The sequence below is a fragment of the Alosa alosa genome, chromosome 16 (genome assembly GCF_017589495.1).
Source record: "Alosa alosa isolate M-15738 ecotype Scorff River chromosome 16, AALO_Geno_1.1, whole genome shotgun sequence".
Classification (NCBI taxonomy): domain Eukaryota; kingdom Metazoa; phylum Chordata; class Actinopteri; order Clupeiformes; family Clupeidae; genus Alosa; species Alosa alosa.
In genome coordinates, this window is record NC_063204.1 from 18,768,762 (window position 1) to 18,906,210 (window position 137,449).

General features: G+C 42.3%; 16 protein-coding genes across 30 annotated transcripts in view; 7 read left to right on the forward strand and 9 right to left on the reverse strand.

Annotated features, from left to right (window-relative positions):
• Window positions 1-24,996: 24,996 nt before the first annotated feature.
• adipoqa (adiponectin, C1Q and collagen domain containing, a) lies at window positions 24,997-25,933 on the forward strand. The gene is made up of 2 exons (XM_048267033.1): window positions 24,997-25,229; window positions 25,380-25,933. The coding sequence occupies exons 1-2, from the start codon at window positions 24,998-25,000 to the stop codon at window positions 25,931-25,933; spliced, it is 786 nt and encodes a 261-aa protein (XP_048122990.1). The 5' UTR covers window position 24,997.
• A 703-nt stretch (window positions 25,934-26,636) lies between these two features.
• and1 (actinodin1) lies at window positions 26,637-31,327 on the reverse strand. Its single transcript, XM_048266436.1, has 5 exons — window positions 31,103-31,327; window positions 30,604-30,694; window positions 29,298-29,342; window positions 28,946-29,085; window positions 26,637-28,833 (listed from the first exon to the last, which is right to left on the reverse strand). The coding sequence occupies exons 2-5, from the start codon at window positions 30,674-30,676 to the stop codon at window positions 27,187-27,189; spliced, it is 1,905 nt and encodes a 634-aa protein (XP_048122393.1). The 5' UTR covers window positions 30,677-30,694; window positions 31,103-31,327; the 3' UTR covers window positions 26,637-27,186.
• Window positions 31,328-32,988: 1,661 nt separating this feature from the next.
• cops9 (COP9 signalosome subunit 9) lies at window positions 32,989-37,204 on the reverse strand. The gene is made up of 3 exons (XM_048266434.1): window positions 37,052-37,204; window positions 34,622-34,694; window positions 32,989-33,191 (listed from the first exon to the last, which is right to left on the reverse strand). The coding sequence occupies exons 1-3, from the start codon at window positions 37,112-37,114 to the stop codon at window positions 33,154-33,156; spliced, it is 174 nt and encodes a 57-aa protein (XP_048122391.1). The 5' UTR covers window positions 37,115-37,204; the 3' UTR covers window positions 32,989-33,153.
• Window positions 37,205-37,429: 225 nt separating this feature from the next.
• On the reverse strand, window positions 37,430-38,794 carry otos (otospiralin). The gene is made up of 4 exons (XM_048265691.1): window positions 38,688-38,794; window positions 38,486-38,551; window positions 38,013-38,036; window positions 37,430-37,848 (listed from the first exon to the last, which is right to left on the reverse strand). The coding sequence occupies exons 2-4, from the start codon at window positions 38,544-38,546 to the stop codon at window positions 37,664-37,666; spliced, it is 270 nt and encodes an 89-aa protein (XP_048121648.1). The 5' UTR covers window positions 38,547-38,551; window positions 38,688-38,794; the 3' UTR covers window positions 37,430-37,663.
• Window positions 38,795-38,885: 91 nt separating this feature from the next.
• On the reverse strand, window positions 38,886-41,869 carry apodb (apolipoprotein Db). Of its 3 annotated transcripts, none has more exons than XM_048265688.1 (6): window positions 41,751-41,867; window positions 41,615-41,674; window positions 40,954-41,090; window positions 40,632-40,753; window positions 40,463-40,548; window positions 38,886-40,222 (listed from the first exon to the last, which is right to left on the reverse strand). In XM_048265688.1, the coding sequence occupies exons 3-6, from the start codon at window positions 41,065-41,067 to the stop codon at window positions 39,990-39,992; spliced, it is 555 nt and encodes a 184-aa protein (XP_048121645.1). In that variant the 5' UTR covers window positions 41,068-41,090; window positions 41,615-41,674; window positions 41,751-41,867; the 3' UTR covers window positions 38,886-39,989. The 3 variants fall into 3 exon arrangements, with proteins under 3 accessions (XP_048121645.1, XP_048121644.1, XP_048121647.1); XM_048265687.1 differs by having other exon boundaries at window positions 41,747-41,867; XM_048265690.1 differs by lacking the exon at window positions 41,615-41,674 and having other exon boundaries at window positions 41,747-41,869.
• A 3,653-nt stretch (window positions 41,870-45,522) lies between these two features.
• LOC125309576 (myosin-11-like) lies at window positions 45,523-54,011 on the forward strand. 2 transcript variants are annotated; one of them, XM_048266594.1, is made up of 15 exons: window positions 45,523-45,669; window positions 46,090-46,281; window positions 46,442-46,472; window positions 46,607-46,638; window positions 46,909-46,981; window positions 47,120-47,275; window positions 47,732-47,849; window positions 47,972-48,022; window positions 48,110-48,187; window positions 51,744-51,800; window positions 51,912-51,971; window positions 52,076-52,128; window positions 52,418-52,520; window positions 52,696-53,069; window positions 53,622-54,011. In XM_048266594.1, exons 2-15 carry the CDS (start codon window positions 46,095-46,097, stop codon window positions 53,842-53,844), a joined length of 1,596 nt encoding a protein of 531 aa, XP_048122551.1. In that variant the 5' UTR covers window positions 45,523-45,669; window positions 46,090-46,094; the 3' UTR covers window positions 53,845-54,011. The 2 variants fall into 2 exon arrangements, with proteins under 2 accessions (XP_048122551.1, XP_048122552.1); XM_048266595.1 differs by lacking the exons at window positions 46,442-46,472; window positions 46,607-46,638.
• Window positions 54,012-55,203: 1,192 nt separating this feature from the next.
• On the forward strand, window positions 55,204-61,271 carry mynn (myoneurin). Of its 3 annotated transcripts, none has more exons than XM_048267159.1 (9): window positions 55,204-55,263; window positions 55,910-56,188; window positions 57,136-57,757; window positions 58,314-58,836; window positions 59,013-59,172; window positions 59,376-59,593; window positions 59,911-59,988; window positions 60,291-60,377; window positions 60,698-61,271. In XM_048267159.1, exons 2-9 carry the CDS (start codon window positions 55,914-55,916, stop codon window positions 60,901-60,903), a joined length of 2,169 nt encoding a protein of 722 aa, XP_048123116.1. In that variant the 5' UTR covers window positions 55,204-55,263; window positions 55,910-55,913; the 3' UTR covers window positions 60,904-61,271. The 3 variants fall into 3 exon arrangements, with proteins under 3 accessions (XP_048123116.1, XP_048123117.1, XP_048123115.1); XM_048267160.1 differs by lacking the exon at window positions 55,204-55,263 and adding an exon at window positions 55,309-55,532; XM_048267158.1 differs by lacking the exon at window positions 55,204-55,263 and having other exon boundaries at window positions 55,564-56,188.
• Window positions 61,272-61,792: 521 nt separating this feature from the next.
• lrrc34 (leucine rich repeat containing 34) lies at window positions 61,793-65,975 on the forward strand. Of its 2 annotated transcripts, none has more exons than XM_048266506.1 (10): window positions 61,793-61,957; window positions 62,146-62,258; window positions 63,398-63,462; window positions 63,856-63,939; window positions 64,038-64,166; window positions 64,257-64,352; window positions 64,434-64,588; window positions 64,987-65,142; window positions 65,309-65,435; window positions 65,658-65,975. In XM_048266506.1, exons 1-10 carry the CDS (start codon window positions 61,860-61,862, stop codon window positions 65,883-65,885), a joined length of 1,251 nt encoding a protein of 416 aa, XP_048122463.1. In that variant the 5' UTR covers window positions 61,793-61,859; the 3' UTR covers window positions 65,886-65,975. The 2 variants fall into 2 exon arrangements, with proteins under 2 accessions (XP_048122463.1, XP_048122464.1); XM_048266507.1 differs by having other exon boundaries at window positions 65,350-65,435; window positions 65,658-65,797.
• A 1,032-nt stretch (window positions 65,976-67,007) lies between these two features.
• LOC125309022 (leucine-rich repeat and IQ domain-containing protein 4-like) lies at window positions 67,008-69,828 on the forward strand. 2 transcript variants are annotated; one of them, XM_048265669.1, is made up of 5 exons: window positions 67,008-68,252; window positions 68,542-68,715; window positions 68,865-69,003; window positions 69,267-69,463; window positions 69,635-69,828. In XM_048265669.1, the coding sequence occupies exons 1-5, from the start codon at window positions 67,197-67,199 to the stop codon at window positions 69,788-69,790; spliced, it is 1,722 nt and encodes a 573-aa protein (XP_048121626.1). In that variant the 5' UTR covers window positions 67,008-67,196; the 3' UTR covers window positions 69,791-69,828. The 2 variants fall into 2 exon arrangements, with proteins under 2 accessions (XP_048121626.1, XP_048121627.1); XM_048265670.1 differs by having other exon boundaries at window positions 67,009-68,243.
• lrrc31 (leucine rich repeat containing 31) lies at window positions 69,793-77,336 on the reverse strand. 4 transcript variants are annotated; one of them, XM_048265666.1, is made up of 12 exons: window positions 77,033-77,336; window positions 76,684-76,725; window positions 76,379-76,588; window positions 76,010-76,093; window positions 75,042-75,188; window positions 74,717-74,884; window positions 74,309-74,479; window positions 71,951-72,118; window positions 71,184-71,351; window positions 70,812-70,976; window positions 70,484-70,651; window positions 69,793-70,390 (listed from the first exon to the last, which is right to left on the reverse strand). In XM_048265666.1, exons 2-12 carry the CDS (start codon window positions 76,694-76,696, stop codon window positions 70,053-70,055), a joined length of 1,800 nt encoding a protein of 599 aa, XP_048121623.1. In that variant the 5' UTR covers window positions 76,697-76,725; window positions 77,033-77,336; the 3' UTR covers window positions 69,793-70,052. The 4 variants fall into 4 exon arrangements, with proteins under 4 accessions (XP_048121623.1, XP_048121622.1, XP_048121624.1 ...); XM_048265665.1 differs by having other exon boundaries at window positions 76,684-76,728; XM_048265667.1 differs by lacking the exon at window positions 76,010-76,093 and having other exon boundaries at window positions 76,684-76,728; window positions 77,033-77,333.
• Window positions 77,337-77,474: 138 nt separating this feature from the next.
• Window positions 77,475-87,055, reverse strand: skilb (SKI-like proto-oncogene b). The gene is made up of 9 exons (XM_048267034.1): window positions 86,772-87,055; window positions 84,221-85,439; window positions 81,501-81,578; window positions 81,313-81,401; window positions 80,810-80,992; window positions 80,681-80,694; window positions 80,360-80,586; window positions 79,843-80,016; window positions 77,475-79,023 (listed from the first exon to the last, which is right to left on the reverse strand). Exons 2-9 carry the CDS (start codon window positions 85,346-85,348, stop codon window positions 78,811-78,813), a joined length of 2,106 nt encoding a protein of 701 aa, XP_048122991.1. The 5' UTR covers window positions 85,349-85,439; window positions 86,772-87,055; the 3' UTR covers window positions 77,475-78,810.
• A 1,397-nt stretch (window positions 87,056-88,452) lies between these two features.
• Window positions 88,453-93,038, reverse strand: zgc:194621 (uncharacterized protein LOC795037 homolog). Its single transcript, XM_048266660.1, has 5 exons — window positions 92,482-93,038; window positions 92,237-92,295; window positions 91,707-91,790; window positions 90,027-90,100; window positions 88,453-89,921 (listed from the first exon to the last, which is right to left on the reverse strand). Exons 1-5 carry the CDS (start codon window positions 92,808-92,810, stop codon window positions 89,877-89,879), a joined length of 591 nt encoding a protein of 196 aa, XP_048122617.1. The 5' UTR covers window positions 92,811-93,038; the 3' UTR covers window positions 88,453-89,876.
• Window positions 93,039-94,096: 1,058 nt separating this feature from the next.
• On the forward strand, window positions 94,097-105,981 carry si:ch211-230g15.5 (polyhomeotic-like protein 3). 4 transcript variants are annotated; one of them, XM_048266191.1, is made up of 15 exons: window positions 94,097-94,181; window positions 96,911-97,246; window positions 97,489-97,677; window positions 98,142-98,231; window positions 98,562-98,717; window positions 99,158-99,235; window positions 99,445-99,697; window positions 100,594-101,507; window positions 101,671-101,824; window positions 101,927-102,177; window positions 102,310-102,454; window positions 102,804-102,918; window positions 103,566-103,662; window positions 104,400-104,658; window positions 104,841-105,981. In XM_048266191.1, the coding sequence occupies exons 1-15, from the start codon at window positions 94,155-94,157 to the stop codon at window positions 104,993-104,995; spliced, it is 3,219 nt and encodes a 1,072-aa protein (XP_048122148.1). In that variant the 5' UTR covers window positions 94,097-94,154; the 3' UTR covers window positions 104,996-105,981. The 4 variants fall into 4 exon arrangements, with proteins under 4 accessions (XP_048122148.1, XP_048122149.1, XP_048122150.1 ...); XM_048266192.1 differs by having other exon boundaries at window positions 99,161-99,235; XM_048266193.1 differs by lacking the exon at window positions 99,158-99,235.
• Window positions 105,982-106,958: 977 nt separating this feature from the next.
• On the forward strand, window positions 106,959-108,680 carry cldn11b (claudin 11b). The gene is made up of 3 exons (XM_048266198.1): window positions 106,959-107,276; window positions 107,482-107,646; window positions 108,198-108,680. Exons 1-3 carry the CDS (start codon window positions 107,051-107,053, stop codon window positions 108,455-108,457), a joined length of 651 nt encoding a protein of 216 aa, XP_048122155.1. The 5' UTR covers window positions 106,959-107,050; the 3' UTR covers window positions 108,458-108,680.
• Window positions 108,681-109,335: 655 nt separating this feature from the next.
• Window positions 109,336-119,888, reverse strand: slc7a14b (solute carrier family 7 member 14b). 2 transcript variants are annotated; one of them, XM_048266195.1, is made up of 8 exons: window positions 119,770-119,888; window positions 115,725-116,257; window positions 114,855-115,091; window positions 114,390-114,607; window positions 113,529-113,675; window positions 112,351-112,559; window positions 111,196-112,094; window positions 109,336-111,044 (listed from the first exon to the last, which is right to left on the reverse strand). In XM_048266195.1, the coding sequence occupies exons 2-8, from the start codon at window positions 116,020-116,022 to the stop codon at window positions 110,674-110,676; spliced, it is 2,379 nt and encodes a 792-aa protein (XP_048122152.1). In that variant the 5' UTR covers window positions 116,023-116,257; window positions 119,770-119,888; the 3' UTR covers window positions 109,336-110,673. The 2 variants fall into 2 exon arrangements, with proteins under 2 accessions (XP_048122152.1, XP_048122154.1); XM_048266197.1 differs by lacking the exon at window positions 119,770-119,888 and adding an exon at window positions 118,307-118,342.
• Window positions 119,889-136,726: 16,838 nt separating this feature from the next.
• The window catches only part of rpl22l1 (ribosomal protein L22-like 1), a 1,344-nt gene continuing 621 nt past the window's right edge, over window positions 136,727-137,449 (reverse strand). The window contains exons 2-4 of the mRNA XM_048267075.1: window positions 137,422-137,449; window positions 137,073-137,194; window positions 136,727-136,982 (exon numbers count right to left, since the gene is read on the reverse strand). The exon at window positions 137,422-137,449 is cut by the window's right edge and continues 83 nt beyond it. Coding sequence (XP_048123032.1) covers window positions 136,838-136,982; window positions 137,073-137,194; window positions 137,422-137,449 — 295 coding nt within the window. The 3' untranslated portion in view covers window positions 136,727-136,837. The remainder of the gene's footprint in view (window positions 136,983-137,072; window positions 137,195-137,421) is intronic.

Here is a 137,449-nt window from a genome sequence, read left to right on the forward strand (position 1 = left end):
GTTAGACGCAAATCACATTTCGTTGTCTTCATACTTGTACTCTGCAATGACAATAAAGTTGAATCTAAACTACTCTAATCTAATCTATTGGGGTGGAGTGCAGAACATTAATTTAATTCAAATGATTATTAGGTTATGTGAAGGAAACTTTTAAATCAGTCAATGTGTTTTTCCGGGTATGCCAATAAATAGCATAACGGTGGTTACACCCATCACTGGTTGATAATCATGACATCTCATGTCACCCATGGTCATATTTATTACCTAAGTCATTCAATTTTATTAGAAAATGTATGTATATAATGATAATACCTAACATATATCCATTTAAAATGTTTAAAAAGGCGATTATTTGCAATTTTTGGCGATATATCCGCCATCTTGGATTTTGGACCTGTGCAGTCCGGGAAAAAATTGGAAACAGGTTTTGCAAACTATAGGGTCTGAAGAAGTGAAAAAACATAATTTGCAAAAATCTATATGAAATGTTCCAAACACCTTTTTTTTCTACATATCGCCCTGCACTACATACACACCCATTTGCACACTCATGTTCAAACACAGTCCATAGCATAACCGCAAATCCTTTTCCATGTTTCCATTCCCACCCTCATTGTGTTGAGGGGTATAATTTTCTCTCTCTGCTGGTCTTTGGCAGGATTCTGTAGCCGTGTGGACACTTTCGGTTGGCAATGAAAAGGTTAGCATGTCAGGCAGAAGTAATGGCGAATGCCAAATGCCACCTAGGACCGTGTGCAGTATCTGAGCCACTAAATCACCGCCTTTGTGCTGTCACTTGTGGATTGGATAGGTTCCGTCCAGCCTTTATCTGGCCACGGCGAGACTAATAATCCGAGACAATGAGTCACAGTGATTCTCTTCATTTTGTGGCTCACTGATCTGTGTGCCCCCTTTGGTCCTCAGCGCCTCTGTGAGATCTGAAAAAGGCTCAACTTTTTTTTCACCAATGCTTTTGGCCGAGTGCAACATTCAACATACAACCACCGGAGAGTTTCGACTTTTCAAGACCGCAAGAGTGGGCCAAATGGATCCGAAGGTTCGAAAGATTTCGCTTGGCAAGTAATCTGAATGCTAGCTCCGAGGAGAATCAGATTAACACTATGATATATTGTATGGGAGATGAGGCGGATGATGTTTTACGTGGATTGACGTTCACACACGGAGCAAGAGGAACATACAGAGGCGTTCGCGATGCCTTCCAGAACTTTTTTATTGTTAAGAAGAACGTGCTATATGAGCGGGCAAAATTCAACATGCGTGTACAAGGCGAAAACGAAACTGTAGACTCGTTTGTCACGGCCCTCTATGCACTAGCTGAACCCTGTGACTATGGACTTCTACATGATGAACTTATCCGAGACAGGATTGTCGTGGGGCTGCGCGACATGCGGCTGTCGGAGAGAATGCAGTTGGAGAAGGATTTGACGCTGGAGTCAGCGATCACAAGAGCGCGACAGAGCGAGGAGGTGAAACGCCAGCAAGTCACGCTGAGAGGCTCTGGGTCAGATGCCAGTGACAGCAAAGCCATCGACAGAGTGTTCAAAGGCAGTGACAAGGCAAAAGATAGAGGTAAACCTGAAAATTCTAAAGCACAATTTAGGCCTAAGCAGCATGGCGCACAGTACAGCAAGGCAAAGAACATCCAGTGTAGTAAATGTGGTGGTTCCTCATCCCATTCAATACGTGACTGTCCTGCCAATGATGTAAAGTGCCACTCATGCGGAAAAAGGGGACACTATCAGAGAGTGTGCACAGCACCAAAGACTGTTAACGAAATAGAAGAGGAGGATGACAATGGAGTGTTTCTCGGCAGTGTCATAGCAAATGGTGAGCCATGGATGGTTAACATAGACATAAACAAAAGTCAAAGTCAAAGTCAAAGTCAAAGTCAGCTTTATTGTCAATTTCTTCACATGTTCCAGACATACAAAGAGATCGAAATTACGTTTCTCACTATCCCACGGTGAAGACAAGACATATTTTACCAATTTTAAGTCCACAGACAAACATAACATTCAAGTAAACAAAAAAGTAAGTAAATAAGTAAATAAGAGGGCACATATAATAATGAAAAAATAAGAGCAGCAAAATGTTGTTGAAATTGTGCATAGACAGTCAATAAAAAAACTAGTGCAAAGTCAGGCCAATAAGAGGCTTGGGTAGTTCTGTTTGACCTGAGTAATAAAGAAAGTGGCATAGTGGTGCAAGTTATGTAAGAGCAGCAGAAGTGTTGTGTTTTCAGGACAACAACACCAAGTTGTAAAGTGTACAAGTGTGCAAGTGTTCAAGTGTGCAAGTGGAGTAGTGCAGGCGGCCATTGTGGGTCCAATGTCCAGGATGTTATGTAGCTGAGGGGAGGGGGAGAGGGGGAAGAGGAGGGAGAGAGTTCAGCATCCTTACAGCTTGGTGTATGAAAGACAGGTGCCATTTAAAATTGACACAGGTGCCGATGTTACAGTTTTGCTACACACTGTATTCAAAGAGCTTTTTGATAACTCTCATGCACCTATCCTTGCTGCTGCATCCAAGCCTCAAATGGGACCTGGGAGGAATCCATTGGATGTTGTGGGTGTCACAAACATGCAGCTACGGAGAGGCGACAAAGCGGCTATGGAGGAGGTGTACATCATCAAGCACCTGCACACGGCATTGCTGGGGAGGCCAGCTATCAGCAAACTCAAGCTTGTTGCACGCCTGGACAGCATCAGCATAGAGACTTTCCACTGAGGATTCCACTGCCTTTAATGGACAAAGTGAAGCAAGAGCTGTCACGAATGGAAAGCCTTGGGGTGATCAGCAGGGTGGAGGACCCGACAGACTGGTGCGCCGGCATCGTGGTGCCGAAGAAGACGGGTGCAGTGTGTATATGTGTCGACCTCACAAAGCTTAACGAGTCGGTGTGTAGAGAGAAGTACATCCTTCCTTCTGTGGAAGAAACATTAGGAAAGCTGGCAGGCGCAGAAATCTTCAGCAAACTGGACGCAAACATGGGGTTCTGGCAAATACCTCTAACTGAAGATTCAGCCGGGTACACCACGCTCATAACACCTTTTGGGCTATCACTTCAATAGACTCCCATTCGGAATAGCCTCAGCCCCTGAGCACTTCCAGAACAGAATGGTGACGGAGGTCACAGACAGTCTTCAGGGGTTTGTCTGCCACATGGACGACGTTCTCGTGTGGGGCCGGTCTCAAGAAGAACATGATTGCCGACTGCATACTGTACTGGAGAGGATCCAGAGGGCAGGTATCACATTGAACATCGATAAATGCGACCTGTCGAAGCAAGTGGTGACCTTTTTGGGCCATACAATCTCCAGCAGCGGCATCAGCCCTCTGCGAGATCTCCTCTCAAAGAAGAACTGCTTTTTTTTTCTTTCACATCCCTGAAACACCATCTCGCCTTTTCTGTAGGGCAGAAGACAGGTCATGTAATAGATGCACTGAAGTGCCTTTGAAATAGGCTGTTATGCACTCATTGTTACAGTAATATGGTTTATTTACTTGTAAGATTAATGAGATCGATTTCATTTTGAAGAAACTGTTTTTGTCTACACAGAATTTATAGAAACTTACATGTGCAGCAATGGAGCCCTACACTGTAATTAGACAGAAAATATGAATGGTTTGTTTTGTTTGTGAGGTTGTGTAGGTGTGAGAGTGTATCTGTGTGGTGTGTTGCTGTGTGTGGAAGGGAATTCATCTCCACTGCACATTAAACCATATTGCTCTTTTGACCCATTCACACCTTTTCAACTTCTGAGTTTGTTTGCACCACTAGAGATTGCCAGGGTTGCCAACTCTCACGCATCTGGCGTGACATCTCACGCTCTCACGCACACTCAAGAAATGTCACGCCAAATCCATTCTTTTTTTTTTGCAATCCGTTAATTTTTTGTTGATGACTAGACTAGACCACAGCATACATAAGGCATACATATGTCTAGACCAACAGCAGGTAGGTCTAATATCCGCCTACAACGTTCTCAGCGCAGTTTTCTCTGATTGTTGATTCGCTGACTAGGCTATTTTAATCCGGTCCGCGGCACCTTCACGGAACACGCTGCTTTAGACATGAGGCAGACCGACATAAAGTGTGGCCGCCCATTCTTCTCTAGGAACTACTCGCGAAGTAGCCTCACAGACATCACATGAAATAACTTTTTCTCATCTTTTATAAGGTGCTATAGCCGCTATTTGCTGCGATAAACGGCTCGCGAGAAAAATAAATCAACTTTCAAGAAATAATCATATTAGGCTACTATAGCTCTGCACTCATTTCAATACCTATAGGAGGAATATCTCACAAACTTTTCGTTCCACACATGACAAACCGTAAACCAGAATAAACAGCAGACCTTACCGAACACAAAGATGTAATGCAATCCCCCTGTACAATAAGCCGTTCTAGAGTAATCCGGTTTTGAAATAGTAGCAAATTTCTTTATGGCCTCCAATTTTGGGCTTTAAGTGTCTTAAAACTGAGCTGTGCTTAAATACCTACATATGTGTAAATATTAAAATCAGAGGATATATAGCTCATGGCTAAGAGTTTGTCGATGTAGCCATAATGATTTGTTTTCACAAAATGCTAAGCATGCATGTATTTAAGTGTCTTAAAAAGTGTGCTTAAATTGGTCAATGCATAATTTCATAACAGGCCAAATAGAAAATAAATGTTAAATATACTGTAGCCTAGACATAATATTAAAATCAGATGATGTAGGATAGTATAGAGAGATAAAGTTGGATGGCTCCAGAACTCACACCAGTGGATTGGGTCTTAAAGGAGCCACCCCACTTTTATGACACTATAGCTGTTCTGTTGACCTTTAGATTTGTTGCTACTGGGCATGAAGGGCAGGCCAATTATGAGTTCTGTCCAACATTGATGGTAGGTTTAGAAGAAAAGTCACCACATTTTAATCATATTGCAATACCAATAACCGTGATCATTTTGGTCATGATTTTTCATCAAATGTTCATACTGTATCTCTAGTGGCTGGTAGACTTTGGAATCCACCAGGTAGGTGGAAAAAAATATTTTAGGCTATTTCCATCCCTGATACATACGTACACTCATACACACAAGTCTCAATCTGTCCATTTCTTTCCACAAAACTCGCCACAAGTCATCATTTAAGGGGTTATTTTTCATTTTTTTCTACTGAGCTACTACCTTTTTCAGGTGGGCAGGGGGGCCCTTTTCATGTCTGTGCCCAGGGGCCCAGTGGCTCATAATCCTTCCATGCCACGGGGTTAAAACACTGGTCTTGTTTTCAAGTGCAATCAATAATTGTACATTTTGAAGAAACTTAAATCATGGATTATACTGTACATAGCAAAAAAGTCTGGGGACAGACATTTTTAAAATTAGGTTTAGGGAAAAATTTAACGCACACGCACTATGACTTCACAAAATCTCACTCCAGCCAAACACCCAAAGTTGGCAACCCTGGAGATTGCGAGATTAGTGGTGAGATTGAGAGGGTACTCCGCCACTGGGTTGGTTTTTTAATCTTAGAGGTAATTGTAGATGCTTGGTCAGGGCCACATTCCTACTTTTGTTTTATCCTTTGTTCACTTCACGCAGTTGGAATCACAAACCTGTGGCCTCGACAAAAAGCTCCAAAAAAAACCCACTGGAAAATTGGAAAATAAGATCTAAAAATTACATTTAAAAAAAATATGAATCATAAATAAAACAGAATGGATGTGGAGAAGCTCCCCCCCCCAGTCAGTGGTCCATCCGTGGGTAGTGTGTGGATGAGAGTGGGAGAAGCTTATTTTTAGGAGCTGGCTTGTGTGGGCGAAACAACGAGTCTCCCCTGCCATTTACTTTCCTTCCCACATCTGGGCTGCAGTGGAGGAGAAGTACATAAGCGAAAGATAAGATAGAGTTTGAAAGGAAGGCGGTGGGGCTGGGGCTTGGGATGACATGTGGAAGAGATGGCAGGTAAATGTCTGGAGACGCACAGCGAGGCAGAGGAGGAAGCAGAAGAGAGTGTGTGTCTGAGTGATGAGGAAACGTCTCCGGTGGGAGTCTTTCCCGTTCTAGTTAATTTCTGCCTCAGCTGCATCTCAGACTTGGCTCTCGGCCAACAAACCTTCATGATGATCAGGGATGTATTGGTGCTGAAAAATGCCCTGAGCCGACTGTTGTGTATGTGATAGAATTAAAACAGTCGCAGGCAGAGATAATCTGTAACTTTCTTTACTACAGTTTTTCTCAGTCGCTTTGGTGCTTTTCTCACATCACTATTAACATTTGCACAGCAGTTAGTGCAATTCTCAAAACAATTAGTGCAAACTGCAAAACCTAGTGGATGACCTGCAAAAGCACGTCACTTGCTCAAAATGGATAGTCCATTCCTCAAAAGCAGGTATTCATGTCAATGAAACTGTCAGTGTCATCAAAATGAGAAGTCTTGACACCATCGTTTATGAACAAGACAGTCAAATGGCTTTATCATGTTTTCATTATGACAGTTCTCTCAGTGTTTTCCAATGCAAAAAAGGTCAGAACTCTGGACAGACACTACCTGAACATGCTCAAGACAGCACTATTGTAAAGCCATTTGAAAACTACAGTAAAGTTACACATTGCTGTAGTTAGGTGAGTAAGTGAGTACAAGACACTGAATACATACATTTTTACTGTATGCTCTTTGCAATTCTACAGCATTGTGACAGAATTTGATAACTAGTTCAACAATTTTGTATGTAATGACTCAAGCAATGAAATGAAGACTATTAGTTTTATTGGGAACGACTATTCAGTATTCATAAGTATAGTTCATTTTGACTGACATGACATAAGTAAATGATAATGTTAAAAAACAGCAGAGAATTGTATGAAAGCAACTGATACATGTCCAAAAGTATTTGCAATTTGTTCAGAGGAAGGAGAAATTGCTACTATGATGTGCACAAATGACAAAATGTTGTGGAGGTTGAACTAATAGTTATGAGAATTTTCATTCTGATCTGAAAAAAGCACCAAAGCGACTGAGAAAAACTGTAACTTCTTCATGCATGGTTTCTCTTCCTCTCCTCCGTACATACATATTGTATTGAATAACATAGGTGGCATAGTGCCACTAACTGGGCAGGAGGTGTATTGCACTATACCACACCGACGATGTGTGGGGGGAGTGTGTGTATCTGTATACTGTAGGTGACAGCGTGTGTGCTTTTTTCCGCTTATTTGCCCCAATTATTACAGGAACAGAGCAAAAAGTAATCAACTCTTTTGTTCTGCTTTATTTCAAGAGTGCTTGAAAAATGCAATTCCCAGTCAAGGGTGTGCCTATTGTAATTGCAATGTTTGTCCATCCTTTACCAGTCACCCTACACTGCCTGATTTGTTTCGTTCAGGCCCACGAGATGCTTGCTTAGGCTCATATTGTAAAAACAAACACCCCCACGTCCATCTTACATACTCTCTTACAGGCTCCTGGACGCTGAAATTTGCATTTTAATATACATAATTCAAAGGGGTGATTTGCATTGAAATTCACATGGACCCAAGGGTCCTCAACTTATCTCAGAAGCACATTACTTTTGGCCACAAAATCAATGGAAGAGTGAAATGAAAGATGTCAGGCAGCGGGCCGGGAAATAGGGTTATGTGTATTAAGACCCCAACAGTGAAATCAATATGATGTAGTCTTTGACTCCAGCCCTTAGTATTCACGTCAGACCTTGAGCAGGCAATGAGCCGGGGATAATGTATGGGAGAGACAAAAAACTTCAAGCAGAGTGAGGACCTCGACAGCACTCATCCCTGATTTCTGCGGATACAGTCCTGTTACCTAAGCTGAAGCCAGAGGCTTCATGTCAGAGCTTTGATGATGTGTGCACATACGCACAAGTATGCACGCATGCACGCGCACACACACACACACACACACACACACACACACACACACACACACACACACACACATAGCTATTAACAGACGGGTGAGAGATTTGATTTCCATTTGTCAGCTCTCTCATCAGGACCACTCTTTTGCCCTCCCTTGCATTGTTCCATCGGTCCGCTTCACCAGCACATCACCCCTGGGGCTGATATCCTGAAATCCCCTTAGGCCTGGCTACAAGTGCCTGACCAAAGTTCAGGGCTGCATGCCAAGCCCATGGGCCCCGGGGCCTTAGAACACTGCAGGAGTCCCCCGCCTTCACACACACTGAGGAAGAGATGAGACGGGAGTGCTCAGGGTTCAGGAGGATTTGACCATTTTAGTCTGTGGGAAAGCTGCCGTGGAAAACAATTGGAGCTGCAATAAACATTTAATAAACAATTATATCTTGAATTTTTTAAATATTATATGTGACTAAGGGACCTTCAGGGGTCAGCAGTATCTTTGGCCTTCAGCGCCAAGTGAGAAATGGAGCCTCCACCAACGCATTATCTCTGTTCTTAGACTCTCTGCGCCGAGGCCCACTGTGATTTAGTAATGCCTCTTAAGAGAATCCCAAATGCACCCACTGCATTTCCACGGATATTTGTCATTGTTACTGCTATTATGAGGCGTGTGTGTGCGTGTGTGTGTGTGTGTGTGGAGGAGCAGAGCAGCTATTCTCTGAGCTTTGCATTATCCAGCGCACAGACATGCTTACTCAGCAGACGGACTGCTCTGCACAAGCAGCAGCCCTTAGCACAGTCTGGGCGTGAGCCGTTGAAGTAAGCAGAGCGAGACAGAGCACACAAAGCCCAATTTGTGCATTTTCAGCATGAGCTGACTGGCGCCTGCATTAATAAGCAAAAAACAAGATGTCTAAGATCGGAAGCGTTCAATTTGAGGCTGATTCTTTTGGTTTAGACCGAGTGCACAGTAGCCATTCACTCAAGACAAACATGTTTGTTTTAGGATCAGTGGGCGGTAGGATGGAGTCTTAAAAATGTTTGTGTTTGTGTGTTTAAGCTGAGATATATGATACTGAGAAGGTGGAAGTGATGTAATGCTGAGGTAATATTTTCTCGTGAGGCGTACCTCAAGGCAGGCCTGTGTCTGTATGAAGTCAGCCCAGCGTGACTGATGGAAGGATGATGAGGATGCTTCTGGCTTACGCCTTCACTACAGCTGTTCATACAATATCCCTGTCACCTCTTAAGATGGCTGCTGGAGTACTGATTTCTTGTGTTTTATTCTTACCTAAATGAGTCCATTTCAGTTCCAATAAACACACATACACAGGTGCTAGAGTCACATAGTCACGTAAATGTATATAGTAGTGCTACAGTAGTATTGTAGTTTTCATGGAAATTGTTTTGTTGAGACTTTCTCACTCACACATATACACACAAACACATAAACACAAAATACAATCCGTAATATTCTAGCTATTATTTCCCAGTCCCACTCTCTATTTCTCTCTCCCACGCATTGCCTGTCTCAGTTCACTACTCTATAATAAGGCAAAAACCCCATTAATAAAAAAGAAATGTATGGAAAGAAATGCAGGAAATTCAGAGGAACTTCAGGCATTGGATTCTGGAAGATTCTAGAAGTGCCATGGGGGCCAACGTCAGTCACTGATCTATAAAGAACACTCTTTAGAACAGTGATGTCAGTTGCACATAGATGATTATGCAACTATCCAACTATTTATTCATTTCTGATTGACATTTGAGTGAAGAAATTGATTAAATAGAGAGGTGGAATATTCATTTAATGTGAGACATATGGAAAAGTAAGTAGACTATACAAATGACAGCCTGTCTCACTGGGCTTAATTTTATTTAATAAATATGGCACACGTGATTACGCAGTAGCATATATCATCATTGCTGTGATTACCTGCGGCACTCAGCCTATGGTGAATCACAGCCATGGTGAGATACAGAGATGTAGTGGAGGCTAAACGCAAGTAAACACAGTTTACCTGATTTCAGAAATAGTTTATCCAGCTCTTATTAGTGTGTATCCACTTCTCAAAAGAGTTTATTCACCAATTGCAACTTTTAATATTTAAAAATAATATTGTTTTATCCACATTCACAATACATGAACCTCTAGGAAACATTTAATACCACTAGTATTGTTATAAACATTGGACAATAACCTCCACCATCATCATGTTCTGAATGCCTTTTTAAAAAATCTGAAACCGCATGGCGTAGTCCACCTTGCGGTGATCAAAGTATTCATAGTTTACCCACCTCTTATTTTACCACTAGACCCCTGGTGGTATGCCACTCTCACTTCTGACATATTGCTTAGAATTTACGTACACATATGCAAATCAACACAGACAAGCAACAAACTCAAAGGATTCACAGACCACTCACATGCATACATACAGCACCCTCCATATCCATAAGTTGACTTAAAGATGATTTCTTTACCAGCGGTGCCTGTAAATGTGGAGGGTGCTGCAGCTGTATGTAAATATCCTAGGAAGATGCGTGTGTTCACACACATTGTCATTTTTTGTGTTTATGTTTCATTTCTCTGTGTTTCAGTTCTCTTTGTTTTTACTGGGCAATACGTTGTTGTGAAGGAAAAGAGCCAGAACAATAGGACTTTGGCAACTAGATAAACAAGAGAAAATCACCAGTTGAGAAGAAGACTTGATAATGCCTAAGAGAATGTGCACATGCAGAGGGCACAGCAGGAGCACATGATTGAGCTCTTCAGCACCTCTACCCTGCTCGCCAATATTCATCAACAGCGACAGACATCTATTTGGGGCACTTCAAGCCAAAATGAGAAAAAAGCACAAAAACACAGAAAAGCTCTTTGACGCGTTCAGAGTGAATGCTTTGAATCCAATGCATAGTATTAAAAGGAATAAATCCCTGCTAGCGACAGACTAGGAGTGTGGGGAGAAAAAGCTTCTAGAATGCTCTTCAGAGAGCACTTGTGAAAAGCACTCGTGAGTAGAGTGATGCATGTCTTCCTTCTCCACAGGAACATTTGTCGGGCACACCTGCTCAGGCATCTACATCAGAGTCATAAAATGTAAAGATTTCTCTCTGCTATTGATCAGCATGGTTCTCCTGCACTATTAATCATGTGCACTAGGCTGTTTGGCTACGCGAGTCTCGCATCAGACGTTCAGGTACATCTGGGGTCTGGGACTGGTTTATGGGGAGGTGAGAAGAGAGGCTTTGTGTGTGTGTGTGTGTGTGTGTGTGTGTTCTTTCTGTCTATCTGTCTGTGTGTGTTTGTGTGTGTGTGTCTGTGTGTGTGTGTGTGTGTGTGTGTGTGTGCGCGTGCGTGTGTCTGTGTGTATGTGTGTGTGTGTGTGTGTGTGGTTGCACGCTGAGGCATCATGGAGAGAGAGCGAGAGACACACAATCCACACCAGTGAAGAGGCGGGCATTAGTTGTCTGGCTCAGAAGAGAGCGCGTGACCCGACCGATTCGCTGCTTCTGACCTCTGCCCTGCGTGTCCTCATTTTATCGATTTTTCCTCTCATTTTCTTTCCTCCTTGCGTCAGCAGAACGTCAACACCTTTGTTGAGATAAGATCGACACCAATCAAAAATGTGGTCCCAGTCTTATCTCTTCTGTGGCATCAGTGGTCATAAGAGAATACACATCTCGCAGAGAATGAGAGACAGGCGCCTGTGTCAATTAATGAGTGAGGCCTGATGTTCAATTAAAAATGGTGGCGTGTGATTTTATGCTGATTTGTACCACCACAATCTGATCCTCCAGCAGAGGTATCATGGATGGCAATAAAGAAGCCGTGAAGGCTGACCTGAGCAGGTATCCATGCCTGATATTTCATTTCACAGTATTGGTCTGTGACAGCACACAGACACAGGAATCTCAATGTCAAAGCTCCATTCATGGGCGCTGAGTTATTGTGACTCTTCTTGTTCATCCTGATTGTTCTGAGACTGACCTGAGCTTCACTCTCCCCCTCCCCCCCAGCGCCACCTCTCCTCATATCATCAGTCTTTTTTTTACGGCACGGTCGTTGTCATCTCAGCTGACCCGTCCATCGTTGACGGGTCTCAGCTGACCCGTCCATCCCTGTGGGAGAGACTGTGCCAGCGGCCGCAGCAGCTACCGGTGTGCCTGCTGTGTCCGCTGTGCCCGCTGGGCCTCCTTAAGGTGTAAACAAAAGGCTCTATTATTATAAGCAGTTTCCATGTTTTCCATGGTAATCCATCCTCCAGGGCAGGTTACACTAGGGGCATGTTTGGGGTTTTATTTTCCTACAACAAAGTTGTTCTTTCAGGGGCACTGTGGCGTGCATGAGTTGGTCAAGAGTCTCTCGTATCGCATTCGCTTCCCATAGATGATACAGTACATCATCACAGCCCCATCATATCAGGGCAAACATGAAATTTAATTCTGAGACACATCGCCGGCTCTGCCAATAGTCTTCACAGATATCACACAAAAATGTTATTTTGGTCCGATAAGCTTTTTCCAGGAACTACTATACCTGTGAATTTGTGTATAGATCTGTGTGATTATGTGCGGAGCACACACAATGGGTTCGCGGAACTGTCTTGGAGGGCGGCATGGTCCAAGGGCTCGGCAAAGAGATGGCTGACAGAGTCGTTTTTCGTCATCACACCTTCGTCCATCCATCAGGCTCCTCTGGCGTCCACACTGCGGAGGTCTGAGGATGGCGATAAAGGACGGGGTTGAAGGGGGACGCAGTGATCCATTCAGAGCACTTTCCTGCCCTCCACTCTCCCTTTATCTCTGTCTACTCTCTCCAACGTTACCTGTCATTCTCTCTCTCTCTCTCTCTCTCTCTCTCTCTCTCTCTATACACACACACACACACACACACACGCACACACACGCACACACACACGCACACACACACTTCACTCTCTCTTTCTCTCCTCCCTCATACATTTTTAAAATGATTTCCAGGCGTTTTGACTGTGGGCCAGGGGCACTCTGGCATGACAGTCCAAGCCCCAAAGCCCAGCTGTCAGTGCGGGTAATCAGCAGCGGCGGCCCTGATGAATTGCGCACAGATTAGAGGTGGAGCCTCTATCCACAGGTGCAGGGGCTGTGGAGACGGAGATTCTTCGTTTCCCTCCAGCCAGTTCAGTCGTCTGCCCATGCATACTGATAGAAGCCCGCACCCGTGTCCCCACATGGACCCAGTCCACAGCGTCCTTATCGAGTTTCCCCCTCGAGGAATCAGGGATCGGTCCCCGAACTGATAGAAAACCCCATACAGACATCACACCCTGTACACAGATAGAATCTTTCCCCAAACAGTCACATGTAGTTGGCCAGAGAGCAGTGAGAGTCAGTCGCAACACGAATAGAATCCCAACAAAAAGATCTTATCACCTTACAGAGATAAATGGATTCCATGATCTCCACACACTACTGATATTACAATACTGACTCAGTTTACATATAAACTGGTGTGTATATCTACACACACACACATATGTGACTCATTTCAATGATAATAATGATAATGATAATAATTATTGTATAATTGATCATTATTGTATAAATATGGAGATGGAGAATGTTTAACGTATGACATTTTAAAACAACATTGTTTTCTGGTATGTTCTGCTTGCATGTTAACACTCAGTGTGCTCTCCCAGCTCTCGCAGTAAAAACCCTGCCTCAGCACAGCAGACAAACCCACGAAAGAGCTCGTCAGTCTCACCCTGCTCCACCCCCTCCGTTTTGTGCATAAGGCTCCCGCTGGGATTTCAGCTAAAGTTCAATTTTCTCCCGGCATCTCTGCCATCACTACACTGAGAGCCGGCACAGGTTCACCTTTCTAAAGATTTATTAAAAGTTTACTTTTCATCTGTACCAAGATTGATTTCATCGAATACTGCCGGTCCAACATAGTGAATTGTGGTGGAGGTATAAGAGTAGGTGCAGGGGGGGGGGATCGAGTGCACCAGAAAAACACTCCCTTGGACATTGCCACTCAAATAAAGGGAGATAATTAAACTCTATCTCAGCTCCCAGGGCAGCGGAGTTGAGGAATGGGATAAAGCTCTGCAGCCCAGAGGCATTGCTTGCAGTGGCGAGGCAGACACAGTGCTCTGGCAAGCGGCAGGGCTATTTTTCAGAGTGCAGGCATTACTGTTCTCTAGTGTAATAGTGCGCCGCGGAGAAAGTCAGCAGCTTAGTTTATTTTGTTGTGGGGCACTGGGGCAGGAGCCCAAGAGGTGCTCATCAGGAGCCAGTCGGGTCTGATGAGCAGGAGTGAACTCCAGAGGCCGTGGGGCTCACCTACCCCGTCTGCTCCTGAGAGATGGGGGGTTAATTGGCAAACGACGCTCCTCACACTCACCTCACCTCAGCCTTTGTCTTCACACTCCCCCAGTCTGTGTCTCTGTTTAGTGCTCACACTCATGTGCACACAAGCACGAAAGATACAATTAAAAAAAAAAACAGGATTAAATTCATCAAATCTCAAAGATTATCAATAGCTTTCTCCATCACCTTGATTGAAAACTTGAATCATTTTGAAAAGATAAAAACATTCTCTTCAGATGCTACATTGAAGAGATTTCTGTACACGTGGTGCTGTTTTGCTTGAGATGAAACTTAATTTAATTAATCCTTAATGATCACATTAGAAATCAACATCAATAGACCCAAAATAACTGTAGTGTGACAGTTGAAAGGATGAAATAATGGGAGCCTTAATTAGGTCTCTTACGCAAACATGGACAATAAGAAAAGGAGAATGAGCTCTCAATCTGCACTGTGTGTGTGTGAGAGAGAGAGAGAGAGAGAGAGAGAATGTGTGTGTGTGTGTGTGTGAGAGAGAGAGAGCGAGCGAGAGAGAGAGAATGTGCATGTGTGTGGATGTGTGTGTGTGTGTGGGGGGGTTGTGGGTGTGTGTGTGTGTGTGTCAGAGAGACAGGGAAGTGGGTTTATAGCTCTGTTTTACTCAGCATTAAAAAAACAGATGGGGCAAAAGATGACATATTCTGAGTTCTTAAGTTAAGTCATTAAACAGTGATGAAACTTTAAATCGCTTGAGTGCCATGACTGTCATCCAAGGACACAATAGCCGTATATCGAAGGAAACAAGGTCCTTTAAGTCCTATTTCTCCCCACAGCATGACGAGTCCTTTCAGACTGTCTCACTAAGCGCTTTCAGATATAACCTCCGGAGTATATGCGGAGGTTTGTCAAACTGAGGTCTTACCCTTCGGATGATTCAAATATGATGCTAACCTGCGGACCTTATACTGACCTTATACGGACCTACGTGTGACGACATACACGCACATTACAGAATCTCCGTGTGGTTGTCGAGTGAAGGGTGGGGGCTTGTTGAGTTCACAAGATGCAAGATCTGATGCAGAATATATGCGGCCACTGCCTGTCACAGCTGATGTTTGTTTACGAAGTGTATGCATTATGTAGGCTAAAGAAGAAAAACCTATTGTGCGTAGGCTAATACTTGAAGTAGTCACGTAAGTGCGCACTTGAAATTGACCTACAGTATTTGTATGTGTGCTTCGAATAAAGACACATTTATCTGTTTTCAACGTTATGTAGCAGAATTACTTGGCTATGGAACCCCAAATCTGGTTTGCGTTGAAGAGAGAGAGCATGCACGAACTTTATGGTAGGCTACCAGCCAATTCAGTAGGCTAACTCAAGACTTCAAGGCCATCATATAGGCTATGTGTCTGTCTTAGGCCTACGTAAGGAGCTTGGAACAAAGTTGGGTTTTCTTCATTTTCATTTTCTCAAGGCATATTTATGCTCAACAAATATCAGCGAGCTCAGCAGTGAGCTCATGAGAATGCTATCAATGAACAGAAAACCGACCGTGTTGGCTACCAATTCATTAAATACTCCTGTTATTGTCGTCAACGACGTCGCTGTAGGCTACTGCCTTTTCAGCGACTTCTGCTTATGATTCAGTCTTTTGAATTCGTTTGGCCTTGACATGTCTCTTGTCATTCCCTTCATGTGTTCTATCAAAATGTTATATGCCCTCATGGACAGTAGCTCTGTGATGTCTGCATCTTTCCAGGTCAGAGATGATGCCACTTCATCATCTCTGGCTTCGCATGAGACAATTAGGAAATATGAAAGCGGAGCTCGAAAAAAGAGAGAGCGGCAGCCAGACGTTCTCAGTAAATAAGGCGCGCCAAAACCACGGCCGTACCCAGATACGCACTGTGCGTATCATCAGGCTACTCGAGAGAGAATTGCCCCTGTGTGTGTTCACACCAAATAGGCCTAGGCTACCATAACTTCCCAACTCTGCACAGTATTCTATTAACTGCCTGACAGTAGGCTATTTACAATTTTCTGTAAAGTAAGTTTGTAAAAACGTTATCAAAATCAACTTAATGCAGAACTATGCACGCGCGCACCTTTTGTTTGTGCAGGAGAGCCTACGCATGCTACAGAAGTTGTCGGCTAGCTTGTTGTTTTCTATTACTATCTATGATGGGTATCAGCACACAATGTTATAAGCTAATTCATTAACTCGAGACTCGTCATGGATATAACACGTTTTTTAAACAACGAAAACAGAAAGGATGGAGACAGCAAAGCGAGAGGAGTTATTTCAAATGGGCAAGCCGCAAGCACAAGGTAGGCAAGATTATTGTGCTTGTCAATGTATCATGATGTGGCTGTGTGCGTGCGCGCCAAACTCTTGGCTACAATGAGTTCGGGAGTTGCACATTTTAGGCTGACCTGGGTACCACTGGCAGTTTTTTCTCAAGCCTTAGTTTAAGTAATTCATTGATGGTAATAATATCATGGTTGATTTTTTTGTGCATTGCCCCATGTTTGTAGGCTAGGCGGCCTAGGCCTACTTGTTTTTTGTATATTGGTACAATTGTATGTTGGTTAACAGTTCCACAATATAAATGCAAATTTCATTTTTACATTATCTGTCATAATTTAATTGTCTCTCTCTCTCTCTCTCTCTCTCTCTCTCTCTGTCTTATGTATATTGATGATAATAATAATAATAGTAATATATATTGAAAAAGAATGGGGGGGGGGGCTCTGCTCCGGGCCTCAGATGACCTTAACCTGGCCCTGCGCTTAGTCTGTCTCTCCAGCTCAAAATGACTCGCAGTCTCCAAGTAGGGGCTGATAATTTCAAGAGTGAGTTTCTCCTCTGATAACCTCACTATTAATTCACATTGATTAATAAACTAAAGCCCTCTGTAATTATATGTAATCTTTTTTTATACCAGTCTGTTTGATTTCAGTTAAAAGAAGTGATACAGCACGTCCCATTTCACCTTTTATGACAAAGGTATCATAATAAGAGGCAGTCTTTAATCAGTGCCCAGGAGAGTCAGTTGGTATTTACTGCTGATTCTTAACCTCTCTGTGCTCTGAGTACCTCCAATAGTTAAGATCCAAAGTGTAATGAGCTTTTGTTGATCACATCAGTACATGTACTTACCAAATGGTAGACATACAAATTACTGAATTGTTTCACCTGGTTGAACATTAATTCTCTAGAAAAGTAGCCTATGTTTTCAACATTTGCCCAATATGGACCATACAGAAGTGTAGTCTGAGTTTAGAGTTAGTTCTCTTTTTTAAGCACTGTCTAAAGTAAATGTGTTGCTGTGTGCACATTGAACACTTGTAGAGGGAGAGCAGAGAGGATTGTACAAGATCCGTCATTGTAACTGCTTCTGTAGACTACTGTCTGCCGTCAGTGGACCCGAAGAATCTTACCAGAAACATTTCCAGGTCACGTCTTTTCTCCACAGTGAAAAAGGACAAAAGGTCTCCAAGTGTCCATAAATACCTGTTATCTCCACAGCCCAGGCGAATATCAGTCATTAGATTTCACATTATAAATGATTCATTATACCAAATCACTGGTTGATGTTATCTAACAAGTGTATTTTTAACCACCTTGGAAGCTAATTACAAATTAATAGTTAATTAAATGATACATGTGGGGAAAATCTCCCGCCCCTCGACTGTACAAGATAAATGATCGTGCATGAAGAAGACTAACAAGATAAACACCAAAATAGTTCAAGGCTGACAGGGAAATAAGAGCCATCCATCAAGCCAAGGCTGCCTGAACGACCTGTTGCCATGCTGTCAGAGGACTGTTCGGTTCGGGGCTGTCCGCAGTTGAGTACCAGACTGCAGGACTGTCAAATGCTAATTCGCCACTGTGTTATCAATAAGTCCGTCAGCGCAAGCGCCCCACACGGCAAGGCATACTAAGCTTATGTTAAACTGTCTTTGGAGGTGTTATGTCGGGACAGGAGCATTAAGCGCCACATCTGTCATGGATGCCCTTGTCTTTTCTTTTTTTTAAAACTAGTGATAAAATTCCACAGTGGCGATGCATAAATAGCAATTGCATTTGCACTACTTATTGTAGCTGAGGGATGGAGTGGATCATAATGTGTAACAGTCAATGGCTCTCCGTTTTTATCCATCCCAAGGTGAGGTGTTGGATTCTTACAATGCTCATCTGTGTACTTAAGTAACTGTAAGCATGTGATATGTGACATGGTCTCAATGAATCTACACCTGCCCAGACTTTAAAAGAACCATCTGGTGTAAAATGGTTGACTGTACCCTGCCTGCCTTTGGCATCGCTGCAGAGGATTACTGGGCTCAGGTGGATGGTGTTTTGGCTCAGGGCCACAATGTGCCCTTGGGGGTGATGGCTGGGTCACTGTTGTGTCACTGTTGACATTACACACAGAGCATTTACTCTCAGCCCCTGATAAAAGCACAAAAAGAGTGATCCGATAAATCTCACACACACACACACACACACCCCACCCCACCCCCAAGCTTCAGCCTGAAAAATTCATTGGAAAAAAATAAACTGTAGGGAAAATAAAGGGTTTTTCTTTCGCTATAAAAGATATGGCAAAGAGAGAGAGGATAAAGAAAGAGCGAGAGAAGGAAGCAGATAAAATATGTTCTCTGCACTATTAATCATCTGGAAATACTTGCTTTTAGCAAAGCTATGAAAACAGATTACCTTCAGGCACACACACACACACACACACACACACACACACACACATACAGAGAGAGAGAGAGAGAAAGATGCACTGACCTATACATCATATTTACACACAAACTTATCTGCCCGTCCATGTGTACCTATTGTCTCCAGGGATTCATGTGAGCGGACTGGGGTGGTGAGGGATGCCATCTCACTGCCCCCCCACCCCCCACCCCCAATCTGAGGAGCCTTGCATGGCCTGCCCTTGTCGCCTGCATGTAATTTAAAAGCCCACGGTCAAGAATTCATCAATGCCACCTTAGAACACTCACCAATTCTTATGAGCAATGGCTCACTCCATTCACACAACTCAAAAACATGCCGTAAGCAGAAGACTGTGTCTGAGGACAGACTGTATGACGGCTGTTCCTCTGTCTGATAACGGCTGTGTGTGGCATGAGAAAAAGGCAATGACCAAATGGAGCTGAAAGCATTTGAAGGGCTGAAAGGGAGCTGAAAGCATTTGAAGGGCTCAAACTCAAGGAGAGGCAGAAAATGCCACGGAGCTGTCGGTCTTGCACACCTTTTCAGCATCTCCCAGGAGACGGATCGAATTAAACATTTCACTCTTACCTGCACTTTATAGAAAAAGTTCACTTCACCCCCTTGCGTTCAACGGAAGTTGTTCTACACTGCTGCAGGAGGACTCGGCTGTGACTGCATGGGTAGTGATGGCTCATCATACTCTCCGACCCTTTTCCCCACATTCCCATATGCTAAGCCTTTCAAATGAGAAGGGGCCACTGGTGAATATTTACAAAGACTTTCATTAAGCCAATTATTAAAGGGTGAGAACTGCCCCATGACAGATATTGACTGTGCCTGATCAAACCATCTTTTTATAGGCACACACTGAAACTTCTGTAATCCTCATTATAGTCTCTCTCCTGCCTCGCCCGCTCTAATTATCTGCGCAGTGCGAGGACAGTAGGGTCTCTGTCGGTGTTTACTTAAGGAGCCTGCGTCTCCAGTCAAACTTTCAGCTCGTAGCATTGCCCTTAGAGTAAGGAGAACTGCAGAGGAGTTTGGCAGCTCGGCGCAAAACTTTTTCCGAGGTGCATGAGATTTGTATTTTTTTCTCAGCTCTTGCATGTCAGTCGCTTCTCAGCTAAACGATGCCGCTCTCAGCTAAAGGATGCCGCTGTGCATTTCAAGATGCAACCGACAAACAAGCAAGCAAAACCGACAACAACAACCAACCCCTGAAAACAGGGTTAAGCGCCTTGTTCATGTTGGGGGAGGATTCTCTAAATCGGCCCATTTGCGATGGCATTAAAAACCTGGCTCATGTTTTAGGAGGAAATTATTGATATTTCTGAAATCCCATTATTAACTGCATATGTAATGGAGTTTATGTTTCTTCCTTTAGCCCGGGTAATCCCAGACCAGAGGCAGAGCCCTGCCCCACACTCAGCTGTGGGAGGAAGGAGAGGAAGGATCCGACTTCAACTGGGGCTGATTAGGAGACTGTGTGGGGAGGAGATAAGGCCAAATTGCTCCTCAGTTAGCACCTGAACTCAGTGAATCGCCTGAGCTGCGGCTTTTAGCCCTTTCATTTGTTTTATCACACTGTCTTCACTCAGGGGAAAGGATAATTTTGAACTATTAATAGGCCTTCATTTTTCATGTAAATGCCTTTCTAATTCATAAAAAAAAAAAAAAATCAGTGACACCCGCAGACCCGTGGAAATGTATTAGCGTCAGCCTATTTCCCATTTGAAAGGATAATTTAAGCATTTCACTGTGTGTTTAAGTAAGCCAAATATTATAATGTTACTTTAGCAATTATTATACTCTCTCTCTTTCTCTCTCTCTCTCTCCTTTGCTCTCTTCCTCTGTTTCTCTCTCTGTTTCTCTCTCTCCTTTGCTCTCATCATTTTGAATGGCCCTTTTGATGTATGTTTGGGACATTTACATTGCTCAGTAGTTCAAAATGCTTATTCTTCCCTGATTTAGCGCATTCATTTCTCTGTGCATTACTTCTGAACATCCATCTGAGCTTCCATCTATTGTTCAGAATCCTGACACAGCACTTTGCTGAACTTCACACCAGCAAGGATTCACCTTTTAAATGAAGTCATCAGCTGTCAGTGGCCTGAGCAAATTGAATCTATTGAGTCTCTGTATCTCAACACACAATTTTAAAATTGTATTATACAAGAAAGTAATATCACCACTTCTATAAAAAGTGACTGATAATGTGTTTTTAGCCCAACTCAAAATTACTTCTCTGCAGGAAAGCCCAGAGTAAAAAAATGGAAATATTGAATTGAAATGAAAAAAGAATATTGACCACCACTTGAGTATGCAGTGTTTTGCGCAGGCTGCCAGACCCACATAAACACAAATGAAAAGTCGATTTGCGAACCTCACCTCATTACCAAAGGCTAAAAGACCCGCTCTTTAATGTCTGTAACATAGCATGTTTACATTAAAGATTACATGGGGAATGGATATTCATACATGAATGCAGCACAAACCGTCCATGGCAGATTTTCTCAAAGAAATTATTAAAACTGATGTATCTATCAGAATACTGTAACATTTCTGTCCTGTGATGAGTGTTTGTTTTTCAATAGGATGTAATTAAAATGACATTGCCCTTTGTAGGTGCCAGATTTTTTTTTTCATCAAAGCTAAAATGTCCACAGGATGGTGCTATTGCATTACAATTTAGATTTTTTGCATTACAATTTTAGTCTGTTTCAAGTAATAAATTAACTTTCCAAAGTTACACACAGAGCAGAGCACTCCACAATATCACAATTATGAAAGTCTTCTGCTTTCACACTGGTATGGCCATAACCTGCTGCCTAGACTGCATCCCATATCATGTTGGCTCTAGCTCTGCAAGTCTATTTCGACAAGTAAGATGCCCTCATTCTTGCCCTGTGTAAGATCAAATGAGGATTGATGTGATGTCAATAGGGACACAGGTCACACATGTGACTTGATCATGGTGATTTAGTACAACTTTAGTTTATGTTATATGTTATACAAACAGTCTCTAGTGTGTTTTGCATAGTTTTGAACAGATTGATTTCAAGATAAAGAAAAAAACTTAAATAGCACAAGTTTAGATAAAAGGTTTTATTAGCATTAATGTGTTTTCTAGATAAATATGCTCATTTTCTCTTTTTTTCATTTTCTGTAGCAAAAGCACAACCTATCAGCTGCAATCAATCAGACATAACAGAAGAGTTAACCAGAGCAGCAATGTGAAAGCAATGCATGAGACAATCTATCATCTCATATTTAGCCGCAATTGTCTGTAAGAAAACAACATCATTTCCACAAGATATAAGTGGTGTGTGTAGTGGCCTGTAGTGGCGTACAGAGCCAGGCTGGTGACGTAGGGCCGATGGCTGAGGGCTGGTGGTGGTAATTACCCGGACTGCCAGAGGAGGGAGGATGGACTGGGAGGCCATCGGGGAGTTTTTCTGCCGCACGTCTCAGACACCCAGAATGAAGAAGGGCTGGTGCGGTCTTCACAGTACTGGGAACAGTACTGTGTACTGTATCTGGGAACAGTACTGTGTAAAGACAGAGAGAGGGAGGGAGAGAGAAAGAGAGATGGATAATAAAATGATAACAACCTTTTGTTTTATTGATTGCGTTGTTTTAATTTGCTCTGTTTTCCATAAATATAATTGATCTCTTTCTTGTGTAACTGTTTGTGGTTTTTATATTTATGTTTTTATTCTAATGGTAATTATAAATTATTGAGTTGTACCATGGGTAAACTGACTCTAACTCACATGTTTCATATAAATTACACCTTTTTGTTTCAGTTCCTGTGTTTGGGAAAGGTCTACAACAAATAATCGTGAGGAAAAATGTTCCTGTAACACACAGATGGGTGGTGTGGTTTGAAGAGAACTAATGGCCCAAGGGACTGCAGTGAAAAGGCAGTTCTATTGAAAAGTAAAGTTGAATAACCTGATGAGCAGCAGAGGCAGTCTTGTTATAGAAAGTAAAACCTCATTCACACCAGGTGCATAGTGTATGATTTTCAGTTACCTGTCCAGTGTCCCCTGCCTTCATTAAACTTTGTGGTGCCTGCCAGGACCTGCTGACCACATCAATGCTGTTCTTCTGACCCCTGACATTCAGTGAGTTGTTGTGATGTACAGTTTGTCTGACTCCAGAGACATCAGCAAGACTGGCACCCTAAGATTCATATGAGATTAGGGATAGCATAATTCTAATTGTACAAAATGGCATGGTATACATGTCACAATATAATATAATAAGAAATAATATGATCACATAGGTTTTGCTCTTCCTATGCATATGTATAAATGGGGTATATATGTCATTGATATTTTAGCCCAGTGGAGTTGTTCTTTCAGCCCAGTCTGTCTAATGTGATTTGGGTGCACATTCTAGTTCTGAGCACCAGAGAAGTTTTCTGTTATTTTCCCTCTGTGGCTGTTGTTCGCATGGGGCTCATCAAATTTGTAAAGATCAAAGGCACACAAGACCAATGCGTATCCTAATTAAATGTTGGTGCCCAGCGATGTTGCTGGACAAGAGCCTCTCCCTCCCTCAGCACCAGCTGGCTTGTGCCAGTGATATATTTAGGAGTGACAATCTGTTATGGCAGCTATTGACAAGCTTTCACAAGGGTAAAAGGACACAGCTCACCCTGAATCAAGGTCTGTGTCACAGATCTCATCCCCGGGAGTGGAGAGAGAGAGAGAGAGAGACTGAAGGTAAGAATTCTGCTTTTCTTTTTAGGTCACAAATAATCATTTCATTCAAAAAGTCAGACCACCTGCACCATCAAAGTAGTTAGTGAAGTGCTCCGAGTTGTTGGGGTATGGCTGGAGGATAAGGCAGTCTGCATCCAACCATAACACACTCATGTGGAGAACAAATGCAAAACGATGCTGAAGATACTCACTTCAGAAGAGAGCTGTCCAGGCAGGAGTGTCCACATAACATTAACTGGGTTTGAGGAGAGGAAGGAAAAGCAAACTGCTTCTACACATCAGACAGAAAAACCACCCACACATAAATGAATACCATACCATACCATACCAACATTTCATGAACTTTTCATGACTGGAAAACACACTTATTTCATCTCTATTTCATTGCATGTTAAAACTGTAAATCAATTGTAAAATAAAATAAAAATCCATGGTCATTAAGGTGGCATAGTTCATCTTTCTTTTGACAAACAAATGAAAAATAATGACTGTAAGCTGATCTAAACTGAGAAAAACCTATGAGAGAGCTCAAATGTGTCTCAAAATGTGAAAAATGTGGTTTCATGTGTCTCAAAATATTTGGCGCTTGATCAAGAGTCAACACAAACATACCTCCTAGGGGCATACATTAAACCACTATATACAGTACCTCTAATGCAGCAATGAAACATTAATCAGCAGCTAAGATATTGCTTTCATCTCATTTTGAGACCTCATAAAGAACTGAACATTTGCAATAGTTTGACTTTTTTTAGATTATATAAGAGCTCCTCATTCTTTTGACAACAGTGGGAAGCAACTTGAGCGAGGTGGTAGACACACAGGAATACCCACAGAGGTACCTTGAGCTCAGAGGCAATTTCCACAACATTGTCAACAGGTAAATTAGTGTTTATAATATTAAATAGAATAAATAAGATAAATAATAATAATGAGAATGTGACATCACCGTACTGTTTTCACATTTGTAATTCCACTAAATCTTTAGATCCTATATGGGAGAAGATTTTGCTGCCTCTAGCATGTAAAACTATGAATATCTGAACAGCTCTAACCACTCAAAACCATGTTCCATAGATTTTCAGTGTTGGAACATCCAACATACTGCATGTACAAGTTGCATCATCTCACCTTTACCAATTTTATCTTTAACTTCCTCTGTGAGTTGGAGCAATTCTGTGGATAACTATATACTTCTACAAGTATATTGTTTTGCTTCACTGGGTGAGTACTTTGCTCCTTGGTTGGTCTCGCTCATGTCCCATCCCTCTCTGTTTCTAGTGAATGGTTTGTGTCTTGAGGATGAAGTTAGCCCCTGGAACGCCACAGTGCCTCTCCGTGCTTTGTCTGTGGGTGGCAGCTCATCTATCCATCTCCCAGGAGGAGGATGGGACTGAGGTCGCTGTGCCTGATGCCAGGGAGGCCTGTGCCAGGTGGATGGCAGGTGTGCCAGGCTCGCCTGGTCCAGATGGAGTTGCTGGCAGAGATGGCAAAGACGGGCAGCAGGGAGAGAAAGGGGACGCAGGAGATCCAGGTGTGAAAAGTTAAAGTAGCTCGTGCATCCCATTAGAGGGTGTTCAGCCAGGATAGCTGTGTGTTTGTTGTGTTTGTTTTAAAAGACCAGACAGAGAACTCTAACTGATCTGATTTTGGAAAGTTCACAGAGCTCTGGTCTGTTGTGCAGGTGTGCCAGGTGCGAGCGGAGAGCCAGGTGAGTCGGGGGCGCAGGGGCCGGCAGGCCTGCGGGGTTTCCCGGGTCTACCTGGGCTGCCGGGTGACACCGGGGAGAGCTCTTTTGCCTACCGCTCAGCCTTCAGCGTGGCTCTGACGAAGCCGACCACCTCCACCAACACCCCGCTCCACCTTGACAAGACATTCTACAATGAGCAACGTCATTACGACGACCTCTCCGGAAAGTTCCGCTGCCGGATCCCAGGCATCTACTACTTCACCTACCACCTGACCGTCCAGGGCAGCGAGGCTCGCATAGCGCTCTATCGTAACAGCCGGCCACTGAGCCTCACGAAGGACCAGTTCCAGGGCGGTGACCTTGACCAGGCCTCTGGCACGACTGTCTTGAGCCTTCGGTCTGGAGACGAGGTCTGGTTGGAGCTGTACGGTTATGGGGAGGCCGAGAGGGATGCAGGGGTGTACAGTGACATCTACACGGACTCCACATTCTCCGGTTTCCTTCTGCACCCAGCAATCGACACCAACCTGCCCCTTAACTCAATGTAGGGCCCGAGAGCCAGCTGTTTGGGTAACAAGTTGGCTCGGCCTCTAGTGGCAAGCACGTTTTCAAAGCCCCGCTTGTTCAAACTGTTGCATTATTAATTGTTGGTTCAAGCAGCAGTGTTTGTTGGCTTGAGGATGTGGCTCTCTGTTCACTTCCTCTTCCCCAACTGAGATCTGTGGGGACCTACTGGAAGAGTCACCCGTGAGCCAACTGGCCTTCTCTCTTCTGACAGCTGGGGGAGGCTTAGTATAGCCAACACATAACACACTTCAACATCATTGACCAAGGTCATACAGAAAGTTGTCTGTCATACCCAGTTGAGGTCTTCATACTGAGTCTGTATAGTCTGTATCTGCAAAGTGACATTGACATCTATATAGTTAATCAATGGTTATATTGTCCATGATTACCTTTATGTGTTGGTTACGGTTGCTATTCATTTATATCCATCCTTTGTTTATAATCAGTCAAACTTTATTCCGTTCCTGTTTATGTTCTGCTCACATAATTTATGATCATATTATTCATCTTTAGTAATACCATAAAGCTTATGTAAATTGTATTTTTGATGAGGCAATGTACCATTTTAAGCTGTCTGATAATAAAAAAAGAATCTGAGTATTATTTGTTGATGGGGAATGAGAACATTATTGATTTAAGTTTTTGTTTTCATTTGGTGCACAAGAAACTCACTGAAACAAGTGATGAAAAAGTTTCCCAAAGCTTTTTTATTTAGAAATAAAAAAGTCACACTGTAAAACAAACAAGCATTTCAGATCTAAATGGTTAAACTTAGGCAAAGCGGTGACAATTATTTCAATAATTGTCATTAAATACAAAAAAATGGACAAAAGCAAACGATTTACTGCTGAGGTCAAAGATGCACCATCTATTTTCACGTTCACTATCCGTACTCTAAAACGCCTATAGAGACCATATGTGAGTTCACTTAACTGAATGGATGAAGCCCTGGCTACATGATCTCCATCAGGAGGGCTCAACCACCAACTTCCCTTACACACCATAAGAGCACACATTCATGAACATAAACCAAATACACATTACATCATATCCCATACAAGTGCTGTGAAGACTCCTTTGGCCTGTTGTGGCTATGGACCACATTATTACTGACTATACCCTCATTTGGTATATGATTGAATTAGTTTAATGTGTGCATTTCATACATTAATCTACAGTCCACATAATTGTTTTCAATAATAATCTTTATTTTCTAACTGCTCTTCTCTGTTGTTCACTTCTTGTAGTCTCCTGTGTAGGCATGGTGGTCATCCTGGCCGTAGTGGTCTCCGTAGCCTCGGAGTATGTCCTGGAAGTTGGGGGATCCGTGGTCCTGGGGTCCGTATCCGGCGTAGGGGTCCTCCTGGCCGCTGGGGTAGGGGTCGTAGGGGTCCTGCCCAGGGCCCTCGGGCTGCTGCTGCTCGGGGTAGGGCTCCTCCTGATGCTGGGAGGGCTCCTCCTGGTGGTGGCTGGCCTGCTCTGGGTGCTCCTCAGCTGGGTAGGCGTGGTGGGCCTCCTCCTGGGCTGTACCATCCTCGCCGGCCTCTGGCTCGTAGCGGCGCAGCTTGCAGTTGGGGTCGAACTCAGGGTCGCAGTTGGGGTCGGGCTCGATGACACCACTGCGCGTGCCGTCGGCGCGGACATGCGGCTCGTAGGCCTCAGCCGGGTACGGCATCTGGCGGTGGGGGCCGGAGCGTGGCGGTGCTGCAGGCTCGTTCTGGGTGGCTCTCAGTGGGTAGCACTCGTCGTCGTAGCCGATGAAGCAGTCGTAGCCCTCCTTGGTCTTGCCACGGGGGCCCAGGGGGTGGCGCTCCTCCTGGGGTTCAGGTTCGGGCTCGTGGTGGGTGGGTGGCTGGTAGGGGTGGGTGGGCATTTGGTATTGGCGGGTGGGTGGCTGGAATTGACGGGTGGGCATCTGGAAGCGCGGTGCCGCCGGGAGCCTGTAGGGGTGCTGGGGGGCCGGGCGCCTCTGCATGGCGGCAGCCGCGTCCCGGAACATGGCGTAGGGGTCGTGGCGCGGTGCTGAGGGATCAGGTTGTGGGGCGGCACGCATGGCGGCACGCATGGCGGCCGAGGCGGGCTCGTCCTTGGCGTCCTCTGACTCGGAGGCCAGCTTGTAGGCGGTCAGCGGGTTGCACTTTTCGTCAAACAGCGGGTTGCAGGGCATCTTCAGCGGGGAGGTTTGGGCTGCTGGGGCGTCACCACCCTGGGCTGATTGGAGGGCAGCGGCATAGGCACAGTAGGGGTCAGTGTGGGGGTTGCAGTAGGGGTAGGATGCGTACAAGCCGGATGGGGCCTTCTGCGTGAGGCGCGCCAGGCAGGTGGGGTCACTCTTGGGGTCGCAGCCCAGGTGAGCGTAGGAGGGCAGAGGTCCTGCCGCTGGCCGGTAGCCGTAGGCAGCGCGCAGGTGGTACTGCAGGCACTCCACATCCTTGGCGTCGCAGATGCGCAGCAGCTCGGTCCTCTGCTCAGGTGACAGGAAGGACTCCAGCACCGGTGCGTAGTAGTAGTAGCCAGTGCGTGGGTCCTGCACGGGGGCCGAGCGCATGTAGGCCGGGCCCTTGACCGGAGCCGGTGCCTTGACCGGAGCTGGAGCGGGGGCCGGGCCCTTTGCACCGAGGGGGGCCAGGTAGGGCGAGTTGAGACCATACAGGCAGTAAGGGTCGCGGTAGGGGTCACAGGCCTTCACCGGGGCAGGCTTGGGCGGCTCAGGCTTGGGCCTGCTGGTGTAAGACGCCACGCACTTGCCAGGGTCCTCCGAATCAGCACAAGACTTGTAGATCTCTCCCAGGTGCCCCAGGTAGGCCTTGTAGGAGCGGCGGCCCTCAGCACGGTTCTTGTTCTGCAGGTAGGTCAGGTAGATACGGTCGAGTTCCTGAACCTATAATCCAGAAACAGATAAGAACAGAGAGTCTTGAACCATCATCGTGTAATACCTGATATGGTCAGGTAACTTAAACAAAGTTTTTTATCAAATAAATACACAGTCTTACAGCGTCCTGGTTGCCATTGTCAGTGTGGTACTTGTACCAGTTCCAGAAGTCCGAGTTCTGTTTGTACCAGCTGATGTTCCTCCTGTTGCGGACCAGTCTCCTGGCTGAGGCTGCAGCCTCTGCCTTCTCCTTCATAGACTCTGAAGCACACAAGCAACTGGCTGTTCAGTAATGGCCATGAGAGAGGTTGTCAAGTCCTCATCACTTGTGCTGGGTCAGTAAAATACAGTGCTGTGGGTTTGCTGCTGTTGTTTTTTTTTTGTCATGACTAATGTGGAGAGTGAGAGCCCCCGGGCCAGAGGATGATAATTTGAAGTGGTGTGAAAAGAGGGCGTCAGCATACTGTACTTACCATCTGCTTTCGACCGCTTCGCCACTGGGCCAGCCACCAAAAACTCTGAAACACAGATAGGGGGAAAGAGTGAGAAAGAGAGAATGATAGAGGGGGGTGGTAAAGTGAAGGGGGCTGTGTGAACCAGATGTTACATGTCAAAGGCAAGGCCAAAAATGCTTACCTTTGCTAATAGCCCCATGAGGGCTCAGAGAGTGGTTGGCTGTGTTTTATGTGTTCTGGCAGTGGATGGAGCTGTGTTTGCGTATGTCTGTTTGTGTGTGTATGGGGGTGTTTGTGTGTGTGGGTGGGTGTGTGTGTGTGTGTGTGTGTGTGTGTGGGTGTGTGTGTGTGTGTGTGTGTTTTGCAGGGGGGAAAGGAGGGGGCGCCTGTATGCAGGTAGCATTGTGTGAGATTAATCTTCAAACGCTGCAAATCAACGCTTTGAAGCTGGCCAGTGGGGGGCCACTCGTGCTGGGGCCCGACTGGAGCAGAAAAAAGCTATAAAATGTACAAAGGCCAGGATCCACCGGGCCCGCAGGCACATCCAATTACCAGAGCACTGTAAAGGAGCGAGAGGGACCAGGCGGCTCCGCGTGTCGCCACGTCTCTCCACACTGAGGAATCTCAGTTTACACCACGTCCAAGGTACTGTAGTGTCGTGCTTTGGGCTGGGATTGTGTTTAAAAAAATCGCTGGCAGTTGCAACTAAACTCTTTTTGGATTGACTCTGCCAGTGTGGAGAGGTGAGGGGCTGCATTTGAGAAACGTTGCTGCCTGAGTGTATCCACAGCATTATTTTTTACAGGCCTGTGAAAGCGGCCCTGGCACATCTGGAAACGGTAGCGCTAAGGAAACAAGCACCGCTGCTGACACCAGTAACGTTTTACGGGCGGCAGAGCTTCTGCTCAAAGCAGGGCATGGGCCAAAGCACCTCTTCTTCATCTACAGTTTGTGCACTACTGACAGGACTGACTGGACTATCAATAAACATTTTCAGTCTTCTACCACATGCCCAAAATTATTCAACCAGAAACAGGAGTACTGAGGGAAATGGTTTGAGCCTCAGTTCCATCACTAAAACAATAATTAGAAGGTAACAGGTTCTTCGAATATTGCAGTTCAGTGCCTATAGGGGATTTTACAATTGATTGAATTGCAGGGGAATAACTTTTAGCTGTGAGTTTTAATTTATTATTTAGACACTGTTTTACTGATGTAAAAACAAAAATCTCTAACCAGAACCAAAATTATGTTTAAGGCATTGGCTAACTCTTTGTGGCAAGTATGAACAGGACAACTTTGTAATGCAGGTCATTACTCTTACCTGGAAGCAACACTGTTGCTAGCAGTGCTCCCACAAAAACCAAGCAGAACGATGATTGTGATTTACAAGCCATTCTCAGTCTTCTTGAGTCCTGCACATAGAGAGAGAGGCATTGAAAAGAAATCCTTGTCGTGTAAGTGTTACCTTCAGTTCCATCTGATTCTGCTTTATAGTCAGAAACCACTCAAAGGGATTAAAGTAGAATAAAGACTTTCATTATTTTGTCCTCTGGATTTGATTCAGGCGTGGCCAACTGTTTGCACAAATACTAGACAAAACGAGAAAGACACTGAAAAACTGAACAATTTTGAGTGGTGGAATGTAGACTGTAAGACCTCTCTAAGTAACCCCTCTGTGATTGGATTAAGTAAGAACTCACTCAACTCCATCAACTCTGAATTCAAGAGTAAGTGAAAGTAATCCCAACACTGCCATTAAAATCACAGAAAGAGCACACAGTGGTAAGGCCTCTAAATGCAGGATGTGATTGGGCCCTTACCTGGCTGAGGAGGCAGCAGTTGGGGCCTCTGCGTGGAGGCAGGTCCTGAGGAGAGGTGAGAGGGGATCTGGTGCTTCAGCCCAGAGGACGGCTGGATGGGTATATGTGTGGGGGGATCTCCAAGCTCCTGGTCGCACTTCTCTGTCACTACTCGCCCCTCTGAACAAGACTGTGGCACAGCTGAGGTGCTGGGCTCGTTTTAAGCGGGACCTTGATAATTAAGAACAAAAACGGTGCGTCCCATCGGGCCGCAGGCATGCTGCTGAAAGCCCTGTGATTGGCTTCCACAAACCTGGTCAGCTGACCAATAGGATTGTGTAATTACAGAGAGCAGGGATGAGAGTGGGAGGCAGAGAGAGAAGAGCAGAGCATCTGGGAACTCCCTCTTTTTTAAGGGGGGGGGCTCTGGAAAAAGTTGGGGAAACTTTTGGGGGAATAATGTGCTGGTCTGCATCATTGTTCTGCTAGCTTGAGTGTGTGGTGTGGAAATGTGCTTCCATAGCATTTCTCATCAACAGGCTCATTAAGAGAGGCTGTTTACAGCACTCCATCTGCAAAATCTCCCATTTCACACAAGAGTAAAAATAGAACACTGCGCATCAAACACATATAATCTGCCATGAAGCCACCAAGATACAATAATGATAAATTATTCATTTCAGCATCTGTGTAATTGTTGCAGTGAACAAGTATTTTCTTTTTCAATGTGCCCCATTATAAATATAAAATCCTATCTGCTTAATTTGCTATATTTAATTTCCTCTGAAGGCAGCATGTAACCGATCAAGCACTCAACAAAGCACTCTATTTCTATTAATCTGATTTACTAGGTGCAGTTTTTTTCTGGTGACAAGAATTTGTAGAGAGACGTAGACAAAGGAGATGCCGATATTTCCCATAGGAATTTCATAATCTATAGTTTTCTCACCTTCTGTTGCCCAGACATGTTCACACTAACAATGGGTTTGGTACGGCTGCATGGTTACCTTGACCATTGTTAGCATTTCCCAAGTGTCAGACACAAACACAAATGGAGAATGTATAATAACTTTTGCCACAGGTGGAAAAGCAAAGTCCTGCCTCAACTGGATGTCAAGAGCACACAACTCTCAGTTCAACAGCAGTCCAAAATTATTTTTGTTTGCCATTTGTTATGAATGTGGAGGCTTGTTCCTTTGGTGACCCAAAATACATATCAAAAGTGTATCATGGGGATTTTGAGGTGATCTATAAAGCATTATGGTGTATTGTTTGTCATTCCTACTGCTATTTGGAAAGTAGGTTGTGCAGCTTATGAAGGTATTGTGCTGCACATATTGCATGTATCTTAACTTGTTTCCAATGTTAAAAAAGAGCCAACTAATCATTTCCACAACAATGCCAGAGTGCGGGTATTATAATTGTATTCTCCAAACACTGTTTAGCACTGTTGACATTCTTCACACATGACCTACAACTAACTTAAACTATATAGAGATGAAATGTCAAGTAAAGATGCTTTCCATATAGTGAAATGTTTCACATAGAACTCTTCCATACATAGCTTTCCTGATTAACATGTACATCTGAGTCAAAGTAGTCCAAGCCTAGTAGTCCAAGAGCCTTACTCGACCTGCTTTAAAAAGACGCCATCGGCAAAATATTTAAACACCTATGAAAAATATATATATCCTGACAACTGCCCAACGACAAGACGTCCGTAACATCTGTGTCTTCATGTTAACACTAGATCGCACATATAATTAAGCACACTCACAGGTGTTCAGGAATGTGCAAAAGCCTACAATCTGGGCTGAAAAACAGATTTCAACATGAAAAAACAATTATCATAATGTTTTCTGTTGGAATGTTTTGAGATTTTTAAGAATTTACCCTAGCACCATCTGGACACACATGAAACTTTTTTTTTTACACAAACATTTATTGGAACAATGCAATACCAAACGGAAATAATAAATACATCATCCTATTTGCAGACGGAAAAATATAGGCTGCAGGCCATAAAATGTTTTGTTTCCATAATCATGAGCTGATGCCAACCAGGGCCACATTCACTGTATGTCATCATCATCAAAGAGATCTTCAAAATCTGTAATAAATTTGAAATAGAAGTTAGTGCAATTAAATATGGATAAAACAACCATGCAAGCACTCACCAAAAGACACCATTTCTGTTTACCTCAAAAGGACAAAATAACTCTATACCCCTCGTCTGGCACCCATTAATTACTAACCTGTCGTATATTCTCAGGCACCCAAATTATTACCTTTCAATACATCATTTCAAATGACTAGAATCAACAAGGCCATGTTTCAATCTGACAGATGAACATGAAGTAAACACGTTGGCCATTTTGGCTGTCTGAACAGAAGAGAGATCAATTCTGATTTTGTTCCGCTAGGAAATTTGAAGGGCAGTGTTCAGTGGCAATCAGTCACAATCATTTTGATTTACAAACAACAAGACACATTAAGCTTAAACATCCTAAACAGCTTTCAGTTGTGCAGCAGAACAGACTAACAACTCAGTCTCTATTCAACATTTGTTTCTGGAAGATGCTTTTATTATTGAGGTACAAAACAACTTGCCAATTGCTGATCTAGGAGAAAAAAAATCAAAGCTAAGCACCATACATTTCCTGTCCAAGACAACTAAGAGGAAACTTTCAGAAGCACAGAGGTAAAGCCAAATAGTACTGAAAGAGCTTAGAAAATACCTCATATCTGGCCCAGCAATACACCTCATAGCACTTTTCAAGGTACAACCCCTGCCTTATCAACGAGTCATAAATATCTTCAAAGGGATTGTGAACTGCTGCACATAAAACAACTGGAATGGGTATTATGGTTTAGCAGTGAAAAAGAGGTAGGTTAAGGTAACCTGAAGACACCACTGATGTTGACGAGAAATGCATGGACGCACTGTCCACAATCCACTGGGCTACTTTACCTACTCAACACAAATACTAGAGCAGAGGGAGAGCTAAAGTCATTTCAGAGTGACACGTGTTCAGCCTCTTTAACCATTAAAAAGGATGAACTGTCTACAAAGCACGGAACCATGCTGCGTTGGAGCCAACAGAAGCCCATAAAAAAAGCTTTACTGAGGCCATATTTCACCTCCCCTTTACTGTTTCAAAGGCTCTGTTTTTTAAGGTTTTTCTATGCCGTGCCAAAACGGGTTCTCTTAAGACCATAGATGGGGGCTTAAACTAAATTGAAGACTCTACCTGCCCTGCTACCAGTACATTGTAATCTAACTGTTACTAACACAAATAGTAACCTCAAGTACCTATAGCAACAATGGAGTGTTTAGGTATACATTCTGCTTCACTGCTTTTCCACTTAAATGCTGTGGTAAGCTATGCAATTCAGTGAATAAGGTTTCAGACACAAAACAGCCAACAACACTGTATCCGTCAGGTAATCAACTATGTTTTTACTGTGGCATGCAAATTAATCACACAAGGTGTTCATGAAATCAGTAAACAATCACACGCACGTCTGAATATTGCTTACCATTGAAAAAGTCAGAGTGAACAGCTTTCTCATTTGCTGCCAAGTCCATCAGTAGACCACTGCTTCCCCCTGCCTGAAAATCACCACATTACATGTTACAAGGATACAAGGATACAAGGAAGTTTATTGTCACATGCATATAGTTACTGGAAGTAAGAAATGCAGTGAAATTATGTCTGGTGTCAGCCTATTTGTGCATTAATGGGGGGGGTAAAAAGTGCAGTAGAAGAGGGGTTTAGTAGATTAAGTGGCAAGGGCTGCATAAAAAAAAAGGTGGGGGAGGATTGGGATTGGGTGGGGGGCACCAACAAGGAGCACCCAAGAGCAACAGGGGCAAGGAAAAACTCCCTTACCAAGGAAGAAACCTTGGGGGGGGGGGCAGGGACTTACTATTGCAAGCAGAGTACTGTATGTAATGTATGTGAGTGATGACAGTGAAGATGTGTGTGTGGGCGGGGGGGGGAGTGGAGCAGTGACTGTGTGTGTGTGTGTGTGTGTGTGTAGTGTGTAGGTGGGTAGGTGGGGGCAGTGTGCTGTAAGTATGTAGAGGATGTGTGTTGGAGAAGATCCTGAAGACAATGTGCTGTGTATGTGGGGGCAGTGTGCAGCAAGTATGTAGAGGAGTGCTGTATGTATGTGAAGTGATGACAGTGATGATGTAAGTGTGTGTGTTGGGGATGGGGTGGGGGTGGGGTGGGGGTGGAGGGGCAGAAAGGCTAGGCAATCAAGGACATGGGTAGATGGAGGAGAAATCAAAAATAATAAATAAAAAGTGTGCAAAAAGTTGGAGAAAGTCAGATATGTGTGTGTGTGTGTGTGTGTGTGTGTGTGTGTGTTTTGTGTGTGTGTGTGTGTGTGTGTGTGTGTGTTTTTGACGTGTGATGAAATAAGAAAATAAATAAAAGGTCTGTAGCATAGGGAGAGGGATGTAAAAGTGCTAAAAGTCTTGTAGGTGTGTGTGGGTGTGTGTGTGTGTGGGGGTCATGAGTGCTGAGGAGTGAATGAGTGCAAAGTCAGTATAGTGTGAGTTCAGAGTTGGGAAATGTTTGAGAGTGCTGAGGAGTGAATGTGTGCAAAGTCAGTATAGTGTGAGTTCAGAGTTCGGATGGCCTGGGGATAAAAACTTCTCCTGAGTCTCTCAGTTCTGGCTTTGTGACTACATAGGCGTCTTCTTGATTTCAGCGGTAGGAATAATCCATTGTTAGGATGAGAAGAGTCCTTCAGAATCTTTTGGGCTCTTAGGAGTACTCTTCTGGAATAGATATCTTGTAGAGCAGGGAGTTGAGTTCTTATAGTACGTTCAGCTGAGCGCACTACTCTCTGCAGAGTACTACAATCTCTAACTGTGGAGTTCCCATACCAGGTGATGATGCTACCAGTTAGAACACTCTCAACCGCTGAAGTGTAGAAGGCCTTCATGATGGATGTTATAGCACAGCATGTTATAATTGGATGATGATAGAAGCCTATTGACGACTAACGTTAAATATAAAGGCCGAATACACCAACGTTACCCGCCATGCAGTTACATTAACAAAGTTCAAACATTAAGTAAGGGATAATGTATAGAACGCCTGTCATTATTGGGAAAATAAGTCCCGACAGGGCGAACCGGACCCCGACGCGCCAGCGGAAGACACCGTTTCGTGTCTTCCGCTGACAAAATAAATAGTTCGCCACACATATAACTTGACAGTTTCAGGTGTTGCTTGGCAACGTCTTACTAGCTCCTTATACGGCTACTTGCCAAAACGAAAAAATAAACTCCACGATATGTCTCTTTACACTTATTTGTTACCGTTTCGTCGTGGCTTTTGCTGAGAAACAAATAGTTCGCAACACACGCTGAACTTGAATCAAACATTCTTTAGAACTCAGCTGATCAACCAATCTGCTTTCACTTTTGAATGAAGTTCCAATGGAAGAAGTGACCGGAATACTTGATATGATCAGCAGCACAAAACCCGTTGCCATTGACAGCGGTAATTATATGTTTGCAGCGGTAATTACATGAATTTATTTTACCATAGAACGTTGGGAAATCCCATTCAAGTCAATGGAGCGTTCTACTAGCATTATTCGTTATGGAGCGTTCTACTAGCATTATTCTACTAGCTTAATTTCGTACGTATCACAGCGTTGGCTACGGCAATGGAAACTAACTGGCTTATGCTGACACATACTAATTGGCAACGCATTGGTATACTTTCTCTTACTGTAGTCTGTTATACCTGTTGTGTTTACGAAAAACACATGATATCCAAGTAGCTACTTTTTGTCTGTGCAAAGTGTGATATTTTAACATTAACATGAAGCTATGAAGAAGCTAACGTTAGCAATGGCCGTTAGCTTTGTTATGGTAATGTAAGCTAATGTTAGCTTTATATATTCGTCATGAGATAACTAAAACAGTATGATTCAATAAAGCACCTCGTCCAAGTCCACATACGGTCCCGCTCCCTCAGGAAACATTTCATCGACAGCTGGCTTCATGTTGATGGAGTGTTGAGCTACAACAGCTCGCTTCGAATTTTTCACAACAAAACTCGCTGCTATAAGTTGCTACACTTAAAATCTTCCGACTTGAACATTGGACTCACTCTACGACCCAGTCATAGTGTTCCTACCCTTTAAACCTGCTGTTACAATTTCCACCTCATTGTTTGGTGTTCATAAAATAAATAAAAAATAATGCAGAGGCAAATAGAAATACAGTATGTTTAAGTTAATCCATTGTAGGTTATCAAAATAAACAATTAGAGTTAAAATAAATTTCATCAAGACTTTATTAGTAGGCTATACAGTAGGCCTACAATGATCTGACAACAAGTACAGATTTACATATGCCACCATAATTATGGTGGTAGAGAAGTTCCTTAAGTAGAATAATATATTTACTAACATATTTTGTATACACTTGATAAAATAGTTGATGACATATTCATATATGACAATAAAACCATTTAGACTTTATGCCTGCATATATCAGTTGCACCTCTTGAACCTTGTTGACCAAATTATGTCTGCCCATGCATAATGTCTCTACTCTGGCAGTTCTGGCACCCCATAGCCTAAGGTGTCTCCAAGGTGTTGATGGGCATAAAATGCCCGAGCCATTTCGTTGATGTGATTATAGGCACCAATGCTGCGGAAGTACTCCACGTATCTCCAAAAATCAGTTGTGGAGTAGGGCCAGTATGGAACTGCAGGGGGCTCATCATAAGGAACTGAGCAAGAAACACACGCATTTAAGGACACACATTTCAAAGGAGGATTGAAGTAACAGGCAATTTGTTTAAAAACAAGTTTGACTGTTTGCATTTGTTATTGTAGCAACAGTGAGAATTCAAAGCAACAGTTATTCATACATGAACAGAAAATGTATTTTTACCTCCTTCAGGAATGTATCTAGCACCTGAGGAGAGACAGAGGAAGAGCTTTAGCATTGCCAAGTGCAGCTCTCACAAAGAAGTGATTCAGTTGAAGGAAACTTGGGTTCTCTCTTGGGACTTCTAGAAATGTGAGGGGACTCCATTTCCTCCTCAAATATTATGGTTTGCTGTTGCACGGAACTCTTGGATAAATGTACAATTTTATCTAGCACTAGTGACACTGAAAACATGTTATTAATAATGGATAAATGAATTTGAAATGCATCATGGTTGATGCAACATCCCCATAGTAGTCCATGGTTTATGTTTTATAAAGAAAAGGAAGCCTTTCTTGCAGGACAATAATAAACCACAAGAGATATTCACCAGAGCAGATTAAATAAAACTGAGGTGTTTTTTCAGTTGGTTGAGGTGCTAGATCGTTTGTTGCATTTCGTCCCAAAAAGTTACAAATTGGACGTTTAACACTTACCACTGAAATGGTTCATCATGAAAAAGAGAAACAAAACACAAAAATGGAAAAAACACTTCATTTTCCCTGAAGAAAAAAAAACATAACTCTATCACCAATAATGAAAATTTTCACAGGACTTATAAACAATAATACTTATTTGTACTTGAGATAAGATTTCTTATGGACAAAATGAACATCACAAAAACACTGCATGGCTTACCTGTTCACAAACTCTGTGTTTCCACTTCTGATGTGCAGCAACTATTGCTGTGCTGTTTCTCAACTTGAGCAGGAGACTCAAATATAAAGAAAATTCTGTCTTCTCCTTTCCCCTCCCCCTCCAAATTTCAAATGCTCCTTTTCACATCCCATCATGTATTCAGATCACTCACTAGCCATACAAATAAAGACACTAAAATTAAAATAATCTTTTTAATTTTAGTTCAGTTTCTTATATAATTTCATACAGTGCTCAAAGTTAACAATATGTAAAAGAGTGGTGAGAATTTTTGATCCTGATCAAGCTTTGCATTCCCGTGTCCCAGTATCTACACTTTCCCCACATTTGATTGCTTAAGTACTTGATATACATGTTTATTCCTAAAGTAAAGTATGTCCCATTGCCCCAGTAAAATACACCTAATGTGCACTTTTCCCGTTCTTCAACTAAGATCACCCCTGCATGAGTCTGTCCCCCGTCGTCCCCTGAGTTACCAACTTCACAACCACTGTACACTTTGTGTGTTGCATATATTTAACCACTAAAGTCACAACTACCCAAAATGTAGATATTGTTTTCTCTGGGTATTTTACATGCTAGTGGTGGCACTTTACTCTTTACTAAATGTCATTACCCCCAACATACAACAGGGGGCATTCAAAAATACACAATTCTTGTGTTATGCTCAGATTCTTTAATTTCAATATGGTTAAACAAATCTATTAATCTATCTATTTCAGAAATAAAGTAGGTCCACCCTCTTTTTATCTTCTTGATATGACATTTGATCATTTAAGACAAAAAATAAACATCTCCACTGAATAAGCTACAAGAAATCTCCTGTAAATGGGGGCTATACAAGAAAGAGATTGGCCTAAGCATATACCAGTCACCATCAACAGGGCAATTTCACGCAAAACTGTCACGTCCATAATGGCAACTAAATGCCATGGTATTTGTATGATGCGAATAATTATGTGAAAAGTTTTTCATGTAAGTTCTACAACCAAGAAGAGTGAATGCTCAAATTTCAAGTAATCATCATTCACATCATACCATACCATGGCATTGCGTTGGCGTTAGGGGCATGACAGATTTGAGTGGATTTGCCCACTTACATTCTAGAATAGCAACCAAGATCACACATTTAACCCTTAAAGGAGTACCGTCACACCGGGAAATTAACGTTCTAAAGAATATCTGGGTTCATTGAATTCAACATAGAATTTTAGAACCTTCAATTGTTGCGGAACTTAGAATGTTCAAAAACCTACACCTTTAAAAACAGATTCAGTTCCAAGATCACAGTTGATCACAATTGCTCTGGTCTGTTGCCTTCATGTTGCTTATGTCAATGTTGTCACGGAAGAAAAGTTCCTTGGCACGGAACACGGTCTCAGCTGGTAGGATGCGTGAGCGGCCAAGAATCCAGGCATAGTCTATGTGAAAGACCCTCATGACATCAGTGCAAGAGTAGATCACAGCAACACTAGTGTAGTCTGTAGACAGGATCCAGTATGGACTGTAGGGAGTAACTGTGACCACAGAGAGAGGGTAAATAAAATAAAAAATAGAAGTTATGTGCGTATGATCATTTCAAACAAGCATCTTTTTTCTACCATAAGTAGAAAGTACCTTAGTACCTGTGAGTCAGGAGATTTTACTCAAGTTAATTAAATAAGATTTCTGTAACAACCCAAATAGCGACATCAACAAAAACAGTGGGGCAGCAGGGACATCTGTTATACAAATGTTCGGTGGGAAATATTACTTACAGTAAGAAAAGCTGACTCCAAGCTTTGCAGGCTCCCTGGTGTCCTGTATAACAGCAGTTCCCTCTGCGCTCCTCACCTTTCCTTTACTGAAAATTAGCAGCACAACATATTGTAAACCACAGATGAAAAAAGACTATCGCTGACAAGTGTAGAAGACAGGGTTACTTACTAGTTCTGCAAATTCAGCACTTGGATTGTATGGTCAGCTCTTATAGCATAGTTAGCTTCAATACATGTTCCTCTCTCAAACCTTGCAGGGAGCTTTTCAATTTCATACCACTTCCCAATGTACTGGTACAAAGAAAAAAAAGAGTAGTATTAGGAGGTCCCTAATGGAATCATTAAGCAATAAGCCCTCAGAGGCTGTAGGTTACATTGATTTTAGAACAGCTCTAGGGGCGTTGTTAGGCAAGCGGAGTGCCTTAAACTGGTCATTCAGAACCAGGAATTCTGATCAAATCTGAGGAAGTCAAATGATCAACAGTAAGTACCTTGTTGAGGTCAAAGTTGGGTTGGACCATTGGTGTTGGACAAGGGCCCCAGTGAACTGTTTGGGCATCAATAAATGGAAGGACCAAGGACAAAAGCAGGAGGATCTTAGCCATTTTTTCCACACCCAGATTCTTTTCTACAAGGTGATTAGTACAAGTTTAATTGAAACTAAGGATAAGAGATAGCCTAGCTAATTGAATGTCTAGGTAATTAAGTTCCTTCAAGAATTTCTTGCCATAACAGTCAAGTTATTTTCCATTTAAAGAAAAACATTTTTAATCATGTAGAGTTAATTCAATAATGTTGATGATTTTGTAGGATTTGCTGTAAAGAAATATATATTTTTTTACCATTATTTTTCTCAACATCAAAAAAAAAAGTTTCAACAAGAGCTAAAACACATCAGGTGCAAGGTAGCTAGGCCCATATTTACTGCAGTTCCATATGATTTCTGCTTGCTACACCTGCTGAACTAGTATTTCTGGGTCTGTTCACGTAAGCATGAACGTGCATCTTTTATAACACCAGTTCACAGGCTATAAAATCCACAACTCTTTATATTGGCAACATTACTTAGCTCGCTATTACAAATCCAAACCAGTGAGTTACTGCAGTGTTTCATACGGTAGACTAAACCTTAAATTTAGTCGAGGAACATACCTTAAAAGTCTCACAATTATTACCACTCTGAAACTATAGGATATCAAATGCTTCGTTGTTCTGAAAAAAAAAAAATAGTCGGTCAGTCTTAAAAATATAAATTATCTTACGATCCTCTGGTGTTTAACTTACCTACGTGAAATCCTTTGTTGCGGTCCAGGCAAAGCGGAGAATGTGAAGCACTCGTCGCTCCCTTGCAGACTGCCTCTCCTAAACGAGTGTGATAAACGCTAACATTGTGGCGTCAGACGGCATCTAACTCGAAGCAGGTGATATGCTAAATAAGTGTCATGGGACGGCGCTGCTGGGACAAGAGAGGTGGCACTGTACCGAGACGTCTAATCGCTGGATAACTCGTGTGGGAATCACGTCTGCCTGAAAACTCGTTTTCTACTTGATAAGGGATCTTGTTAGAAGGGCTTCCTTTATTTAGGCTACTTAAAATAATTTGTATTACACTTACTTGTACACGTGACTAGGCCTGTTTTATTATCTTTTTAGATCATATGGGTCATGTAAATGGAAAACTTGGAAGACAGGCCTATTTTGTATAAAATTAAAAAAAAAAAAAAAAACTATAAGATTATGTTGTCTACTTGGTCAATAAAATTGAACTGAGTCTGAACTTTATCCTTATTCTCATGAATCCTCCACGTCCTCAGCCTGTTCTTTGTTGGCCTAGTTTGAATAATCGTCATGTTATTTGTCCTGGTATTTTTTTCTGACTGTATGTCATTATTGTTAGAAAACACTGAAATACTTTCCCATATATGTAAGCGGCTACTGCTATGGAGACAAATGGAACTGATACTCCCAAAGTTTTTATTGGTTTTCTTTTCAGTGAGTCATTTCCATGGGACACACCATCACAAGTAAACAAATAGCAAAACCAAGATTTTTATGTTACATTAAAAACTTTATTACTATGAGATCACGTATAAATGCATTGCTTTATCTCATTGCCCTTGCCCTTCAGGCATGGCATTACAGCCCACTTGGTCAGACGAGGTCATCCCACTCAGGCTGACACCATGCGACTCCAGATCACCGCGCAGCTGAGAGACAGTGTTGGCAGGCAGGGATCTGGAACGCGCAAGGATCCAGGCAAAGTCCACATAGAGGAGGCCGAAGACATCCTTGCAGGAGTACACCACCAAGTAGGAGGTATAGTCAGTGGAGATGACCCAGTAGGGAGCATCAGCTATACCTGAGAGGACAGGTGGAGATAGTAAGGTGCATTGAAAAGGATTATTACCAGGGGCTATGTGGCGCAACTGGCCACAGTGTCCGTACCACATATGGGTCTAAGTGCCCACGGGGACTCAGGTTCGAGTCCGGCCTGAGTCATTTCCCGATTCCACCCCTCTCTCTCCAACCTCGGGCCACAAGTTGTTTAAGAAATTCAGAGTTCTCTTACCAGTCAGGCTGTCAACTAGTAGTGATGTGTGCTGATCAAGGGTGGCTTTTATACAACACAATTCCAAAGGACCTAGCGGTCAACCAATGACATGTAGAGCTGCTGATTACTCTCTCTAGGCTAAGGGCAAAAGAGAGTACACATGTGTGCACAAGGATGTTCTTTGATTGTACAGATTTTGTAACTGCAGGTCAATGTCAACACACAGTTAGGCTATTTAGCCAAACATTATGGTTCTACTTCAGAAGAAAAATATGAGACATGCAGACAGACATAAATATTAAAAAGAGAGATAAATATTAGCCCAATTAAATCACCTTTTTAATAATTATTTATTATTATTATTTTGAGCTATTTCATAAATCCATTGGTGTCGACAGATCCTTATTCATGGGTTTCATCAGGTCCCTTTCCACAGGTGTATAAAATCAAGCACCTAGATTATGAATGCAGACTGCTTGGTGCTTGATTAATATACCTGTGGAAAGGGACCTGATGAAACCCATTAATAGATCTCTTAATAGCTAGGCTACAATCCAAAATAGAGACTGTCCTATTTTCCCCACAGTTTGAATGCCATTGCTGTTTATTGTGTATTATTATGTATTATTATATTACAGAGACTCTTTGCATGGCATCTTGTCTGAATACAGCATGTCCACTTTCCACAATATCTGACAAACAGTATACACTCAGTACGAAAGGAACTCAGAGCTTCGGAGAGGAAATGGCATAAATCCAGAGATTGAAATGATTTTAGGCACTACCCGTCTTTGATATCATCTTTTTCATCCACTGTTACACTTACAAAAAAGGCATTCCATCAGAGCAAGATTGAGAATGCCACTGACAGTAGAAAACGTTTTTCTACTTTCAAGTTTCTTCTCAATCCTCCACCACCGCCATCAGCTACTTCACTGTCAGCAGATGACTTTGCAACGTAGGAAGGCTTTTTGCACACCTCTTTTGTCGGGCAGGTGTGTTGGATATGACCAAAGGTCGCAGATCGAGGAACTTAGAAAGAATCCCACACACTGACCATTCTGCATTATTTATTAGAAATTACAATGTTTCGGTCTTAGACCTTCATCAGGTAAATTCAAGTTTACCTGATGAAGGTCTAAGACCAAAATGTTGTAAGACTCAGTTTTCCTCAGTGGTTCCTCATTGATGGAATAAGTTGCCCAGTGCTCTCCTTTCCTGATAGTTTTGGGTCTTTCAAGAAGGACCTAAAGACATACAGTATCTGCTCACTTCAGCATACACCTTAATTAAAGGCGCTGTCCGACCGATAGCTACCCATTCCGTTGATTACACTGTAAAAAAAACAGTCTCTGGCAGCCCAGGCTCCGAAAACTGGAAACAAACAAAGAGGGGGCCTGCCCCCAAACAAAAATGAAACCCTGCGTGGAATTTCTACTGAATGTATGGGTGGGGTTGGGGTTGGGGTTGGCTCTCTCTGGTATGGGTGGGGTTGGGGTAGGGTCTCTCTGGTGTGTTTTGTTTGGTCCTTACAGCGACAAACGCGACTTCCGGCGAAATCCCTGATATTTTCAACATGATATTAAGCATTGATAGCTTATTGCATTGACACTATTGTTTATTGCTAAACTCCTTAATGTAGTCTTACCCATTTTTAAACCCATTTTTATTGTTTTTATTTGTAAGTTGCTTTGGACAAAAGTCTCAGCCAAATCCCATAACCATAACCATGTGGTCCTCCAAAACGACAGCACCGCCCATGACTGCAAAGCTCTGCAAAGGGTGGTCATGTCAGCGCATTACAAGGACTGAGTTACCAACTATCCAGGACCTTTACAGCCAGCGCTGCAGGAGAAAGACCAAGTGAATCCTCGCTGACCCGTCATCCCAGCCACAGTCTCTTTGCCCTCCTGCCTTCTGGTAGAAGGTATAAAAGTATGTAGACCTGTACCAGCAAATATAGAGACAGTTTTTTTATCCACAAGCCACAAGGATGATGATCATTATCTTTCTTATAACTAATCAACCTCAAGCCACAGTTTTTTTTAATACTATTAATTTATTTTATATTTAGATATATTTTTTCTCTCTATGTGTCTTGTCACTTTCCCCCCACCCCCACATACAGGTACACCCCCCTCACTCACACACCATTACACCATAACCTTCCTCACGTACACACCTTTATATACCCCCCCCCCCCCCACACACACACACACACACACACACACAGGTACACCCCTCCCCCACACCCCCCATTAATCCCCAACAACATATATATACACTACCCCCCCCCCATTCACAAACAAATACTACTTTTACTACTTTTTTAAATACTACTACTATCAGAGAGGGTTAAAGCGGAGCTAGTAATCAAGGATCTTTGCTACTAAGGTATATGCAGAGCCATATAGATAGATCTATCTATAAGCCTCTGGGTATGTATGTCATACATTGTATGACTCATTCCAACCAGGATTCGAACTCCAATGCCAAGTCCTAGCAACCCTGTTGGTCGTGCTGGCAGGCAGCAAAGATATTGCTTGGTAATAGACATATGGAGAGTAGGCTAGTTGCCTAAAACCTCTACCTTCTTCCAGGGGTGTTCAGAAGGACTCCTGATTTTGTAAACTTTACAGATATCACATTCAATTAGGTAAGTCTGGATTTACATTGTTTACATTACATGGTTGCCGGACATTAAGTTAATTAACAAGGATAACATTAGCTAACAGCTAGAAGCTAACGTTAGCTAATATTAACTGGCTAAATCGGAAAAACCAACAGCAGCTTATTTTGCTGTTTAACTGTCTGATACTGAATGATCTGTTAGATGGTGTTTGTTGTGTTAAAGTTACTGACAAAGTGAACTTGGACAAAGGTTGAAGATTTTAAAAATGCTAATAGTTAGTTAGCTAGCTAACCTAATGAATAAATCTGGTTGCAGACAGAAAGCTAGATATAGAAAGGTATGTCTTCTTTTGATGATCTTGATCTCTTGATGACAGTGTTATTTCATTTGATTAATGTATATGACAAATTAGTCTTAATTGCATACTTTCAACACACCTTCAAGGAAGAATGTTGAGGAGAACTGTTTCTCAGCCGATTGGACTTGATCGGGTTGACCAGCTTGGCAGCTGCATGTCCTACACTTCCATGCAGAATCTGACAGCAGTTTTTGCCAGAAGCAGGTCAAGTCTTATGCTGGATAATGATTGCACACCAATCTTCTATGGGCAAGAAAGTCAACAGTGGGAAAATGAAGGTAAGTTAGAGTTATTTGTTTTGTTTTCTTGCTATTAAAGCATTGTTCCGATGATAGCCTATTGTTAATTGTTCAGTATGCACATGCATCTATTACATCGGCATCAGTCAGTGAGTTCATCTTGACCTTACTTTATAACACTCCTCTTTTTTATTTGAAGAACTTGGATGGCAAGCCATTACAAGGTGCAGGTAATGTGAAGCTATGAGCAAGACCAGCTGGCTTCCATTTTGATCATTTAAAATAATTTAGGCTACAAGTTATTAAGGGAATGGTCTCTGCAACATTTATTTTGTTCAGTAACATTTTTGTGCGTTTTTTGCAAGGCTCTAGGATATGAAGGACCAGATCATGATGGTAGGAATCTTAGGCTTGGGCTACACGGGGTCCGCTATAAAGTGCTTTGTTTGCAGAGCGTAAAAATAGCCTACTCTAATTTTTTTGAAAGTACACGCTACTATCATGTCTGGTGTAGCCAGTTCCGTTGATTACAGTGGTAGCTAATTGTTGCAGCAGACACTCACAATCAGAACACTTCAATTACATGCTCGATGTCGCCTTCCCTGTTAGAAATTCCTTTTGGGATATTATGTTAACTTCAATACAGAGAATGTATTTGTTCACCAGAGATAAAGGTTTCAGAGGAGTGTAATGAAGTGTACATTGCGGAGGAGGAGGAGGTGTGGAACTCCTCTGACTTGTGAGTATGCCCTCTGAAAGAAGGGTTCTGTGCTTCAAAGCAGTCACGCCTTGAGAACAAAAGCACAAAGTCACAGTTATGTAGTCACATTTACAGAGTCACTGTTGCGAAACGCCAGTGTTTTTTGCATGTCCTTAGGAGTCTGGAGGAGAAAAGAGACATTGTGGAGCTACTACACTGTAAAAACCGCTTTATGAAAAGAAATGCCGATCTGCAGAAAGCTCTCGACGCATGTGAGGACTCAAACACTCACCTTGAAATGGAGAACTCTGCTTTGAAGAGCCAGGTCAAAAGGTGATCAGTCCAAAAACATAATAGGCCCCAGTAACATTACAAATAGCTGTTAGGATTATTTTTGTAAAGTGTACATCTGCAATTTTTCTGGACGACTAACTGAATTTGAGGTTACTGAAAATGGCAATATCATTTTTGTTTTGATAGAGAACTACTCCATAGTCTAAAATGATGTAGTTGTCAGCAGATTTTATAACAGTCAAATGTGTAATGTATTGAATATGTGAGTGGATGTCCGCAGCACTGGAGTAGCTCCCAAACTTTGATTTAAAAAAGACAAAGTTTCGAATGCATTTGCCTAAAAAAGACCCTGTTGGAACCTGTTTGACCCTGTAGGGTTGCTGTCACCTGTAACCACTGTATCCACTCCAGTGTGCAGGCACTCTCTTTTTTCACCACCATAATGTATTGAAAAGTCACAGTAGAATAGGATACATGTAAAGTGTGGTTTTGCAGTATGAAGCAGTCCATTCAGGATGCTGAGCAGTTGATGGAGGAGATGGATGTTATTAGGGGGGCGCTTGCTGACAGTGAGGCGGCCAGTAGTAACCTCAAGGCCTGCATAAGCAAACTGGTGAGATTCACTTAAACAGAGAAAGTTAATAAATTGACAGTGCATCTAAAATTGTTTTATGCCAAACATTGAGGTTAAATTCAAAATATTTAATAGCCATCACTGTATTTTTATGCTCACAGGAAAAAGAAAATAAGTCCCTAATCAATCAGATTGAAACAGTCGCCAATGAGGTAAAATTAAAAGGGCTCTTGTGGATTTTTCTTTTATTGCCACAGTGTGCTTCTACTCACTGCCATAATTTCCCTTGCTTTCAAAAGATGTCTAAACTTTTGCCTGAGAGGGAATCAGACAAGGAGAAAATAACAAATCTGACTCAGCACATCAAGGCATTGCAGGTACTTTTCCCATAATCCTCCATGAACTTTTCATAAACTTATGTAGGTGATGATGTTAACTATTGTCCACTATGGTCACACACACACATGCACAAATGTACACACTCACACTTATAGGGGACACAAATAGGGGAGAGCCGGGACAGTTGAAACACTCTTTAATTAAACATAATTTACAAAGCGATCATAATCACTGAAAGCTAATATTTTGTCACTAGCAACCTACATCTGTCCTCTGTCAAATAAAGTGGGACGTGCTTAATGTTTCATTCGTCCGTCCTGGTCGGGACGATTGAAACAGCATGGGGGATGAATAAAACATACAGTTTAAGGCATATAAATTCCCACAACTTTAATACACACTATGGAAGATTCTGACATTTTTATAGCCAGAACAGTAGGTTTCCCCATTAATATCATGTTTCTATAGTGGAAAATGTCTTTACATGAGTTAGGCCATTGCACATCCAAATAAGTGCCCTTAGCGACCCACAGCCCAGAGAAAACTTGACCCCCTACCTGGTGTGCCCAAATATATTTACATATTTTTAAAACTGCTTTTCCATGTCTCACCTTCATAAATGATTGTATAAACACAGATATTGAATTTACTTAAAATACATGCGGTTACGGCCTGGTCAGGACAATTGAAACATCTGTTTCAATTGTCCCGACCAGGCCGTGACTGCGTGTATTCTGCCATAGACATATGCCATTACAGCCTGTTTTGCATGCTAAATGAAAGTCTGGGATTGTGAAGAGCACTAAATTGTCTACTGAATAAGTATGAAGTCGAACCTTTACATGAAAAACACTCTTTAATAATAAAAAAATTAAACCGCTAATGAAATTAACTTTTACCAATTAAAAAAACGTTTATTGCGAACAAAAAGCGAACAAACCGGTTCGTAAGCAGGTAAAAGTGTGGCCTGAGGGAGCCTCCGATGCTCTTCAAGACTGCTTTGACACAACAGACTGGGAAATGTTTAAGCAGGCAGCCACTTACAACAACCGGACAGACATAGAGGAGTATACAGACACTGTAACCTCTTACATCACCAAGTGCATCGATGATGTGACCCACACAAAAACATCATCACTTTCGGGCTAACTGGAAGCCATGGCTGACAGGGGATGTCCTCAGGCTGCTGAGGGCCAGAGACAAAGCCTACAGAGCTGGGGATGAAGCTGGCATGAAAACAGCGAGAGCCAACCTGTCCCGTGGCATCAAGGAAGCAAAAAAGGAATACACTCACAAGATAACCACCCACTTCAAAGACAGCAGGAACTCACAAAGCCTATGGCAGGGCATTCAGGCCCTCACGGACTACAAGCCCGCGCCACAGAGCTGTGAGAGCAACATCCCTCTGCTCAACAACCTGAACCGCTTCTTTGCTCGCTTTGAAGCACAAACAGCACCTGCCCACAGAAGACCCATCCCCCTCTACATGAGCAGCCCCTGTGCCTCTCTGCCGACAGCGTGAAGAGGACACTTGCTGCTATCAACACCGTAAAGGCAACAGGTCCAGACAACATCCCAGGTCGTGGCGCTGAAGGACTGCGCCAGGGAGCTTAAGGATGTCTTCACAGACATCTTTAACACTTCCTGAAGCAAGCCATCGTCCCATCATGTTTCAAAGCTGCCACCATCATACCTGTGCCGAAGAAAACTGCTCCATCCTGCTTCAATGACTACCGCCCTGTGGCACTGACACCCATCATCATGAAGTGCTTTGAGCGGCTTGTCATGTCACATATCAAAGCCATTCTCCCCCACCCTGGACCCCTTCCAGTTTGCATACCGAGCCAAGCGGTCTACAGAGGATGCAATCTGCTCTGCCCTCCACCCAGCCCTCACCCACCTGGAAAAAAAAGACTCATATGTGAGATTGCTGTTTATAGACTTCAGTTCTGCATTCAACACCATAATACCACAACAACTCATCTGCAAACTTCGACAAACTGGGACTCAGTACCTACCTCTGCAACTGGCTACTGGACTTCCTCTGTCAGAGGCCCCAAGTAGATGCGTGTTGGCAACAATACCTCAAGCAGCATCACACTGAGCACAGGGGCCCCCCCTAGCTGCGCTCAGTCCGCTGCTCTTCACCCTGCTAACACATGACTGCACTAACCTACAGCAACAATCACATAGTGAAATTTGCTGGCGACACAACTCTGGTGGGTCTCATCACCAAGGGCGACGAGACTCAATACAGGTTGGAGGTCGACCATCTGACCACGTGGTGCAGGGACAACAACCTCCTGCTGAGCGTCAGCAAGACCAAAGAGATTGTTGTTGACTTCCGAGAGGTCACACCCAACACCTGCCACTGACCATCGACGGTGCTGTGGTGGAGAGAGCGAGCAGCACCAAATTCCTGGGGTGCACATCAGCGAAGACCTCTCCTGGACCACCAACACTGCATCACTGGCGAAGAGAGCTCAGCGCCGCCTGTACTTCCTCGCGGAAACTCAGGCGAGCAAGTGCTCCACCAGCCATCATGACCACATTCTACCGAGGCACCATTGAGAGCATCCTCTCCAGCTGTATCGCTGTGTGGGGCGGAAGCTGCACTGAATACAACAGGAAAGCCCTGCAGCGCATAGTGAACACAGCTGGAAGGATCATTGGTGCTTCACTCCCCTCCCTGAAGGACATTTACACCACCCACCTCACCCGGCAAGCGACCAAAATTGTGAGTGATGCAAGTCACCCGCTCACAATCTGTTTGATCTACTGCCCTCTGGGAAGAGGTACAGAAGCCTGCGCTCCCGCTACCAGACTCACCAACAGCTTCATACACCAAGCTGTAAGGATGCTGAACTCTCTCCCTCCTCTCCCCCCCTCCACCCTCAGCTACATAACATCCTGGACATTGGACCCACAATGGCCGCCTGCACTACTCCACTTGCACACTTGAACACTTGCACACTTGTACACTTTACAACTTGGTGTTGTTGTCCTGAAAACACAACACTTCTGCTGCTCTTACATAACTTGCACCACGATGCCACTTTCTTCATTACTCAGGTCAAACAGAACTACCCAAGCCTCTTATTGGCCTGACTTTGCACTAGTTTTTTTATTGACTGTCTATGCACAATTTCAACAAAATTTTGCTGCTCTTATTTTTTTCATTATTATATGTGCCCTCTTATTTACTTATTTACTTACTTTTTTGTTTACTTGAATGTTATGTTTGTCTGTGGACTTAAAATTGGTAAAATATGTCTTGTCTTCACCGTGGGATAGTGAGAAACGTAATTTCGATCTCTTTGTATGTCTGGAACATGTGAAGAAATTGACAATAAAGCTGACTTTGACTTTGACTTTGACTTATTGCCTGTAACTCTGTGATAAAAGGACATAACAGGAAGGTATTTGGCTGATAGAAGGAGGTTAACATGCGCTATGTTTGACCAAAGGAAGTCTGTCTATCATCATTGCACTCGGAGAAAACTGTAATGTTTCATCAATCTAGCATTTCAATCGTCCCCGCATGTAAATATTTGACAATTATAACTTTGCCAATTTTCCTTATACTGTGTGCAGCAACAGCTGGAGGAAACAAGAATGCTGCTGGATGAGAAAACTGCCGTTATTAACAGTGTGGGTATTTAACCTGAACTCGACAACAAGCATATGACATTAGATTCCACAGATTATATTGCATGGTATATGATACTACTGCTACAAACTGGGCTTTTTCTTTCTTTATAGAAAGACATGTTGGTCAACCAACTAAAAGCTTCCTTAGAGGAGTTTGCTACCATGGAACAGGCATGTTTCATTCAATTAAAATTCCTGAAATGTCTTTACCATTGTAATTGCATTTGAATATGAACCTAATCATAACAATAACATTTTCCTCCATCGCCATGTAGACCCTGAAGAGGGCTGTGAAAGACCTGGAAGGCCAGTTGGAACTAGCACGAGTGTATGTTTCATGGTTCTCATGCTGTCTGTAATCTGCCAGATACACATGATAAGTGTAGGATTAGCAGAGACCCAACTTAGTCATGAAAAACCCAGATATCTGAGAATTGGCCTGTGATGATGTTTTAAAAATTCTGTATACTTAAGTGTGTTGTTCAATCATACTGATGGATGTAGTGCCTTTCTTGTGCATAATCAGTTAAATGCTTTGTCTGTTGATTCTCTTCCTACCATAATAAAAACTGTTTTTCTTAGAATAGATAATAAACCATACACCATTTTTCTGACAGTACTGCAGGAGGAAGTTTCCTGAATTCAAAAGGTCTGGTCTTAGCTACAACTGACAACTGTTTCTCTCTAGCAGAGGAACTGGGGTTGATGCCAGGACATCCAGTGAGTTTTCAGAACCCAGTTCTTACCTGTTCCTGTTCCATGGTCCTCAAACATGTAATTTACTCTAAAAGGATCAAAAACATTTTTTTACTGACTGAATATCCAAATTGAGATGGTGCCTAATTTTACGGACCAGCTTCCCAGAGTAATGTTATTGTGTGAACATCCTTTTCAGGAGTCTGATGATGAGGTGGAAGTAGATGAACCTGCCATGGTTGAGGAAGAAAAACCCATAACAGTTGAGGAAGAGAAAGTTTTAAAGGTTGAAAAGATTCTGCAGGTACCAGATGAACCCATAAGGTTTGAGGAAGAGATTCGGCAGGTACCACAGGCAATTATAGAGGACCAGAAAGAAGTGCACAGAGAGGTCAGCCTTGAGAATGACATAGAGGAAGTCAAGTATGAGCAGGTGGACAGGAAAGTTGGTCAAGAGATGCAAGAGGTCACCAAATCTTTGGATGAGGAAGGTGTTGAACAGGCTGAAACTGTGGAGGAAGAGCAGATAGGATTTTGTGTAGCAGAGCAGGAAGATACACCACAGCATCCAAGGTACATTTAAAGTAAAGTCACAAGGGGGCGCTGTGGCGCAGCAGGCTACAGCGCCCGTACGGGTCCGAGTGCCCATGGGGAGAGGGACACAGGTTTGAATCCGACCTGCGGTCATTTCCCGATTCCCACCCCATCTCTTTCTCCCACTTACTTCCTGTCACTCTTCACTGTCTTATCCAAATAAAGGCAAAAAAGCCGACAAAATATACTTTTAAAAAAAAAGTATACAATACAATAAAAGTCACAATACACTTTGATAATGCTTTGTCTAGGACATTGACGTAAATTTCCTCTTAACTGCCTTGTGCAGATGGCTTATATTTGAAATTGTACTCTTTCTTCCACGTCCATCAACCTTAAAGGCTTCTAAATGATTCATGTGACTCCAATATGACTCCAGCTTTCTTTGACTGTATGTCATATACAGTATACTGTATATAGAAAAGTACTTATAGTTATATGCTCAGCTGTAAATTTGAACAAAATGCACAAGTACTACTTATATTGTAACTAACTGTAATGTTGTCCCTCTCTCACCCATTCTCACTATAGTGTCCACTGGCTGGGCGAGGCGTACCACAGCTTCAGAAGAGGAGTCCTAACCGCCAGTGCATTCAGCTTGGGTGTTGTGCTGCCTCTGAGTGTCGTCAGTGCCGCTCTGCCACCCTACCACAGTGGATCTGGCTTGGGCTGCTCAGACTTTTTTTGGAGCACAGCTCGCCAAGTCCTGGGGCCTTACTGCACTGTCCAGAACATTGACATGCCACCGTCTTAAAACGAGCTTGTGGCACATTACTTAGAAAAAGGAAAACAGAAGCTGTAACAGGATATTGGCACCCACGTTTCCCCCTTAAACAAATGGTACAGGTTGCAATTGTGCATATCATAATTTCATTTCTAGTCTGTTGGGTGTTTAATTTCAATTCAAGTTTTCTTTTTTTTTTTTTTTTTTTTTTTTGGGTAATTTGAATTTTAGTTTTTCCATATTTTGATATGCTTCATACAAGTGTTCCAGTGCCTACATTTGCTATGTTGTTGCATTAGGATTAGGTAACCCTAGAGTAACATTTGAAAGAGACTAGGCTGTTCAGGCACATAATAACCATAACCAGTAACCAAGTATTTCATTGGCAGAAGTAAATGTAATAAATGAAAACTGCAGCACTACTGCCAGTATGGCTGTTTTCTCAATTCATGCACAATTGGGTACAGCATCTATTCCATATCTGGGTTCAAGTACCCACAGTGACCTGGTCTTGAAGTCCAACCTGAGTGATTTGAAATGATACTTAAAAAAAAAAAAAAAAAAAAAACGAAGGAGAGATGTATATCAGCTGCAACTATTTGGAATGCCAGAAGCTAAGTGGTGAACGTAAAGTAGCTATACTGGAATTCTAAACAGGACATTCTTTGAATGCATGAGAAGAGTAAAGAAAAATGTCACAATCTTTTTACCACCTTTGGGTGGGAGAAGACTATAACTATAAGATTGATCTACCGCACACTGTTGACGTTTACTCGATGTATGCGAAACGCGTTGTTCGCTCTGAATAAAATCGAGTAAACGACAGTGTGCGGTAGATCAATCTTATTTTTTGCTATTTAAAGTATGTTCCTGCAATCTACCTGCACCTAACCAGGCTGTGCATGGATCTTGGTTACATTTGAACTAAAATAACCATCTCAGGTATTGTATTGAACTCAAATAGTCATCAATCAGGGTAATAAGAGTCTTTAAGATTCAGACACATGATGAGGTGATACAATATATGGTCAATGTAAGCACATCTTTATAACTTTTAACCATTTATGAAATTGTTTGTAAATTGCACCTCGTGACATTACCATACATTGGTCAGAATGTTGGTATTTGTCTCTGCCGACCCATAAACCAGGGAGAAAAAGCTGACACATTGAGGATGGAATCCTGATTTCCCATCACTTTCAAATCAGGTCACTGATCTGACACTTTTTAAGAAATGGCTCCAGGAGTCAAAATATACTATTATTATTTATTAATGGTATGAATTTTAAGAATCTGTAAATTAATTGTCGCCACTCCAGTCCATTGGGTGGTGGTAATAATCATCGCTAGACTGTGAACATAACAAAGAAGCATCTGAAACGGATATGACATCAATCCAATTCCCCTGACGTCACGGGAAAATGGCTGAACAAGAATAAGGATTAAAAGGTAATGTCGTATTGCAAATGTATTTTTGTATCGCTATTCTCCTTTTTAATAGCTTGTATTTTCAGTCTTTACTGGCTAATAGCACGTATAATTGTTATGTAGGCAGTTGTTTCTGGACTTCACAACTTCGCCTTCTGCGTTTTCGGACCAGCGCTTTCGAAATAAGAGCCCTTTTTGTTTTTATCGATATTTACGCTGTCACTTGTCGGTTCACATGTATTTTGTATTGGCTAACGCAGATATTGCTTATATTTTTTGTTTCACTATTGGTAATAATAATTTGGTATAGATGATTCCATGCATTTCTCTAAAAAATGAATCAAAATAGATATGTCTTATTTTGGTTGCAGAACGCAAATTATGCTACAATGTAACTGCTCACACCCAAGTCTTATATCTGACGCGGGAACTTTTATTTCCCTTTAGTTTATTCTTGCATCTTCAAAGTGGATGCGAATCATCAGAATTCCTTTACCAATTATTTCATTTTTTTTTTAAATAGAGTCACGAGCTGCAGCATTGGCCAAATAAGGCTACGTATTTAGATAATACATTGAAATATTTAAGTTTGATTAATATAAATGCCCGAGGATAAATTACAAACCAAAGTATGTTTACTAGTCGTTTGTTTTGTTCATCTCTCCAGATTGATGATGACAACACTTGTTCATGCCGAGCTCCTGCTGGAGCAGCTTAAAAAGCAAAGAGAACGGGGATTTCTTTGCGACTGTACCATTGTTATTGGTCCGTCGCGGTATCAAGCTCACCGGAATGTACTTGCAGCCTTCAGTGAGTTCTTCGCATCTCGAAGTGCGCTTGAAGGAGAAGGCGTCACAACTATAACGTTAGACCCAGAATGGGTGACCGAGGCAACGTTTCAGAGACTTTTGACCTTTGTTTACACTGGAAATCTAAATATTGACAGGTAAAATGTCTATTTTTTTAATCAATGAGACATGACTTATTATATTCAAATTGATGTACATAATCAGTGAACAACAACATTGTATCAGTTAGTTTTCTAAAATCTAATTATATATTTTTTTTTCAGAAATGTTAAAAATATATCTCATAACCCATGGTGTACTAATCATACTAATGACCTTTGATCGAGTTTACATTCTCGATAAGTAGGCCTAGATCCTGTAGGTTGTGTACCATTTACTAATTTCCTGTTCGCTTGAGCTTGGGTTCTTGTTCAGCTAGCCTCTAACATTAATGCTAGCATTCTAGGTGTTACTGATAATAGAAGTCATTTGCCTAGTAATTCTCTCAAATGTCACTTGAAGGAAATTGCTCCTTTTCACCCATAACTTTTAAGGATTTTTGTTCACTGATCATGTAAGTCAGTCAGTCTAATTTCACATAGAAATTTCTCTAACAGTTAATGTTCAATATTAAGGTAATCCAGCATCCTGATATGTGTATAACCTGTGCTAGCTAATGTGAAACGTTTAACGTGAAAAATTCATTTAGTAACTGTTCATCAAAAGTGCACATAATGTGTTTCGTGCACATAGCAACACTGTTGAAATGATAGTTACTAACCCAGATTAGTAGCTGTGTAGGCTAAATAAGTTAATTACATTTTTATTGGTGTATTTTCTTGACTTAGCTAACGTTGTTGGTAGCTAATCTCAAGGCCATTTCTCCAAAGTAAGAATGTTATGATATACTTTTTTTTCTTTGTTGAAGATGTGTTACTGGCAACTACAATTTGAATTAAAATATAGTTTGTGTAAGTTTGTTAACCTGCCTAGTAAATAACAACATTACTAAATGTAATAGCTTTGGCAAAACAGTCTCTGGCAGATGGCCCCTCGGACATTCACATTGGTGTTGATGACGTTTTGTTTTTCTCCTTGCCTTTAGCAATGATGATATTTCAGACATACGGAAAGCAGCTGCTTTCTTGGGAATGCAAGAAGTGCTGAACCAGTGTGATCGACTCTGCCAGAATGACGAGAAACCTAGTTTAGAGGCTATCATTCAGGCCTGCAATGCGGTGGCAGCGGCAGAGGCGGCAGCAGAAGCCGCAGCAGAAGCTATTGCAGAGTGTTCTGCTCCCAGCCCAGAGCCAGTTGACATGCTTCCACCTTTAGCTGAAGTGGAGGAGAGTGAAGAACAGGAGAGCACAGAGCAGAGTGAGTCCCAGGAAAAGCAGTCACCCACTCCAGCCACAAGCGAATCATCCCCACCCAAAGAGCAGGCAGCATCAACGGGCAAGAGGGGTAGGAAGCCAAAACCCAAACCCAGCGTTGAGACCCCTGCAGTAGAGGAGAGCAGTTCCCCCAAAGGGACGGGACGAGGCAGAGGGCGACCGAGTGGACGGGGAAGAGGTAGAGCGGTGGGTAGAGGAAGAGGAAGAGGGCGTCCTCCAAAGAAAGTGACGGTAGAACCAGCGAGTGAAGTACCTGAGAAGGTGACGGCAGAACCAGTGAATGAAATGCCTGAGAAGGTGACGGCAGAACCAGTGAATGAAATGCCTGAGAAGGTGACTGCAGAACCAGCGAAAGTGACATGCCTGTAGAGGCTATCATTCAGGCCTGCAATCTGCGGTGGCAGCGTGCAGAGGCAGACAGCAGAAGCCAAAGCAGAAGCTATTGCAGAGTGTTCTGCTCCCAGCCCAGAGCCAGTTGACATGCTTCCACCTTTAGCTGAAGTGGAGGAGAGTGAAGAACAGGAGAGCACAGGCAGAGTGAGTCCCAGGAAAGAAGTCACCCACTCCAGCCTGGCTTAATCATCCCCACCCCAAAGAGCAGGCAGCATCAACGGGCAAGAGGGGTAGGGAAGCCAAAAAAAAAACCCAAAACGTTGAGACCCTGCAGTAGAGGAGAGGCAGTTCCCAAAGGGACGGGGACGCAGGCAGAGGGCGACCGAGTGGACGGGGAAGAGGTAGAGCGGTGGGTAGAGGAAGAGGAAGAGGGCGTCCTCCAAAGAAAGTGACGGTAGAACCAGCGAGTGAAGTACCTGAGAAGGTGACGGCAGAACCAGTGAATGAAATGCCTGAGAAGGTGACGGCAGAACCAGTGAATGAAATGCCTGAGAAGGTGACTGCAGAACCAGCGAGTGACATGCCTGCAGTTGAAGCTGAACCGAGCAACGAAATGCCTGTTGATGAACAACAAACTGAGCAACAAGGGGAACCCACCAGCAGCATGGACGACTGTGAATTCACACCTGATGGAGAGGATGATGACCCCCTGAACCCTGCCAAGATAAGGAAGAGCAACCGCAAGAGGGTCCCCAGCAAAAAGCTGAAGGAGAGCTCTGACTATGCCGCTGTGATGAAGGTGGAGGTCGGAGAGTGTGAAGAGGAAGAGGCGCAGGGAGATGAGGAGATGGTGGAGATGATGGAGATGGTGGGTGAGGACACCCTCTTAGGAGCCGGCAGTCGGCAGCTGGGCAAGAGCCGGCCCATCTGCAGCTCGTGTGGCAAGGTCTTCTCGGAGTTGAGCAGCCTGCGCAGGCACATGCGCATCCACAAGGGCCTGAAGCCCTATGAGTGTCAGCTGTGTAACCGCACGTTCAGACAAGGGAACCAGCTGAAGACACACTTGCGCATTCACACAGGTGAGATACTTTTGACACGTCGCCTAGTCTATTCTAATCTATTTGGGGATTATAGAATATTGGCCAAAATACTTCTAAACCTGGGGCTCAGTGATCCAGTGAGTGATTTGTAATGCTAATATATAATATTTGTTGTCAAAAAACACAAGTGAAACATTTCTTTTTCTTGCTTGTAGGAGAGAAGCCATTCAAGTGTGATAAATGTGACAAGTCATTTGCTCAGAAGTGCCAGTTGGTCTTCCACTGCCGCATGCACCACGGGGAGGAAAAGCCTTACCAGTGCAACGACTGTGGTCTACAGTTTGCAACATCCAGCAACCTCAAAATTCACTGCAGGTGACCTTCTTATTTCAGATCAAAAATATTTTCCTTGAATAGCAATAACCCCAGTTTGTCTGTGTTCACATTTAGCACATTTTTTGATGCTGTTTTACATTATAATCTTATGGAGTTTTATGGTCTCATTCAATATGCACAAGTATTTATTTATGTCAAACTATTCCTGGTCTTACAGTTTTCTCAACATCTTTTGTCTTCAGGAAGCACAGTGGTGAGAAACCATACAACTGTGAGTTGTGTGGAAAGTGCTTTGCCCAGGCCAGCACACTGACCTATCACATGCGGCGGCACACGGGTGAAAAGCCGTATGTCTGTGACACATGCGGTCGGGCTTTTGCTGTCTCCAGCTCCCTCATAACCCATTCGCGGAAACATGCAAAGGAGAAGCTTAAAAAAGCAGAGGAGGAAGCTACATCCAGTAAGGAACATTGATTTTATTTCATCTGAAGCAACACAAAGATTAAGCAAAAAAGATAAACCATTCATCCACAGCATATGATTATCAGTATATAATGACAGACCATCAGTGACTGTGCGCTTCATTGCTCTGTAAGTGTTATGTTCAGTAATGTGTACATAATGTTGAGAGTGGGTGGCTTGTATAGGTCATCTAACATCATGCTGACTGCTATTCAGCTTGAGTGCAACAGTTGTTTCTCTTACTCAAATTGTGCAAATTGTGTTAGATGGTACCTCACTTCCTTACTATTATTTAATTTATCATGTGACCAACAGACGCTCCGTACTTGTGCTTGGTGTGTGGCAAGAGATTCTTTACTACTGGAGAACTGAGGAAACACATGGACAGTCATGGTAAAAACTGCATTTTTAGTACATTAGTTCATTACCAAAGATGGTTCTAGCAGCTTGGTTGATTTAATGCAACATTTTCAAATATTATATGAATCATTTCCTTCTTTCATGATATCCATGTTGCTTAGGATGTTTTTAGACAAACTCCATAATTCAACTCTTAACATGTTAGATGTGTTTGCCCCTACCAGTCCTTTGGGTAAAATGGTCCTGTTTTTAATCATTTTGGAGCTTCTGGGGGTTGTCTTGAATTTACATCAGTTTTATGTCTACCTCACAGTGTTTTCTTCTTTCTACCGTAGGTTATAAACGAGTGAGATGTGATCTCTGTGGACAAATGTTTGCTGACCCAAGTGGCTTGAAGAGACACAAAGAGAAGAAACACGGTGGTAAGATGGTCTTATTACATTGGCATCTGGCTCTTCCAGATTGTTTACAGTATGATAATATCTAAAGGTCAATGACATTAAAATGTCAAACTAAAAAGGTCAACAATATGTCGTTGCATTTTTACTCTTGCTGTAGAGTAAATGAAAACAGTAATAGAGAGAAACCCTGATCTACCCAAGTATAGTATTTCAAAAAGCATGTTCAAAACTTTCTATGTATTGTACCTACATATAAACTGACTTCTTGGCCAAACATACACATGTACACTGAGAACCATTTTAGTGCTCCTTGAAGTCAAAGCTAAATGTCTTCCCTACAGCTGCAGTTGAAATTGAAGAGACCCTGACCACTGCAGCCGTTCCTCTCAACATCCCCATTGACCACCAAGGGCTGATTGCTCGCATGTGTGCATCTCCGCTCAACCCCACTGGAGTTACATTTGAGCAGCTGGAAATCCCAGCGGACACTGCCGCATCCATGGAAACAACGCAGATCGTCATCGTCCACACAATTGAGGCAGAGTAAACGGGACTTAGAGCCACTACTTGTGAAGAGCATAATTTAATTACAGTGTTGGAAGTAGTTTGGTGCCAATGCCTTGGCATTAAATGCAGAATAATGGCATTTCTGTCCAGAATTTGAATTATTGAATTGCAACCTCATACATGTTTTTAATTGTTTAGCTTTGGCATTTATGTTAATGGATTGTGTGTGTATTTTATTTTGTAAGGAAGAACATTTGTGAATTTCTGTGGTCATACAAAAGACTACCCCATATCTTCCATTTAGTCAATTCTGAATGGATGGGATGCATGGAGTGTGTTTAACATATTTAACACATAATTAAATATGTTAATTTAACATATCATTAAAATTCACACTTTTTGACAATGCTTCAGGGTTAGAAGTTAAGGGTTGGTCATTGTTTTGGTTGAAACAAATTTGTACACAGTCAGTCATAGCTCCCTCCCATCAGCTGTGGTTGGCCAGTCAATCAACATTCCTCATTTGTGTAAAAGTAACAAATGCAGCAGTAATAAAGGCAACCATAAATGCTCAGCATTGCCGATCACATTATATAAGGAAAAACATACCACAATGACAAAACTTATCCTTTATTCCATACTCCTCCTCAAGCTGCCTGGTATTTATAAAGAAAACGAAGTGCCCTTTGTAAAAACATCTCGAGGCAAGATATAAATAGTGGCACAAGATGACTTGTGATTTGGTTTCTGAAAATGTGTTGTAAGATAATTATCCCGCTTCAAACACATTAAATCAGACCAATTTTATCTAACATATATGATAGGTAATAGAAATGATAAAAGACGTGTGATGAAAATTCAAAGGCAGGCCCATGCGTGATGTCAGATACTTTATAGAGGAGGGCGCATGTGTCGTTGCTATAGGAACGTGGTCAAAGCTTTTTGCCACACTGAATATTGTAAGAGCCCACTGAGTTTGTCGTATTACCATGCGAGATGTTGGAAGACCTTTATTACAAGATTTGTGCAGAGGTGCAAGTGCCCATCAATGTATATGTCATGCAAGTACTTGAAGACGCAGGCAAAAACACAGGGTAGGTAAAATTACCTAGCTTCTAACCACGAATACTTTAGTTTAACGGCCATCTCTGGTATCACTCAAGTTGTCTGAGCCTGACGTTACCATAAAGCATGCTAACGTTCAAAAATACCAATATATCAAAGTTGAAGTCGCTCATTACAGACTATTCCTCCTAAATGTTCACGTTATGGCACATTGTAGTGACGCCGTGATCAAATTAACCGGAAACGATCGGCTGAAAGAGGTGAAGAGACTAAATGACAACGACTTGCTTGCAGTTTCAAAAATTCTGAATGATAATGAATCAGTAAAAGGTAGGTCAACGTTAACTCAATAAGCTATATGGGTCTCTATCCTGGCAAAGCTTGCACAAGGTCTATTTTGTCATATTTCCACTATTATCTCTTACTGAATGAGCCTGTCTTTATAGTTTTAGCCCATATTCAGGTTAAGAGAGACAGCTGTTTAGTCCAACCCTAGGCCTCCTATTCAACATTAATATTAGACCACCCACTGTTTTGGTTTTCAGATTACCCAATATCAAGCCTTTAGAATGCATGCATTTTTTGTGCTATCTTGACTATTTGCCAGATCATCACAGTAAGTTGTGTATCTGAACAAATTATATAATTATTTGAGATCAGCTCTAAACTTTAAAGCCATCCCTGAGCAAAGGCCCTCAAAATGTTTCCGTTCACTACCACTTGGTGGGGTGCAACGCTCACTAGCTTATATTTTTCTTCAAGGTATAGCCTACACAGAGAAGCTTTACGGCATATTTCTTCATGCTGGCAACTTGGATCTGGTAGCTTTGGGATTGAAAATGAACTGAAATGAATTAAAAAAAAAATAGTTTTCAGTTACAGCCTACCAGTTCCACCAGAATATGTGCATGTTGAATTATTTTCTTCAAACCTTGTACATTTAATCACAATGAGGGCCAGACGAACTGATTGGGTGTTCAAGGTCGTTGGTCATAGTCAAAGGTTATGGGTTAATGCATGGCCCTTCACTTTTTTTTTATTTCAAATAGGAAATGTACTTAACCCTTTGGGCACTGGGGCCAGACTCAGTCACTGATATGTTCTGATATATTTTTTAAAATGTAACCACTTTAAACAGTGGTTTCAAAATCTCAAAGCCACTAGATCCAAGTGGCTATCATACAGAAATATACACCAGAGATACATAGCTTTCAGAAAAATATAGTGAGCATTTGCCTGCACCGTCCAATTGGTGGTCGCAAACCGCTGTAGTTAATGTTACAGTTACACTGGCTGGCTTTAATCAACTGAATATCACCATAGTCACATGAGAAACAGTGAGTCAAAACTCTAATTTGTGAGACAATGTTGGGTATGTAATTCATCCACTGGATCGGTTGGCCTTCTTTGTTGTCTTAGGTTGTAAAGAAATGTATTTGTAATTTACTAAACAAAACATCTTTTTTTAGGGTTAGATTTAAGATACAATGACATCACAGACCAAGGAGCAAGACACTTAGCAGGACTTCTTCAGGTGAGGTATTGAACTCCATTAAATACAGAGGAATTAATCAGATCCTCATAATGTACTGTATGATAATGATAATATGTTGGCCATATCAAGCTGGTAAAGTTCACATCATCATTCTTTGTGGGTGCACATTGTGGTATGCTAGTAAAACACTGATTGAATAATATTTTCTAAATAGTTGTAGATTAGTTGTAGGATACTTTATTTCACAGGAGTCTGTTATGATGGACATATCCATGTATAAAGAAGATTAAATTTTTAGAATACTTTCTAATCAGGAATAAAATGGTCATTTGCAAGGTCATGCAACTGCAAGTTATTCATATTGATGTTGTGTTGCCTTTTTAAACTGTAATTGGAGAGTAAATGTTTTTTGTTTCTTTGTTTGTTTAACAGGACAATGTGGCCATTCAGTCCTTGAATCTCATGTGTAACAATATTGAGGCTGAGGGTGCAGAACACATTGCAAAAAGTCTTCATGTAGGTAAAGTTTGGCCGTATACTGGGTTATTGAATTGAACCGTATACTGCTCTTTTCTGTCTTGTGTCATTAATTGAACTTTCTATTTTTTCACCAGTTAAACAAAACATTGAAGTCCCTAAGATTGACGGGTAATAAAATTGGAAACAAAGGAGCCATGCACTTCGCCAGCATGCTGCAAATAAATAACAACCTGGAAGAGCTGGACTGCTCTGACTGTGATTTGGTATTGATACAACACCATGTCAGCGCTTACTGTTCCTAGTCAAAACTCTGTATTAACAAACCTTTGTACCATGTAATTCTCTCTCCTCAGGATACTCAAAGCCTGATAGCTTTTTCCATCGTCCTGAACAGTAATAAACACATTCGTGTCATCAACTTGAGTCGGCCATTGCTCTATAGCCATCAGGTAACACTGAATGGTGGAAAAAAAATGTGGTTAAACACTATCTTCATTTTGTCTAAGCATGGCTTGTCTTTCTTTTTTCAGGAGGAGACTACTATTCACATGGCTCGTATGCTAGTAGTGAATCAGACTTTGCGTGAGCTGCACCTTGGGAAGCATGAAATGACAGACACTGGTGTAGAGAGGCTGTGTGAGGCCCTGCACAGCAACAAGAGCCTTCGCTACCTGGACCTCCGCTGGTATACCACATACACTTACTCTTACTTTATCCCTGCCTTTCCTCTGTCATCACACAGTAATGTCCTCTGTATAAGACACATTATGAAAAAACCACATGAGAGTGTATTATGCCATCCAAAAAAATAGATTGACCGCACCTGTGTATTAACTGCAGTTAACATTACAGTACTATCATATCACAAAATACTACATTTCAAGTAGTAACCAGTGTAAAGCTATCCTTCATGTATGAGATCACTCAGTTGTGGGCTGAGCACCCACAAGGGCCCCAATAGCCAGTCAGTTTATGCTTTAATCCAAGAGAAGAATGTAGAAAATAAATGCATGGCTGAAGAAATTTAGCAAAGTCATTGTATAAAATAGACAGGAAATGAGTATTACATATCTGTTAATGTAGCAACAAGATCACAAGGGATGGTGCCAAGTTCCTTGCTGAGGTCTTAAAACAGGGCTCTCCCCTGGAGATACTCGACCTGTCTGCCAATCGCATTGAGGATGATGGAGCCATCCACCTGAGTGAGGCCATTGTGCTGCCCCGGTGCAAACTCAAAGCGTAAGTGACACATTTCTGAGCAGAGATTGACTACAATTGCCGTCCAGTTGTATAAAATAGTTTCTTAGTTGTTCTTATATTGTTATAGAAATCAGATCTCCCATAAGCACATCTTATGCTATGTACTGTATGAGTATGGCCCCTGTTTCATTGACTGTTCCTACAGATTGTCCATCCCTTACAACAACATTGGTACTCTGGGTTTAGTTACTATTACAGAGGTCATGAAGATCAGCAGCTCTCTATCTCATATTTACATCTGGGGCAACAAGCTGGAGGAGTCTGTGTGTGTGGTGAGATGCACCTTTCTAATCGCTTTAGATTATAAGCAATATATCTCTATCCTGTTGGATGAAATAGGCATCCGGAGGAACAGTCTAGTAATATGTTGTTGCATAGTTCTGTGGAACTGAGACAAAAGTTGTAAGTACAAGAAGAGATGCTGTACACGGGGTCTCCAATAGATGGTGTAACATCACCCCCTACTGTCTGTCTCTTCCTCTGCATGTACACAGGCATTCACCAAACTCATGAGGAGTGGCAGGTTGCTGGAGATGCACACTGACGTCTCGCCCTATATGGTGGATGGCCACGTGTGTTTAGCAGAGTTATTTCATGGTCTGCACAGGCATTTCTACTGGACTCCCAGCTACGGTGAGGATGAAGACATTGCCAGCAATTCAGCACTGGCCCTGTCTGCTAATTCAGATGATTTGCTAATTCTTCCGGCCCCACTGGACTGACACTTTTGGCCACTCTTGCTTACTCTGGCCCCTCTTCTGCTTATGATCACTGATAGTAACTGGACAAAATGAGATCAGCAATAGGCTAATTATAATAACAAATTTTGACCCCCAATAAAATATTTATATGAACACAAAGAAGTGGTTGTCATGAACATTTTCTTCACTGGCTGTGGATGTACCTTAGTAAATCTGTAATGTTATGTAATGTACAAATGTAAGCTGATGATCTGGCCTTTCTTTCTCCTAGTTGTGTTGGCTTTCAGCAGCTACTGAATATATGTTGGGGTGAAATATGATGTGCAATACAATGCTAAAATTAGTATTGTCTTGATGGACAAAAGGGGATAACAATATTTGTTTTCCAGACTTTTGTTGGATGTCTGTAATAAAACAAAATCATATATCACTACATCATATATCAGATCTCTGATTATGATACAAATAATAAATAATCAGTGTTTCATATTATAATGAACGAGTCGGCACATTTCAGGTGTTTTTGATAAGTTTGATGTACACATTTATTTGTTGACTGAATGACTTCCAGAACAACATTGTTATTCTGCTGTCAAATTCTAGGTTTAATGGCGATACGATACCGGTCACTTTGTGGAAACACTGGTGTAAATGTCTTGTAAAAGAAGTGCAAATGTTTTTATATTATATGTCATCATGCCTCTGTTGTCTGTGTTTTCTGAATGGAACCTGAGTCCAGCAATAAAGGTCATGACTATAATGATGTAGTTGCATCCTAGGCCATAGCAATATGTCCCTGTTTTTTGAATAGCTTATTTATAGAAGCGATAATGCATTTAACAGCCTTAGTTGTTTTCTGATGGTTGTTTCCAATTGTAGTAAAACATATTATTCAATGTGCTTGTACATGTATGGCAAGTCTGGAATATTATTATGAAATAGCAAATTGCTGTTTTCCAGAACTGGAAGTTAATTATTAAAATCTCAACACAAATACACATTTGTTCAACAAAACAGTCTAAAATAAATCAGAATAGTTTGGAAAGGTCTTGAATTTTACAATTAGAACTTACTGTCTGTATCGTGATGATGGAGATGCCTTATGACGTTACAAAGTTGCGTGTTGAGTCATTGTTAGCTGCACTGCTTTGTGCATCTGTGCAACTAATTAATATGGATTCGAATGAATTCCAACATCATTCAATGATGGAAGGGATGTGGTTGGGATGAGATGAACTAACCCAACAATTCGTATTTTAAGTGCTTTATGCTTGGCCTAGTTTCTGGTTTCCGTGAGCAACTTTAGGCCTACTGAGAGGCCTAAGGAGAACGATGGTGGCGGTGCGATTCTGCGATGACGTGACTTACAGACAGAAGGACAAGACACTGGATTTGAAAGTTATGGGACTCTCGAAGCGCTGTAAAGGAAAAGTGATGTTTGTGGACTGCTCATTCTGTTCTCTCACTGCCCTCCCAGTTCACCTTTTACATCTGGAATATCTGGAGGAGTTACATATGGAGGGGAACTTCATCTGTTCACTACCTTCCGAGATCAGCCAACTGAAAAATCTGCGTGTTCTTTACTTGCACGAAAATCTTCTGAGTTGCGTTTGCGGGGATCTTGGTAGGTTGTCGCAAAATCTGCGTTCCTTGGATCTGAGTCACAATCCGTTCAAATGCCCTGAACAAATGCAGGATGTGCTCCATCGCTTGCATGGTTTGCGTGAGCTCAGATTGTACAGACTGGATCTTAAAGAGCTCCATGATTTAATCTGCAAAAATCTCTTTAGACTGGAAATTCTGGGTTTGTCAGATAATTCTCTTACTGCTCTCCCTTCAGAGATCACCAACCTTCTATTCCTAAGAGAAATATATTTGAATAACAATTTGTTCCAGTTTTTTCCAGCAGGGCTGGGTAAACTGCCCCATTTGGAAATCATTGATGTTGGACGGAATCAAATTGTTACAGTCTCGGATTATGATTGTGGATCTTCTTGGAAGAAACTCTTTGTATCATTTAACCGACTGTCTTCATTCCCTCGATCTCTTTGCAAGTTTGGCCGCCTCACTGTCTTGGATGTTTCGAGTAACTCCCTCACCAGGCTGCCACACTGTTTCAGGGCCCTTAGAGGTCTGGTAGACCTGGCACTTTCAAACAACATGCTTAGGACATTTCCTGCTCAGATTTGCATGCTCAATTCTTTGCATGTCCTTTATTTGAAGAACACAGGCCTAAAGGAACTGCATCCTAATGTTGTAAATCTTCAGAATTTATGTGTGCTAGACCTGAGTCAGAACAGTTTAACGGACTTCCCCATGGAGATCCTTTCGTTTGTCCACCTGGAAGATTTGAGCTTAGATGACAACCAACTGAGAGCGGTACTGTCTGTAGGCCTACCCTTATGTTCATCAATACCTAAAGAATAGCCAGATTGAAATGATAGAATTATGGATGGTTCTTGGTTGCATTTGGCACATATCCAAATCTAACCAACCAACTTTATTTGTGCATGGCAGATATTATATAGCACATATAGTATCAGATTTTCATACTTTAAAATAATTCAAATCAATCTCAATTTACTTCCAAACCCCTGTATGGAATTCACTTTCCACGATTCTTTTGTAATTGGTTTTCTATTGAAATTGTTGCATTATTTTCATTCTGGGTCTACAGATTCCTGCAGGCATACAGTCATTATCTAAGATCAAAAATCTTGGTCTGTCTGGAAACCAATTCTCGACTTTCCCTACTGCTGTATGTGAGCTGCTGTTGCTGGAGAAGCTTTATCTTGGCCAGGATCAAGGCATGAAGCTCCACTCTCTTCCACAGACCATTACTCAGCTCACAGTAAGAATGCAGTTTTACAGTGTGGGCCTATTTCATAAAATATATACATTTCTACATTCACCTTATAGGCCTATAATCTATATGTAAATAGATACATCAATATTAATATATAGATACAGTATTAAACTATGTTATGGACATTTTCCCAGAAACTCAAAGAACTCTACCTAGACAACAATAACTTGGTGGGCCTGCCTAACAGTATTGGCAAGATGCAAAGATTACAGGTTTTGGACCTTCATAACAACAAACTCAAAGCACTGCCAAAAACAATTGGTTGCTTAACTGGTAATATGTGCGTGTGTCTGTCTGTGTGTGTGTGTCTGTGTTTGTCTGTTAAATCTAACTTATCATAAAGTTATAACATTATCCTGGCTGCTTTTACACCATGCAAATGATCCCTCCCTTCTTAAATTGATAATTAGTTAGAAATGAAAGTGTTTAAAATAAAAAAATAATTTTATTTTGTGTATTTAATAACTGTAATCATATTAGTATTATATAATCCATATGAAATCCATGAATGAAATCATATTTTATTTCATTTTCAGGTTTGAAGAAGCTTTACCTTCAGACTAATAACCTGAGCAGCCTCCCAGTAGATTTTTCCAATCTTCGAAACCTTGGCATTCTCACGCTAACTGAAAACCCCATGACTGCCCCACCACTGGAAGTCTGTGAACAGGGTGCTGAAGCAGTAGTTCGGTATCTCAAAGAGAAAATCTGTAGAGGCGCTAACTGTTTAAAGGTATGACGCCCACCATACACCCTACATGTTCTCTAATGTTGCCATGGAAATCAACTAAATATCTGCATTATGTCTGCTCGTGAGAAAGCTATGGCTAAATATAGATACAGGCTATTAAAGTCAAAGCAACATTGCATCGTAAATCTAATGTAAATCTTTACCTTACTTCAGATTCAAGCTTGGTGGCGGGGGACAATGGTACGTAAGAAGTTGGGGCCTTTTAAGGAACCAGGAACAACAAAAAGTGGTAAAGACTCCAAAGACAAAGACAAGGACAAGACACACAAAGGAAAAGATAAGAGGACACCAAACAAGAAAAATGCATGAACTCATTTTTACCAAATAAATGCCTTTATGTAAATCTATCTAATTTTGATTAGGACATCATTGCCATGGTGGAAATAGCAATAGGCTACAGCAATGTTAATCGATCATCTATTTCATTGAACTTGGAGCTATTCTTTGCTTACTGTTTTCAGTTACAATTTGGTGTACCATTCAGTAATTCAATTTTGGAACAATTCTTGTTTTGTTTTGTCATGGCGCTTTATAGAATCACATCTTCTTTCTACCTCCACAGTTGATCTGACTAGGTTGGTGGTAAGCTCTGTTTGTCACATTCCACTGTGAGTTTCCTCTTGTTCATGACATTATCCAGTTTGTCCCTCTCCTCTTGCTGTAGGACCCAGTGCTGCAGGGCCACGTGCATGAGAGAGGGCAGCTTGGGCAGGGCCTCCAGCAGGCCAGCCAGCCACGGGGACGCTGCTGCGGACGATGCCGGCCTCCGGCTGACGTCCAGCTCTTCCAAGGCCTTCAGGCCTCCAGCCTCGTCAAACAACGCCGCCCAGCCGGCATCGCCCACCGTCCCATTGTATGACAGGTCGAGCTGCTTCACCTGGGAGAGCACCCCCTGCTTGGAGGCAGACGCTGTGCAACAGAGACACCCAAAGTTCAAAGACCCAGACGAGGCAGTGGCAGTGCAGCTGCGTGGGGCTATTTTTTTGCGGATGAAAGCCTTACCTAAGTGAAGCACATCCTCTGTGGTTAGATCACAGCTGCTCAGTCGCAGCTCCTGCAGCTTGCATGTGCTCAGCAGGCCTCCCAGCAGCAGCCCCAGATTTCCTCCCACGCTCTTATTCCACGACACGTTCAGCCGCTCCAGCTGCGAAAGCGACGGCACGGCCGAGCCTTTGAGGGAACAAGGAAGTGGAGACTGGTGGGTGGCAACGTCTGTTTCCACTTGGTCAGAGATTTTTTTAAGCAGTGGGGGGCTATATGTGGGCACATTTCCTCACAATGATATTCATATATATATATATATCATTGTGTCAGGTTGTGGATTCATTACCTAGTGCTTGATATGAGTCTGTGCTCAGGCCACAGTTGTTCAGAAGAAGTTTGCGCATCTTGGGAAGTGGAAGTGCAGTAAGGAGAGACTGCAGAGCATCTCCAATCTTTTTATTTGATGACACATCCAGCTCTGTAAGAGCACTGAGGGAGGGTATTACCTGGACTAGAGAAATGTATACACACAAATGCACACAGAAGCTGGAATAATGACACACACACACACACACACACACACACAATAGGGGATGGTATGACCTGGACTAGAGAAATGTATGTAAATGCACACATAAGCTGGGATAATGACACACACACACACACACACACACACATATATATACACATGCATACATTCATTGTTACACATACTTACCCAAGGCCATTACATCCTCTTCTGACAAGCTACACAAATGGATACCCAAGCAGGACAAGTGAGTCATCTGTGCCAGGTTCTTGGTCATCTTGGCAAGTCCTCCACTGGCCCCTTTGTTGGCAGAAAGGTCTAGGCGCTCCAGGGTCGGAAAGAACTGGAGTGCTTCACCTATAAATATTAAAGAAGAGTTAAAAATGAATCATCAGTTATGTTATTCAAAGTGTGCTCATGCTTTAATAAACATTATAATTGCTGTTTTGTTATTCTATTTTTACTTCACTAAGTACAAAACTGCATGCAAACGACATAATTACTTTACGGATTCACTGCCTCCCACAACAATAATTTAATGGGTGCATAATAAAAGCCATCTTGCTCAAAAGATTAGAGGCGTTCAGACAAGAATAAATGGTCAAGAATAAAAGCTTTTCTTTAATTTTATAGTTTTTTAGGTAGGCACATTTCAAGGGGCTTCAGAAAGCATGGCAGCTATGGAATTAAAATGTAATCAGTCTTGCCAATAATTGCAATATAAGAGATGACATTTCTTTCGAATTGTGCGACAGCTGATTGTCGACAAAAATAGTACTTAAACAATACACATTATATACAAACAATGCTACATTATAGCATTAGCATTGCTATTTTCTAGTAATATCCTCAAATTAATGTTAATGGTACATGGTCAAGCGTGTGTGTGTGTGTGTGTGTGTGTCCGTGTGCACGTGTGTCTCTCTCTGTGTTGTGTATGTGTGTGTGTGTGTTACCGAGGATGCAGAGGCCATCCTGCTCAAGGCCACACATATGTAGCATTAGTGTCTTCAGTCCATGAGTTGCATTCAAACAAGAGAACAGTTCTTTCATTCCTCCAGTTGTGATCCTATTGCATGAAATATCTAAGTCCTCTAGACTTGACATCAAGGGAAGGGCCTGGCCTGAAAAATGATAACAATAGTAACACCAGCGGTATAGTTAGTATTGACATTAAAATTATATATACAGTCTATATAAAAGTGTAATTGCTGTTGAGTAAAATGTTTACACATAAGTGCCATTCCATCTATTTCTATTAATTCTTTATGCAAAATCTCTATATATTTTTAGCATGGGGAATGACTTGTATAAGTAGAAATTACATCACTCTAGCATGGTGAGTGTTCGTCATGGAGTACTGTCATTTCCAAACTATTTAGCCGAGGTTTATATGTAGATTTTGCTAAATTTCTTCAGCTATGAGGTTAATACACAGGGGCAGTTATTATGGTATTGATATAGTTTTTTTTTTTTTATATAATTATTTTTTATTGTTTGAAGTTATTAGGGTCAGCACATTACAACTGAAGATACCATTCAAACTAAATACTTGCAGAGGGAAAATAACAGCAGTTTTTAAATTACATTTCTCTCTAAACACGTTTAATAAAAGGAAAAAAAAAGAGAACTCCAAAAGTTGATTTCCCTCCAATATTTCATGCTTCCCTCATAACACCAACCCCAAAACCTCCCACTCCTCCCTCATTCTAACAACCTCCCAGTCCCACCCCCTCCCTGCACCCATTCCCCAGCTTTCACACACATTCTCACACCTTTCACACACAGTCACACACGCACACAAAAAAAAGGGTTCAGGTATAACTAATGTAGGAAGTTATACATATTATTTACAATGCCAGAAGGAATGCATAAGTGAATCCTCATGTTGGTTACATTTTATACACCTATCAGATAATCTAACATCAAATTTATGAATTTTATTTCTACTGTAGTATATTCTCGTCATTAACTTAAACTGAATTAGACGTAAACTCTCATTACAGGTAAGCCTAACTGTGAGGTCCAAGCATTCCTTCCATCTTTCTTTTGCCTAATCTGTTGTCCACTGGTTATATATATTTTTCAGTAATTCATCGCTGTCTTCAGCTTTAATCAAATTTTTATACATGTATCCGGTCAGACTCTTTTTTTCATTTCTGTTAAATATTTTCATAATATCTGAGGAACTTGTGTTCTCTAGATCAAGTTTATTAATCCAATTTTTTATTTGTATATACCTAAACGCTTCAGTGTCTTTTAACTTATATTTAGCTTTCAACTCCTGAAATGGCAGGACTGAATTGCATCTTATAATGTCTGATATTTTCCTAATTCCAGCTTTTATCCAAGTATCCCAATGCAATTGTGATTTCTGAATGTTAATTGAAGGGTTATTCCAAATCTGTATATTCCACGGGAGCCCTAAACATTGGCCAAGATGTTTTTTTTAGAATTTCTCCAAGCATTTAACATGCTATTAATAACAAAGTTTGTAGACTTAACTTTATCCCTTGAAAAGAGAGCAACTAATAAACTGTGACTTTGTAACTGTTCATTTTCAATTTCTATCCATGATTCTTCCCTAGTATTATTAACAATACGATCTATATCGTTTGTGCAGCTAAGTGATAGAGTTCCAAGTTAGGGAGGTTTAACCCCCCTTCCCTTCGAGGACAAAATAAAAGCTTTCTTTTCAATCTACTAACTTTATTGCACCAAATAAATGAAGACAGAAGGCTGTTCATTTCTTTAAAAAAGTACTTAGGTGGTGTTATGGGTATAGTTTGAAATATGAACACCAACTTAGGAAGCCATACCATCTTAAAAAGATTTATTCTGCCTATTAGACTAATCCTCAAGTTAAGCCATCTTTTAATATCATTTTTAAATTTTCTTAATAAGGTAGCATATTATCTTTATATAGCTGGGTTTTATCAGCACTAATGCAACATCCTAAATACTTAAAATGCTTTCTCTGTATCTTGAATTGTCTAAAGTTATTCAGATTGATTTTACTGGAGTCCATCACCATCAATTCTGTTTCCTGCAATCCTTAAGAAATCAGTAATAATTTCCAATACCCTAGGGATAGAGATATCTGCATTGCTTAAATAAAGTAGAAGGTCATCTGCAAATAAACTTAACTTATACTTTTTCCTTCCAATTTCGATACCACTTATTTCTTCCGTTTCCCTACATTTTTAGGCCAATGGTTCAATCGCTAAAGTGAACAGCGATGGAGATAACGATATCTCTAAAACTCTTTTTGGGAGTTGAAATATGTTTTTTATCAGCTGTGTTCTTCTCCTCACCCAGTGCCTTCATATCCGCATCAATGAGCTGGCAGTCGACCAGGCGAAGCTCCCTGATCATGCAGCCAGAGCGGAGCTGGCCGGTGAGGCTGTGCAGGCTATCTCCCCCGACTCCTGCATTCCAGGACAGGTCGACAATCTCCAGCAGAGGGACAGAGTCCAGGCTCTCACCTGTGGCATCAGCCATGGTCCTTATTAGTATGACCTCAATGGGTGTAAACAATGACTTACTTATTTGTTGGCTTTTTGTTGTGGGGGTATTTTGGATTTAAGAATAGAATTGGGGGTTATTTGAGAATGTTTGGAAAGCATTGATTTCTGCATTTCATTCTGCATACAAATTTGACCACAAACTGTAAACAATAACATGACTGAGTTCAACAGGATATGTGAGATTGGCTGGCTCACCAAGTGATGTAAGGTCTTGGGCTGTTATCCTGCAGCCACACAGTCTCAGAATACTCAACTTCCCAACATGCTGCAGGTGAAAGGTCAAAGCCTTCAGTGAGCCTCCGACCAGGTCATTCCAAGACAGGTCTACTACCTCTAACTGGGTCAGGAAGGGCAACAGAGTTGCTGAGTGAATACAGAAGGAGAAAAGCCGGTGAGTGATAAGATAAGCAGTCAATTAACCTAACATTGTTATAAGGGATAGTTAAAGGTATGGGGAGGGCGTTGAGGAAAAGTATCAGGGATTGATCAGTATCCCAGGAAACCGTAGCAGTGTACTCACCCAGCTCCACCATGTCCGTGGCTGTAAGGTCACAGTGACTGAGGTTGAGAGCCTGGCTGTCTGGTTTCTTCCCCAACTTCTCCACAAACTGCTTCACGCGTCCCCAGCCCACCACAGAGCCGACCTCCATATCCACGGGGTCTGTATCTGTGGTGCGTTACAGTTTTTCTCAGTCGCTTTGGTGCTTTTCTCAGATCAAATGAAAATTCTCATAACCATTAGTTCAACCTCCACAACATTTAGTCATTTGTGCACATCATAGTAGCAATTTCTCCTTCCTCTGAACAAATTGCAAATGCTTTTGAACATGTATCAGTTGCTTTGTCATGTCAGTCAAAATGAACTATACTTATGAATGCTGAATAGTCGTTCCCAATAAAACTAATAGTCTTCATTTCATTGCTTGAGTCATTACATACAAAATTGGTGAACTAGTTATCAAATTCTGTCACAATGCTGTAATTGCAAAAAGCATATACAGTAAAACTGTGAAACGTACATATTCAATGTCTTGCACTCACTTACTCCCCTAACTACAGCAATTTGTAACTTTACTGTAGTTTTCAAATGGCTGCAAGTACTGTATAGTGCTGTCTTAAGCATTTTCAGGTAGTGTCACCGAGTTCTGACCTTTTTTTGCATGGGAAAACACTGAGAGCATAAACTGTCGTAATGAAAAAATGAAAAAGCCATTTGACTATCTTGTTCATAAACGATGGTGTCAAGACTTCTCATTTTGGTGACACTGGCAGTTTCATTGACATAAATACCTGCTTTTGAGGAATGGACTATCCATTTTGAGCAAGTGACGTGCTTTTGCAGGTTATCCACTATGTTTTACAGTTTGCACTAATTGTTTTGAGAAATGCACTAATTGCTGTGCAAATGTTAATAGTGATGTGAGAAAAGCACCAAAGCGACTGAGAAAAACTGTAACTGGTGCCCATGAGTGTGCGAATTTTACTCACATATATTCATTTCATCAGTTAAGTCTATTCTGTCACACTTCACAGAGACCCCATTAAAAGTGGTTCGACTAGCCACCTCAGCTCCTGAGGTGAATAAGTGCATACCATTTACACACACATTGTGACACATTACACTCGATTTATAAACTCATAATTTGCTCATTGGCTTAGATTGGCAAATTGGCAAATAGTCAGATAGATAGATAGATAGATAGATAGATAGATACTTTATTGATCCTCAAGGGGAAATTCAAGTTCAAATCAACTGTCAAGAGTTGTCAATGAATTACATCTATGAATGGCCAGAAATGGTCAACTTCAGCCAGCCCCCGCAGGTGGGAAAACCATGTCTCTGGAAGTTCAGCTCACCTGTTCCTGACACTGTGCTTTTCCCCTCAGAGCTATCGGACTCCTTCATCTCTGGGATGCCTTTGCTCTTCCTGTCATTGTTTTCCCCAGGCCTGAAGAGGAAGCCAACAGGTCTCTGTCGCCTTTCAAAAGAGGCCTTCCTTCGGATCTGGTTCATGATCAGATCTATGGCAGACCTTTTCTGAGAGCCATCCCGGACCCGCTGGGCATCTACAACAATATGAATAAAAGTATTTCAATAGGTAATGTTATAGACTTGTTTGGAAACATCTCAGTATCAATGTATTAGATTGACTATAACATACCTGATGATTCCATGCTTTTACTTTAAGGCTGGGAGTTGAGGGCTGCTTTTTATGGGAGGTAGTGAACAACAGTTAGGTAAATGATTGACAAACGTAGCCTGCCTATCTTACATTTCACATTCGTACACCATAGTTTTCGAAATATTTATATTTGTAAACCCAGTTTATATGACCACTTTGATAGGCATAGGACCTAATAATTGAATGACCTGCTCAAAACGGATATGCACTCGTATCCTGCTTCTCAGAATAGAAACAGGATGTTCCTATTCCCCAAAAATCTATTGATACTCTCCGACTTAAAAAAAGAAAGTGCAAAGTGCACTTCTTACACTGTGTCTTTTCGTACCTGGCGTCAATACTGTTTCTGAGTTGACTGAGTAGAACTTATAGCATCATTCTTTTGGTGTCGCAAATGTGGAATAGCTCTCCCGGAAATAAACAGTTTGGCATTTGAAACCAACGAGAATAACAGAAACAGTAGCTGTAGCCTCGTTAGGAATGACGCATTGCCTGATATAATCGTTGTCACAAAAACTCTTCCTTGCAGTCGATATCGTGCGATAAATTATTTGAAATCCATTTAGAGATAGAGACAGGTCGACCCGCAATGACTTGCTGTGCCAAACTTGATGAATAAGCAGGCAGAACATGACACGAGACAGCCAGGTGATGTGCTCCTCATATAGGAGGCGTGTTCGAAACGTAATGATTTAACCTGCTGCTCCAATATGCAATACGAATCTATACGCACGTTGATGTAGAAGAACAATAACCACATAACAGAAGAGTGGTGATAATGTGTCTTTGTTAATTACAAGAGGAGGTAGGAAATAAGTGTCACTTTATACAATCCAAAACCCAACAACAAAAAGAAGCTTGACAGTGATTTGGAAAATAATTTAACCAGGCTATAGAAAGTACATAAATGCAAAGATTAACCATTTTTAATTGTCTTTAGCCATGCATCATAAAGCTCAAAGCAAATATCCTCTACAACCTATGAAGCAAGTTAGCTTGCTTAGACCAAGTTACAGGATAGAGGCTATGGATAAACATAAATGACATTAGATATTGATCCAAAAGGATGGTAACACTTAAAAAACAGTAACTTTCACCTGACGTACATCTGAGGTAGCTACACTTTTAGCAGCTGAAGTGTCATCATGAGAGTAAATGATGCTGATTGTCAAAGAGATAGATAACTGAAGTGATGGCAGTTTGCAAGAGTAATGTAACTCTCTTTCCTACTCTTCTTAATAAAACACACATTTAGACCAACAGGTTTGAAATTATAAATCACCTTGGGACTTTATAAAATTGTAAACAGGGAAAAGAAGTAAAAAAATCCCTATTCTTGAGGAACATTTCAAATCCAATATTGTTTCAAATACAAGGATCTTAAGAATAGGTTCAAATTCATCCAAACTTTTAAATCTGCTTAAGTTTTGTATTTCAGTAAACATGATTCATACATACATTTAAAATGTACATTCAAACATACATACATACATAAAATATAAATGTATATTAGGAACACATTAAGTACACGTTCAATAACACAATGTTGTCTTTTTATGATCTGTTAATAATAAATAGCTCAATATAATATTTACAGTGTCATATACTTTCTCTGTGATTTTGGCTGTTTTGTTTTACCAAAGTTGTTAAAATATCAGATCTCATTTTTGCAGTAGATGATGCACAAATGAGCCTGGTGATTATGACTGTACAATTTACCATAAACATGAGTAAATCTTTACCTCTATACTTCATTCAAACTCTACCCTTTCTTTTCAGAGATAGTGATTTTTAAAACTTTTCAAAGCATAACAGGTGTATACAATTGTATAACATATTTATTTTATTATTATCAGTCCAAGAATAGTAGAAGCAAACCAATACACAACTGCAATAATTGCCATGTCATATTTTCCAGTTATGACATCACCAGATGAAGGACTAGTGTTTCAGAGTGATGTCATTTTTGGCATCAGACCCATATGGTGAAGAGAATGGCTTTTTCTGGTGACTGTAGCACCAAGCCACATCTCTCGACTGTGTTTGGAGGTTTGCATGTTTCTCAGTGTAATTTTGCAAGGCTGTGTGTGCGCGTGGGCGAGGTTGCTAGGGGGTGCGGGGCGTCTGTGGGTCGTTGCTGGGGGGCGTCAGGAGGGGCATGTCTGGGGTGGCGGGGCCACTGGAGCCCTTCATCTGCTGCTTGAGCTCGGCGATGGTGCGCTCCAGCTTCTCCCGGGCCTCGCGCTCCCGACGCAACTCCTCCTGCAACTCCTCACGGTCCTCCTCGGCCCGATCCAGCCTCCTGCGGAGCTCCAGCAGCTACACACAGAGAGAGAGAGAGAGAGAGAGAGAGAGAGAGAGAGAGAGAGAGAGAGAGAGAGAGAGAGAGAGAGTATGGCTTAGTCAAAAGGAAACACCATGTCAGGCAGACAGGACGTGGCAGCACACTGACTCTGACAGGTGGAAACACAAACAGCAGGGGGCACTAAGCAACAGCCCTGGAAAAAAAGAAAGGGAAAAAAAAAACAAGAGAGCGAGACGGCTTGGCGAGGAGAGGTCTCCAAGGCCACAGCTGCTGGGAGACCAAACAAAACAATCTATCCGGAGAGCCAGCAGACTCGTGGAGCCAAAAGCAGAGGCATTTAGGAGAGAGACTCTAAAAACCAACTTTGGAAGACTCCGGAGTCTGAGAGAGAGAGAAAAAGAGGCCTCTCGTGTTCTTTCCACTGTTACCAAACGTCTGTATTTTGTTTGATTTTGTGAGGCTGACTACAGAACAGAAAAACAACAGACATTTATCCAGTGACTCTGGTTAATCTACGCCAGGCCTTGTAGCATATTTCTAACTGTAATTCACAAATGATTCTTTCAAGAACCTTTCCAGACTATACCTCAGACAGTTGTTATGTGAAATAATGCCCGTTTTCAGCTTGGCACCAACAGAATGGACCAAAGAAAAATATTCTTGTCCCATCAATCCCATATCATTTGTCTGTTCTCCATTCTTTAATAATTTCTTTGTCATATTTTACCTATTTTAAAACCTCTATTTATACACTGTTGTCCGTGTTTCTTTCTTTGCCCCGTCTCCCTAGTTCTGTTCTGTGTGCGCTGCAATGCTGTCTGTGTGACTCCTACCTCTGCGGCGTAGTGGCTGTCTGGCGGGAGCTCGCCGCCGTCTGCTCTGTGGGAGGAGGTGTGCTGGCAGAGCGTCTCCAGGCGGCTCTGCTCCTGTGGCGCCTCCCGCTGTCTCAGAGCGTGCTCAGTCAGCGCTGCCTCGGCCACCTCACCCTGACGCAACACCTCCAATTCCTAGTCAGAGGGCAGGGGAGGAGGACAGGGAAGAGAGAAAGACAGAGAGAGAGAGAGGGGGTAGGGGTAGATGGGAAAGGAGGATAAGAGAAACAAAGAAGGGGGATGGTGAGTTTGTGAATAAGATGAAGGAGTGCCTTGTAAAATGCAACACTCAGACACACACACACACACCACACCAATCCACACATGCATAAGCACATACACACACAGGGAAAGGGAAAGGGGAGCACAATGCACATGTTTGTGTGTGTGTCAAGAATGTGTGTGTGTGTGGGGGGGCACAGGTATTCACTATTCACTGAGCAGCCGCTCCTTGTGAGACAAACACCTCTCCACACACCTTCTCGAGCTGCTTCTGTTTGTGCAGGGTGGTCTGGAGCTTCTGCTGCTGGGCGGTGTACAGTTGGAGCACCTCCATCACCATGCCATCCCTGCTGTCCTCCTCACCCACGCCCCCGCCAACACTTTTCCCACGCAGCTGCGTTTCTATGGAGACGCTCTCCGCCGGCTCCTTGTCTGGGCATCCCCGCTGTGATTGGACGACGGGCCCACTGCTTGGCAGAAGCTCTGTGACAGAGGAATGGGGTGGGGGGTGGGGGTGTCAGTGTGGTGCAGAGATAGAGTGTCTGTGGGGGAAGAATTCACTAGTGTGCCCACAGACTGATAATGAGGAAACTACAACAACACAACGCGCTCTTAGCAGGTACATTTCTCTTCTCTCAGGGAAAACCAAGAAAAGGGAGTGAAGAAACATGTTCACATGCCACACACATGGGGGTTTAAGACTAACCAGGTGTAGCTGGCATCCTGCGAGCTGAGCCTGTTCTCGTCCAGAGAGTGTTGTTTATTCTCAGGGTTAAGGAGCGCTCGGAGCATGTCAACATTCAGAAGACCTCCTTCTTTCACAAGCCCAAACTCAGGAATCAGGGCTGGGTTGAGACCATGGAGCTTATTCTGCATATACAAGAGAAAACTGGAGACAGAACAAGAAGCATTAAGAGATTATAGTCAGCTTTATACCACAGCATGTAGAGACTGTTCATAACAGACCAGTAATACTGGTATTACTATGATTATTTAGTAATTGTAATACAAGAAAAAATAAGAAAGTAATGATAAATTGTTTATTGTGTAATAGAAATATAACATATCAAAAATAATTTTACTTTAATTAAATCATTACCAAGACTCTGATGGGGAAAAAAGAATATTTACTATCAATAGTATGTTTATTCAAAAGGTGAGACTCAGAGATCACAGGTTTGGCAGATGAATATCAGGTTTAGGCAGTACCTGTGTTGCATGATGTCAAGGTGGCTTTGGTTTCCTTTCATGTGGGGATAGAGATGGCTGTCAAGGGCAAAGACAAGTGGAGGCGCTGCCTGAACAAGAGGAAACAAAGCCCAAGCGAGGCAAGGCATTAGAGGCGTGGGAACGGCACTAACGGAGAAGTGCGGTCAATGGTGGGGAGACTGTCATACCTTTCCATCTGCGTCTGTCTCGCCAGGCTCCTCCCTCATGGAACCCAGATCTAACTCAGTCTTGGGTTTGGCACCCTCCTAAAACACACACATACACACACACACTTAATGTCTGGTATGTAAAGGTGACTAAGGCAAATTAACTTTCTGTTGGCATTTTATTTCCCTGAACACATGAGCATAGAGACAGGCAGAGAGGGCGTGACGGACAGACAGACAGACAAACAGACCGACCAGCCAACAGACAGACAGACAGTCTGGCCGGCAGACAGACAGACAGACAGACAGACAGCTGCTGTTTCTGGTGGCCTGTCTGGCCCCACCCTTGCTCTCCTTCCTCTAAGCAGACAGGAATCTATGTCTGGCCTCCAGCAAGGCAGCATGGGAAGCCATTACATAATCTCTGGGTAACATAATCTGCTTTTAATGAAAACCTTCCATCGGGCCAGCCGGAGTGCCTCATATATCCACGGCTGCAGACAGCAAGGCCCCGAGGGGGAAAACCGCCTGTACAGTGTACACACACCCCTAGAGACAACATCCTCTTCACAGACGCTGCCTCACAGGGGGGGCGAGGGCGGGTTCAGCTCTAGAGAGGAACTGTCTCTGACTGGGCTCCGCGTGCCACTCGCAAAAAGTGTCTGTTTCGGCAGGTTAGCACCAAACCGCGGCGTCTGAGTCAGGAAATGCACAAGGGTCAACCACAAGTTTGAGCCTCCACCCAGTTCTTGTTTTCTTTCCTTTCAGCTTTCAGGCGCGAGCCTCTCAGCAAAATAGAAAGGAACATTCAAGAGATGGCTGACCAAATTACATGGGGAAGACAAAGATTTTCAGCATATCTGCATAACTGACAGACGAAAGAGGAGTGTTTCTCCCTCCTTCTCCTCTCTCTCTCTCTCTCTGTGTGAGTGAACATGCACGCGTCTGTCAGTGTCTGTGCTGAGGCCCAGAAGGGGAGGAGGGGGAGGGGTGGACTGACTTATCTGTCACGTGTCGGCCATAACATGAGGACACTAATCCACCCAGTTATTTACAACATGTGACGCCAGCTGACATGCTTCCTCCTTCGCTCTAGCATGCCATAACCTACAATCTGACCGACAGACAGACGTGTACAGACATTAGACAAACCAGACAAAACCAGACAGCTTAGACGGCTGGGTCAAGCTGACGGTAGAGGAGACACATCCGCATACATGGCTCTCTAGGCCATCGAGTCAGTCTGACATTCAAGTTTACTATTTAACCCTTAAAGGAGTACCGTCACACCGGTGTGACGGGAATGTTGAGAAATGAACGTTCTAAAGAATATCTGGGTTCATTGAATTCAACATAGAATTTTAGAACCTTCAATTGTTGCGGAACTTAGAATGTTCAAAAACCTAAACCTTTAAGGGTTAAGGAACAGGGCCAAAAAGTGTGCCTTTTAAGAGAGGCAACGATTAAATAAATACATTTTCACTTTAAAAACATGGAAAGTTATTAAGTCATTAAAATTTCTAAAATGATTCTAAGATTAATATATATATGTTTTAAAATAGTTAGACATAGAGTAGCTATTAAAATCCTTCACAAAAGAAATAAAGTTAATACAGTAACTCTTCCGTATGGGAAATTTACATCTGAATTGCTTTGGGTTGCCACCGGAGTCTACGAGGTTAACACGTTTCCCATGCGTGTATTGTTTTAGTGCGGTGTCTGTCCACAGTCTGTCGTTGTGGTGACTGAGCTGCCTCATAACCTTTTACACTGTGATGTGGCTCGGAGTCTGTGTTTGCATCCGGACACCAGGCTTGTGTTCTCAGAAGTGCAGTTGCTAACTCTGTTGTTTAGTCTTCAGCCCTTATATAATGAGATGGAAATCGACAGAGTGTGCTGCGCGCCAATTGGCTGATAGGTAGGCCGGGGCCGGGGGTCTGCGCTGTGATTGGCTGAGAGAAGGGGTCCTGTGAGGTGAACATGGGCCCCGTGAGGGAGGTGCAGCAGGCTGCAGGCACATGTGAGAGACTGCCCTCAGCTGCTCTTTCTCCCGCTCTTTCCCCCTACTTCTCTCTCTCCCTTCTTTTTATGCTCACTATCTGTCTATCCCCTGCCTCCCTCCCCTCTCCCCCCTCTCCCCTCTCAGTAGCTGTGGTTCTGGTTGTTTATGTAGAAACTGTCAGCGAGAGCTTGAGAGCCAGGCGACCCTGGCTGATCCCTGGCTGTCCCTTTCCTTTTGGGGGGAAACATCTGCTCTGGCTTCAGCCTGACTGTAACCTAGTGGCCTCAGAACTTACCAACATTACCAAGAACTGAACTCTTAAAAAAAAAAAACTCTATTTTGTATTTCCATTGAGCAAAATTCATATTTTCGAGAAATGTTGCTGGTTTTCCTGTGAATGACAGCCACTGTGGCCTAGATATATGTGCTTGTCTCTGCCAGACACAATAATAAAAGCCTTCCTCCACATGGAACAGACAAATACAAAGGCTGTTTGTACAATCCATATCAGCTTGCACTCACTGTATCTGTTTATGCCTGTCTGTGGTTACACATTGCTTATCTCCTAAAAATAGGGCGAGCGGCTGTCCCTGAAACAGTCTCGCCACAGATCCTGCCAGCACAGGGCGAGTGGACACATGGATCTAAGTTTGGTGTCTGCATTTGACACGTGTTCTAATCACGATCTTTAACACAACCAAATACATTAATATTAAGAACAATAAAAAAGACAACTCACAATGCTGAGTGTTTTCTTCTCCAGTTGCTGGATGTTGGGAAATTTCTCTTTCATTTTCTCCAACAGTTGCTTGTACTTCACTTCGTCGGGCGTCCCGAGGTGTTTGCGCCCCAGCTGCAGGTAGCAGGCCCATTTGTCCGAGTCGAAGCCCCAGTGGCAGGTGCGCTTGTCCGGCCGTCGGTGCGAGTGCATGACAAACCTCTTGGGCGAGAAGAGCACGCGGCACTGGGCGCATCGGATGCAAGGCACGTCGACGGCCGTGTAGAGCCGGGGCACAAACAGGCCCTGGCATTTGCCCAGGCACTGGTGCTCCACCCAGAACCCGCCACCGTCCTTGCCCTCCTTCTCGCTCTCGTCCTGGTCCCTCGGCGCCGTATCTCCCGGGTGCAGCAGGGCGTTGCAGAGGCGCTGCGCGTCAGTGAGCGTGATGAGCCCGCAGGAAGGCGCTCCGGCCGGCAGCACGCCCATGACCTTGAGCACGTGGAGCTGCGCCGCGTCACAACGCGAGCAGTATACGTAGAGTTGGTCGCAGACGGCGTTGATCTGCTGCAGAGAGAAGTCCCTGAGCACCGTGTTGAGCACCTGGGGCAGGCACAGGCGCCACTCTCCCCCCACTGAGAAGCAGGAGATGGGCTCCCCTTCCAGTGAGCAGAGGGTGAGCTCTGTGGAGCTGTCAGGGGGCACCAAGAGGGGTGCAGTGGCAGCACTGCCCAGAGACGGGTGAGGAGTGGCCTTAGTGTGGCCATAGTGGCCTGAGAATGTGGCAGGGCCGCCCAGGGAGCACTGGCTACTCAAAGTGAACTGGGCCAAGGTGTTCCTCAAGCCGGGGCTGAGATCCAGCGCTCCCCCATTCTTTATCAAAGGGAAGTGTGTATAGCCCAGGACGTGACCTGAGCTCATTACGGGATGGTGCTCCATTACCTCCTCTTCCACTCTCTCCTTCTTGATGTTGGTAGTTTTAAGGAAACAGTCAGATGTTTTCCTTGACTTTGGGCTCATTGAAGCCATGATGCGTTTCTTAATGGGTGTGGCCTCTGGGGGTCTTTCCCTGCTGTGTCTCTTCATGGAGCCCTTGAAAGGAACTTGGCCCTTATGGAGGTGGAGCAATTCAGCCTGGAGACTAGCCATAATGCAGTGTCTTGGGGTGGGTTTTTATTTCCTTCTGTTTTTCTTACAAATTGGCAATGCACAGAGGCGCAGTTTTTCAGATGTGACACATCTTCAAAATGGTGTGAAAAAAAAGAGACAGAAATGTGAGAATTAAAATGAGCCAGTGAATATAAGAGGGGCTGGTCAAGCCCACAATGACATAAAAATAGCAAGACAAGTGATGACCCCACCTCAGATCATATGTCAAACACTGGGAAAAGGTTAAGGTAGGTTTACCACTCACTCACTCCCTTATGTAGGTCAAGTCAGTAATGCACTGGCCTATACTATCCAACTAGTGGTGGGAATATTTGATTTCAAATAGTGCAAAATAAAATTACACCAAAAGCAATAAAATAGAAGTCAACTAATAATTTCTCTGAAATTTTCAAAAATAAACATTTTAACCTCAAAATAAATATATTATTAACCTGCTAACTGATTTCAACTACAACAGACAAGAATTCCTGTCTTCCTTTTGAAAACAGCCTCGCCCTGCCCTTGTAAAAGAAAATGTAAAACCATCCAAAAACAGAACTTCTCACCCAAGACACTCAAACATGTACGCTAACTCTGAATATGACTCAATTGTAATGCATAACAAATGACCAATGTATTAGGAGAACTCACTTTCGTTTTTGAACCCTACTAATTCTTTGAAACTGCCTCACAAAAATCCCCGTCGTTGTTGTGGCTGGAACGATCGCCTTATATTGGAACGGAGTCCCGACATTCCATCCACTCCCTCCCACAACTCTATCACTCACTGGCTCACTCGGTTATTCCCCTCCCCCTTTGCCGTGGTAATGACATTCACCACTGCAAGACCCTCCACGGGACTACCCCCCTCCCCCGACCCTCAATCGTTCTAGTCCTTCTACAGCTTTTTCGACCTATGACCTATTTGTATAGCCTTTTATTGAAAATACATTTTTGACAAAAGAGTTAGCCTACTCGTATGCTGAACACAAATGCTAAAATAGTCACTATGTGCCAATATCGACAAAAAGCAAAGAGATTCCTTTGCGTATGGTGTCACGCTTGCCATGGAACAGCCTACACCGCATACGTTTCTACAACACTATTTTCAGTAGAATGCTAGATCCCACCCGTTTACAGAGAATACAGTAGCGCATATGTTATACCGTCTTAGCGAATAACAAATTGAACGAAAGAGCAGTTACATTTTAAACATCAAATCCGTTGTATCCCGTAGCCTACTACGCTGTAGAGACCCACTTAATATTATGCATGTCTCCCTACATGGGCTACTACCACCTCCGACGACGTTCGATGAATCAACTGTAAATAAGAACTAAACAGAAAATATATGTAGACTGTGGTTTAATTAAAGGGAATCACAGTCATTTCCACTTCATCGTCACTAGCCATTTAATCTTACCTTCTTCGCGAGCGCAATATGGCTGGTCAGATCCTGAGATGCGATATTTCGTTTTACAGTCCCAACTGGTGCGAATAGACTGATTCTGAATGATTATATATTATAAAATAGTTTGGTTTCAGTTCACGACTCCAGCGCCGAAGTTCAGTCTTGATTGTTCCTCGTCCGAAGACTGATTGACGAACTGGAAGCTTGGGGCGATAGACCCTGCAACGTCAATCCACAACCCTACAACCTACGTCACCCGCCAATGCTCAAGCATTAGGTATGTAAGCGTCAGACAGTGGGACGCAGTTGATAGGAAGTCTGTCTCGCAGTCTGGATGTCAAGTTTAAGTTGCTGCAGAGGAGAACCAAGCCGACAGGAAGGCATTAACAAGAGATATTTAGGAATGCTTACACGACACGATGACAGGCATAGCGCACTTTAAGAAACAAGAGGACTTAGCCTATTTAGCGCGCCCGTATACACACACACGACGCAAAGATGCATTCTTGGAAGATAAACTATAAATAGTCCATCAAACCATCTTTTGTAAACAGAGGATAATGGACGTGTTGAAATTATATCAAATGAATGTAACTCGGAGTAGCCTATAGCATTTTTAGTTAGGTTTCAAATTGGTATACACTCTTGGCCTCTTGGTCTGTACTGGAAGGCGTCGTGTGAATATTAAATGGCATCTTGAAATTGAAATAAAATAAATACGTTTCCATTGTTTTGCACCATGCACTCACACAAATTGCATACACAAACGAGCATGCGTAGGCCTAATGAGCGAGTCTTCCGTTTTGGACAAAAACGGGTCTTAGGTTTAGGTGCGTGTGACTTGGTCTTCAAGTTTCGGCATGTTGGAATGTGTATTTGTCTTTGCCCATCCAGACTGCTGTCCTGTCTGCATACATTCTGAAGCGCTGGGCTATTCCGGCCAGACATGGATTTGCATTTTCTTTTGTCTATCTGTTTCATCCCATCAGACTATTAACATACTGCAAATAGTGACAATTCCACCCTCATTTGCATGAAGCTTTGCATTTGTATGCTGCCTGTCCGCTACAGACTCCTGCCTCTTCCCAATGATTAGATCATATGAATGCCAAGTGAGTAAAGCCCAGTTCTGCTCCCCAACTCAAGTGTTTTTGTGCCCTTTTTTGTTTTGGTTGCAATATTCTTAGAACTTACTTGAGGGGAATTAGCCTTGTGCTGCTCCCTTAGTGACTGTCTGGCCTCATCCCCCTAGCACATCTTCTCAGAATATTTCTCCAGCTGATCAGTATTTCTAATGACATTCAGATGGCTGCTGTCATAGGATCTGTTGGGTCGGATTCACTTCCTCAGGTTGCAAGTGGTGAGTGATTCAGTGTGTCTTAGGTAGGAGACAGGTGTGGGGCAACTGCAGCAGACAAACTGGCACAATGCCTAGACAGGCCACATTAAAGCCACGCAGCCAAGCCATTAGAGGAAACAGTACACTCTCACACTGACTCATTGTGAACTTACAAACACACCCCAGTCATATCACGAATATCAGGCTAAAAGGCATGAACAGACACAGATGTAGACTCATACGTTCAGTACGCACACATACAACACAACACAACACAACACACACAGACAAACACACATACAGTATACAACAAAATGTTCCACTTTAATTGAACATGAACATTTGTAAGTTTCCATTTACACAGCATTTCATACAATCAAACTGGGATTTTTTTTAGTAGGCTATATTCTGTCCCATTTTTATTTGCAAACTGAACCTTGAGAAAAACAATCTTCAATTGCCTAGACTGTCTCAGCTTGAAAAACAGGTTTGTGTAGGAGTATATCCCCTCATTTGCCTTCAAGGCGAAGAGAGAAAGCCTGAAGCATATCAAAACTTGTCAAGGTTCAAGTACAATCTTTGTATGTGAACAGCTTTTAATTGACCAACCAGACTAAAATACTCATATATTACAGCAAAAACAAAACACAGTGTCAGTCACTTATATAGACATGAACATCACTAGATAAAACCTAAACTGATACCACAGATAAACAGTTATAATCAAGGTTTGAAGATTACTTTTCAGGTGTAATAGCCTATTGAAGATTACTAGTTACCCTAGTAAAGTTACCATTTTAATTTGGCTACTAATCAAAGTAATGTAAGTTATTACTTCTCAATACTTTTTGATGGAAAAACAAGCAACACGAATTCAAACGAGAACCAATGAAAAACAATGCTCAACATTTGCCAAAGCACACTGCCAAATTAATGGAGCATGTCTAGACAGCAATAAAATGAAAAAGAAATGTTACTGAAGGAATGTTATATCCTGCAATTAATCTTTACACAGGAAATGTACATTTGAATGTAACCCTTTTGTAATTACCAAGCTATATATTAATAACTATTTAATTACATATATTTTTCTCAGTTACCTGTGCCGGATTATAGTTACATTTATTTTGTAATGTAACTCCATTAAATGTAACTAGTTACTCCCAAACCCTGGGTATAATGTAAGCCACCTGACCATCTTCATGACCACCAGAATGTTGCCGATAGGGGAAGCCATACTACATTGCAGAGGCACAAATGTCCAACTGGCCCAAGCAAGCCCCTGCCATGTCTACTTCATTACACTCCACACCCACTCTGAAACTCGTAAGATCTGCTTTATATTTTTGCAGGCTTGAAAGTAGAAAGTTATCAAAATACACATGGGTAAGAAGATAAATCAAAGGGAAAAAATGGGTTGCTAGGTAACAGGGAAATGCTTGTCTTGTGAGCTCCAAACAACAAAACTATCCACTGTGCTGATTTTCTATTATATTTTCATGCTTTATTTAACTCAATGATGAAAATCCTTCATTGACAGACAATTTAATGTACATTTTATATCTTTATATTCATATACTGTATGTACACTGGGCACAGCAACAACTGGTTTGACATGTTGAATGTTATCCACATTTTGTTGCATATCTGCATTACTGAGAAGTCCCTCTTTTACTGTAAACATTGTAACATTGTGTAAACATTATTGCTGCTCAGTATCTTTTAAATTGTATGTAAAGCTGAACAAAATGCTTTGGATTCCCTCCTTGATGATCGCTTTACTGGATGACACTTGGGGATGTTTGTAAATCATATTGTTGCACCTAGAAGTAAAGGGACAAAGGATTTTTTTGTTGAAGATTAATAATCTGCTTGGTATAGGCTACCCATATTGTAGTATTACATCATGCTGATCAGTATTCACTCACCTGTCTTTGCTTTCTTCTTATTTGCATTTCTTGTTGTTGTCGGTTTCTAACTTCCTCCAGAGTTAAACGGCCACCTAATGTTAGTGGGAGAATCTCATTAATAATGGATCAATTCATAACATTAATGTTGTATAAAGACACAATAACCATCATATGGCTCAGAATTATCCAGTTTCAAGGGCCTGGTGGGGCTTCATTTCAACACCAGGAACCAGGAAGACATTTTACACAACACTAAGGCGCCCTCTTGTGTCCACTGTAAATACTACAACCCGGTATTTACATTGTAAATGTACAGTGCTGTGACAGCATCTCAGGCCACCTTATCTACAATGCTATAAAGACAGTATATATGTATACTTACAATAAAACCAGAACCTATAGGGTATTTGTACATCGTATTAAAAAACACAACAATGTAGTTTTCATTACAACATTATAACCTACTAAAACAACAAATCTAATTGTGTAGTACTGTATATGTTGTATGCAATTTATTAAATTGATATAATAGTGCATCAAAATGGTTCATTATTCCTTAAAGGCACCCTTAACAGTCTTTTGACCTAAACATAACGTTTTCAAAATCATTTTGATAACATGACAAACGGCACTTCTGCCATTGTCTGAGCAGCCCTCTGTAGGCGATTACCGACCTAGCAACTTTCTAGTTTCGGGTAGGAAACGGAAAAGAGCTGCTATGCTACAGGAATTTGGATATCTTTTTCTACTTACTGCTGTCGGTGCATTACCTCTATATTATATCAAAGTTACGTTCATACTTTGTTGTAAAAGACGCATATTTAGTTTGTTTAATATTGCACTTTTCAACTGTAGGGGGACCCAGAGAGCAAATCTTGTTAAGGGTGCCTTTAAGTTTAGAGAATTGCCTAAATTACACTGCCTGGCCCAAAAAAAAGGTCACACACTCTAATATTTTGTTGGATCGCCTTTAGCTTTGATTACAGCACATATTCGCCGTGGCATCATTTCCACAAGCTTCGGCAATGTCACAACACTTATTTCCGTCCAGCATTGCTTTCATTTTTCGCCAAGATCTTGTATTGATGACGGGAGATTCGGACCACTGCGCAAAGTCTTCTCCAGCACATCCCAAAGACTCTCAATGGGGTTGAGGTCTGGACTCTGTGTCTGGTGATGATGTCTAATGCTCCCTGAACCACTCCTTCACAATTTGAGCCTGATAAATCCTGGCATTGTCATCTTGGAATATGCCCTTGCCATCAGGGAAGAAAAAATCCATTGACGGTATGACCTGGTCATTCAGTATATTCAGGTAGTCAGCTGACCTCATAAAGCACATAACATTGCTGAACCTAGGCCTGATCAACTGCAGCGACCCTAGATTATAGCATTGCCCCCAGGGAGGCTCTTACTATTTGCTTAATTAAATCCAGGTGGTGACCTTTTTTTTGGCCAGGCAGTGTATATGACTTGGCACACATACAAGGAGAAGTTTTGTGCCTGAAGTTATCGGATATATGCATAATTATCTTTTTTCAGATCTTAAATGACCCGATCCACACCTGAATTCTTCAACAGTGCCCAGGAACTTTAAGCCCTGCATACATCTACACTGAGACTGACAATCTCAATGATCTGTTCACGTCTCCTGAGTAACACAAACACAGCAATCCTGCAAGCAGCTAAGTGACTCACCCACGGAGCTGGGGGCTAAAGAAATGTAGCCCATGGCCCGACTCAAGCGCAGATCCTCAAGAGCAGCCAGCTCTGCTTCAGCCTCTGACAGACAAAATATGTAAAGGCTTCACTGTCAAACAGTACATCAGTGGGGAAGGCTCAATACTTTATGCTGACCAAGGAAGGGATATCTTACAAAGATTTTCATACAAATGTATTTCATGCCAAATGTACAAGATGTACACCCATGATGTATTGTGGGAAGAGAATGTTCCTCAATATGCATGCATTAAAGTTTAAGCTTATTTGTTGATTTTAGTCATTTTTGTATGTAGCTGCTTATTTATTTGTTGCACAAATTGTTAATACATGTCTAAATTCGTAAACTGAAACAGCATGCATGAGAACATTTTCAACAGCCAATGTTTTCCATTGTTCTTTCAGAATTACACCCTATTGCAGAGATAAGGCTATTTGTATTCTGTATAACAGCAAAAGCTGTTGATCATAAGCAACATTATGCATCAAACAAAACAAAAAAGACTTACGCTTCTGGATTTCAATTCTCTTCTTTGGGTTTGGTGGAATGACCGTGAAAGCTTTATGACTGATAACAGAAAAAATGCAAAAAGGTGTCGTGCAAACGATTTCAGAATGCCATCACCACAGTTTGTTGGTTCTTCAAGGATTAGGCATAGGCTAAATTAAAGTGGACCTAGCCGGCCATATGGTTTCAGACAGCTTTAAGATGTTTCAGAATTTTTAAATAAAATTCTCATATAGGTCTACGTACCTTCGAATTTCATGTATCACTCTGTCCTCAGGTTTTATTGTTGTCCGTTCATCTTTCTGTGCAATAGGCGCATTCTGGTGTTTAGAGGAGGTCGCACATGTTTTAACTTGGGTATTCGTCGGAGGAGGTCTGGTAGACTCGGTCTTGGGTTGACTGGAGGAAACTTTACATCTTGTGCAACTGGATGCCCTTTTCTTGTGCGTAACGTTAACTTTAGTGCGCCTAGCTTGTGGACTTTCCACAGTTTTCGACTTGACGTTACTGCCAACGATTTTCGGCTTAATCTCAACTGTTCTTGGTTTAATGATTTTAGTGTTGGGCATTTTCATAAATTAGGACTTCCAATCAGACTAAACGATTAAACTAGCCTATAGTCGAATGCCTATCCGCAAAGCATTAAATCCCCCGTTGTCTCACCTGCGCGTTGACCTCCTGAACACTTCTCATGAACAGTAGTAGCCTAGGCTACGAGGATTAAGTGGCCATATGGGCAGCGCATTTCACATGGCCAACTAAACCGCTGTTCACTTCTGCTCCCCAGATTAACAAAGGTTGTCACCATGGTAATCCAATTAATGGCACATTAAACACTGCAAAGAACGCTGGGAAATGTAGGCCTAGTAAGATGTGCATTTCATCAAATATCATCAGGACAAAGTCATGTTCAAGTTCAACCTACAGGTAATGAGTTATGTTATTTATTCTATTTAACCTGTTATTTCTGTGTGGTAGGCCTAATGTAAAGGATAACGATTCTTAAAATGTTTGACACAAATAGGCATATAGGCTAAACATAGGCTAATCAATCTAGCCCAACAACTAGAATTAGAACTGTGATAGACTATGAACAGAGGTGTAGTGGTAAAATAAGGTGGGTAGGCCTAAACTATGAATCCTGTGATCACGGTAAGTTGACTGCGCCATGCGGTATCAGATTTTTAAAAAGGCATTCAGAACATGTCTGAAATTGGTGGAGGTTGTTGTCCAATGTTTATAACAATAACAATGGTATTAAATGATTAGAGTGTTGATGAGTGTACATATTGTGAATGTGGATAATAGCCTAGGCCTTTTTTAATGTTAAAAGTTGCAACTGGTGAATAAACTCTTTTGAGAGGTGGATAAACTCCAATAAGAGGTAAACTCTATTTCTGAAATTTCAGAGGTGGATAAACTGCGTTTACTTGCATTTAGCCTATAGGCTACATCCCTGACTGTGAAGGCACCACGATTTTAAACTGCCGGAAAATAGACAATAACTAAGAAATACCAATTATTTGTAAGTTCGGCTCTGTGCAGACAGAATGAAATTGGTAGAGAACCAACTGCATGCATTTCCTCGATTTACCTAGAATAAATCAGATGCATGTCGCAAAATGCCTGGTATTGCCAAAATACGTTTGGTTCCATTTAGCGATGGTCTGTTAATTGCGTTTTAATTAGACTTTTTGTAGATTAATATAATAATCTAAACATTCAAATCCAGGCCATGAGAGTCTGCTGTCACTGTAGGTTTGTTACTGTATGAGGTCCTCCTACACTCCAAGTGGTGCTGTATCGCTTTTATGATTCTGCCTGTGCACGGCGTATCACCACTCTCTCTACTGTTACCTTTGACGCATTAGGACATGACGGGATTGTAACGCTCGCCAGAAACGGTCACTCTGTGATGAATGATCTCTCTTATTGACTTCGGGCAGGTAGGAGCAATAAGCTGCCAGTTAAGACTTGTGGGCTTTGTAAGGATTTTCTTGACACGCCGTTTTCCCCCGTTTGATCGAAATATAGAGCATGCGTGCATATTTGCTCCAGATAAAGCTTTTCTCCTCTCATGACTTTCATTTTGTAGCATTTACCCAATGTCCGGCAAAGTTGTGGTGATTTATCATCCCTCCGATTTTGCGAGTTTGATGGCTATTGGACATGATTAGCCTAGAAAAGAACCACGGTGTCGATTTCGACAGTCCTAGAATTCAAGGAAGTATGACATGCAAATGGTACACATCAGTTCTGTCATTGCGCATACACGCCCATTTTTCAGCTTGTAAATCTCGAATTTGGGGATAATATAAATGCAGTGACGATGGTAAAATAATAGGCCTCCACGGCGCTATTTTAATTTTCAGACAAATGCTGCATTTAATGTGGATGATGCAGGTGACAGGTTACAGTCATGGTTACAGTATGCTACAGTGTAGCCATATTTCGCTTAGCGCTTCTTTATGGTAGCCTAACTTGTGTGACAAATCCTATTTCGCAGAAATTCCTGGTGAGATCATTTCAGATGTTACAAATGTGTAGGCCTACATGTTTTGAATCATATTCTCTCTATAATATATGTTAGGCTATATGGCATAAATTTGCACGGCTCACGTCTGTCCTTGCATTCAGAAAGCCACCTCTGCCCGTATTTAAGACTCAACATTATTTCAATGTATTGAAAAGATCAAGCGAATAGGCCTACTGATATACAAATCAGATAAATGTGGCCGTTTTACTTCATATCAGTCGAATTTGCATATAAACTGGCCGTTTACAACTTCCTGTTTGACCGCGGTTGTCTGAGGCACATAGCCTAAACTGGAATGTAAATATGTTCAGTCTACTGATGGCATTGCTGCGTAGACTAACCTGTCCATGCAACAGGATACACATGAATATGTAGGAGGCCAGGCAGGTAGGCTGTGTGCTACTCGAAGTAGAAGTGGCCGTTGGGAAGCATATTTATAACGGATAATGTGTTGTCCATCTGCAACCTGTTTCTTTGATTATTCTTTTCCATTACGCATCGTTGGAATGAGAGGTCATGCGTGGACATTGTTGACAGATTCATAACCACCATTTAGATGGGTTGACTAATCCTACTAAGACACTTTGCCATTTTTATCTTTTTCTGTTAACCAAACACTTTACAGAACGCCTACATTTAGAAGTTGATAATGCCGTCAAAGTGTGGTTTAAAAGTTGAGTTTTTGTGAATTTTGCTGTGTGTAGGGTAGGCAAACAAAATAAAATTAATGGAGTATGAAGTGCACTACATATGCTGTGCTGGTGAGGAGCTGACAATTTTGATGCAGTCTAGTTAGTTTTGGGCCTTGGACATTTATTATGATCGGCGAGTTAAGTTGTTTTACAAGCGCGAGCTTGAGCAGCCCACAGCCAAACCACTGCAGGATTTGTTAGTGAAAATCTGTTTATACAGCCTAGGCTCCTCCATGCTTCAATCCTGTTTCAAGACTGGTTTGGCACTTAGCTTGTTGTGTCATGTTTTGAACCAAGTTGGAAGATACACTTTGTCATTGAATCCCACAAAAAGATAACACATCATGCCTTCTATTTCAGTTACAAGTCTTGTTACAACTGTTTTACAATTGTTTTATATTTTACTGTCTTGAAAGGGAGCATATATGACACCAGTTATCCAACTGATTTCAGTAAGAACTGCTTATGGGACAAAAACAGCAATTATACTGCAGTATGTCTGAAGTACAATGCAGTACAATAATATTTGCATGTCGTAAATATACAATTTGTTAACTGCCGTTAACTGCAGTACTATGTAGTGCGATGTAGTTTTTTCATGTCCAAAATATTGCATATCCTGCATATGAAATGCAAAGAATTCCTCCAAAATAGCCATTTTGATTCTCTTGCAGTAGTGCAGCTATTTTTGTAAGGGATGCTAGTTAATAGATATTTGATGGCTTTGGAAGGCTCTACAGTTTTAAGTAGGCCAAAGTGTCTACATTTTATTATTGCCATTTTACATGCTATACACACATATCAAGGGCAACAAAGGTGGGACCAGCTTGCAGGTCTAATAAAACACACATTATCTGAGTTCTGTTTCTGTTTGCTTATGTATGGCTTCATAGGGGTTCAGTGAGAGTGAATGATACTTAATTTTTGTCGTATGGCCTGATTTTATGGAAGCCTGTTTCCGCCACTTAAAAAGAAGAGAAAACTATCACAAACTAAGTCAAAATTCTGAGATACTGAATCAAAATTTTGAGATACTATGTCACAATTTTGAGATAATAAGATGACATGATACTAAGTGAAAATTGTGTGATATTTTTTTATTTTAATCTTTTTTTTTTACTTAGTATCTCAAAATTTCTATTTAGCTCTCAGTGAAAATTTAAGTCAACAACAGAACAGCATAAGATCCAGAGCAATAAAATAATCATGCTCCACTGGTTTGGTTTAAAGTTCAGTGGCAAAGTGGCATTCTTTTACATGACACCATGCATGCCTGAGGGCAACAATCCATCAAAATTCACTTGAATTAAAAGACAACAACAAGACACAGCATAATAACAGTTCTCTGCACATGGGCTTTCATAAGTGAAAGCAAAGCCTCATATATAGGGCAAGGGCACTATGGTTGGTAAAACCCTTTGTTTTCTTTACACATTTCTTTTCACAGACTCCTGTGACCAGACCCACAAAAGAGATGGACAGGGAGCCCAATAGACAATCTGAAACGGAGAAAAGAGAAAGTCCAGCTCAAAGTCCAACTGTAAATCCCTCTAACCAGCCCAAAGCGAGCAACCCCCCCAACCAAGCCAATGGCAACAGCTTCTCCATTCAGACAAAGATCAACAAACCTCCCAGCCAGACGAATGGGAACAACCTCCTCAAACAGCCCACTGGTAAAATTCTTCCCAGCCAGGCCAATGGCAACCAGAGCAGCGCTTCAGTTCACACCACAATCACCACGTTCCACACGACCCCCACTCTGACTGACCAGAAAGTTGTTCAGGTAACCAAGATCTCCTCTCACACATGCACTTTTCTTTACAGTTCAAAGCATCTCTCACACCTCCACTCGGTAGTTCTCCTAGTGGACCACCACTTTCACTTTATCAGTCAGTCACAATTACAACCTCCATCCTCTCACACATATTCAGTCTTACCTTCACTCTAACCCTTAGTCGCTGCTGGGGGTCCCCCTTCCCCGTTCTCTATACTGTGAAATCTGCTGTGATACTTGGCCTCTGTTAGGTGATCCACCAGCCCAGTCGCCAACCAAGAGGGTCGGCTGCACAGCTGCTGCATCAGATGTATACAGTCCAGCAGCAGCAGAAACAGCAGCAGCATGGCTCGCTTCATGCAGCAGCTCAGCAACAACAGCATCAACAGCAACAGCTACAGCAGCAGAAACGGCAAAGCCACCTGCCAGCTGCACAGCAGGTGCAGAATGCCAGGAAATCGTTGAATCTGCCCCATCCAAACAATGCTTTAAAATAGCTTTAAAATAGCATATTCTGCCAGGCTGCTACATGCATCTATCTCATATGCCTATGTTCTGCATCTCCACCTTCCCATATGTGATATTGGTGCCTGCATGTTATAATCTAAATTTTGATAGCTTTTATTAACTTTTTTAGAACTGTGTTAATACTTGGCTGCGAGCAGGGAGTTGAAGGAAGTGCTTTGCTGAGCAATGGCCTGCATGCATTTGGGCTGCATATTCTCGTTTTTTTTTTTTTTTGTCATTCCTTTGATCTGGCATGTGCACCATACCTACCTGAGTCTTGCCACAGTGAATGCCTGTGATCACGTTTTTTTTTTTTTTTTTTCATGTCTATGTTTTTTCACGTCTATGCACTGAAAACTTACATGAAATTTAACCCATTAATGCCTTTCCATTTCAGGTCAGATTGTTTGGGGACAAGATGCCATCTTTGTCATCACCAACCAGCGAAGGATCGCCTGTGTCATCGCCACAGCAGTCTCCCAAACCAGTATGTTTTTTACTCTGAAAAGTGTAACAAAAATTCTTTACAGGGCTATCTTGCATCAGTTTTCTTAAACAAATCTGCTATTCTATAGTTTTGAAACTGTAACTCCCCATGATTTATGGCAGAAATAAGTTACGTTTCCTGTAATAAAACTTTAATAAGCCTTGTGAACTAGCCTCTACCACGTGAGCATATGTTTGCATTGTGGTAAGGCTATGCTCTAACCGACATGTTCTGTATAGGAACATCACAAGAATGTCTGGGGCTCAGGTAGTTCTTAACCGTTCCTGTTTCTGCTCTCATTCTGAATTGCTCCGTTTCTCTGATTTCTAGGTCACGTCACCCAGTTCTCCTGGGTCTACACACATGGTTCGAGCTTCCCAGAGTCCTATCCCGGTGACTGCTAACCAAAGGATAGCCCCGCATGCTCTGCTCTTGGGGAAGAGCGCTTGTACCAGTCCTGCTCAAATGTTGTTGAGAGCACAAATGGTACGGGAACTCTACCAGCCTCTCTGCAGTGACATCAAATTCTCATGTTCTTGAGCCATTGTGAGGGACCTTTCATAGAGTCTCAGACTGAGATATTTATAGAACATAAAATATGGTTTACTTTCTTTCTTCGTTCTCTCCCCTTTAAGAGATAATGCTTTTGTGTTTTAGTCATTTTTTTGGTTTGTAATTTTGGAGTCAAAATTTTGCAGCAATGTTTCAGGGGATTCTGCTAAGTAGGTTTGCTATTAGTTATGTATCTCATATCAGTGACCCAGACTAAATGTATTTTCTTCTCCTGATGATATTTTCTCATTTTGTACAGATTAACCACATCTTCATGCCTTGCTTGCCGCTATCTTCTCTTTGCATACATCACTGTATAATTTCACTCTGTCTTCTTCACCTGTTTGTTTCTGTGCTGCCAATCCTTGGGCTAGCAGCTGATCTTGACCTCCACAGTGCGGCCTGAGCTGCCTGTCCTGTCCTCTCCTTCTTCTCGATTTTCCTCCTCACAGGTGAGCTTTTGATAGAGTGTATGCATTACGGTCTATGCATGATGTGACTGAGAGAAAATGGCTCTTCTGCTGTGGATAGGACGTGGCGTCCGAGGGTTTGTTTGAGAGGATCTCCGTTTAAGGGTATGCACTGTACTCTAGGAGTGCATTGGCTGAAGAGTGACTGAGGTAGTGAAACTTCTCTCCCTTCTACCTCTCATTGCCTTTAGCTCCAGAGCCTGACCCTTCGTCCACCGCCACCAGGAACCTTGACAATCCCGCCAAATCTCCCGCTCAAAGCCTCGGCCACCATCCCACCGTCAGCAGCGCCTCGTCCGAGGGCCCCCATCGCGCCCCTGAGGCTCAGCCAGACACCCACCGGCCTTGGAAGAGAGGCGTCAAAAGTTGGTGATGGCTGTCCAACGTCTCCCCAAGCTGGGGCGAAAACACCACCTGTGCGTCACCTCACCGTGCCACCTCCATGTACGTTACTGGCATTATCGTCCACTCTCTGGACACTCCATCAGTTAACTAGTACCGCATCGTAGACTGATGTACTTCTTGTAAACTGCAACTCACACTTCCCAAGTCCTCTCCATCCCCTACTCCTTTAACTCTGTAGGCATCAAGTCTTACTCAATCAGTGCTTCAAGACAAGAGTATACACAATCTGAACTGCCTGAAGTGCTTGAACATCAAGTTCAAGTGTATGTGTGTGTGTGTGTGTGTGTGTGTGTGTGTGTGTGTGTGTGTGTGTGTGTGAGAGAGAGAGAGAGAGAGAGAGAGAGAGAGACTGTGCATGTGTGCCTGTGTGTATCTACTGTATGTGTGTGTGTATGACTGAATTTTTGTGTGTATGTAAGCATGTGAGCATGTGTGCACTGGTTCCATAAAACAAGCCTGCAACAAAAGAGAAAGGATATGTGTGTGTGTGTGTGTGTGTGTGTGTGTGTGTATACATCCTTGTGTGTGTGTGTCTGTATATGTGTGAGTACAGTATGTCTATACAGACGTATATGTGTGTCTGTGTGTGTGTGTGTGTGTGTGTGTGTGTGTGTGTGTGTGTGTGTGTGTGTGTGTGTGTGATTCGCATGTGCACATCCAAATGCAGTGGTCATTGTGACTATATGACTGTGCTGCACTAGTGCTACTGGCTGTCGTAATTATTAGGTACAAATGTGGTTGGTTCTTTATGTTTTAAACAATGTAAGACAGATTTTTTCTCATTTTAATGTTAATGTATATGTGAATTAGAATTGGAAATGTTGATGAATGGTAGGATGTCATTGTATTGTAATAATATGTATATATGTTTGTTGTAATTGTATATAATGTTTATCATTATGTTCTTACAAAATTGCATTCTTTTCTCATTTCAGCCCTCTACAGCCCAGTACAATCTCATGCATTGGCCAAACACAAAGCCAGTAGCCCAGGCAGCCTTAAACGATCTCATAGCCAGACTTCCCAGCAGCCAGCCAGCCTCCAGAACCACACCTCTCCAAGCAGTCCCCAGGGTCCCACACCAAAGAAGCCCTTACCAGTGTTATATCGTTGCCCCTCAGCCCCGGGCATGTCCACTCAAGCAACATCCTCCTTTCTGCCCTCCAGTCCCTCTGTCACCACAGAGAGAAGCCAGACCACTACCACCACGAATGCCACCTCTCCCACTTTAGCCTTACCCTTGGGGAGCACGACCCCCACCTCGGAGCGGTCGCTCTTGGCCTCAAAGCAGCTGTTGAAGATCGCTCTGTCCTCAGCCTCTGTTCAGATGGCCAGCAACCCGTCCAAGATGGCCGCCATCACAACATCTCGGGATTATATCCAGTCCAAGCCACTGTCTCCCATGTTTTCCCGACCTATCAAACTAGACTGCCAAGGCCACTCCCCGCAAAGAAGCTTGGGCCAGCCGCTGAACCAGCTTTCTCCCGTGTCCACTCAGATCTCCCCAGTCCCAACAACCACACCAAAAATCCCCTCTCCTCTCCCCTCACCTCAGAGACCCTGCCCTCCCTCCCCAATTCTCCCTCCTGGACTCCTTCCAAGTGGCGCCCAGAAACATCCAAAGTCACCCGTGGCGTTACACCACCCAACAGCCCCTACTGAAAGGCTGCCAAAAGAACAGAAGAAAGTGACAGAGGTGGAGGGGAGGAGGACAGATCCAGTAGTGGAGAGACTGATGCCTCTGGCCCAGCCTCTGAAGACAACCATACTGGTCAAACCTCCCACTCTTACAACAAACTCACAAACTCTGAACGCTACCCCAGCTGGAAAAGCTTTAGACTTCACCCTAGTAAGTTTAATCTTCATGTTTGCTTTTCAGTGATCATGGCTTGCTTTTAGCCAGCAAATCAACTCTGTAATCAACTTTGCTGCACTGGAGGTTGTTTTTTGTTTTGTTTTGCTGTTGTGTTTTCTGTTATGTCTACTCACTGGTGTTTTGTCTGGTCCTGAAGTCTGAGCCCCCTTGCTCAGGAGAATCCCAGGGCAAAGCACCAATAAAGAATATACAGAAGAGCCCTCAACCACCAACAGCATCGCCTCCAGCACTTCCTGTGCATCCTGGGGATCATTGTGAGGACGTCTCCACTCAATCAGACAATCACTCAGGTACAGACACATTTGAGACTTCAGCATTTGCGTGTTTGCCTTCAGGCACTAAAATAAGTGCTCTTCAGACCCTCAATACAGTTTTCTCCTCTGGCTTTGCAGCTGTGTCCAGTCTTTCGTCAGACCTGTCACCTACCCAGCCGTCTGTGGTCCCACCATTGAATGACCCCCTGGTACCCAGTGCCTCTCCCTCACCCCTCACACCCCTGCTGGGACAGAACCCCAGTCCTTCTCCCTCATCCGGCTCCACAACAACACCAGAAAATCAGGAGAAACCAGAAGCCACAAAGCCAGTTATTCTAACCCATCTGGTTGATGGCTTCATCATTCAAGAGGGACTTCAGCCTTTCCCGGTGTGGTTCCATTTTAATAATGTTCTCTGATGGAATATTTTGTCATATTATTCTAACCTTTTGGTCACTAAAGAGCCACTCCTAATCATTGGTTAGGCATATGGGACTGACTTCGGTTCTACCTCTCCTCAGGTCATTCGGTCATCCCTGATGGTGGACCAGTCAGGCCGAAAGCTTGAAAGTGCAATGAATGGACTGAAAGATCCAGAACCATTCCACTGTATGGAACCAGCAGATAATTCCTCTGACACAGATGCAGATGTGGGCCCACATGACAGTGAGTAACATACAGGCAAATGATTATGCCAAGTTGGGGACCATCTGCATTACAAAGACCAGAAAATGTGCATGCAATAGAGGATTACAGTACATTTTTACTCAACCCGATTTTACAATCATATTGGAAAATCATTGTTACAATCACATTGGAAAATCTTTTAAAAGTATATTTTACAGTGTATCACTGTGAGTACAGCTAATTTGTCCCATAGTTTGCTGACAAATTGAAATGTTTAACTGTTGAACAAATGTTTCAACTGGAATTGAATGTCTAACTTCTGTATTCCCTTTAACCACCACCCCCCACACAACCACCACCACCACCACCACCACCACCACTCCAATAGATGGGTATGAAGATGGCCAGAGAGTGATGGTGCAGTGTGAGTTCTGCAGAAGAGAAACCCCCTCTCCATCATTTGTCCGCTCCAAACGCTTCTGCTCCAGTTCCTGTGCTAGGCGGTAAGGCTCGTGCTAACATACTGATCCTCTTTTAAAACCACTATGGTAAAATGGACACTAGGTCATTATGTTTTAGTTCCTGTCACAGCGTCATTACACAAGGGAACATGGCTATGCAGTGCGACAGCATTATACCTGGGGGACTAGACCACAAAGGCGACAACAGGAAAGCGCTTAGGTGTCTATATCATGGCCATGTGTCATTAGTAACGACCAAGAACAGGTCATCAGTAAAACCACAGAGGAAGCTGCACTCAATGCACACAGACTCATGCGCTCAACTAGTGAGCACACAATGAAACATCGGAAATAAGAATATGGGTCAGTGAGGAGATATACACAGGTATAGACAATGGCACTGCAGTGGTGTGTGTGTGTGTGTGTGTGTGTGTGTCCTTTCTTTTTTGCATGCATGCATCAATGCAGACATTCACACAATAACTGTAACAGGATGTGGTCAGACACTGCTCACCCAAGAGTCTCAACGTCAGGGGCTTGTTAGGTAGTGATACTGGTGCCTCTACATGCCTGTGTGGGCCTGTGCAAGTATAGCACAACTGTACAATCAAGTCTTCAAAACCTGTTCGTTTGTAACAATCATACCCCAACCTGCCCTTTTCCTGTTTTTTCCGCTTTTCATGTTACAGATTTAGTCATAACAAAAGATTCCGTCCTGCCAGGCGTAGTGGGAGTCAAGATGGCCAGCACAGCCCTGGACTCAAACCAACAGAATCCACCTATGAGGTAAATCTTGGCTGATACTGGCTTGCTAAGAATATGATCATGAACACGGACCTATATACTGTAGGTCATCTACCAAGTGGGAATCATGACATATTCTTAATTGGTCGTTGACTAATGCCCTATGTTCTCAGCTTTTCAATAAAATATGGTTCAGCAAACTGCTGTCCCCTGGCCTTTTACAGATACGTAGTTATCTAAGATCACCTTCATCACAACACTCAGTTCTATAGTGTCAATTAGTTATGGCCCTAGTTGCCCGCTATATGTGTGCTTCAATATGTGTGTGTGTTATTGTGTCTTCAGTGTGTTTTAGATCAGTCAGTGGGCTTGATTTCTCCTCTCCTTTCTAAGGCAGCGTTCACACTAAAACGCTCTTTTCACCTCCTCAACAGCAGTATTCAAAAGTAGTGAGTGCTGCAATTCAATGTAGAAATTAAAACAGGTAGGGCCTACATGTTGTTGCTATGTTACATTATATTTAGTTAAATCACTAGCTCCCTGACATAGCTAAGACAGGCAGCTAAGCAACAACCCAACACAACCTCAAAAGTTGAACTATTTTTAACTTTGAGCAACTTGCGTTTTTAGAAGCCTTTTCCGCTTGGCCCCGCTTTTGAGTCGCGTTGCATCGGTCAGTCGCACCATTCTATAGGGAAACAATTAAATTTGAGTGCCTCGAGGTGAAAAAAGCATGTCAGTCTGAACGCCACCTAACTCCTGTGTGTCTCATTGCTCAGGCTCAGCCGGGCGCAACTGAACAGTGGCGAGTCCAGCCACCCAGAGGCGATGAGGAGGAGGCCGCTGCCCCCATGAAGACCCGCCTGCGCCGGCACACTGAGCTGGAGCGTGAGCGTGAAACCAGGGATGCATCCGAGGAGGCCAGGAGTGAGCCGTGCTCTCCCCAGGACCCAGCCGCCTCTCCCGACCAGTCCTCACGGCCTAGACCCGCTGAGTGGACTGTGGACCAAGTGTGGGAATTCATATCTGCCTTACCAGGTTGGTTTGTGATCCATGCGGCACAGGGCCCAGTTGTCTTCCAGTGCCCAGCTAACAAGCCAAGCTAAACCAGTTTAAGTAAACACAAGAGTCATAAGGGTCTTGTTTAGGCTAAAGCATATTAAAAAGGTTTCACTTAACATGTAAAGCCTGAACATTCACATTTCCTCCTTTGGTCTTAGGCTGTCAGGAGATCGCGGAGTCATTCCGAGCTCAGGAGATCGACGGGCAGGCCCTGCTCCTCCTGACAGAGGATCACCTGATGACCGCCATGAACGTCAAACTGGGGCCCGCACTCAAGATCTGCGCCCGCATCAACTCCCTGAAGGAGCACTAAGAGAGAGAGAGATAGAGAGAGAGAGAGAGAGAGAGAGAGAAAGAGAGAGAGAGGTAGGAGGACAGAGGGATGAGGAGGACAGGCAGAAATGAGATAAGAGTTGGGAGGGGGAGTGAAATGACATACAGCGAGAAAATCCCATATAGCCCAGAGCACTTGCCAATAGAACAGAGCCATTTTGTGCACTTTAAAATTGAGAGATTGCGTTTAATTCGTCAGAGACAATTTCCTGTGTGTTTGCAAAAAAAAAAAAATCAAATGTTAGACACAAATTACCTGTGTATTTAGCATCTGTCTGAAAGCATGATAGCAATATATGGTCAGTATCCGTACACACAAGATCCACACAGTCATAGTAGGAGGGATTTTTGTGTCCACCTTTTGTATGGGGTCTTATAATAAGGGTTGTTTTTTATATTTTGGACTGAGAAGAATGGACCATTCCCTGTGTTACATAGCAAAGGTTGAGGTGAAAGGCAGTGGTAATATTAGTTGCTAGCATGTCCCCTTTCTAGATCTTTTCTTATTGTACTGTATATGTGTACATGTCATAACATTTAAGTGTTTTGTGTGTACAAAGTTCCAGTTGTTTTAAGAAGGATTTGTAATATTTAATATATTTGTTTTTGAGGTTGTGGAAGGTACAACACATGCATATATGGGCGTTTTACAGGGGAAATCATTAACAATACTGTGTTAAGATTAGACAAAAAGGATTTTATTAATCATTTATACTGTGCAAACCAAGCCTAAGAAGTATTGGCTTTAAAACATGTTTAAAGGTATATAAGCTTGAAATGTTTTGTTTTATGAAAACAGGGCAAATGAATTGGTGTCGTTGGAGACCTTAAAGCAGTCGTTTTACAAATGCCAAACCATTGAGGCATTTTATAGTGTAGTATCATGTCAAAAGATGTTTGTCATTGTCACATTACCTTTTCCGTGCCACTTTAAGTATTTAATTAAACAGACATTTTGTTACTGAACCTATGGTCATACTTTTGGCATTTATGAGTATTTTTTTTAATTTACTGTGTTCATTGTTTGCAGTGTAGATGTTATAGATATTTTCCTCTGCTAATACAAACATGCCAGGGCATTCAACATAAATTAATCAAGTGTGCAGGATGCATTATCCCAAAATGCTACACCCTAATACTATAGAACATAGATGTGAGGAGAGAAGCAAGTACTACCTTAAGTCAAAAGGAAATTCACAAAAGAACCCAAAGCTCAATTTTGCATCATTTTTGAACTCAGTTTATGATGATGGTAAAGTCTGTCAATTGTATCTTGGTGTAAGGGTCTATGGTATTTTGACAAAATTAAGTATACTAAATTGAACAAAGTATATTAAATTGAATGAAAACAGGAAAATCTTCATTAACCCAATTTAGCCGCTCTCCTTTAGACGTAGGCTACTTGAGCGTGTTTTATGTGATACCAAGACTAAAAAGGGGACCCTCAGTGCGCCTATAGCCGTTAGATGGCAGTCATGTCCGGAACGTTTGATTACTTCGAGAAATTGTTTACTTAAGAAAAAATGGTAGTATTACATACAATTACCATACACTACTGTAAAGTTAGACAGTCTGTTTGTTGTCAGTGAAATGCAAAAACAGAATATAATCCTAGAGTCATTCTAGTTATTTATAAGTTAATTTTGAACGTCGGTGGGGTTATAGAAAGGGGGCATTGACAAAATGTTTTAGATTATCTGTGTTCCTCTGATAGGCTGAAAGTTTCCTGGTTGGAGACGTAAGTCTTATACACCCCTCGCGCCCCCGTTAGATGGGCTTTCATAATTCAATCCAGAAGTTGACCAAAACGCATTGCCCTGGGCAAAAGGAGGTTCGAGGTCTATTTTAAAATATGAATATAAATTACCCAGTGGTTGATTAGTGTACGTATTTTTTGGGTCACTTTCAGGCCTCGTTCCCGAGATAAGGAATATTTTTGTGACACCTGAATAATTTCTTAACACTTGTTTTCAAAGGATTGAGAAGCATTTGAAAGAATACAAGGATTTAACTATTTGTGAAGCATTCCAACACTATGTCTCAAAGCTGTCGATTATTCTGTGGATTTATACTGAGTTTCATTGGTTGGATTGGACTCATAATTGCCACCGCCACAAACGACTGGGTCATAACCTGCAAATATGGCATGCACACTTGCAAGAAGATGGATGAGCTAGGTTCTAAAGGGTTATGGGCTGAATGTGTGGTTTCTACCTCCCTTTACCATTGCACAGCTTTGAACCAAATACTCGCCTTACCAGGTAAGTTATAGAATGTGCTAAAAACGTTTCTTTCTGTAAAACAAAATGTGACCGAAAAAGTTTTTTTTATAGCCTATAAAATATAATTAGAGACTCATAATCAGAAAATGTACTTAAATACATTCGTATCATATATGGATGAATAACTAACTGCATTTAAGTGTCGTCTATTACGTTTTAAAATCACGTCACTTTTTTCTCTCAGCTTATATTCAGACGTCCCGAGCGCTAATGGTAGCCGCATGCATTGCTGGCTTCCCATCCTTGGCGCTGGTCATGATGGCTCTGCCGTGCGTCAAACTGGCAAATGAGACAGACGGCGCCAAGCATAAACGCGCAATCCTCGGAGGCATCCTAATTCTGTTAATGTGTGAGTCGCTCTCTGCCATTGCTGCATTTATCCATTTTGAAATCATGATGATACATTGCAGAACAAGGTTAGATTTTTACCAAGCAACCATTATTAGGCTACGTTTAATAAACCATTCGACAAATTTACATGGACCTGGACCTGAACTTGGTTAGGATGCAGACGGTCCCTCTTCCTATCAGAGAGCCTTTCAACGCAATATGTGATCACAATGGCCTTAACCGGGGTTGTAGAAGGGGTGACACCCATCTGGGTGCTAGCCAGGACTTCCTACATCCTGTCACAGTGACCCTAATGATGACATCCACAGCTGCAGTTCAAGGATATTATCTTTAGGATATTAATGGGATGACAGACACCTTAAACCCCTAATCTGACTCAATCTTCAGTCATCAAAATTGAAACATAAGCCTATGAATTCACCAGGGTTGTGTTTGTATGTATATCATTCACTGATTAATGCCCATAACCCATTTATTACCTTTTAATTCATTCTTGATATAATGTTTTCACCCTGAAATAAACTAATTGTGCTCTTCTGTGTCTCTCAGCTCTATGTGGACTGGTGTCCACTGTGTGGTTCCCCATCGGGGCGCACCATGACGAGCGCCTCATGTCTTTTGGCCTCTCCCTGTACTCCGGCTGGGTGGGCTCGGCCCTGTGCCTCCTTGGCGGGGCAATGATAACCTGCTGCTCTGGCGGCGGGGCCCAGCCCCAGAACCACCACAACCGCTTCTACTACTCAAAGCAGAGCGGTACGGCCAACGCCATGCCTCCCGCAGCCAATCATGCCAAGAATGCCCACGTGTGAGAGAACGAGAGAGAGAGAGAGAGAGTCCTCTTGGCACTGAAACAGACCAGCAACTAACTCCAGAAGAAAATCACACAGGATGCCAATTCTGACCTTCAACCAGAACAGATGGGAGAGACGAGAGATGTTCATGAGTTCCTTTGCCTCTACAGACATTACTTAAATACATAATACGTAAATATGGACTACTACATTGAGTTTGTTTATGGAGTACAAGTTTGTCTATGTACTGTCAGCTTTTGAAGTCTCATTTTGTATTTCTACTTATAGGAAACTATATTATTACCATACTCTCTAGTTTAGATGGTACCTGTATGATATTGTTCTTTTTTTCCTGTTATAAAATCCTACATTTATGCATGAGCACTACATCCTATCATGCTTCTTCGTACTGCCTTACTGTCATCCAGGAAATGACTGGGACAAGGCAGGGATGCATCCCTGTCCCCCAGCTGATTTGAAAGCTCTTCCCCTCGTGCTGTTGGGGGCACACGTGTCTGATTTAAACGAGGCATATGTTAGAGAGGCAGGAAACCACATTATTGAAAAACAGCTGTCCAGGTGGCTCCTCGAGGTTTTTTTTCCTGGGCAGCTCTGCTCTCTTTCCTGCTCACACTCCCTCAGGAAATCGATATCTCGCTTTGAATCACACACACACACACTCACGCGCACACACACACGAAAGCACAAACCACATGATTGCATGAGTCACAGATACGTATTTCACAGACTCTAGTGATTTCCTCTGCTGATTTACCTTAACTGTTTGGAGAACAGAGACGCAATAAAGAACATGCATGTTTTTCTTCAGTCCTTACAGATGTATTTCTCCCTGTGTTTCACATGTAATGTGATTTTAAAAGGGATTGATGACATGTAATCCATTAGAATTGTGCCTAATAACCATGACTAATCTCCTGATGTGTCTCTCATTTTGAAAACATCACATGACCCATAAATTACCAGTTTATAACAACAGATAATGGCTCCAAGACTAAGGTTTGTGTTTAATAAAATATACTAATTCTGTTCCGTTTTTGCCCCCTTAAAATTATAAGATTATATCTACGTTCTGAGTAGTTCTGAGATATTGAGCTTCAAAGTCTTAGAATTCCATACAGTTATACTGATAAACGGAACAAACCTCTTTAGATATAATGTCCAAAAATGCATACTACTACATATATAACTACAAGAAACACCTCACCTCACCTTTTTAAGGTGTCACAGAATAAGAATATGTCAATAACTCAATTTTGACAAAAATGTCAGATAGAACCTTATGATTCTAAGGGGCCGTTTTATTTATAGGCTAATGCCACATACAGTATGAAAACAGTTCATACACCTTTGAATAGAATACATTAAATGATGCCTTAGTTGTATCTGTGATGAAATGTAAACCACCTTGTCCACTGAAGAACAGAAAAGTCAACAATCATCAAATACATCTTCTCTCTTCATCATGGTTTTGTACAGGAAATATGAAATGAATTCCATACTTGCCACAAAATCTAATCATAATGATTAGACTACTCCAATGAACAAAGATTGCTGTAGGTTTGCATTACTGTAAGGCTTCTTGTGACAGAAGAGAAACAATCAAAGAAGAGATTGTATTTGAAGCTATATTTCTGTATACATTCCCATACATTAGTTTACAGAAAACAAATAAAAACATTAATCTTCTCTCATCTCCAGAGTGATTTTGTTGCATTTGATATATTTCTCTCTCTCTCTCTCTCTCTCTCTCTCTCTCTCTCTCTCTCTCTATATATATATATATATATATATATATATACATATATATACACACACATATCATTATGTTTCATATGATGCCTGAAATACTGTTTCTCTTCAAGAAGATGACAAACAATTGCAGGGCAGATGTGCTGCACACATTGTGAGTGAAAAATAAGTCTTTATATCACACAGAGAGAAGAAAGGCACTATTTCAAAGTTCAGAGTTTTGTCCTTTCTGATGCTGTTTAATGGAATCTCTAACTTTTCAATTTGTCTAATTTTTCTTATTCCTGGTGACAGATAACAGAAGAGAAGGAGAGTCAGATACAGCAACAACACCCTCTCACTCTTTTTCAGGCATACACAAATCAAGCCACATCAACAAGGGAAAATAAACAAATACATAAAAAAAAAGCACATTGCAAACTGTAACTGCAACCAACACAGACAACATCACTGCCCTTCATCACTCACTCAGGTGAATACTCCTCATCATCATCCACCAGCTCCTCAAAGCCTTTCCTGGTCCGGCCTCTGCTTTTTGACTTGCCAGCGGTCCTGTGGCTGTCAACTCCCGGCTGCTGCTCGTACTGGTACCCATGCTGGTACTGATGCTCTTCCTGGCACTGGTTCTGGTTCTGATAGCCGCTCTCCTCACCTCCCCAGCCCTGATACGGGCTCTCAACTGTATCACCGTGAGGGAGGGAGTCCTCCTCCACAGTGAAGCTGTCGTCCACACCTGCGTCAAAACACTGGTAAGTGCTGGCGTGGGCCTCTTCCTCCTGGGCAAACAGCTCCAGAGAGCTCTTCCACATTCCATAGCCAAAGTAAATCAGCAGACCTGTCAGGAAGCATAGGAGCTAAACCTTTAGAAATATATTCAGTCTTACAATTGTCTTGAAGAAAAAAAAACATTTAACATATTTTGGCCATTCAAAGCAATACATCTTTACAAAAATAATACATAAAGCATACGTATGAGAGCCACATACCTATAGAGCACCACACCGCAAAGCGCACCCAGGTAATGCTGGAGAGCTTGAGCATCAGGTAGATGTTGACCAACATGGCCGCCACAGGCACAAAGGGCACACACGGCGCCATGTACGGCAGCTTCTTGCGACTCTCAGGCTGCCGTAGGATGATCACCAGCAGAGCGGCCATCTTGAAAGCGATGATCCCAACCAGCGGCACTAAGGCCCAGCGGGCACCACCGGACTCTCGATCCAGGCCGTAGATGACGATAGACCACAGGAGGAAGGTGAGGACGAAGAGCAGGAGGACGCAGCTGGTGACCGTGCGACCTGTGGCTGGCGTGGGTCGGTCACTGGAGTCGGGCAGGCCCAGCCGCACCCGCAGGGTGTAGTAGTGGGGCCCCAGAACTCTCTTGAGCAGGGAGGAGGGCGCGCTGTCCACCTCCTCCCCCTCCAGGTTCTTTCCACTGATGCCGTAGCCCGAGCTGTCGGACTGGTACCCCAAGGGGTCTGAGCCGTCAATCAGCATCTCGTCATCGCCCTTGCCCGGCAGGTTCTTGGTGCCGCAGGTGTTGTTTGTGTCGTCGTCGTCATCGTTGTGGTGATCCTTACCACCCTGGTATGCCTCCTGCTCACACTCGGCCAGCACCCCCTCCTTCCTCGTCTTGCCCACACTGCCGTCGTCATCCTCCCCCGTCAGGTAACCGCCGTGGCCCTGGAAGTCAGCCTGGTCAGGCTGGTAGCGCAGCAGGAGCACGCACACGGACACCAGCGTGTAGGCCAGCAGCGTGCCGATGGACATCATCTCGATCAGGTCCCGCAGGCTGACCAGCAGGGAGAGGAGCGCCGCCAGGGAGCCGGACACCACACACGCCACCACCGGCGTCTCCGTGTAGGGACTCACATGGGCTAAGAACCTGAGGTATGACTGGACTGTGTGAATGACCAGGCAGACTGTTCTCAAGTGCATCATGTGCATATACTGTATGTGCATACAGGCACATGTTGTATTCATGTTGTATTCATATTGTCATGCAATGCATTATCCGTAACTCCAAATATTAAATCAAATATCAAATACTGATCTCATGTGCAAAATAGATGGAACATACACACACATATGCATATACTGATACACACATATCCCACATATGGAAAAGAATCCCTATTCACCTGAAGAGAAGGCCATCCCCAGCCATGGCATAGATGACCCGTGGCATTGGGAACAGAGAACCCAACAGACTGACGGTGAGGCCAGCAATGGCACCTATGGCCACTACATACTTCCCCGCCATGAAGCCATGAATAGCAAACATCTCCATTAGTGGGGCATCGCCATCAATCAGATTATAAGGCACCATCAGCGTCAGGATAACACTAACCTAAATAAACATTACAGAACAAGAAACATTAAACTGTATATTTGTCAGAGTCTTTTGAACTGTGATGACATAACAATATGACAAACCCAAAGTACTTTTAAATTCATCACATATGCTTTTACTAGAGTTATGGATTTGTATGTGTTTCACGATCATTATACGTTTTAAAAGTGTTGTTTGAAGGGAACTTTCTTGTCCAAAAAGTCAGATGAAAAAAGAAAACCTATTTCAGTGGAAAATATGCAGGTAGAACTGGCTACCACATCAATATTTAAAGAGTCTACAGCTAGCAGAGCCTCAAGTCTCAATACTGAAACCTTAGAAACCTTAGGCAATCAACACACACAAAAAAGACCAAAACGATTACTTCTGATTGGATGCCAAATAATATTGCAACATTTACTTGCTATAACAAGCTATGGTATTATAACATATAAACTTCCATAATCAATATCCCTATTTGCTTGTGTGTGTGTGTGTGTGTGTGTGTGTGTGTGTGTGTGTGTGTGTGTGTGTGTGTGTGTGTGTGTGTGTGTGTTTGTGTGGCTGTATCTAAGGCAATACACCTACAGTCTAATTTACCATGAAAACAGCTCTGAAAAGGCATGGTCAAAAACCTGCTGGCTCTTTTCATGTGGGGGTGTGTGTGTGTGTGTGTGTGTGTGTGTGTGTGTGTGTGTGTGTGTGTGTGTGTGTGTGAGAGAGAGAGTTCATTGACGTTTTTTATGAAGATTCTATGCATATAGCATGCACATAAAAATGCCAGTGTGCTCTTTTACCATGTTGTTCAAATCTACACACGCATGTAAACATATTTTATATTATGCACACACACATACATACCCAGACACACACATACCCACCCACCCACACAGACACACACACACACACACACACATTTCAGGCTGCTGCATGTTCCCCAGTGTTCCTCAGTGGGTGTCGGGGGCAGGGGGAGTAGTGAATACTCACAGAGACGTAGGCAGTGAGGCAGGTGATGAGGGAGGCCGTGATGGCGTACGGGATGGACGTGTTGGGACTCTTGGCCTCCTCCCCTGTGGTGGCGATGATGTCAAACCCAATAAAGGCGTAAAAACAAGTAGCAGCACCCTGCATGACCTATAGTGACCCAGCAGGGGTTTACAAGCAAGGAAGAGGAACCGAAAGCATGGAGTGACAACACAAACATCTAAAGGTCTCAAGCCTTTATATAAATGTTCCTTAGACAGGACAGTGATACAGTACATGAAATGTGACAAGGACACTGTGGAGACTGGATTGCATTTATATAACACTCTTCTACTCCTCTGAGCACTCAAAGCGCTTTACGGAGTAATGCCTCACATTCACTCACACATTCATACACTGATGGTGGACGCTACCATGCAACGTGCCAGCAAGCACGTCAAAGTTTGGAGTTTAGTGTCTTGCTTTAGATAGATAGACATGTATTGATCCTTTCGGAAATTCTTCTTGCACCATACAGCTCATCAGATAGACAGACAGACAACAGACCACAGACAACAACAGGATCACTAAAGCCTCCCTCACCCCCACACAACAACAATACACAATACCAAGTATCTCTAAGTTATAAAATAGTAAAGTGCAGTATCATTAGCACCAGGGTGCTATCAGTAGTAAAGTGCAATATCATCAGTGACATTTTAATTATAATTGACTAATTATTCCAAAGTTCAGTTTTATCACACAGAAAGTGGATCAAGTTATTTTCCCTAACTTATTCAGTAGTGTAATGCAGAGATGATTAGGACACTTCGACAGGATCTAGCACGAGCATTATAGACGTGAGGGTGTCGGACATTCTCTTACCCCTGACCAGCCGTAGGGTAGAAATCTACCTCCGTCCCAATTAGCCCCACTGATAAAGAAGAGGCCTGCGATCACCATGAAGACCCACACCACCAGGTTGACTATGTTGAGCACATTGTTGAGGGTCACAGAGTTCTTCACTCCCAGAGCCACAATGACAGTCACTATAATGGCGATGAGCAAAGCCAGCATGTCAGGATATGACTCCTCACCTTTGCCTGTTTAAACAAGAAAATCGTCAAGTCATGAATGTCTTTGTTCACTTTTGTTTGTTAGCTGCTCTGTATTATTAAATCATCATATTGGTCTATAAATGTTGCATTAAACAATTATTCAATTAATGTAACTGGCATACAATCATGTAAAATAAAAAAATATATAACATTATAACAAAAAATAATGTACCATGTAAATACCCCATATAATATAAAAATGAATGGCATTAAAGCCCATGTGAATGCTCACCCAGGCCATTGAGAGTGCCCAAGTTGTTGATCATGAAGCGGCTAATGGTGTGATTGGCTAAGGAGTCAAACATACTGCTTAGAGCACTGGCCCCCGCTGCCGTGCCAATCAAGTACTCCAGTATGAGGTTCCAGCCAATGAAGAAGGCCACAAACTCCCCCACGGTCACATAGCTATAGGTGTAGGCGGAGCCTGTTGTTTTCGGCACGCGGACGCCAAACTCTGCATAGCACACCCCTGGGTGGAAAAGCACCAAGAGAGAATAATAAATAATGTGCTTTGTTTTTCAAAAAAATATATTCCCTTTTTAAAACATGTTCACTGTAAAGTAAGTGGTGTGGTCCTTTGTACACATTTGTGAGCGTCAAAGACATGTGTCATTGACGCGCGATCCCAATTGTTGGGCAGCACACAAAACACCCCACATGCGCGTTGATGACGCAATTCTCATCACGCACCGTGTGCACGGCACAAAGAGCCGGGAGCATGTCACAGCCTTAAGTCAAGACCACTGCTGATGCTGTTTATGTTTAAGACAATTTTTTTAAAAGAACACCCAGTCTGAATTCTCCTAGGTCAGATCAATGAAAAAGATCAATGAAATGAGGAGAGTTAGCAGGAGACCCCCCTGAGTGACAATACAAATTAATCTGTGTATCTGTGGCTGTTTTTTAAGGGCATTCATATTTCAGAAGACTTTGAGATGAGAGATGGCTTTGAGTGATACTGTGACAAATAGGCATTGCTTGCAAACTTTCTATCTTATCCCATATGTAATATGTTGCAACTCCTTTCATCCTAACAACTATACAATGAATCATACAATGTTTGTGGTGGTGTTTGAGAGCTGAACCAGTGGGAGGGTCTTACCTGACAGAATGGAAGCCACTGCAGCGATGACAAAAGACAAGATGACGCCAGGGCCGGCCATCTCCTTAGCAACAAGCCCTGCGACCACATACATGCCGGTGCCGACGCAGCTGCCCACGCCGAGCGACACCAGGTCCACGGTGGTCAGCACGCGGGCAAGCTTGGTGCCGTGCAGGTCCGCTGCGCCCTCCTGCATGGACTCCACGGGCTTGGTGCGCAGCATGCGTGAGTGCAGGCTGTACCAGGAGGCCTCCCACTCCACCTGCCGTGGGTCCAGCTTGGCGAAAAGAGCACTCATCTTCCCGCTCAAGGTGGTATTTGATCAGACTTTAGTCCCTCAGGATGGAAGTGGTGGATCAGGGAGCGATTGAGTGTTTGTTCTCCCTATTTACATATGCTGGATTTGCTCTATATCCAACCCCAAACCAGGCTCCTGTGTTCTCTCTCTCTCTCTCTCTCTCTCTCTCTCAGAGAGGGTCCATCACTATTTCCTTCCGCATGGCTCTACAGGTAAAGTGGGCTCTGTCTTGCTTCTGATGAAAAAAACAGACATTTGAGGATGACAAATAGTTTAGACAAAGGACAGGCTAAATCACCCACTGGAGATGATGCATTCAGAAAACCGTGATGATTTCTGCAAATGGCTGTCAGAGCTACCTTTGCACCTTAAGATTTGCTTTGATTTGTGCACAGTGGTGGAGTGAAAAATATAATCCAACACACAATTCACACAAGACCAAGCATGGTGACATAACAATAAACAAAGGCAATTAAAAGGCTATTAAAGCGGCATTTATGAATGCAGTGTGCTGCTTTGGCGCTATGCCTCATTAGATTTGCAGACAAGCAGATGGGCTTTGCTAGCAGTGTGGTCCATTGTGAATGAAGGGCCACACAGGAAAACAATCCACAATAATGGACCCACAACAAATGCAATTTGTGCTTTTAAAAATGGCTCACAGGAAAACTATTCTTTATCACACACATGCCCATGCATAAACACTGAAAGCAAATAAGTTAGAAGTAATAAGGCACCTAACACCTAATTAAATCTTTCACTAAAATGGATGAAACCTTGGTATCACAACCTCCTTCTCTTGCTTATCTGGTGAAAGCAGTTTTTCCTTTTATGCCTTTATTTGTCACCCATCTCAGTCCAATCTTCCTCAACCTCCTCTTCTTCAATTTCCATTCATCAGCACAACTCTGTAGATCTTGTTCACTCTCACCTGGCTGACAGCATCAACTCATCTTTATTTTTTCCACTCCAGCACTCTAATGTGTATCTCTCTCTCTCTCTCTCTCTCTCTCTCTCACACACACACACACATACACACACGCACACACACACACACACACACACACAGACTCTCTACTGATACAGTTGTTGACTGATTTCTGTCTGAGGAGGGTGCTCAGGAGCAAAGCTGCCAGCATGGTCTGTGGTAATTACCTCTGTATCTGACCTGTCTGTGTTAACAGGCTTGGACACTGGACACAGTGGGCAGCCCCCGTGTCTAGCTGTAGCCTGGGCTGGCATGCTGGCTTCAGCTCCCTGCTGAGAGTCTGTCGTGTTTTACTGAGCCACGTCTGTGAGCAGCAGAGAGAGGCTGCCCCCCAACACACACACACACGACTAACAAGGGAGGCAGAGGGAGGGAAACACTTCGGCAAAGTAGTCCACACTAGTCAAGTGCCATTGCCACAGCAAGTCATTTTCTCCTTAGCGAAGTTATAATTACAGTAATCAGCTTTCTCTCAGTCTCTCACTCTGATTGGGTGACCTGCTCATTTCTCAGCTTTGAAGTTTGTCCAAAGGCTTCAGACTGCAAACTTGTAGTCACATACATTCTAAAAGGATTCTGTGAACAAATTACAATTCATATGGAACATTTAATGGAGCCGACTAATAACCCAGCGGTATCAGATATGGCAGATAGTGTGCCAAGGACCCACTGATTTACATGACAATGGTAAGGATATTTAGGCAGCCTCTGTTCTGGGCATCGATACGCCTGAGGATTTATTTGCTCACACAGGTTGTTTGTGGAGATGATTCATAAGGCCTTGGCTGATGAGGGGCCATTTGATTAGGTTTGTCTTTTATGCGCAGACAAAGCATTGACGTCACAGCTGGGGTCTACAGGGAGTGCGTGGGCGGTGGAAGGCAGGAGAGAGGTGGTATGAAGAGGGGTGGGGGGTTAGATCTTGCAGACAACGAGGAGGAGGTGAGTCAACCCTCCCTCACGTCCAACAGAGCACGCCTGCTCGCTATAAAGCCCTCATGTCATCAGAGCTCACGCACAACAAAAGGCAGCTGCTGAGTTTACAGGAGACCAAGATCAGTATCACTGAAAAGGGAGAGTAACACTGCTGTAAGCTCTTACCTCCTTTGGTTAGAGCCAGAACTGAATTGCAGGACAAAAACCACGGAGACTGTGACTTTAATTAAAACATTTTCTGCATCTACAGTATGGTAGGGGGGTACGGGCAGTGAAGGTGAGCCTAGTGTTACTAGATATCTCTCGGCTCAGGTAGCACAAACAACGCACATTTATACATCCAATATAGAACACACTTACTGTCAGTAATGACACCCAACCTTTCAAATGCAGTCCACAAACACATTTGCTTTGGTTCCTCTGAGCACATAGTGGAAACAGAGGCATATATTTAAGTCACAGTGGATGACAGCCTAGAATTCTCCTGTCCCTGCATGAAGCATTAGCTTTCAGAACTGATGGACGAACTGGAGCACATCCAAAAGCAGAGAATACAGGTCTCTTCAGTAGAAGAGACTCCACTCCCGCCTCTCTCCCTTGCGGAGAAAAGTGGCTAGTACACAACGCCTCTCAGAATATCACAAGGTCATATGATTCCCAAAGTTAGAGGGATGCGTCAGCATGAGTTTCAATAATCTAAGTAAAATATCAGAGCTGAAAGAACAGCAAGAGTAGAAAGTAACAGGTGAAAAGCAAATTATCCATGCACTTCAGCAATATAAGATTATATTTCCATCAGTTTCATCTACTGTCATGGCCATAAGGTGTGCAAACACTAGCACACCGTCTAGGCTATTTTAACGTAATAAATGCATAATGTCAAGCTGCACAGACCATATCCTTGGCAAAATACATTACAGATGTTTAAAATGTTATGGATTGCACATATGATGGATTGCAGAGCAGGAAAGTGAACAGAAACATCTGATTGATATTTATTTCTATTTTTAGATCATCCATATTTGGATTCTCACTGTTCAATTAAATGAAATAACAGTAACGCGCCAATCTTCACAAAGTACAAGTAGTCTATGAACTACATTACGGTAGCCTCGGCTGTCTGCCAGCGTGCCACTAGGCGGTTAATTTCAGTACCGCGGTCAGCGACCGGAAAACAATTTTGTTTGATTATTTTTTATTCAAGACAAATATCAACAAGAGTAAGACATGATCTAAAAGCTCAGTTTTCTGGTGGGTTCGAGTGACCATAGCAAACGCTATAGTAGGCAAGCCTAGTTGTGGTGAGATTTTTAAAATAGCATTACAAACACCCTACTTATAAAATGGACAAGGATCAAACCAACAGAATTGGTATTCTACTGCCTGTAGTCTACACTTCCTTCAACTCAAAACATCGACTATGTTTTGCCTTTTCAGCGACTGTGACATAATCAACATGTAATATTTATGAGAAAGATCAGTTTTCATTTCCTGGGTGTTGAGAGAAATAATTTCTATGTTGATGAAATAAAATACATATGCTACACATTGCCCATACAATTCCTTCAGAAGAACAACAATAAACACACGGCTCTAGAAATGTGCGTCTCCGGAAGTTTATAAGCACTTAGGTGAACACTAACTATGAACTATGACGCTGAGCTAAGAGCCACCCTAAACTTATAGCCTCCTATTTGGAACATTGTTCATTTTTGAATAGTTGAGTATAGTTGAGTATTTTTCCAATTAATATGTAGGTTCCTATTATTACCCTAACTTTTCATTTATTCCCTCGACCTTTATTAGAAATGCTAAAAACTTACCAAGGTGTCGCCATACAATGATCATGGTGCAATTGTTCAACTAAACTCCATTTCCAACGGTGTCCAGGAAGGATCCTAGCACAGTCAGTGTGATGGGCTGAGGTGGAAAGATGCCGAGCCTTCATGAATAATTCATGAGACCGTCTATGTGATCAGAGCTAAATAAATTATTTAGCTACACCATGTCCCCATTCAGTAACTGCTTACGTCAATGACGCTTCACAGCGTAGCTCTGTAGGCAGCCACACGATTGGTGTAACTCGTTTAGCGGTGCGTGCGCTAAATTATGTTTGTGGGAAAAGGCAAGGCTGATTTTCCGTCGAGAAAATGTTGACTATAGGCTACGGCTGCACTGACAGTTAGATTAAACGGTGGTCTATTTATCTTCACTTGGGAACAACCCAGCTGTGATCTTATGGAAACCTACACTTTCTCTCCCTCTTACCAGTCATGACATGAGGAGCTGTCATTGGCCAGTCAGCCAGCTTAGTTTGGGTGGATTTTAAAGGCTGCGCCTATTCAATACAATCTAGTCTATCCGTGAGTGTTGTTGTGCTGCGCAAACTCAGTGAAGTCTGTCTGTCATTGTTGTTTTTCGTCCTAAAGAGATATTCCCTGAAGTAGATTTGATGAAACAATTAAAATATTTTGTCTTAATCTCTTAATGATGCTGGCGCTCTGTGTCCTCTCTAAATGCACAGGCCTCTATGTCTACTTGATCATGCAAAGGCTACTCCACCTTGAGTGTTATAAACAGTTTATAGGCCTACCCAGTTTCAGAGTTGACAGGTCTTTACAGTCTTTAACATGTGCATACATTTTTAAAAAGTCAGACTGAACAACAGTTGTGTCATTGCAAACAGCCCTCCGCTATATAATTTTGCAGTTGATAAAAAAGGAATATTACAAATTCATTTTTTTTATTAACCCCCACCCTGCTCCCACATGACATACCTCATCCCCACCCTCTTGAAATTCAAGTGGATCTCAGGTTCCCCTTGAAACAAGAAAGGTTGCCATGGTGACATATAGTGTGCAAATGGGTTGCTCTGGCCAAGCTCTCTAACATGCATCAAGGAGAATGGATGTGGCCTGGATTTAACAGATCCATCATTCACAGGTGGCATTGATATCCAAGAGAAAGGACATATTAGTTTTGAGAAGACTATGAATGATTCACCAATTGTTCTTATGTTAAAGTATATTAAAAAACATTTCCTGTCTGGTTAAAAGACTTCTACTTCATCTTTATTTTCTCCACTCCACTTCTCCATTCTCTCTGTGTGTCTCTCTCTCTCTCTTGACTGATACAGCTGTTGACTGATTTCTGTCTGAGGAGGGTGCTCAGGAGCAAAGCTGCCAGCGTGGTCTGTGGTAATTACCTCTGTATCTGACCTGTCTGTGTTAACAGGCTTGGACACTGGGCAGCCCCCGTGTCTAGCTGTAGCCTGGGCTGGCATGCTGGCTTCAGCTCCCTGCTGAGAGTCTGTCGTGTTTTACTCAGCCACGTCTGTGAGCAGCAGAGGGAGGCTCCTGTCAGTCAAACAAACAAGGAGAGTTTTTTGCAAAACCATTTTTTTGCCTGATGATGCTCAGTGCTGCATCAGATACCCAGACACTCAGATACATCATATACCCAGTGGTTGACACCCCCCTGCTATCTATCTGAGTGGTTCCTTTAGAGGATGTGAGTTCCCACACCCACCCCGCTTATTCTCTAGCCTACTCCCAGTGTTGTCAGGTGATAGCAGACTTGCAATATGATACCCAAGCCAGAATTGGATACAGGCTGTCCATTTGAGGTGAATTTCTGCTCAATTTTTCTTCATAATCATGACTCACTAGTCTGGTTGACACCAGACTTCATATCTCAATTGAAAGTGGGTCTGGAAAGGCTGCATTGACGCACGACTTACAGAGGCGTAACAAGCAATGAAATTAAACTTAAATTGGTGTATTAAACTTACCAAATTGTTTCAGAAGTGCAGTAATCTAATCTTTCTTGTAAATGAAGATTTAAAATGTAGTTGCTCACTCAATTCCAAAGAAAATACGTGTCCACATCTGTCGCTATCAGCGCAGCCATTGGTTGTGTTGGATGCACAGCTCTATCTGTCATCATAAAGCCTGCCCCATGCCGGATAAGCGATTATGATTGGTGCTTGGGTTTCTGGAACATTGGAAATGGGTGGCCTCCTTGCCAGGCTGACCTACAGAACAAATTCAAATTTGCTAACAAGTTTGTCTGGATTCTCCCAGGCTAATGACTCACTGTATGTGAACGTGATTTTCTTGCAATTTATCTGTTGTACAATTCAACAAAGTACTCACTGAAGCAATTTGACAAATTATAATTGAGTTTGATAACATTTGATAGTAAATAGCTAGATACTTTCCTTCCAGTTCTACTCACAGCTCTGAATACTGGCATTTATTTCAGGACTGAAGCACATAGCTTACACAGAAATAAATACAGCCCTGGAAAAAAGACCACTGCACATTTTGAATATGACCGTCAACTCATTCAAATCTCGCTCCGCAATCGTAGGATGACATCAGAAAAATGTGCCGTGGTCTCTTAATTTTTTCCAGAGCTATATCTCAGAAATAGACAACAGCAAGGTCTGAATGTCCCATCATCTTGTTTTCATATAGTTGTACAAAGTAGAGGCAATATCAGTGTACTCTGGGAAGCAATAATGGAACGATTTCAGATAATCAGCATTTCACATTTACACTTCAATGAACTTGCAATGTGGTCCTGCCTGGTTCTGGTTGTTGAATGTTGAATGTTTTTTTTTTCTTCTGACGTCTGCCGAGCAGTCCCCTCCCCCCTACACAGCACCATCTCTCTGATTAACTCTCTTTTCATAACCTCAGCAGAAAAGGTGCCGACATATTACATCATGCCTGACATGCAGACAAGGATCTGAAGCCATAGCTGTCTGCACAGTAATCAACCTGCATGCATGTGGGAATCCAAACACAGTGACTGACTGAGGACAGACAAGAGGACATTTTATCATAAAGGAGCCTAGCAGCTCTTTACTTTCATAAACTAAGTAGGCTATTATAATGTATATCCAATTATAATTATATATAAATATAACTATAATATGTATATGCATTGGTTAAAGATGCAAACCAAATACATGCTATTAGCCATGAAATTGCCAAATGTTACACACCAAGTGCAACCAAGTGGCATAATAACGGCAATGATCAGTTATTTTATTTTGGGCATTTTTCAGACTGGATGCAGATTTTTCGCATAACAGAGACAGACACAGGATGTGAAAGAGAGAGGTTGGTGAGGGAGAGGGATGGGTGAGGGATGAGGATGGTGCTTTTAAAGCTAAGGCTGGCAGCAGCAATTCTCCCAGAAAAGAATACAGACATGACTAAGTTGTTTGACATAATAGTATATATTCTTCTTGTGGGTTTTCATTACAGTCTCAGTAAGCCTAGTTGCTAGAAAACAAGTTGTATTTGAGTTGTATTTCACATCCAGTCAACTAATCTGACTTATGCAGGCCTATATATGGCTGGAGTGATCAGCCATCACAGAGAAATCCAGATGATATTCTGACTCAATTTCACACTAAACTTAACACAAAACAATACAAAACAAATATACCTCTACTGGTAAGGTGCGCCCTCGGCAGGTTAAATTACCCTGGTTAAACTCCGAGTTACTTAAACTCCTTAAAGGGATATTCCACCATTTGGGGAATTACACTCCAACCTCCCCTAAAGTTAAACAATTGATTTTTACCTTTCTGCAGTTGATCCAGCCGTTCTCCGAGTCTGGCAAAAGTCTTAGCTCCAGCCTAGCATAGATCATTGAATCGGATTAGACCATTAGCATCTCGCCTGCTAGCATCACGTTTAAAAGTGACTAAGATTTCCGGTAATTTTCCTATTTAAAACTTCTCCTCTCAAGTTAGAAAGTGTAATAAGACCAATGGAAAATGAAACGTGGCGATTTTCTAGGCTGATCTAAAATGGAACTACTCTCATTCAGGCATAATAATCCAGTCACTAACCAATTCGTCTGCTGCAGCTCAACCTTGTTGCTGGAAGTTAGCCTACGGGGACTATTTTCAGTGCATATCATTGTGCTGCTGCGCCCATGGTGTTCTTCGATTTTTACGGATGGATGAACTGGAGAAATGTAAAAATCAATTGTTTAACTCAAGGTTAATACATTGGTGATACATTTTCTTTCTTTGAGATCACACAAGATGATCTCATAAAGAATGTGAACACTCTAAAAAACTCCAACAGCCGTGATAGCTATGGCTTAAGCACTGTGGTTTTGAAGACCCATGCTAACAGCCTTATACCTCTTCTACATCACTTAATCAATCTCTGTATCAGGCTGTCCATTTTCCCCTCCAGCTGGAAAACAGCCCAAATCACACCGATTTTTAAAGCTGACAACCCTTGTCTGGTCTCTAATAGACCTAGCTATACTCCCAACAATGTCCAAGCTGCTTGAAAAAACTTTGTACAATCAATTAAGTCGCTATCTAGAAAACAGCAACAGGCTAAGTGACTGCCAACATGGTTTCAGTGCAAAACGGTCCACCATGTCTGCTTTATTCGTAACTTCTCAATAGAAGACACATTACTTGAGCAATTTTTATCGATTTTCATAAAACATTCAACACAGTAGACCACCTGATTTTATTATCCAAACTCCACTCTTTTAACCTATCACCCTCAGTATTAGACATGATTTCCTTTTATTTAACTGATACTGTAGATCACAAGTTGTCAAAATTGACCATGCAATATCTCAGCCCTTGGGATGTGGTATGGGTGTCCCTCTGGGAAACATTCTGGGGCCTTTACTTTTTCTTTTATATATTAATGATCTCCCAGCTGTGTGTAAATAGGCTACTCTAAATGCCTAATGTATGCTGATGACACTGTGCTCTTTCTATCTGACCCTAAAACTCCAAACTGTCATCTGATCTTCAATTTTTACATAAGTGGTTGAATGACAATCACTTAACCATTAATGCTAAAAGAAACTGAATGCATGTATTTCCACTCAGCCAGAAAACATCTGTCCATCACCAGTCCTGTAATTTTTTCAAATCAAACTCTTGTCATCACCAAATCATATTGTATTATATTGCATATAGTATTTGGTAGTACTACTTGACTCACACCTCACATCTGTGAACACACTTCCAAGCTAACTAAAAAGTTAAATCAGAAACTATATGTATACAACAATATCAGATCATACCTATCCTCTACTGTCTCCAAAACCTATCTGGAAGCGATTATATTCTCAACCATCTCATACTGTCTACCAATCTCTCACCAAGGAAGTTACTGAACCCATCACACAGTTATATTACCGAGCTTTGAAGATCCACAGTAACCTTCCCAAATGGACACACTGCGCTCACTCAATCACATGCTCTGTCCTTTCAAAATGTTATCTGCAGTCATGCTATTTCTTTTTATTTTCACCTCACAAACACTCATCTCTCTTTTACCAACACATAACATGCTTCAAGTGCGTGTCACTAGGTCAGTTTCCACGGCCCCCCACCCAGTGCCCTAATATTGGTTTTGGGCAGAGGTCCTTCATACACACTGCTAGAGTCTGGAATGGCATTCCTCAACACATCAGAGAATTACAATCCATCACACAAACAACTATAAACTGCTACTTCTCAATACATACACTTCCAAACATTGACCTCTATATATCACTGTCTGTGCTAAGTGCCCCCCCCCCCCCCCATTTTGCCAACAACCATATATTTGTTCAGATTATAACATGTTTTGTTTATAACTTGAACCAACACACTTTTCCACAATATTTTTTTAGATGCACCTGTATATCTGAGCCTTTTCCCAAATTGGCTTTGGATATTTATACTGGACCCTGCTCCATCTGTTATTAAGAATGAGCTGCTTCTCCTCATCAGTGTAGCAAATGTTGCATAATTTGCAGGGTCATAGGCTGCAGATCTTGTAGGCTACCTTCTGACACAGTGAGTGTCACATCTTGACTCTCACTTGGGAGGGCCCTTCACCTATCATTTCCCTCTTCTCCTCTTTCTTCTCAACTGCCTGATTTCTATCCCCTGTCTCCTGTGTTGGATTTCTTAAAACAACAAGTCTCTAAATTACTGAACAATAATTGATATAATTTGACAATAGGTAGCCTAATATTTGTGCCATGAGATAATATCCTTCACAGCATTATCCGTCCCTATATAACATTGATATAGCTTCGTTTTCAATGCAGGTTAGCTAACTGCATCTCCACTGAATTTCAACATACATTTTTATTATTTAGCATCTCATTGGTTAACCTGACTCTCGCCAGATGTAATTCATTCCGCCTAGCTCCACTCATCCATCTGGGATCGATCCATTGGAGAGGTGTTTCAGAAGGCTGGGATCAAAAATCCATGCATATGATTTGGATACGTCACATCTATGAAACTCCCGCCCCGCGTCCTGATTGGCTCTACCATAAAATCTGGTGCCGAAATCACTCTCAATGGAAGCGATCCCAGATGGATGTGAGTGGAGCTAGGCGGAACGAAATTCATCTGGCGAGAGTCAGGTTACTCATTGGTAGCAAAGATGGTTGATTACGAAGATACTTCATGAGAGGCCATTTCCTGTCCCTGGAAATTTATGCAAATAGGGTAGCAGTCCACGCCCCCGCACATTTAGCCTATGCAGTGATCGGGCTCTCTTTTTAACATTGATGTCTATGGCAGAATACAAGAATTTCCCAGAATTTGTCAAAGCCTTATTTTTCTGAGCAATGGATACACATTTCGGACACGGTATCATGTCTCAACATTAATTAAGGTACACCAAGTTTATTTTGTACTCCGGCTTGTCTGGCGTGGAACCGAGGCGTTCAAACGTAAGTCATACGTCAGTGACACGCCCCTGTACAGGCGGGAACTGAACCAGAGCCCGTCTCTGACTGAACTCCACTTTGCCCTCATAGACATGAACTAGGACCCATCTTGCTACGCATTCATTATCTTTGTTGGTAGCCCTAGGCCTACATTTCTCACCTTCCCTCCTTCTCTGTCTGCTCTTCTAATGGCTTTCCAAACGTTAACTTTGTGACAGCCTTTGTTCAGGTCAGGTGAATCAAGATTAGCCTACTGGCAGAAATTAACAAGACGTCAAGTTTATTTTGAAGTTTATTTTTAAACTATGTGAGCTGCGTTGCATTTGTTAATTAGTTTAGGACACACTCCGCGATAGCCGACTCGACTCTACTTTCGTTTTTTTGACATGTCCTAGGTAGGCTATCACGTATCTCGGTGTCCTATATGGTAGCTACGGCCATGTGCCCTGTCCCTGTTACTTGTTATATGTGCTGCAGAACTAGCCTAGAAATCTAGACGCACCCTAGCGGCGGCAAATTAATTTGCTCAGCCTGTACGTCTAGTATCAAACCATAGGGATTTCTATTGGCTGACGCCGTGGACCTCATCCAATCACAGCGCTCTATTTTGTTAGAGAGTCTTAAGGCGGGCTTAACAGGATAACGACAGTCCTGCGACGGTGAACAACAAGGAAGGTGGCTATGGCGAACGAAGAGCGGTTGTTTGAATCGGCGTTGGCGTCAACTTTGGAGAAGTTGGACTTGTGCTTTTCTTTGAAAGTTGAGCAACACAATGCGCTTAAGTCATTCCTTTCGAAGAAGGATGTATTTGCCGTTTTGCCGTCCGGATACGGATATGGTCGTAGCGCTGGCCTATTGCATGCCTAGGCCGTTTGAAAGACAATTCTCTGCCCGCCCCTTGGATTAAGCGAGGTGAATGGTTCAATGCCAGACTATACATCTCAATGATATAGGATGGCCCCGCCAGGCTAAGTCAGGCCCCTTTTAAACTGTAACTTTGCTACTTTTAATTCTTTCCTGTATAATACAATATGAAATTAAATGAATATGGCATTATGGCAGTTTTCATAAAAACAATAGCACCTACCACCTAAGATAGCACTGGAAAATATCTTACAGAGTGTAGGCCTATATTATCTTTATTGTGCCATTGTTCTTATTTTCTTATTATTATGACCGCCGCGCAGCGAAGCGGCGGTCATATAGGTTTAGTCAGATTTTTTTTTTTTTTTTTTTTTTTTCCATGTCCAAATTTCCGTCAATGATTCCCGGACACTGAAAGACCGGGTAGACAAAACTTGGTGGGCATGTAACCCCACATGGATAGCATGGAACCATCGTTTTTTGTTTTGATCTGTAGCCCCCACGCTGGACTGCACCCCCCGAAAGGAGGGTAGGGCAGACACAGTTTTCTGTGAATATCTCGAAAACCGTAGGGTTTAGGAGGACCATTTTTTTTTGTATGTTGATCTCAAGGGGCCATGTCAACCCATTCCATAACCACTCATTTCATGTATAGCGCCACCTAGTTAAACACAAAAAAGTAAAAATGAGGTGGTGTAATTGAAGGTATCTGTGACCTAACATAGTCAAAACTGCACGAAATTGGAAGTGTAGGATCATTATGACACCCTCTGTATGCACGCCAAGTTTTGTGGAATTCCGTTCATGGGGGGCCACACAATAAATTAATTTATGTTACTATACACCAACTGGCCTGTAGGTGGCCGGAGACAGTTTTCTGTGAATATCTCGAGAACCGTAGGGCCTAGGAGGTCCACCTTTTTTTGTATGTTGGTCTTAAGGGGGCATGTCAACCCATCCCATTACCACTTATTTCATGTATAGCGCCACCTAGTTAAAAAAAAAAAAAAGCAAAAAATTAGGTGTTTTCATCTCAATATCTCTGGCTGACAAGGTCAAAACTGCACGAAATTAAAAGTGTAGGATCATTATGACACCCTCTGAATGCATGCCAAGTTTTGTGTACTTTCGTTCATGGGGGGCCTTACAATAAAATAATTTATGTGTACATTTAGTGACATACACCAACAAGGATTCCCGGGACACTGAAAGACCGGGGTACACAAAACTTGGTGGGCATGTACCCCCACATGGATAGCATGGAACCGTCATTTTTCGTTTTCATCTGCAGCCCCCGCTGGACTGGACCCCCCGAAAGGAGGGTAGGGCAGACACAGTTCTCTGTGAATCTTTTATGGTATGTTGGTCTCAAGGGCCCACATCAACCTGGCTCATAATCACTCATTTGTGATTTGCCCCCGTAAAAAATGAAAATCAGTAGGATTAAAAGAAAGCCAAAATAAATATTCATCATCATCATCATGGCTGCATTTTCAGTATTGGCGAGAAGTAGTCGTTTGTCCACTAGATGGCGCATCGTTGCAGTGAGACGTAATTTTGTTGGAAGTTAAAAGTGGGTTGGAAAAAACAATGGACGCTTCATACAAGGACTGTAATTTACATGGCGAACATCTAATAAGGATAGGGCGATGTTCACATGAAGTGTAATTCCCATTTCTTCTTGAAGCCCGAAATAAATCTGAGGATGTTTATCGGACATGCTTGGTTTTACTGCAGGTGCGTTAATCTTGTAATATCAATAAGGACCTAGGTAATGTTACCGTTAGCGTTGGTTGAGTGATGGAGGCATTTGATTTATTGCATTTGTAGAAAACTATAAATGCGGTTATACCAAGCAAATGTATAGCAGCACTCTTTGTATCTTTCGACTGTCATTTATTGCACGTGCTACAAAATCATTCTGTGCAATGGAAGATTTACCAACGTTACACCGGTCTGATACAGTTTTGCCTATACATGCATGAGACTGAGGCGCCTGTTTATTTTGTTTTAAAGTGCGTGCAGGGTGTGAGAGGGGAATCGATGTGCTTTGATTACAGCTTGGTAGTTGTAGTCTGTGAAATTAAAAGCAAACGTGTGTGTGAAGTATCCAAACAATGACACCTTCATTTCATTATGGCTGCTTTAGCAAAACACCTTAAGCTACTGTGTAGTGGGTCCCATTTAGAAGTGGCTACTTCATTCATTAAGCTTTCCTTGACTCATGGAGCTGCGTGAATGTTATTACAACTTTTCCCACGATATGACAGTTTAAGTCCGCTTGATACTGTAAGGCGTAAGCCATTGGTTTCAAAGGAGATTTTATTTGTGTCGCCAGCATAGCCTATTGACAATTTATGTTGTCAATAGTCCTACCTTATAATCCTACCTGTAGCTTAGGGAAGCTAACAGCTTTCTATTAGGATCTAGTTTGTTAGTTACCGTTTTGTCATAACTCCCTGATGCATTTTTGCATTTAGAATAGCCAGAGCGTGTAGGCTATATCTCAATCGGAAAATTTAAACAATATCGGTGCCTATGGACTAGGCTGGGTGAACCCAGCCTGATCTGCCGCTATTTATTTTTGATTTCTTAAAAGATTGAGCTTGGTCTGATGAATGCCAGACTAGCCATGGACCTCAGTTAAACAATGCAAGGGAACATGAATCAGCCTATATTTGCACTAACAATAACGGACAAAAGCTCTTCAACTTTGGCCCGTTAAAATGTGTATGAACAGTCTAGCGACGCATTTCATCAAGGCCCATTTGGACATGTCAGTTATTTGCACCACTGGTTAGATGTAAAACAGCATTTCGTTTCAGACTAGGCTACTGTTACTTAATTTGTGCATTAACAATAACGTTTCAGACTACTGTTACTTAATTTGTGCATTGACAATAAAGTATTACATGAACTAAAGATGACTAAAATCTTATGTAGAAGAAGAAACATTCACAAAAAATCCATCCATCCAAAAATGACCTTTGTTTTTGATAGCTGTTGAAAACGGCATGGAACTGACAGAGATGTTTTTGTTTAAAAATACATAAAAAATAAATAAATAAATAAATAAATAACATTATGCTGATACCTTTTGCTTTTCCCAAATACAATTTAGCCTACAGGTGTAAGTGACCTTTCATCAATCCAGTTGCAATGGATGAACTGTGATGAATTGCCCTACTTGTGATTGTTTAGAGATTTTAAAGGTTTTATAACAATTCTACATCTTTGGCTATTCTACAATCTATTCACCTTTTCAGCACCAGTAGGCTACTTTCTGTGCAGCCGCACACACACACTCAGGCATGCCAAACAAGCATACACAAAAGTTTCAAGAGTGGGGGATGGAGTAAAATATGGAGACAAATTGAAGTGTGATTTATTTTCGCGGAACGGATGTACAGGACTGAGCGGCGGTCATATTTTGTACCGCTATGCGGTACATCTAGTTATTAGTAATAGTAGTATTATACTTAGACTCTCTGACTTCACAGGTAGTAGCCTACTGTAGGCAAAAGAAATCGAGCGGAAGTATGTAGGCAGGCAGAGGCCAGGCAAATAATTACTATACCAATCCCACAAATTTCCTTCTCCCTGCATAGGCCTACCAGATTGTCCTATAGGATTAACACAGACATACATATTAACAAATCCCCCAGTGTTTACCTTCTTTCAAGAACATCTGAATTGTGTAGTGCCAAAGTGCTGGCCTTTAAAGAGTTAGAGCCCAAGTGAAGTCTATGGAAAAAATGTGGAGGGATGAGTTATTGTGTGCCTCCCAGACTTCTCTGAAGAGGCAGAAAAGGTTCTGACAGCTGGCATGGAACAGGTGGGGCTCTTTGAAGTAAACATTTTACAAGGTCTGAATCTGGTGGCACTATAGTGGGCAGCCAATGAGACAGTTTTAGACTGTGCTGGATGTTATATGGAAGAATTTGATGAAACTAAATATAGGCCTACGTGTATTAGTATTAGAAAAACTGGCACAACTGACAAAAGATTCTGAATCAACTCTACAGATGTTATCAATAATTTAAAACGGAGTGAAAGATATTTTTCATTGTTTTCAGGTTTGTTACCAAACGATACAGAATATGCAAATATGCAGAAGAAGAATACATGTAAACATTTTAGATGTTTAAGTAGTAAAATGAAATGATATAATAGATTGGCTATTTCTTCTAAGAGCCCACCTAGTCAAAACATTTACATCTGTGCCCCATATGAACTCACCTTAGTTTAGGTTTGAGGAGTTGGTAAGGTTCTGTGTCAATCTGTCTATACTTAAATGTGCAGAGATGCTCACTCACTCACTCACTCACTCTCTCTCTCTCTCTCTCTCTCTCTCACACACACACACACAAACACACACACACAAATGTACACAACACACCAGGCCCCTTACAAGAATGCACATAATTACACTCATGCCATACAATTATTGAAGAGAGTACAGAATGCTGTGTTCAGAAGAACAAAAATCGTATCACAGTTTCAATTAAATAATGACTTAAGGTGTAATTAAATAACAATTTATTTAATAATAATAATAATAATAATAATAATAATAATAATAATTTTGTTTGTTCCTTGAAAAATATAAAGGGGCTTAATTCTTCCCACTCACAGTTGTGAAATTCCTCCCAGTCACTAGAGAAAACTGAAATCGTAGGCATTCTTGTATCACTGCTTATTTTGGAGAGTAGTATGCATCCCCACGGTGGCAGAGTTTCGGCTCCAAATAGATGAAAAGGCACCCATGTGAGAACATCTCGCTCTCCTCCCTTAAGGCAAAATAAATAAACTTATCTTCTCGCTATAAAAACTTGCTATTGAGCAAAAATGATAAAATATTCCTATCAGTTTCTTCATGTGTGTTGCATTAAATAACATAGGCCTATGTGTTAGGCTACAGCCACGGAGGTTTTTGCTCAACATGAAAAAACAGTTTGTTGAATTGTGACGCTGTCTTATCGGATATCACATCTATTCCATGAAAATGTTGAATGCTCTTTAATGCCTTGGTAGAAGATGCTAAACATCTACAAACTGATTATTTCCAGCAAATTAAATGATCTCTGATGACACCTGGTGGATGAAGAAGAATCTGCAGCAACGTAGATGGCAAGCCGAGGCTGGAATGCAAAATGTACACTAACAACCTATAAATTCCTAAACCTTGATGCAGTAAATGTCAGGGATAACAGTTATCACATTTAGGGATCATTTAAGTGATGAGCGCCTTTGCAATCATGTCAGTGATTAAATCGCATGCAACAAAGGTTTATAAATCGTGTGATAATTGTCACTGGATGATTACGGTTCCGACAGCGATTGTAGGCCTAAGCCTAAATTAATTTCTTGTCTATTGTGTCATTTCGTTAATCTGCCCACCATTTGTTTGAACTCGGAGATGTTCACACATGGAGCCTTGGCCCTCGGGGATACCTGAAAACATGGAAGTAATCACCACAGAGCAGAACATCGGGTTGAGTTCAAGACGGACGAAACGTGGCCAAGGTGATTCAACACTCGCTGTTGTTTGCGCAAGCGCTCTGAGGTTTGTTGTTTGGTTTCTTTTCCAGATTTATTCCGAGCCTGATGAAATCGATGTAAATTAAGGTTTCATGTCTTTTCAGCTTCTCATTCTTATTTTTCATCTGTAAATTAGTTTAGCTGCTGTGCTCACTGCCTTTTTTTTTATATGGCCGGTTTTGTAGGCCTCCATGATGGTGATAGCACATACAACAGAAAGAGAAAACTATTCTCTCCCCCCGACACTACACAATAGAGTCAGTGACCAGAAATAATGATTTAATTTATTTGTCGAAATAATCAGTTAGTTTCCATATCAGTCACACATAAGAAAGACATTAGCCTAATCCACAGATCAGATAAATTACAATTAGGCCTACATTTCAAAGTTGTCATCATTGTATGTGACCAAATCAAACACGGATGAAGGACTGATCAGTTCTTTATCAAAGCACTAGTGCATGAGTGCTGGCCATTTCATGTTACGCTCAAGCTGGCCAGTTCCACTGGTAGATCAGACACAACAGAGGACCCTGGGGAGAAAATGCCTATTCCAGGTGACGACTGCTCCTTCTGATTGGCCACATCATGTGCTTCCCTCGGTTTCTTGCTGTCTGAGACGCCAACACATTCCTCATCTGGAGCATTAGACAACAGTGCTGTGTCAGTATCTCCTCTGCCCATAGCCACACCTGGTACGCATGGCTCTCTTCATATTATGGAGGGTCCTAGGGGAAGACACTGAAGGACAGTTTGACATGGTGTCCATTCTCTCACCTTTCTTCTGGGCTTTTTGCTTACTGTCCAAAATCCTTCCCATCCTGCCCATGGAACACGTGCGATGAAGACTGGATGCTGGATTGCCTCTCTGTGGTCTTGGCAAGGGTGGCTGATTTTTAAGATGCTGGTTGCATTTTGCCAGCCGTGCGATAAGCATCTCCAGCCTGTGCTTCTCACAGGGAACTCGGGGAAGCATTTGACAAGCCTGCCCTTGGGGCACCACAGACATGCTGGTGGGTAAACATGAGGACTCTGTGTTGATCCCTAAGTCAAAGTGTGAGCAAAGATAGACAGAGGCTGGCCGCGACCCAGGCTTCATAGTGCTATGCCTCAAACTCCTGTTTAGGTTGATTGGACCCCGAGGAGCGTAGAGTGGACTCTGCAGGGCCACAGCGTGCAGCGGGCTGGGGTAGCGATAAACCTCTTCCCCCTGGTGGGAGCGCAAGTCCGAGCGGTACCTAGACTCCAGGACCACCTGGGGTTGCAGTACCTCTGACACATCCGGCCAGCGCGAGTCAGGGTACAGGCTGGCCACCAAGAAGAAGCTGTCCTGTGGGATGACCTCCTGATTCCTGTTGGCAGGGCCCTCATCTCTGACCTCCCTTTGCTGTTCAGCCCTCTTCATCATAATGGGCCTCAGAGTTCCACTAACCTCAGGGGCATACTGAGTGTACAGAGGGGCGAACGAGTTTGAGAGGAAACTGACATCCGCGTCTTCACTGCACACCTCACTCATGTCGTCCTCACAGAACCCAGAGCTGGCCCTGGAGCTGCTGTCGTCCCAAGCAGCAGCAGGCTGCACCCTTGGCCCTGGGCCTTCATCACTATGGCCTACACTATCTAGAAGAAGGTCCTCCGAGTAGTGCCTTGACCAGCTCTGAGCCGTTTCGCATCTCTCCAAGTCATCGAAGGCCTCCTCCGAAAGACTGCGGGTCAATCTCAGCCTAGATGAGTTCCCTTCCAGCCAATACTGGTAGGTTCCCAGTTGAGTGTCCTGTGAGTGTTTGGGCCTGCTGTTGCTGCTTCCCAGTGCCATCTCCACCATTTGCTTGTGCTTGGCTCTGAGGACCTCCAGTTCAAGGAGTCCAGCCAGGATGGCCTGAAACCGTTCACTCTTAGTCCTGGACTTGGTCAACACCATCGCTTCCGATTCTCTTCCAGCAGCTGTCAACATCTCTGGAGCCCCACGTTAGACTGTCTAGTAAACAGACAAGACTGAGTATGTTGTGCCTGCCAAAGGTACAACTGTATTTATACTGTTTTCGCCAACTATTACACCACAACTATTTGCATAGCCATAGGGGTAATCTTTTACTTAAACGGTTTATCTTTGGCTGCTGGGCTGGAGTTTCTACTGCTGATAAGATTTAATCCAACCTCTCTATCCTGAATCAGGTGATCATGACATGATCAAAGGAGAAATAAACAAAAGACAAGACAGTCAAAAAGAGCAGGGTTCAACACCTCATGATGTGAGTTTCACAGCAGTTGAAACAAAGATCAGGTTCATAAAGGCAAAAAGATATTTCTCCCAGCCTACAGCCAACTGATGCACATTATATTTCTAAATTTGTTTGCAATATGCTTGAGAGAGGGAGTTTAATTAACTACCATGTGAATATAGAAAACAAAGTTGAGGATTAACTCAGGATGTCATGCTGACACCTCATCAATATACTGAACTAAAATGATAATTGTAACAATTAAAAATGATGGCTGTCAATTAGAATAATTATAACATCAGGCTAACACATATTCATCAACAGCTGAAGGCCTTATAGGTTCTCACTGGAAAAATGGAATAAAAATCTCCTACTTGTCATATTTCCCTTGTGCAATATGTATCCTATTTCAGGCCTGTTGTTACAGATGGTAGAATTTGATGAAATGATTTAGCCTCTCCAGAGTCATTATTACTTCCAAGATGTGTAATGTGGATAATAATTATTAACTTAAATAACTTAATAAATTATTAAATTATTATATTCCCAAATTAAGGACACCCAGGAGGATTAGAAGGTTCACTCTATTGGGACAATACTCTATGCATTGATTAATACCATTCTAATGAACATTGTGTGATAGACACCCTAATATGTTTAGAGGAAATGATTAACACTCCCTGGGAAGTGTGAAACATCATGGGGGAGTAACATTATTAGGTGTTGGTGTCAGAGGCCCATTACTGCAGTTAGGGAACCATGTCAGGGAAACTGGTATGGCACAGCATCATTGTTGATCAGCTGATTGTAACCTGTAAACTTAAGGATATCACCAGAAACACAAGATGAATCTTCAGGCATATAATCAAAAAGCTCGGTCCAAAATTATGAAAAAAAAAGTGTTTTAAATATTTGCCTGTTAACCCTCACTTGGAATTAAAAGAACGTTTGTCTCTCACTCCCCACGATGGCCATACATGTTAACATTCTGTGAAAGACACTAATATGTATTCTATACGGCTGTATCACACCACATCACCACTGATGCTGTGATTCTTGTTACAGAGACACAATAGGATTAAAAAGTTGCATTTTCATATTAGATGGTTTTGGAATGTGTATACTTGCTTCCATTGTTTTGTATTATAAATGTATGTAAAATTTGTTAAATTAGAGTTAAACAACTTGCATTAACAACAACTAAAGCATGTCTAAATGAGCTATTGTATCAGGCCTGTATCTAGGTCTGAAATTAACTATCTATTGGTTACTAAAATAAAGTACCAGTTCATAAAGCACAACAGGGATTTAACTTATCTTATGCACAAAGAAAGGTGTCATCTTGTCCACAATTGACCATATAAAGGACATAACTTTACAGACAACCAGATCAAAATAAAGACCATAAGAGAGATCCAGATGATGTATCAGATAACCATCTTTATTTACAAATCTCAGGCTACAGTGTGAACACCTCAGGTCTCATGTGCCATCAGAGTCTACTATCGCCTGGCAGTAAAAAGCTTCAGCTTCATTCTTCTGTCTCAGACTCATCATCCTCCTGACTGATCTGGAAGTAGCGCAGTTCATAGGTCTCCTTATCTGAAGCCACCACTCGCAGCCAATCACGCAGGTTGTTCTTCTTCAAGTACTTCTTGGTGAGATACTTCAGGTACCTAAAAAATATGCAGATGTTTACGTAGCTGGTCCATCAGTGTGGATATTATGAAAATAATACATACAGAGCATACTAGATGAAATCTCACCTTTTAGAGAACTGCTTTTCCGATGTGACATTGATCTTATTCTTCAGGCGTGCAATCTGGACTACATTTTCCAGATTACCAGTTTTGCCATTGACCTTCACTCTCTCTTTCAGGAAGATCTCCTGTTAGGTACAAGGACAAATGACCACACTAGGGAAGATGGCCCTAGGCTTTCAACTAGGGAAGGGGACCCTAGTCAGCAGACCAGGTTAGTCATGTACCAATACACCTTCAATTCAATCTTAATTTATTTAAAGCCCTATGAATGTTTAAACAATTAAAACAGACACAGTATAACCACTTAATTCATGACAGCCATTCATAATATTAAACATCCAAAACAACTCACAAAATTAGCTGAGTCAAGGATCCCATCC

What these genes read in the sequence shown, in the direction of transcription:
- adipoqa (XM_048267033.1), top strand. Translation starts at nt 24,998, where the DNA reads ATGAAGTTAGCCCCTGGAACGCCACAGTGCCTCTCCGTGCTTTGTCTG. An exon ending in AGGGGACGCAGGAGATCCAG is followed by an intron (nt 25,230 to 25,379) that starts GTGTGAAAAGTT and finishes TCTGTTGTGCAG; the next exon opens with GTGTGCCAGGTGCGAGCGGA.
- and1 (XM_048266436.1), bottom strand. Translation starts at nt 30,676, where the DNA reads ATGGCTTGTAAATCACAATCATCGTTCTGCTTGGTTTTTGTGGGAGCA. An exon ending in AGCAACAGTGTTGCTTCCAG is followed by an intron (nt 29,343 to 30,603) that starts GTAAGAGTAATG and finishes TCTGTGTTTCAG; the next exon opens with AGTTTTTGGTGGCTGGCCCA. An exon ending in GAAGCGGTCGAAAGCAGATG is followed by an intron (nt 29,086 to 29,297) that starts GTAAGTACAGTA and finishes TGTGTGCTTCAG; the next exon opens with AGTCTATGAAGGAGAAGGCA.
- cops9 (XM_048266434.1), bottom strand. Translation starts at nt 37,114, where the DNA reads ATGAAGCCAGCTGTCGATGAAATGTTTCCTGAGGGAGCGGGACCGTAT. An exon ending in CGTATGTGGACTTGGACGAG is followed by an intron (nt 34,695 to 37,051) that starts GTGCTTTATTGA and finishes GGTGATTTTCAG; the next exon opens with GCAGGGGGAAGCAGTGGTCT. An exon ending in TCACTCTGACTTTTTCAATG is followed by an intron (nt 33,192 to 34,621) that starts GTAAGCAATATT and finishes AATTTATTACAG; the next exon opens with ATTTTGAAGATCTCTTTGAT.
- otos (XM_048265691.1), bottom strand. Translation starts at nt 38,546, where the DNA reads ATGAAGTGTTTTTTCCATTTTTGTGTTTTGTTTCTCTTTTTCATGATG. An exon ending in CATGATGAACCATTTCAGTG is followed by an intron (nt 38,037 to 38,485) that starts GTAAGTGTTAAA and finishes GTCTCTCCTCAG; the next exon opens with GTGCTAGATACATTCCTGAA. An exon ending in TAGATACATTCCTGAAGGAG is followed by an intron (nt 37,849 to 38,012) that starts GTAAAAATACAT and finishes TTTCTTGCTCAG; the next exon opens with TTCCTTATGATGAGCCCCCT.
- apodb (XM_048265690.1), bottom strand. Translation starts at nt 41,067, where the DNA reads ATGGCTAAGATCCTCCTGCTTTTGTCCTTGGTCCTTCCATTTATTGAT. An exon ending in CCAACTTTGACCTCAACAAG is followed by an intron (nt 40,754 to 40,953) that starts GTACTTACTGTT and finishes TCTTTGTACCAG; the next exon opens with TACATTGGGAAGTGGTATGA. An exon ending in TGGAGTCAGCTTTTCTTACT is followed by an intron (nt 40,223 to 40,462) that starts GTAAGTAATATT and finishes CTGTGGTCACAG; the next exon opens with TTACTCCCTACAGTCCATAC.
- LOC125309576 (XM_048266594.1), top strand. Translation starts at nt 46,095, where the DNA reads ATGTTGAGGAGAACTGTTTCTCAGCCGATTGGACTTGATCGGGTTGAC. An exon ending in TTGAAACAGTCGCCAATGAG is followed by an intron (nt 48,023 to 48,109) that starts GTAAAATTAAAA and finishes TGCTTTCAAAAG; the next exon opens with ATGTCTAAACTTTTGCCTGA. An exon ending in CAGTTGGAACTAGCACGAGT is followed by an intron (nt 52,129 to 52,417) that starts GTATGTTTCATG and finishes TTTTTCTGACAG; the next exon opens with TACTGCAGGAGGAAGTTTCC.
- mynn (XM_048267158.1), top strand. Translation starts at nt 55,845, where the DNA reads ATGCCCGAGGATAAATTACAAACCAAAGTATGTTTACTAGTCGTTTGT. An exon ending in AACCTCAAAATTCACTGCAG is followed by an intron (nt 59,173 to 59,375) that starts GTGACCTTCTTA and finishes TTTTGTCTTCAG; the next exon opens with GAAGCACAGTGGTGAGAAAC. An exon ending in GAAACACATGGACAGTCATG is followed by an intron (nt 59,989 to 60,290) that starts GTAAAAACTGCA and finishes TTTCTACCGTAG; the next exon opens with GTTATAAACGAGTGAGATGT.
- lrrc34 (XM_048266506.1), top strand. Translation starts at nt 61,860, where the DNA reads ATGTTGGAAGACCTTTATTACAAGATTTGTGCAGAGGTGCAAGTGCCC. An exon ending in ACATTGCAAAAAGTCTTCAT is followed by an intron (nt 63,940 to 64,037) that starts GTAGGTAAAGTT and finishes TTTTTTCACCAG; the next exon opens with TTAAACAAAACATTGAAGTC. An exon ending in CGCTACCTGGACCTCCGCTG is followed by an intron (nt 64,589 to 64,986) that starts GTATACCACATA and finishes CTGTTAATGTAG; the next exon opens with CAACAAGATCACAAGGGATG.
- LOC125309022 (XM_048265669.1), top strand. Translation starts at nt 67,197, where the DNA reads ATGGTGGCGGTGCGATTCTGCGATGACGTGACTTACAGACAGAAGGAC. An exon ending in AGACCATTACTCAGCTCACA is followed by an intron (nt 68,716 to 68,864) that starts GTAAGAATGCAG and finishes ACATTTTCCCAG; the next exon opens with AAACTCAAAGAACTCTACCT. An exon ending in GAGGCGCTAACTGTTTAAAG is followed by an intron (nt 69,464 to 69,634) that starts GTATGACGCCCA and finishes ACCTTACTTCAG; the next exon opens with ATTCAAGCTTGGTGGCGGGG.
- lrrc31 (XM_048265666.1), bottom strand. An exon ending in AACTGATGAAATGAATATAT is followed by an intron (nt 75,189 to 76,009) that starts GTGAGTAAAATT and finishes AACGCACCACAG; the next exon opens with ATACAGACCCCGTGGATATG. An exon ending in AGAGGATGTAATGGCCTTGG is followed by an intron (nt 70,977 to 71,183) that starts GTAAGTATGTGT and finishes ACATTTCTCTAG; the next exon opens with TCCAGGTAATACCCTCCCTC.
- skilb (XM_048267034.1), bottom strand. Translation starts at nt 85,348, where the DNA reads ATGGCTAGTCTCCAGGCTGAATTGCTCCACCTCCATAAGGGCCAAGTT. An exon ending in CTTGACATCATGCAACACAG is followed by an intron (nt 80,993 to 81,312) that starts GTACTGCCTAAA and finishes TTCTGTCTCCAG; the next exon opens with TTTTCTCTTGTATATGCAGA. An exon ending in ACAGCCACTACGCCGCAGAG is followed by an intron (nt 79,024 to 79,842) that starts GTAGGAGTCACA and finishes CTCTGTGTGTAG; the next exon opens with CTGCTGGAGCTCCGCAGGAG.
- zgc:194621 (XM_048266660.1), bottom strand. Translation starts at nt 92,810, where the DNA reads ATGAAAATGCCCAACACTAAAATCATTAAACCAAGAACAGTTGAGATT. An exon ending in GTGATACATGAAATTCGAAG is followed by an intron (nt 92,296 to 92,481) that starts GTACGTAGACCT and finishes TTCTGTTATCAG; the next exon opens with TCATAAAGCTTTCACGGTCA. An exon ending in TTTAGCCCCCAGCTCCGTGG is followed by an intron (nt 90,101 to 91,706) that starts GTGAGTCACTTA and finishes CACTAACATTAG; the next exon opens with GTGGCCGTTTAACTCTGGAG.
- si:ch211-230g15.5 (XM_048266191.1), top strand. Translation starts at nt 94,155, where the DNA reads ATGATCTCTCTTATTGACTTCGGGCAG. An exon ending in TCAATCAGACAATCACTCAG is followed by an intron (nt 101,825 to 101,926) that starts GTACAGACACAT and finishes CTGGCTTTGCAG; the next exon opens with CTGTGTCCAGTCTTTCGTCA. An exon ending in TCCAGTTCCTGTGCTAGGCG is followed by an intron (nt 102,919 to 103,565) that starts GTAAGGCTCGTG and finishes TTCATGTTACAG; the next exon opens with ATTTAGTCATAACAAAAGAT.
- cldn11b (XM_048266198.1), top strand. Translation starts at nt 107,051, where the DNA reads ATGTCTCAAAGCTGTCGATTATTCTGTGGATTTATACTGAGTTTCATT. An exon ending in CCAAATACTCGCCTTACCAG is followed by an intron (nt 107,277 to 107,481) that starts GTAAGTTATAGA and finishes TTTTTCTCTCAG; the next exon opens with CTTATATTCAGACGTCCCGA. An exon ending in CATCCTAATTCTGTTAATGT is followed by an intron (nt 107,647 to 108,197) that starts GTGAGTCGCTCT and finishes TGTGTCTCTCAG; the next exon opens with CTCTATGTGGACTGGTGTCC.
- slc7a14b (XM_048266195.1), bottom strand. Translation starts at nt 116,022, where the DNA reads ATGAGTGCTCTTTTCGCCAAGCTGGACCCACGGCAGGTGGAGTGGGAG. An exon ending in GGGCACTCTCAATGGCCTGG is followed by an intron (nt 114,608 to 114,854) that starts GTGAGCATTCAC and finishes TTGTTTAAACAG; the next exon opens with GCAAAGGTGAGGAGTCATAT. An exon ending in TGCGGTGTGGTGCTCTATAG is followed by an intron (nt 111,045 to 111,195) that starts GTATGTGGCTCT and finishes GCTTCCTGACAG; the next exon opens with GTCTGCTGATTTACTTTGGC.